Source organism: Pseudopodoces humilis, chromosome 3 (assembly GCF_049639895.1).
Source record: "Pseudopodoces humilis isolate 2021_Gansu_Grassland_sample_001 chromosome 3, ASM4963989v1, whole genome shotgun sequence".
In the NCBI taxonomy this organism is placed as follows: domain Eukaryota; kingdom Metazoa; phylum Chordata; class Aves; order Passeriformes; family Paridae; genus Pseudopodoces; species Pseudopodoces humilis.
In genome coordinates, this window is record NC_142202.1 from 41,733,422 (window position 1) to 41,877,600 (window position 144,179).

Sequence of the window (144,179 nt, forward strand, 5' to 3'; positions counted from 1 at the left end):
TGGGAAACAAGGGACTGGTGTGTTACTGTAAAGGATAGGTTGTAAAAGGGATGCTTAAAAGGGGCCCAATATGGTTTGGATCGCAGCCAAAGTCTTGCATAACAGGATGCCTCATAAAAGAAAGGCTTAGAGGGGTATGGTTAAAAGACAGACGTTTCTTTTGAGCAGAGATGTGCCAACGGGAGGATCACTGACAAATCTTTGTTCACTACTATGTGTGCATATAATTAAAAAACGTTGGTGTTTGCAGCCGTTCCCAGATGATGTTGACTGGTTTAGAGACTCACTATTTTAAAAAATTAAAAATAGACAAGGGCACAACAAATGCAGCTCAGCCAGGGGTATTTTTTGTGGGTAAACAGGTCAGATTTTAATGCCCCTCAAGGACCAGAAGCAGGAATGCCCCCCAAACCTTGTGACCAGGTGTGCAGCATTCACAGCTAGACAAGACTGCAAATCTGGGTCAGCTGTCTCGCAAAGGCACGTGGCAGCATGATCCCCAACCTGGGTCTCAGACAGGAGGTTAGGGGCAGACATTCGCATCTAACAGGCAACCCAGGAAGCTGCTGGGTTGGTAACAGGGGCTTCATTGAAAACTAGAGAAAATTATCTTTGTATTGACAAGAGAGGGAAACTTTTATCTCCAACTTAATTGGCTAGCAAGTATTTGCATTTTCCTGCAGGTTTAGAATCCCCTGGTAGTGCCATAGAGCAAGCTTTGTCAAGACACTATGTATGGCTCCTTTCTGTTTCTAGAGGAAATACTTGGTGTTATCCTGTTCTCCAGAAACCACCCAACATACCAATGACACTAGTCCTAGCACCAGGAAACAGGAGATGAAGGAAGGCTGCATCAGAGGAAAAGTTAACACAATCTCTTTATGATTTCTTCCCACAACCATTATAATACTTTGTCTTGAGTCTACTGCTGGTTTTAGTGGAATATATTCAGACTCAGGGAAAGGGGGTTTAGGATGAGATTATTTCAGAGGTCTCTTCCAACCCAAGCCAGCATATAACTGTGATTCTGCGTACAGAGCAAATGGTTGGTCTTCACAGCTGGCCAGCTGTGTCTGATGGTGCACTCAATGAAGTGCCTCTGGGGTTCCTGACCTGTCTGAAACTGCCTTCAGCCCCAGTCTGGGATGTCTAACAACTAATATTTTCCATGCCAGAGGAGCCTGCTGAGCAAAGCAGGCAATGGCATTGACTTTTTCCATTACATTTCTGGCTTAATACAGGTGGTGGGACAAATGACTGGGTAATGTGCCTTGCTGGTGGGTTATTTCTTTCTTCCACTGGCCAGGTCAGAGCGCAAGGGAAGCTCCATTGAAGGACCTGGGGAAGAGCAACATCTGCAGCAGATACTGTAGAATCAGAATCACAGAATGATTCTGTTTAGGAGGGACATTAAAGATCACCTGCCCAGAGCCCCATCCAGCCTGGCCTCCAACACTTCCAGGGATGGGTCATCCACAAATTCTTAGGGCAATCCTCTGTTTCCTGAAAACTACTGAGAATGGCTTGATATCTCCCTGAGAGAAGCAAGTTATAGCCTCGTCAACACTGTGTTTACTTTTGCTGCCTGACAAGAAATCAGTTGTGAACCTAAGAAGAAATTGTCATCCACATTCTAGGTTCATACTCAGCAGGGTTCTTCAGTGTGCTAGTGTGACATGGAGACAGCAAAAGATTTTCTCCAAGACAATTCCTCTCTCAATTTTAGTGCTGTATACATAAACCCAAGGTTTATATTTAAAGAGGTCCTTCCAGCATCCTGCTTCACATTTACACTGTCAAGAATGAGACAGTGAGGTGGCCATGCCGGATATGTCATCAGCGTCTAGTGTGTTGTCATGAAATAAAAGACATAATTGCAGTTTTACAGTATTTCACAGTTTTTCCTCAATGTGTGCCACTGGGTGCATCAAAAGAGATGAAAAGGCAGGGCTCCAGCTCTAGACTGAGAAGAGGTTTGCTGAGGTGTTACGAAGATGCAGGTGGGTTATTGACCTCTCATGCTCTTGTTTTGGTTCTGAAAGCAGCAAAGGTTCCTCTGTGCTGCAGGAAGCAGTGGCAACCCTTTGTGAATCAATGCTTAATAAGTAACAAAACGTCACTGCCATATGCTGAGAATAGCATGAACCCAGTCTTTAAAGAGGTCTCCTATGAAATACCAGCTTTATTATTTAATTATAGAAATGCTTATATCTAAGCAATTATACCACAGAATGCAAAACATACTTTTTCTACACAATATCCTTCCAAAATAGTGTGCTTCTATGCTTTAGATTCTGGGGTGATGTTTTTAACTGGAGAGCAAACCCAGTGTTAAAGTGCTTGATGAAAATACAGCGTGTGATACATGAAGGGCTTTTTTGGGCACTGCAGTAGGAAGGAGAAGGCACAACAGCTGAGTAGTCAGACCTGATAGAAAGACTGGAAGACAAATAGCCACCAATAAATATTTTCAGACCTAGCAATGAGTCCTTTCCAGTTATGAACACCAATCTAAATGAGGCCTGGATCCACGCATTGCAATTCCCCACCTTATGTAAAGTAATTGTAGAATTGCAGGGGCCTGAAATTAATCTTACTGATGTGTCATTTCATTGCATGCAATAGGTTCAAATTCCAGATTAAAACAAAGCTAAACAAAACGAAAAAACAATCCATCAAAACAAAAAGTAAAAGTGGAACTTGTAAAGTGTAGGAAGAGGAGAAGGAGATCCACTCTGGAGTTTATGTCAGTGGAATTAGAGACCAAAAGTTTATCACTCATTATATCTGCCAATGTTTTGATGTAGGCATGCTATTGTATACCACCGGTTTCAATCCACCAGAGAGATTAACAGTAAAGTAAACTCAAAACTTGCCCCAACACAAAATGTAACTAAAATTCTGGCATCACCATATGCTTCTTCTTTGCTTTTTCATGTATATATTTGTGTATAGTTTGGAAAGTAACCATAGCGTATTCTAGCAGGAGTCAGACAGGTCAGTCTCTGTGAATTCAAGATAAAGCTGCATGCCTTGAAAAAAAAGCCAGGTCTGGAGACCAGGCTTGAGATAAACAGCCATCTGAAAGATAATAGATTTGCCTGACATTGTTGTATCCAGTAAATCATAACAAAACTTCAGAATACTGGAGAAAGGCCAGGAATCGGTGACTTACATTATTGTTTTATTATCACATTTTGGAAAGGTAAAACTAATAGCACTGTTTACTTTAACTAATATTAACTACTTCTTAACTCATGGCTGCCCAAAAGTATCCTGCTTGAGACCACAGTCAACTCACTTTCCAGCTGTGCTAAGAAAACAATCTTCTAGCTATGTCAAAGGAGAAGGGAACGGGAAAGAAGGGAAACAGCACTTAGGAGGGCAACATGCACCTGCTTGGGCTGCATTTCAATCTCACTCTTCTTTGTCCTTTTCCTGCAATGGAGTGATTCCTGTAGAAGCTTTTTACCATGTTAAAAATAAATAGAAATGGTGCTGCAAGGAAAATAAAAAAGACAACTGTTTTCATTGCTGTATTTCAGACCATTTTCAACGATATAAAGCTGTGTTTCCCAGAGCTTTTTCCCAAGAAATTCCTGGTGAACACACTCAGAATCAGCAGTGATTGAGGTGAAGCAGTGAGTGCACATTCAGGAGTGAAGTATAAGCTGTGGCACACGGTACTTCTTTCAGAGGCAGAGCCTACCTGTGGCTTCTGGGTTGCTTGCTTGGTCTCTGAAGAAATTAAGCAGCCTGGAGAGCATGCAGCTGAGAGCATTTGATACATACACAGATGACATGGGAAACAGAGCCTTGAACAAAGCAGGTGCCCGTGCAGAAGGCCTCTGGCTGGTTTCTTGCTGACAAACCACTCTCAATTTAGCTACCTTTGAGCAGTATAAAAAGGGGACCAAGGCAACTTACTAGGGTGTGTGGATGTTCTGCCACAGCCAGATGCATTGAAGGATTCAGATTGTTCACCTAACACTGCCTTGGATGCTAGTGAGGTGGCACCCCCTCAGTGGGAACTCTGCATCTCTGGCCAAGCTGCCCCGCACTTAAACACACTTTCCCCACAGCAAACATCAGAGAAGAAAATTCTTCTCTTGAATTCTTTGCATAATGGGAATAGGAAGAGTGACTAATCCTTGAGTGCTGATATTAGTGTGTATCTAAACCCCTAACTAGCAAACTGTAAATAGCTCTAGTAGGTTTGTGTCTAAACTTCTAATGAGCAGACTGTAAATATTTACTTAGAGTTCCTTGCTTTTCAGGGGTAGACAAAATTCTCTGCAAACCATGTAGTCTTTAACCACACTTTTTGTTCTGATATCTTGTTTTAAAACATTTTCATCAAGGAGATACTGGAAGGGTTTGAAGAAAGCTGCTGTGTTAGTTCACAGGGTCAAATTCAGAGGTGAGCTGTGAGTTAACTCTCTGAAACTCAGACCTCACAGAGCTGTTAACAGCTGCTCTCCCCATGCAGAGTGAGGTTCCCTCTACAGAACCTCTGTAAAGAAGCAGGACTGAACCCTGCACACCATCCTCACTGCTGGGATAAGGACCGGCTCTGACAGAGGCACGGTTAGAACAGGGTTCTGAGAAAAACAAGATTGTTCTGCCCATTTCACCAGCAAACTCATACCAAACCATGCTTTTTAGAAAGTTCCCATTTGATTCCCATTTTGCTGTAATTCTCCCTCTCATTTTGAGCCCTCTGTGTTTCTACTTTTCACATGAAGAAAGAGCACCAAAATGCCAGGGAAAAAGGCTATTCTCACAAAATTTCAAACCTAAGAGCAGTGTTTTGGAAATCTTACTGGGTAATATTCTTGTGAAACTCCTGGCTGGCAAAATTAGAGAAGCTCATAATTTATGCTAATTTAATGAAATAAATGTGGTTTTGTCAGCTTTATCCTTTAGAAGAAAAAAGAAGGCAGTGTGTGTAGGATTTTAAGGGTCTTTTCAATCCTAAATTATCCTATTATTTTAAGTGTTTCTCCTCATAAAAATTTAGAATGATGTTACTTGGCTTTGCAATGGGCAATGACTCTATTCTCAGTTTCTCATTTCTTTAGAAACTCGATCCTTTTTGAGGCAACTCCTTTCCCTGCAGCATTTAACTAAAGGTAGACTTGACCTCTAAGAGCAGCAGATATCTCTGACCACAGCTGTGGTGAACTTACCTGCCTATCTGCAACCTGTTGACAGCCCCAGACTTCACACTCAGAGTACTTTCCTTGCTCACAACAATTACATCAACCAAGTGCAGACATGAATGCTGTCCAGCTTAGGGAATCACAGGACCCAGAGGCTGAGCACAGCACTTCAGAGTCACTTCTGCACTCCCCTTGAACACCCCTGTAAGAAACATCAGGACAAGCTTTTCAGCAGATCTGGATCTGGAGTGGAGCTGGAGTTAATCAGTACAACCAATGACTCAAAGGGAGCTAAAATTATTTACAAAACACTCACAACAGGCTTTACTGCAGTTTTCCTGAAACAGTGTTGGATTAGTGGTGACTCAGACACACACACTGTTATTTGCATTGCTAATGGCAATCAAAACTGATTTAGTTGTCTATCTGTCTGTATAGAGCCCTGTGTAGCCCAGCAGTACCCCATGAAGAGGTTCTCACTGAAGTGAACGATTTTCTATCTCCTAAATGAGAAATCAAGCCTTTGGTAGGCGGTGTATTGAAATCCTGCTTTAAGACTTTGGATAAATAGGGAAGCTGGGCTACACAGGCACTTAGTTAATCTTTCAGAGATTTCACGTGGTGTGGCTTGGCAGATTTTCACTCTTCACCCCAAATGTTCCTCTTGTGATTTTGTCAGGAGTCAAACATGCATCACTTTGAAGAGAACCAGCCTTTTCAATTTCCAAATGAGGTGTTACTTGCAATAGGTATTTATCTACAGGATGATTGTGTATCATCTCTACAGATCTATTTCCATGAGATGAAAGTGAGATTTCCTCCCCCTTTTACTTGGCAGTGAAGGACAGAGGGCAAGTGGCTCTCAGGACAGTGTGTCTCAGGCTTGTCCTGTTTCTAGAGGTGTGCTGGTGTCAGGAGTGGCCCGTGATGGGACGTCAGACAGTGTCCTGGCCCTTCCTTTGCATCCCAAACTCCTCAGGCCTCTCTGGCTACCATTGGGATTCCACGCTGAGAAATAAGCTGACTCTTAGGTATCCACACCTAGGGATTTTTAAGGCAAAATCCAGAAGATTTTTCTAAAATTCTGGCCGTATTTCCTGCTCCTCACGGTACACACATGTGTGCACACCTATGCACTTGGGTGTGCTTGTGTGCACAGGCACCTACACAAAAATCCTGCTTCTTTATAGACTATGGTTGGTAATATTCACATGCTGAAATTATTGATATCATCTGACCTGATGAAGCAAAATATCCCTCAGCACATATCTGCCCCAGTACTAGTAAGAATGGCTATTTTTATGTTATTTGTAGATTAAAGTAAAACTGGAAAAAGAGGACATTCTAAACAAATATTCAATGTTTGGCATCCAGGCATTTCAGATGTCATCTTATGGATGGAGACTGAAGTGTGTAACCTCATGCAAATCAAAATTTTATGAATGAAACTTCCAGACTTATTGCAAGGAATCCTTCACTGATGAGATCTCACTGTTTGTTTACTGAAAGTTTTACTGAACTGTTTGTTCATATCAGTAATGGTATGGCAAAAGTGAAACTGTGACACAGCATTGGCCCAAATGGATCCTCTAAACATTTCACTGAAAATGTAATTTTTTGGTAAACACCACACACAAAAAAATAGACACTACTGAGGCTCCCTGTTGTCTTTTTAAAATGTGAATTCTCTTCCATGTGCTTGGCTGACCACAGGATAAGCTCTTCCACCTTCATTCTCCAAATCTGTACTTCATGCAGATGATTTAAAATGAAAGTTTTCCTGTGAAGCATTTAGACTGATTCAGAACTAATCTCCACTACTGTGAAGGAAAATTAAGAAATAAACAGAGAAATTTATTCAATTTAGAAAATAAGCTACTTTAATCTGCTGATACACTAACCTTTTGCTGATAAGAAATAACAGGCACAAAAGTATAGTAAGGAGAGCAACTCTGTAGCTTCTGTTTTCCTTTTTCTATGCTTTGTTATGTGGAATAAGTGGCCGGGATGTATGACATTGATGGGATGGGATAAAGGCTGTTTAAGTGGTCTCAGCCATGGTCATTCAGAAGTGAGACACAGGTGTAGTCTAATGTCTCCCCCAAGGCCAGCTCTCCTCACTGGGCCACACTTTGGATCACACCCTGTTTCAAAATCTCTGACTGCTCCAGCAGAAGACCCCTGCACATTGGAAAAGTGGCGCATCAGACTCAAGATCTTCCTTGGAAGAAGAGTTTTAGTTCAAGGGATTTGCTTTCAAATAAAGGAGTTACTGAAAGGAACAGTCTCTAGTGAGGTTTAAAACATGCTCCTGTTTAACAGCAGGGCAGAACTTGGTGACCTTAATCAAAACTGGAAAGGCAACTGAAGACAGCTTGGCCTCATTTACTACTTCCATGCAAATATTGTCATTAAATGAACTAGAAGACTAAAATAAAGCAACAGAGGAGGGAAAATGTCCCTTTTCAGGTGAAGCTTAGAAAAAGATGAGAAGTCAGCATGACCATGCAAAGGATACGAGGTATGGCCCACTGCTAAGTTTCACTACCAGCTGCAAGGTTGTATGAGGAGACACGGGGGGACAGGCTGAGCAGGAAGGCAAGGATGTCTCCGCAGCCTCCAACATCAGAACATAAAACAACCACATGGTCAGAGGTCTATTTTCACAGCCTCTACTAATCCACACCTTAGAGATTTACAGATGCAGAAACACTATTTTTTTGCTCAAGTTCCAGGTGTGAATATATTCCTACAAGAAGGAGCCTTTCAGAAATATCTGACAGAGTTAGGGTGAATTTGGTCAGTCCTGTGGTCCTAAACTGACAGATCATGCTCTAACCCTCTCTGCCTCCTCAGCTCCAGATGGCGGCCAAAAGGAAAAGGAGCTCTGCACCTTTTCATTTCCAGAGATTGTGAGGGTACATTCATTTACTCCACTGCACACAGTTTTTTCTTGTTGATGTCTTTGTGTCACAGTTTTTGGAGTGAAAGTCATTGCTGAGGGCAGAGCACTCCCATTCTGGCATTCCTATTGGTGCCTGGGCAATGCTGGATTTGAGAATCAATTACTCATCGAATCTGTCCTGTTTACAGTTATATTCAGTGTCTAATTGTGTATGCTTTGGTCATCCTCCCTCTCAATTAATGTGTTCCTGGTAATTGAGGACCCTGAGAAGATCTCTTTGAGCCTATTATATGGATGCAGGTGGAAAGGAAGGCACTTGTGCAGAAGTGAAGGCAGAGGGAGTTAAGGGAGTTTGTAGCATAGCTAATTTTTACCATTTGTTTAATCTGTTACTAGGGGTCATTTGTCAAACTGTGGCTGCTGTTCCTGCCCCTCCTTCCCTTGTTCACAGTAATGAACAGCCTGGGAAAAATTATCCCCTTTCCAAAGGATCAGCAAAGAGGAAGGGTTGATGATAATGGTCCTGAGAAGTGAGGCAGTTGTGCATGGATCACTTCCCAGGACAGAAAGGCTGTCTGTACACTCTGCACCCAGGAAATGAGGTTAATCAACTCCTGCTCACAAGGACAGTGAAAAGATCTTCCTCATGATGGTGAGACCAGGATCTTTGCTGCTTGTTTCCTGAAGCAAGTGGCTGGGCAATACTGAGCAATATGTTGGGTGACTGTTTCCACAGGATTTCATCTGAAATTGGTGGGAGAGTTGCTCCTCCAAGGAAGGAAGTCTTGGGCCTTGTATTGCTTCACACAAAACTGTGTTGTTGCTCAGCCAAGGGACAGAGAAAGAGGCAAACAAAGTGGCAACATCAAATACAAATTGCATACAAATTGCATACAAATACAAATTGAGTACATTCTCAAGGTGGAATCTTCAAGTGATGGGCAGCATGGTTTGTGGGACCTCTTGGTGAGAAAATTAATAAACTATCCAGCTACAAGATTGGTGGTTCAGTCAATGGTAGTGTAGGAGATATTTGAGACTTAGCAGTCTGTCTAGCAGTTTTGGAAAAATCTAGAAAATAGCTTTGTATATTTAGTTTGATCTTCACATTTTAGATCTAATTATTTTATCGGTACAAGCAGGTGGGTCCATCATTTTGGAAAGGATGGAGGGACATTGCCTGCAGCTGAATAAGGGATGTGTCACATTAAATATCAATAGTCAAACTCTACTTTTTAATAGGTGTTTGATTTTTGCCTGGGACATTTTCACTTGAAACAATAGAAGTTGTTGATGTCTTCTTTACATGTAATAAAAGACTATATGTTGATTAAAGAGCCATGACAGTGACAGAGTAAAAGTCAAGTCAGGAAATAGAACAAACATTTCAGCAATATTATGGAATGTGTTAAAGGGAAGTATTCTTCAAAGAAGAATAGTTAAGTTAGCCTGCTAGTCAAAGGATCAGTGGTCCTACAGACACTTGTAAGGCTTGCAGACAGGTGTTCAGTTTAATAATCAACACTAGTTTAACTAAAGATTAGTTATTTAGGTGTTGGAATGATCATCTCTTTCCCAGAGTGTCTGTCTTTGTAAGGATAAAGTGTGCTTGGGAGATCTCGCCTTATTTCTTACATGAAAAGTGGGGCTTTTTTCTTTAAATATCTTCTAAATAAAGAAACAGGAAAGTATTAACTGATAAAAACAAATGGCTGCCTTCTGATGTGAATCTTGGACATTACTCCAGTCCTCCAGCATATCAAGAAGGACTTGAATGAGGGTTCACTCTGTACCATTAACCAAATCCTCAGCTTCCTGTATTTCCAGGAAAGCAGCCTGGCTGAGTCATGCTATGCCACCTCTTTGCATTGCTTTCGACTACTGAACTTGCAGACTTTGTTGATGTAAAATAGCCTGCAAGGAGACAGGAGAAAGAGATTATTCACCCAAATATCAACCTGACATGGAGGTGATCCCAGGCCTTTTTTGCTTAGCCACAGCAACAAGCTGGATCGCCTTATTCCCTTTCAGGAACTAGTTAAACTACTTCCTAAAAATACTTCACTATTGTGCTTGCATTTCTTCTTTTGGAACCGTCCTTCCTCATTGTTTGGATCATTGGCAACCTGCTTCTACTTTTGCTAATTTTATTCATGGCCACTTAGCATTTGTTTGTTCATGTGCCAAGTTACTTTTTAGCTTAAATAGCCTTTTTCACCTCCCTCAGGTTTACTGCTCCTTGATGTATTTGCACTCAGCAGTCACATCCCCTCTCAGCCATTGTTTCACCAAGTAAAAATAGCTGATTTCTTCAATTCTCTTGTAAAATTATCTTTTTTTTTGTAAGGACACCAAGTTGCAGAGCAGCAGTCATGCATAAGTGCAGCCAGAGCTAACAACAGAATAACCCTGTGCTAAAAAAAGTAGATATAATACAATTTGGCTCAAGGCCAAGGCCAGCATTTTGAAACACAGACACTAAAGTCTTTATCTCTGGTGAGGCATGTAAGTAAATGGTCTCTTATACCAATGTGATGAAAACTATAGTTGTCCATTGATTTCAATGTCTAAATAAATTTCTGTTTAATTAATGTCATGGAATACTACGCATCGGCACCAGTGTTTCTGTAATTATTGGTGCTTTCTATTCTGTTTCATTATGTCCACACACTCTGTTCAGAAGCATCCACATCTCACTAGAGTTACGGGTCCTGACACCTGTCTGGGGTAAACAAATATTATTTCTCTCTCCATATATACTAATTGAAATCAAAGAAGCCTAAGAGCATCCCACAATGAAACGGGGGAGGGCGGAGGGGCATTAAGAAGAATAAAAAGAATAGCAAATTAGTAACAAAATTTTACAGAGGCAGGTGCAAGTCTGCTCATTATCGTTACACTCTCAGGCAATATGCCAGTGGCCGAGGTACAATCCTGGCAGGTAATCCTAAAAATATGGCCATTAGTACACAGTCACAGCTTCTCCCATGAGCCAACTTAAATAATACATATTTAATGTGATGACATGTCCAGTGGGATGGGCAGCAAAAGAGAAAAGAGAGGCCCAGAGCATCCCACTGTCTGGGGAGACATTCAGATTTTATTTCAGACATTAGCAAGACTTCCAGTGACTGGCTTGTGATGAAAGAGAAAATTTAGCCCTGCCTTGCACAGCGGCTTATTGCAGCACTGGTGGAAAAAATGTCCCACTTTCATAGTTTTAGACATTAATGACAAAACATCTTTCTGCTTGCTGTTTGAACACACATTTTACCCTTAAAGCCTGCTTGGAGCTGAATAATTGTTCTAGTTCTGCTTTAACTTTTGCCTAAATGCCGTGTATATGTGTGAATACAGCTCTGCCCTTCCCTGCTCTCACAGCTACAAACACAGCCCAGGCACCCAGCACCACATCCTCATTTAAACCCTGGCTCCAGTCACTTGTGCAAAGAGAGCAAAGAGCTGGGGCAGATCAGTCACCTTTTAACCAGCTCTTAATGAGTCAGGTAATTGGCTAAGACTTGTCTGTGTCTGGTTGGGTCAGGTAACCAAGAGACCTTATGAGAGTCTAAAGCTGTTTTATCTCCAGTACCAGGAGGGTGTTTTTGGAGTAAAAAAGATGAAAAACTTTTCTGTAGGCTTCTCTAGATAAAACACAACTTGTTACTAGATTCAACCTAAATGGAAATAGGGGAAAAATCTAATTCTTTCATAAAGATTTATACCTATATCTATACCTGAACATTTAAATTGCCACCAGAGTAGACAGATAGAAGATGCTGAAGTGTTCACAGGACCTTCCCGACTGGATTTCATACTCTGGCATGCTTACTTGGTCCAAAATCCAACAACTGACTAGAGCATGTGTAACTTAAAACATACATGTGATCTCTTTGGTGCTCTTTGTTTGCTCTTTAATCAGCAAAGAAGTGCTTAAAGTTCACTTTAAATTCAGAGGTGAATGGCCCAGCATGTTTTGAATCATGATCATGGGGCTCAGTTTCTGTGTAATATCATCAACTTGCCTATTGCTGCATGGTCAGCTTAAAAATTAAACCTCAGGCTACATTTCCCAGTGAAGACGGGTTTAATTTTGCTAATATCAGATAACAGTACAAACTGTAAACTTGGGACAGACAGGTTCATTACGTATTTCATTACCCAGTTTGATCTAGGGTGAAAGTCTACAACAAACAAAACTCTATCCTTGTGGTAAAATCTTGCCCTGTTTGCTGTAAGAAATGAAAATTAATTTCAGGAGGAGAAATTACCTTCAAGTAAGAGTTTTTAGAAGCTTTTAGGAAAGACTTTTAAATACTTATGCATTTATGAACTTTTATAAGTTTGATCTCCTATAATTTTATATATGTGCTTTCTCTTCGAAGGTAGTTATATGTGAAGGAATTTAGGCCTCACTTACTTGACAGAAGTAAGTTTAAGTCACAATAAGGGGCCTTTGCATGAGACAGGAGGATGTCCACAACCAGTCCAAAAGACACACAGTATGTTTGAGGGTGCTCTGTCAGATAGTTTTGTGTTTTCAGGCCAGAAATTCTGCCAACTTCAGTTGTTCTGGTGTCTTATATGAATTCTAGACTAAGAAACCTAAATATGACCCCAAATACTTCAATCTAGTTCTTTCAGACAGCATCTTTGCCTTTTACAGGGCAGTGGAAAGAGTTAAAGGAGGATAAGTATTTGAGAAATTCATTACAACAAAGAAAATAGGTGTCTGCAAGTGTCTGTGGCACTTCAGACTGACAGGGATTTTTGGGAAATTTGTTTAGAGATATGTCTGCTGCTAGTTTATCAGCCTAAACTCTTTCCCCATGTCCTACTTTTTGGAGACTCGGGAGCATTTGCGTGTGCGGAAGTGGAGACACAGCTGTACATGGTTTTCAATCTGATTTAAATGTTTCATGTGCCGCTCTGAAGTCTACTTTTAAAAGTATTTTGTCCCCATTTCTTTGCCCTCTGACCCACAGAGAGGCCTGGCTCATGAACCCTTGCTCCCTACAGTGCATTTCCCAGCAGAAGAAACAGAGTCACAGGTCCTACGGGCCCGGCATTGCTCTGTTCAAATAAAACAAAAATCCAGCCATGAGATACATAGGAAGCAGGTCAAGCTTTTAATCTTACCAGAGAGCAGGAGGCTGAGCAGAGCATCTATAAGTCATTAAATCTTCAATTTTCTGCCTTTCCTTGAGGCTTCCCCTCATTCCTCTTGGGACTGTCAGGGAAATCAGACTCACCTCAAATGCTTCATACACTCAGAGCAGGAAAACTGCAGCAGAAAAGACAGCAAAACCCTGGAATAAATCCTCCTCTCAGATAGGCAGGCAAAACTTACTGTAACTCCTGCTGCAAACTGGCTTCTTGCCATGAAGAAGAGAGGCCCAGGGTGCCAACACCTCCTGCAACAAGGCATTGCTTTTCCCTGGCGTGTCTGCCCATCATCTATGCAGTGCTGGTAGCTCCCAAAGACATTTCCTAGCAAACTTCAAGCCCCTTGAACACTGCAGGGCAGCCACACCAGGAGGCAGCTCCTCACCACTAAACTCCCCATACATTGATGCTTTTTTGCAGCCTGCACTAAAACCTCTCCCACCCGCTGCTTTAGCTTGTTGGGCATGACAAACAAGAAGACAGTCACACATGAAGGGTAAGCCACCTGCAATGTGGTCTTTGAGACTGCTGCTCTGCCCTGCCTGGTCAGACCAAGCATCTTTTCACTCTCAGCAAGCCTCTGCTGCTGCTGCTCCTCAGCAGTATTCTGGGGTCCAGTTTACATAGGAGGAAAAGGAGCTGAGACACCAGAGAAGGGAGAAGTGGGAAGAGTGAAAGAAACGCAAATTATAAAGTAAACTGGAAACGATGCTGCTGGCATTGCAGGGCTGGTGAAACAAAACACTACCTCCTTCTCCTGTATCAGCCCTAATTGAGAGTGTGATGTAGCTGGTAGATCCTAATCAGAGAGGGTCCAGGCTAAGTCTCCTTACTTGATACTTGGTTAGACATATGCAAGCGCCTTACCATGGGTATACGGGTTCGAAAGCCATCACCCACATATCATAGAATATGTGAGTTGGAAGGGACCCACAGTGATCGTGGATGAAGCTGGATAAAGCTCTGCTGTTTCTTAAGAGTGTCACACAATGTGAAGTATTGCTCTGCTTTCTCAGTGCCTACTTGGGCCATCTTTGCTTTTTTTTTCTACCTGCCAGGCTGTGATATCTGAGATTCCTTGTAAATACAACTGCACTGCTGACAGAGGCCCTGATCTTCCAGACAGGGATCAGACACCCTCTTACCTGCCTTTTCCCATCCCACAGGAGAAAAGCTGCAGTTTCCTTGCACTGTGAAGCTGAGCTATGCCAACCAGGCCTTCTCAACTGAGTCCCAGACCAGAATATTTCCACCAGTTTTGACTGTTTTCCCCTGCAGTTAATGGTGGAGCAGCACACCCAGTGTCTGCCATTGAAACCAGACCTCCAGGGTTTGGAGACTCTATGTAGTGAGGGGAGACTGCTCTGCTATTGTGCAACAGATATGCCTGAAAGAAAGACACAATTTTTTACATTAATCTCAATATTTCATCTCTAGACACCAGGGTTTCACCTCCTGAGCTCTTTACATTCTCTGTGATCACATCTTCTTTTTGCTTCTTCTTGACTTGTGCCATCTTTGCCTCTGCTTTTTGAGTTCATTGTCAGCTTGGCTTGTGATCCTCTTTCATTTCTCCATCTTCTCTAAGGTGACTTCAGTTACACCTCGAGCTGCAGACACAGCCCTGTGTTGTCCAACTTACTTCCCTATCAGGGTTTCTCCACCTTTATTGTACTCAACATTTCTGGATGTTTGTTTGCCTCTCATCTGAGCCAGACAGGCACTGAGGGGTCTCCACCATAATGCTTCACTTGCCTCTTTCACAGATGTTAACTTCCCAGCCACTTCCTTTTGCATCTCCACTGTCAGATGTTACTCCTCTCTCTCCTCCCTTTTCATCACCCTGACTTGCTACTGGAAACTGTTGGGTATTTTCTTCCTTTCCAACTCTTTATTTGTTTTCCTTCCTGTGCTTACTGTGATGTCCCTTGCCCAGTAATCCATTAACTCTTGCTTTGCTCTTCACCATTTTTTCCTATCAGCATTGGAAGTACTTCACACAGATTGGCTCTGCCAGCACCATCTTTTTCTCAGACACCACTCCTCATGTGAATCTCCCAGATTCTCACTGGCACCATGGGGTTAGGTCGAGTCTCTTTGTCTTTCTCCTTGAAGCTCCACATAGCTTCCCTCCAGGAAACTTCCTGGATTTTGCTTCATCTCATTCCTTGTCCTTTTTGAATACCTCAGGATTTCTCATGGCTGTCCTTGGGCACAGCACACTCTTCTACATTTGATATACTTAAAGAACCCTCAAGATTCGTGTATTCAAATTTATTTTTGGTCTTACAGCTTGGAAGCTTACCTTCAAAAAGAAGGTGCCTCTGCTTCAGGAGAGGCATCTTTAAGAAAGATGAACCTTTTAGAAAAATGCATAATATGGGATGACTTTCACTGCAAATGCCAAACATTCAAAACTACAGCATTGCTGCATTGAAGGTCCACACGGTTTTGGTCTCAGACACTGGGTAAACATATGGCTCAATCTCCATTGCATCCCTGCTTTGTGCTGCTAATAATTCATAAAAGAAAGATAGCTGTGCCTCCCATCCCTTCACTCCAGATGCTAGCACAGTCATATCCATTGCTCTCCCAGGGTAAGGGGCCCCATTCTCCCACAGCTAACAATTGCTGTTTATTACTGGCAAATACCATTCAGCTAAACCAGGAGCCTGAGGAAAAGCAATTTTAGGTTCACTTCCTAGATAAGAAAGAAATTCCCTTCCTGTTACTGATTCCATAAAAGAGAAGGAGGTAACCTGCAGAGTCTGATAAAGTCAGCACTCTGTATCAGCTCTGGCTGTGGGCTATGTTAGCACAGAAGACAGACAGCTCACGAAAGTTTAATGCAAGAGACACAGAAGAAAGAAAATTATTTGGTTCTCCCACTCCCCTGAGGGGAACAGTCTTTGTTTTCCAGAACTGAAACTGCAGTGATATCCTTGACCATCCTCCTGCAGCGATTGTAATTTCTAACTCGCTGCTTAAGTCACCTGGGAGCAAAAGCATTTAAGATTTCAGATTCTCCCGGCCAGCTCTAAGACCTTTTTTGTCCCTCACCAGAGCTTCCACAACCATAGGTGCTTGCTCAGGGAAGGAGATAAAGACTGTTTGGTCCCTCTGCTGACCCCACAAGTGCTCCTCCAGGGACAGGCATACAAGCCAGGGTGGCTCCTGGCTCTTGGACTGCCCAGCTGCTCTGCTATGCACAGTTTGAAGGTTTGGGTGCATGTGCTGTCCAACAGTGTAAATAAATACAATATTAACTCATTTGCATGCAAGGACATGGACATAAATGCTACCCTCTAAGAATCATCCTGGAACCCTATGGGTCTCACATCATAAATCTTTTTGGAAAGCATGTACTCGGCTTCCTTGCTGACACTGCTGCTTGTATCATTGTTTGTTTTACTTTGCTTTGAGCTTAATAATTGGCAAATCCTGGAGAGGCAGCTGGGCCCACTTGCTGTGCGCCCAGGCAGTGAGGGGGATGCTGCTGAACAGAGATACATTTCTGTCAGGGTGATGGCTTGCTTGAAAGGCGGTGACAAGTGGTACAAGTGGGAAATGTGTTTTCCAGATACCCAGACTTAACCACTTTCCCTCCTTTCTGTTTCAGGTTTTCTTTCCATCTGGCTCATAGGTAGAGCCGTGTACGTCAATGCACACATGAACACAGCGAGTGTATTTGTTTACCAGCCTTTGCACAGGCAAACCTTCGGACCATTTGTTTTAATTATTCTTTTCTTTGTTCACAAAGATAAAGGGAAAATGTTCCCATGTATGGATTTTGCAGGAAATGGGAAGTGGGTGACAGTGACCGGGGCTGTGACCTGGCAGACCTCTCCGTCTAATGTAACGCGATCTCGTGGTGCTTGGGAGAAAAAAGGGAAGAGAAGTCTAGCCCTGGGACTGCAAATCACGGGCCGTGATGACAAGAGGGGGCCTAATAAAACTCAGCACCCTTCACTTTTAAATGAAATGAGTGGGGAGGGGGGGGTGGGGAGAGGATAATTTATTGCCTAGAGATGTCCTGGGGTATTGCATTCCTAGAAATGCCTTTTACTGCCCCGTAGCATTTCCGTGATGGAAAATGTGAATACAGCTTTGAGCAGTTAAGATCTTTACTTGAATTAATGAGAACAGCTATAACAACAGGGTTTAAGCAGTGGAAGATGGAGACAATACCTTGCATTGTTCGTGATGTCATATCATCCTCCAACAGCCACCTTCCTGAAGGACATCAGTAGTGCCAGAAAGGAAAGTCTGGGATGTCCAAGTGACTGGGATGGGGTAAATGACACAGGTACATGATGCTGAGAAAACATGCCATGGCTCTGCCTCTCCTCTGACCACTAATTTCTGACTTTGTGTTGAGGATGCCAGGAACAAGTGTATTTAATGGACAAATTTCTGCAGCTGCTATTTGTTGTCACACAGGTCTTATTTTGCAATGATGTTGATCAAAATAAATTTGTTTCCATACATTTTACTGGACAAGGATGGAGACTCGCTAAACAAAGTCACTGGACAGGAATGGGTGCACAGCTTAACAACAGCTTGGCATGCCAGGACATGTTAGGACCCAGGGGTCTCCTGCATCCCTTTTTGGAGGAGTGGCTCTGCCACTTCTGTTCTTATTGTTTCATTTTGTTGGGTTTGGAGGGTTTTAAACAAAAACAAACCCACAGGAATAGACAAACTTTGGGAACTTCAGAAATTCTGCTGATTCAAGCACTCGGGGTACCAAGATACTGACATCTCTTTGTAACTGCAAAAACAGGTTGCAAGCAACAAAAACATGAGTCCCCACACACAGGACTGCAAACTTCTTTCTAGCTGAGCTGGAAATGCACATCTTTTTCAAAGGATTTTGATAGCTCTACTTCTGGACCAAGAATATTTTTAATTAAACTAAATAGAAGACAGAAAGGAAAATTAATTAAGAGGCTCTTTTGTTTGTTTGATCTTAGTAGATAGCTAAGCTCAATTTTTATTGAAACTTTAGGCAGAGGCTCCTGTTTGTTTAATCTATCTCTCTGATTATTATTATATTTCTAGTACAGTGGACACCAAAGAATAAATGAAAGGCAATGAAATAAACAGAGCCAAGTGTGGCTGTGCCCTAGAGCCGTCCCATCTCAATATACAAGCATGTGTTTCATCTCTCCAAAGCAGAGATTTCAGGACTCAGCTGGCACCAATAAAGAGGCATCACACTGGGAGAGAGAGCTGTCACTCCCTTGGGCTACTGTCTGCCCCCAGCCCCCTGCACAGGGCTGAGGCAGGAGAGCTGCATCTCATGGAGCACATCCCTCCTGGACACCTTGCACATCTCAGGCACAAAAGCTGTGCAGTTTCAGGGCTGTGCTTGGTACAGCAGGCAAAGCAGCTGTTGGAAGCACAGCTGGTTTCTGAATCACCTGTTACAATCTGCCCTTGGTAGGGCTGGGCTGCCACCACTGCTGCTCCCCCTCCCACTTGGTCACAGCTCTCATTCTCCTCTTTGCTACCCTTAGCAATCCCCCAGGAGCCACTATGGTAGGAAATATCTACCTATTTATACATCTATCACATGGAAGTGGGAAAGTTGCTCATCCCCTCCTACATCCTATTGTGACAAGGACTTGGTCAGGTTGCTTCTGCTTTCTATGCTTGGGAAAGCCCAGGTGTCAACCCTGCCATGCTGGTCCCTACCTCTGAGCTCCACATAGTTCACAAAATCAGCTGGCAATGTTTGCCTGACTGCTTACAGCATCTTTAGGCTGTGTTGAGCCATAGACAAATCCCTGTGCTCAATGTGGCTTTCTGTGTATAATTTAGCCAAGTCAACGTGCTGTGGACTTTTCCTTCAAATCCAGACTGGGGGCTAGGGTTGAAGACTTACAATCTCTAAAATAGCTCATCTCAAATTGAGCCAAAGTTTCAAAATTGCATCTTCTTTAAGTATCTTCTTTCAACTCTAAACACAGCTATTCTTAATAAATCTTTTTTTTTTTCCCCCACAAAATTCCTGTGCAGCAGCAACAGAGTGTGTTACATGCATTTTATATATGAAAGACCACATGCCAGCTGGTCCCAGATAGCCTTGATCCAGTACATCAGTTAAAATATTAACTTTCCCAGCCCCCATTTAACTGAGTGATATGAAAGAAAACCCTCTTATACTTCTCCCCAGGTGAAAAGCATATTAATTTTATCCAAAATTCATCCTCACATCTGATATTGTCCTGATACTAGCAAAAAGAATAGAAAGATAACTCTGTTTGCTGTCCTGTTTACAGGCAGGGGGTGTTCAGGGTTAGTGGAATCATACAGATATCAAAATACTCAGAGAGAATGAAGCAACAGGGATAAAGAATGAATTTTCAGAATGCCCAAAATTAAAAGAATATGGAATTGACCCAGAAAATGCTTACTCATGGACTGAATGTGATTAGGGTGGGTTCCAGTCTGGAAGTGTTCCCATGAAAGATAGAGCTTTCTGCAGAGGATACAGCCCTTGTTGCATTAGATATGTTCAGAGAAAGTATATCTGTGTAGCAAGTACTGAGTGAATAAAGAGATTCATATTGTCAGAGGATGAGCACCCAGGTGTGGTGGACCAAACATTACTGAATTATTCAAATATGCTTAGATCTCTGAGATTGCACCAGAAATCACAGCAGTCAACCTTATGATCTTGTACATCTTACTTGAAGTCAGGACTTAAAAAACACCTGGAGAGCAGCCTCTTGCACAAGCTTATTTGGCTTCCACTATTGGCTGTAATCCAAAAGGGTAGTAGCCACTGTATTCTTGAACACTAAAAAGCAGAAGTCCCTGTAAGGTTGGGTTGATGCTGACCTGGGCTTGGTGCTGACCAGCTGTTTTTGCTGACCAGCTGTTGGTGCTGACCAGGGTTTTTGCTGTTGGTGAACAGTGCAGTATTTCTGAAAGAGAAGCTTCTATTGTAATCTATATTAGTGTGAAAATTCTTTGAAAACTAGCAGGATTCTTCATGTAGGCAATACTATTATATTTTTAGTGTTGAATTTAATATTTAGTTTTGAAAGTGCATTTTGGTGTTATTATTATTACATTTTTTTTAAGCACCTAATCTGATGCCTTGCATAGGTGAATTCCCTTCTCCTCCTGGATATTTGTGCACTACTGTGGGAATACAAGAGCTGCTCAGAAATTCTGAGCACCTGCAAATCTGTTCAAGAGGTGATATCCAAGAGCTTCCAGGGTGGAGTTAACATGTGGTTAAACGTTAACATGGGGCTTGGTTCCATCATTTCACAATGTGTAACATGTGGCAAGTAAATGATAAACTGTTCTGGGTGCAGCCCAAGTACTTCTGTTTCACATTGTTACTCTCCAGAGGAAAAGCAAATAGCATTCATTTGGAAGCAGGTAGGCAGAAAAGATGCTGCATATTGATTTCTAACTCTCCTAAAAGATGCACAAAGATAACAATTGCACTGGAAAATATATTTCCCAGTTTAGTATTTTCTATCTGTTTTTAAGGCAACAGCACAAGGTGCTGAACCAGAAACAGGAGAAAGCCACCCACCACTTCAGGGCAGAGCCTATAAGGCACTCACTGCTTCTTATTTCTTGACTCATACTGATCTTTCACCTTCTTCTCCTCCTCTTCTCTGTTTGCCCCTCAACCAATACAACATGTCAAAAGACTGATCACAGAGACTAGAGCTGCCCACAGCTCGGGCTGGCTGACCCAAAGTGCCAAGCTCCCAGCACAGCCACCCCTCTCTCCTGCCCACATTGCAGCCAGGCACACCAGCTGCAGCTGGCACTGCACCTTGGGGGAACCCATGTGCCTTTGGGCTGTGGCCCATCAAATGTGCTCTGGTGTGATGCACTGTAGTAACTCTGACATTCTGCACCCTTGCCGAGACCCTGACCTGGGGGAGGCGGAGAGAGCAAAGACAGCCTGTTTGCTCTCATGAGATAATAATTGTGATGAGATTCAGGAAAAGGTTAAATATTTGTGCAGTAAAAAGGCACTTTCCAGTTATGCTGACAGGGACAGATACTGTGACAGCCATTAATCTCCATGTTCCAGGCTGGGAGCTCATCATGGGCTGAGGTCACTGTCTGCCCCCCCTTCCCCCGAGTAGGATTGTGCAATCATCATCCGTGTTCATCACCCGAGGTGAGAGGGGAGGGCGTCACCTTCCTCTGAAGCATCCGGCACCAGTTCCAGTCGCTGGCAGGATGCTGCCTGAGGTGGAGGTGGCCGTGTTCCAGTACGGCAAGAGTTACTCGCCCTCCACCGAGTTATAACAGCTGATGCAGCCAGATGTCACCTCTGTCCAGGCTTACCCCTTCCCCAAGCACATGCACCAGGCTTACCAACACCTATCACCTTCCCCAGCCCCTGAGGAGTCAAATCTTTGGGTAATTTCTTCCCAGTGTGGTGCCCTGCTTCTTACAGGCATTGGTGTGAATTCATTGCTATCACATTCCAAAGGTTTGTGACCCTCAGTATTCAGACACTTCATGATGCAAGTACTTACAGACAGGCAAGAGGATGTGGCTGCAAAGCTGCATAAAATAATACACACTTCAGCGCTGCTGACAGGTGTTTGCCTTCTGACATAAATTTGAAATTACTTCATCCCTCTTTATTATGAAGATGTCTTACGCACTTCATTATCAGGGCTTTTCCTTTTTCTCCTATTTGTATGCGTGTGTGCACATTTCTCTCGTCCTGTCTCACTCCTGTTTCTCTCTCCACCTCACATCAGTGTACACTGCAGACTTCCTCTCTCATTTTTATAAGCTGCCAGAAGTGAAGTGGTTCCCTGGTTCCCCATCCAGCTCTGAAAGCTGCCTCAGCAATGTTTTTCCTCCCTTTCTGCAGCAGTCCTGGGCAAGTACACTGTCCTCAGCCTGTCAGTGCATTTGAAGCAGGGGGGTTATGGTCTCACCACAGTCCACCACAGCTCACAGAGCTGACATCTGCAGCCACTGACTTGTGACAACTTTATTACTAGGAAGACTGTAGTCACTGACTTCAGGCAGAAGCCATGGCAAAAGGCAATGATATTATTGTTGTTATTGTTGTTATTAATATTATTATTACTGTAATCAGTGTGAGCTGCTGACAGAATATGCCTCTCCGGAAATAACTCATTAATTCTGAGAGTTGCCAATGGGAGGAGCAGCCCAGAGCCCTGATCCAGCAGCACTTACGCAGCAGGATGCCCGTGTTATCAGCGAGGAAATCCACAGCTTGACTCTGAGTGTGCAAGTGTCCTCACTAATTCCTGAAGGCAGCAAAAAGAGAAAGTCCTACTCATCCTCATTCACTGCTCCTAGGAGTGTTTCCTGCAGTGAGATGTTCCGGTTTGTTTCTGCCATTCTAAATAGTGAGGAAGTCAATTTGCCCTCTCTAAGAATCAAACTGATACTCCAGCAGTCCATCATAAAATTTTCTTTATTTTGTCTCTTTTTTTCTCTAGATTTGTGTCTTTTATATCCCAATGTCTTGGGTGAAATACCTGCAGTAAACAATACTCCTGGATCCTTGTGGTTACACATGAAACCCAAGTCCAGATCCTAAGAGATTTTTGCCAGCAGACAATTACCATGGATGTTAGAAAACGAAAAGCTTATCATCCAGTCTGTTCCTTTGGCTGGAGTACTTATATATTTCCATACTAGTCTAGGTCTAACCATCTAGAGGTTAGTAAGAATGTAATTTGGTAGAACTGTCTGATAAATTAGAAATGCAACGATAGTTCTTTCTGGATTTGTACTAAATTTTTCCACCGTTCAACTTTATTTCCATGACTTCCCATATTTTTTCAGATTTCCAGATTCATAGCACGGAGCTAGGCAAGGAGATATCCAACTTGAGAATGCAGTGATAAAATAGAGAAAGCTTTATCATTACCCTATTTTTATGAAGTTCCTTGTTCCGTGTCAGGAGAAAGGCAGTTCCAAACACGCTTGCTGGTTTATGAGATGCTTGCAGACACATTTTCAGCCACTACAAAGGGTAAAACAGCTCCAAAGTGCTACCAAATCCAGCAGGCTGTTGGGACTGCATCCCAGCTGGGAGTCATCAGCACTGTACCGCCAGTGGACACAGAGAAACTTCATATGGCCTCAGGATTCTACTCTTCACTGAAGAAGCACATGAAGCTCAATAGAGATGGTAAAGTATAAAGCAACCTCTCTTCCTTAGGTAAAGAGAAATGGCAATGAAAATTATCTGCCTGTGATGAGGAACAAGATAATAAAGGGACTATTTTCTGGAAGTACCTTAAATATTCCATTCTCAAGTGCAGGAATATGAGCAGACGTATGTATATGAAATAAAATCTGGAAGTTTTATGCAAAAGACATAGAAGACTCCAAGATTCAAACCTGAATGTAGTCAGATGGGAAGGTTTTGGCTTAATAAGCTCTACAGTCAATTTCTGGGGGAGGGATGCTGGAGCACCACGTTCTTCCCTGAGCACTGGTATGGCTTTGTGGGCTCACTTCTGTCTGTCCACGCACCCACAGAGATGCCCTCACATCTGGGCAGAATGTTCCATGCCAGTCCCAGGCTCCACTGAGATAAAACCTCACCTTCCCTCTCCCAAGTGTGAGATCTGAACCAAAACTTGCAATAAAAATAAAAAAATCATAGGTTCGTTAAGGTTGAAAAAGACTGCTAGGATTATTGAGTCCAACTGATTAATAAACCTGACTGGTAAAAACACCTTGTGAACTATTACATTTTCAGGTTATTTTCACCCCAAAACCCAACATCTCTATATTCCATTCTACAGTGTGGCTAAACATTTGTATTGCTGTTTTTAAATTTGCTTGTCTCCCATCAATAGTGCAAATTTGTTCCTTTCTGCCCATAGTTTCAGTTTTCTGAATTCTTGTAATTCCCTGGTGTCATCAGGAATTTTTGTATTGTCCAGTTAGGCATCATCTGTACATTTGTTAACATGTGATTGATTAATTAATTCCATGGGTCATTAATACATGCTTTGAATAAAGATCAGAAGTGTACTCAAACTGAAGTCCCTCACTGATTTTTTTGTGTATTCCAGATCTAACCTCAAAACTTGCCTTCACACATATCTCTTCAATTTCAGCATCCTGACAGATACTTCCCTGCAGCTGGCTATTCTGGGACTGGACCATTCATGGATGCTTTCCTCAATCCCAGCTGGCAATATGCAGTCACTAATTTCTGTCTGTGCAAAGCCTATCTGGACTGCTCTTTATGTGCAACATTGCATCATGAGACAGTGGCATCAAAGGACTTAGTAAATCCAAATCTATTGCATATCCTGTATTTGTCTGCTGTGCTGCTTATTCTTTTGACTGTGTGTTTACAGAATGACTTTGAAAAAATGTAAGAGCTTTCTCTTTTCCTGGCAGGAGCAAAGCACAGGACTGCCCACCTGCTGCTCTGCCTCTATCAGCTTTGAAGTTGAAAGCAGGAGAAGGAGCAGGGAGACCACCAAGGCCAGGCACCAGGGGTGGAAGTGCCCCTCCTGGGCTGCGGGGCTGGTCACAGCACAAAGCAGCCTCCCCCATCCATGACCTCCCACCCCTCTTGCCAGCCCAGAACCCCTTACCTTGTCCCACAAAATTCTGCCCCAGCTTATTTACACTCCTTGAGGACAGAGGCTTTGTCCTGCGGTCTGTAATTTATTATTACAGGTTTATTGTTCATCCCAGCTCTGCACTACAATTTTCTCTGAGCCCTTGGCAGCCATACTCAATTCCCTAGAGGTCTTTGCACATTATATTGCAAGTATACAAGCCAGCATCATTTCTTTTCTTTTAACCAAGGTAGGTGCAATCTACTAACTTCAGTGTGTGCTGTAGTCCTCAATAAATACCACCAAGCCATTATTTCTAGCAGTATTAGACACCTAGCTAATCCACATTGATACTGATTTTTCAGTGTAAAAATTATCTTGCACAGTAAATGTTCTAAATGTTGTTGTTGCCTCAAATGATTAAATCCACATACTGTTCAGCTGGGCTCTTCCTTTTAGATGCCCTATTTTCCACGGCTAGTGTTCCCTTTTCTTGGCATTTATGTCCTACCACTGATCGAGCTCAGTGGGAATGGAAGGTTCTAGCTGACCTGAAGAGCAAAGTCCTCACTTAAGGTTGCACGTTGTTTCTCATTATTGAAATTACTACAGCTGTCCTTTCTTAGTTTCTCAGTTCAGTATGCCCTGTGGTTTCTCTGACTTGAACACGCAGGGTATAGGATCCCTCAATCCAGATGGTACTAAAAAATGGACAAGAGGTATATTTTCATTCACATTAGACGAGCAAGCGGAATTTTTGAGATTATAAAGACCGCTATTTAGGGACTTGAATTTTTCCCAGCAGGATTCTTTCAGATCGGATGTAGGAACAGTGCCATGGCACTATGGAGAAACTACCTTTGCTGTGACACATACTGGTTTCCTTTGGAAGACAAGGAGAAGGGCAGACACTGCAGAATGTGACTTGCTTTTACTCTCCTGCAGGCTGAGGCCAAAAGTCAAAAACAAAAGAGGAAGTGGGATCCTGGGCCTGTTTGGCAGCAGGATTTTTGGGAAATGAAGAGCACTAGATCAATTGACAAATCCTTGTAAACTTATATGAATCTGGTTAAGTCTTAAGTTTTTAGAAGTCTTTTAGAAGTTTCTTTATTTCTTCCAATGCTTCTTAAGAAGTTGAAGATGACTGGTCTATATCCTCTTCTTTCTTCTTTTTCCATTTTTTTGATATCCATCTTTTTCAGGTGCTCATAAATCAGAAACAGCTCTCAGTTTAGTACAAAAAATACTTCAAAGGTTTTAGGATAAAGCATAGCAACCTCAGATAAATAGAAAGCCAAAGTAAGTGACCAAAGTATTGTCTCATCCATCCCTTCTCCATTTCAAGCTTGGAGTTGTGTTTACTGCATGGAAGTTGATTTTTCCTTATTAGTGGATATAAAAGACACTTTGATGCACCAGCTTTCTTTGCCAGTACACTATTTGCCAGTACATTGTCCTTCTATGAAATAATTCACCTGGTCACCCTTTTACAATTAATGTGCTCCTTATTAATCTTCATTCACTAAATCTAGATTAGATTCCCTGTTCTGTTTATGACAACTTTCTGAATAAGAAATGGCCACCAATGACTTCCAAAAGCTTTTAAGCTGCCCCATACCCATTCCCAAGAAACTTTTAGCAAATTAAAATCCCCCACAGCAGCAACATCCAGTATTATGGATGATTTTGTCAGTTCCTAGTAAGTCCATCTACATGATTTTCCTTGCTTGGCAGCATTTGTCTCCTACTGTGGCCATGCCTTTTCACCAAACTTGGATCAAACATTTCACCATCAACTGCTGGCAAGATCCTTCCCTCCCTGAGCTGAGCAGCTCCACAGACAGTGCTACAAATGAAACCTGGTTTCATAGGACCATGGAGTGATTTAGTGATTTTGGAGGTCTCTATGCAACACCCAGGACTAAGCAGGACTTGAGGGCTACACCAAGTCCTCATGGCCTGTTCTAGCTGAGGTTTGAAGTCCTCTGTGGATGGAGAATGCACAAGCAATGTGCTTACCTGTTCCCTCCATGAAAATGTCTATTTCTCATAGTTGTTTAAAACTGGTGAATGGGAATATATCAGCTGGAAACAAAGCTTTCCTGGGGTCTGGAAAAAAACATATAAGGTCTTCCTCCCACTCCCTCACATGGCTTCTCTGAAGTCTGCTGGGAGCTGAGCTCATGTCATGGCTTTTCTCTCCATCAAATCCCTTATGGGTTTTTCAACTGGGTCTCCATTGGACTTTACTCAGTTGTCCTGCAATGCAAATAAAATTTATTGCCACAGTCACCTTTGTTCTCTTCCTCTCTCTGCAAAGTTTTGTTCCAGTATAGCAGCAGCTTCACAGATTTCCAAGGGACATGCACACATCTGTACACACACACACACACGTTCACAAACACCTATGTGCATAGAAATATCTGCAGAAAACAACTGTGGTTTAATTTTTTATTTTTATATTATTTCCAGCTAAAATAACAATATACATGTGCTTATTTATTAGCTATTTGTGTTCATTATGTCTGCTTTATTATGCCTCATTATTTTTCAGGATGTTGCTGGTGAGACATGTGGACAGACTCACTTGCAGCAGCATGGTCCTGTCACCAGGAGAGCTCATTTCAGTCAGAGCAGTGCAGTGTGGGGATGGTTTGATGCCTGAAGGCACAGGCAGGCCAGTGACAAGCACAAGCCCAGGAGGAGCCAGGCAGGGGACACCCACTGGGGCGCTGCCTGGCCCCTGCTGAGGCCGGCAGCAGTGTCATTTTTCTGCAACTCCTAGCTTGACCCTAAAAGTGAGGAGAGCAAAGCAACATCTTTGCCCTCACTTTTCTCACCTGTACAGGGAAAATACCTGGGTGGAGGGGTCTGCCCGCCTCACCAAACCCAAAATAACATGTAGACTGAGTATTTCTGAGGAAAGGAGAATTATTTTTCTGCTCAGCAGAGCAAAAGCAGGGCACAAACTAGCTCTCTGCAAGCAGAGACAGGCACTGAATTCATTGGATAATCTACTGCAAATTATTTGCCCAGCTCTATTAATTAAAGCTGCGAAGCATTTGGAGGGTTAAATGCCCTTGAGCCGTCGTTCACCTAAGCTTTGCCCCTGAACTGAATGAAAAATCCTTAATAGCGGTGGTAGCAGCAGCAGCAGCACTGAATTTTCAAACCCTCCTGAGGCAAGAAAACATGATTTTCCCCTTCATTTTATGGTCTGTTGAATCTTCTGTTTTTCTTGTTATATAGCAGGAATAATGTTCATGGCCTTGGAGTATTCTCGTGGTTTTCCAAATGCCTCAGATTTAATTTGGCATCTTCCACACGCACAAAAATTTATTGCCTCATATACTCTCTCACTATGAATGCTGTCCCTTCCTCAGTTCTGTGGAGGGGTCCTGGAGACGAACAATGATCCCGTGGAGCTGTTTCTCAGCTGGTGAGAAGCCCTGCCTGGTGCCTCAGCAGACAGTGATCGCACAAGAAGACAGCTCCTGATGGGGAGGAGAGGTCAGCCCAGACCTTTAGCATTGGCCTGAGCCCCAAACACTCATCTCAGAAAATAAATAAGAAAACATAATAAGAGGCACACACAGGCCCTTTGTTACCAAGTCCAAACACCAACATGTAAGAATAAGCTTTGTGAGCAGGGCGGTCTCCACAGTGAAAGGCGCCCAAGGGCAGGCGGCAGGGATGGGAATTTTCTGGATGGTGGTGCCTACTCTCTGTCTGGGGCTCAGCAGGATGGCCTGGGGTCAGGTCTTCATGTCTGAACCTCTCTAAGGGCTGGTGTTTGGTTTACCAGTTCTCCAGAAAGAACATGCTTGTATTGCAAAGGAATGAAATGCATCCAGGCCATTCCAGATGTGGGGGCTTCTGCCTGTGACCCTAATGGACTGATATTCAGGTCCAGATGTGAGGACTCCCGCCTGTTACACTAATGGATCAAGATTCAGACTCCTGAGTTCAATTTTCCTCTTTAAAAATTACATACGGTCAGAGAAGCACATGAACTGCAGCTTCAGGGTGCTCTGAAGCCAAAAGGGAAGACAGGGCAGAGATCTGGCAGTCCTTTTCTCCTTGAATAGCTCTGCAAAAGGACTGCAGATCATCCTACTGCCAGTGTTATTTCTTGCATAGAAGTATGTGAAGGCTGTGGCTGTTTGGCTACCATACATCATGCCAGTGCTTCTTACTTGGAGTCAAAATGCTTGAAACAAACAACGGGTGAAAAGAACATCTGTGGGACCAAGGAGGACCTGTCCAGGGCACTGCCATGGAGTGGAAGCAAATCTGCTGCCTTGAAAACCCAGGCCACGTTCACAGGAACACCTTGAAGGTCCACAGTCCTAATGGAGCCCATGACATTCTTCTGAGCACAAAGCCCATGTTTCAGAGGCCTTTTGGATGCTCCAAAATCCATAGGGTTCTCCATAGCATCAGCCAACTCTTCATGTAAGGCCATCGCACCAGACTGCATTGACACACTTCAGAGAAGATCTGGTCTGCAGCATCTTCCAGGCAGTGAAATTATGGCCCTGAGCTAAATGGTACATTGAGTCAAAGTCCAAATCTGTAGGCAGACAGTGAAAAGCTGCCAGCAGCCTTCTGCCACAGGCCACAACAGGGTGTGTGATACAGGTCACTGACATAGCTGTATCAGATCAGATACATACCTAAAAACCGCCTTTTTGTATATATTTTTAGCTTTTTGTTTTTCTTATTAAACATCTGAAATAAAGGGAGATCCACAACCCATCTGGTGCAAATCCCATTTGGGCAGATTGCAAAGAGGAATAAACCAGATGACTCTATTTCCAGATTGGGATCAGGTCAGATAACTATCACCTCCCTTCCTTTGCCTGACCTCCATTAACTCCCAGCTCCACCGTCAGCTCCTGCAGTGACAAGCAGTGTCCTTCACATGTTGCTGAGACATGTGAAACAGCAGGGGAAAGGCTTCCTGCCATGGCCTCAATTCCCATTTCCAGGTGCAGTACCCAGTGAGGATGTAGGAAGGCACACCACGCCTCGCCTTTCCTAAGCTCCCCGCCCAAGGTCGCTGCTGCCAAACCCTGCTCTCTCATCGGATGCATGGAGGGAAAACTGGCCTCTCCCTGACCTTCAGCCACGTGGAAAGTAACTGGGGCAGTCTGGGGCTGTACCTGGAGATGCATCCAACTGTGGATCCAACAAGGGAGCAAAGCCCTGCATCGGTGCTGATCGTTGCTGACACCAGGCTGGGACCAAAGGGGGCTATCAGGTTTGCCAGGAGGGAACAGAGAAGTACCAAATCGTGTGTATAGTGGCTGTGGATGCAATCACCCTGGATTCACTGGGAAACTGAGGCCACACAGAGGCTGTGGGAAGGATGAGGGATGCCACCTCTTATGGAGGTTCATCTTCCAGTCTCCTCTTTATTTTGCAGCCTTCTGTGCTTTCCCAACACTCCTGCCTTTTTCCTTTGCTCTACCAAGCCAGCATGGCCAGTGCTGACTGCGATGCAGAGGTGAAAGGTGTGCAGGGGCTTGGCTTGAGCTCTCTTGGTCTCAGCAGCAGCAGTGCCAGAGCTGCAGCCCCACTCCAACCCAGAGATGTTCTGACCTGGCCACCAAGAGCCCTCACAGCCTGGCCAGCAACTCCAGCCCGACCAGGAGAGAAGGAGAGCCATGTGAATCTCTTCAAGTTACTCTCATTTGCACACAAGGCTGGTGAGTATGTGTGTGTTCATTCTAGGAGGGGGTCGATTAATTAGGTGATGATGGGAGCAAGAAAGCTCTCAGGGCTCTGGGTCTGCCCCCTACTAGATTTTACTGGCATTTTCTGAACACTTCTTTTAGGCCAGTGGGCACAGCTTGTATGCAAACAAATACAGTAACGCTTAGTCATTGTTTGGTGTGATGGGAGCCTGGGATTGTTGGGGTTTTTTGGTTTTGCTTTTGTTTTCTTACAAGTATTGTTTCTATTTGTCATTAAGGCTCACTTTCTAATCTATCTTTGCAGAAGTTTATTCTTTTTTGACATTTGCCAGTTGCATGTAGCTAGAGCTCTCTTCTCTGGCCTGAAAAGGCATCTAAGGCCAACTGGGGGGCTTTGTGCTTTCTTTTTTGTTTTTCTTTTTATTCTCAGAGAAGACAACCAGAAAACACAGGGGGTGGGGGGGATTGTTTGTAAGGAAAGACAAACATATAATTAGCAAAAATAAATACATCATTATTTGATGGTTTTCATGCATGTCACTGTTTCGACTGCTCATGAATTGTTTCATCCAGATTGTAAAATATTCATATTTATATGTTACTCTGAAAGAGATGTGATGCCCTGGAGAGGCTAATTCTTGGTTTGCAGATTGTTTACAAGCTGTCAATTGCAATTTGAATATATTTGCAATTCATAGGGTTGATAAATAACGTAAGTCACATGGCATGGTTTCTGCTTCTGAGCTGCAGTACATCCTTGTGTAAGTAACGCTAAGGTAGGCAAGCATTTGTCTCCCCATCTGCCTCTCAAATCACACAGTTAATGGAGCAAGCAAACATAATACCCCAGAGTACCTCTGGGATCTCATAATAGTGTTCTCTCCTGCCTGACTCCCTGGAAGGCTCTGATCCCATGGCATTGTGTGTGGCCACCTTTCACTGAGTCTTGTCTCAGTTACAAGTCCCCCATGATCAGGACAAGTATTCGGGAACCCAACACTCTGTGGGACAGCCAGCCAGAAAGGGATGCAAGGAAAACTGTGCCACAGTGACTGCCAGCTTTGTGTGGAACTGGGTGACTGAGAACCTGGGAGTTCTGCTTCATTATTCCAGACATGTGGGGGTGACTCTCTTCTTTGAGGGATGAATAATCCAATTATCAACACAATGCTATTTTCAAATTGCATTTAACAATAAAAATACAACAAACACAGCATTCTGTCTCCTATCTTTTCCTCTATATTTGAAGTGAACTTTTTTAAGGGCTTCATTAATGAAGAGAAAAATTTTGAATATTCCTGGGTGGTGAGATTTATTATTTCAAGAAGTATGACTGCTTTTCATTTGTTTATCCTTGTTACAAATTTTATTTCTTGGAATTGATCCCTTTACTCACAAAGACTTATAGTAGAAAGCCTTTTCACTTTATCTCTTGATGTAAACAAACACCTGTCTATTCTCCTAAGATTTTGGTGCTAAATTGCACTCTGTGTGTCTTGCATGGACATAAATATGCATAGCCACTCTGTCATAAATCAATAGTTTCAATTAGATATATTGCTCTGCCTTTGCAATTGCTTGCGGTGATTTTCTGTCCTTACATTTGAAACCTTTTCCTAGTTCTGAATACAAATCTCTTTTGTATGTACCTGTAATGTACCCTCATTATTTCTTATCCTCTGCACTGTAGAACATTCATTATTTCCTCTGTGGCAGCCTTTTGTATACTTGTGTCTTCTCAGCTTTCATATATTGGTGTCTTCTGAGTCTCACCTCATTTTGACTGATCTTTCCTGCTAGACAACATTTTACTCCAATATTCTCCTTGGGGTTTTTCTGGACTGTTTTTTAGATGGTTGACATCTTTCTTGAAGTCTGGTCTTCAAGACTCAACTCTGTATGAGTCAGGACTGTGTACTGCCTTTTACTGTAGGGATGTTCTTCTTTCAGCTTGTACTTGCACAGAAAGTTCCTTTCAAATAACAATTTACTTGCCTTTGTCACTACCAAACTGCAACTATTTTCCTTCAGGTTATTTAGCCAATTTCTTATGTCTAGTTTTAGGGGCAACTGATTGTTTGTCTTTTAGGGTACCTGCATGGATCACACCGTTTTTTGTTGCTGTCATGAATCTTCTCTGGCTGGACTCTCTGGTCTCTATGTGGTTTTGGGCACCAATCAGGTTAAAACAAGCTGGGAGGGATCATGATCTTGGGGTACCCTGAGGACACCCACCCTGTGTCAAAAGAGTGGGATGGCACACAGTAAAGCAGCTGAACATGAGGGTTTCTGAGTCTTGAGAGGGAGAGTGGGAGACTAAGAAAAGAGACTACCCAAATCCCAAAGCTGACAAACTGTCTAAAACGGGAGCTATTCCCACCATAGGGAGAATTGCTCTCTACAATTTGTGGTGCCAAAGAACTTATTTCAATAGCAAGTGTTCATTTCAAGAAAAGTAACCAGTTTGATACAGTATCTCCATGTAGACCATGTCCAAGTCTTTCCCACTCATTTTATGATGCTCTTTGAACTGTGTCAACCCACTATTAGTGTTTGCCATGTGCACAGAGTCAATTGTTACCCTGAGGAATGGGATGGATGATGACATGCTAAGATAGTAATGCTTTAAATTAAGATTCCTGAATATGCCTCTGTTGTGTAGAGGTTTATTAAGAAGCTATTGTGAACTGAATTAATACCATTTGCTTATTGAAAACATAAGTCATGAGAATTAAGAACAAAGTCATAAATATGTTTCCCTAAGGGCCAGATCCCTCAGCTCTTACTCATTTGAGCAGTCCTTACTCATACGAGTAGACCCTTCGGGTTAATTGAGACTACATGTATGAGTTAATTTATCTGTATGACTAAGATGTTGCATGGTTGGGTCCCACACAAGCATTAATCTGAAATGAGCATGTTTTTAATGATAAATTGGAATTTAGATGGATTATAATGATTGTTTACATCCAAGCCTTGTCTTAATAAGACTGGTTTAGCTTGCCAAGTAAATAAATCCAGCCTTTTCTTAATAATCAAGTGACAGAGATCCAACAGTTATCAATTAAAAGCAGAATTCTGACACAGACAAAAAGCAAGTGTGAGGTTTCATTAGGTCCACTAGCAATGTACACATTTTTACAGACAGTTGAATGAAAAGCTGGTACATTTTGACCACCAAATTCAGCATCATGATCCCTGAGCCATTTCTGAGTGAGTTTGCTCCAGAACCAAAAGCAGGGTGAGAGTGAAGGAAGCTTAGCTGGGAGGGCAACAACCCAGTCCATCCTGCTGTTGCAACCCAAGATGGTCACACTCTGTGGTACTGCACTCTAGCATGTAAAAATGCCATATCCCACCCTGCTACATCAGGGATCTCCTCCTGCTCACTACAACCTTTATATTGTAGGCAAGCTAAGAGTCACTCCTAAGCCAAGAGCTGAAATCTTCCTCTGGTACTGTGAACAGGAAGAGATTGCTCCACCGTGGTTGGTTTATCCCGAATCTGCTGACCAGCATTGCAGGATCCAGTGGTGGTGCTGCAGGAGGGAAAGGAGGACTCCATCTTCTGAAAGATTGCCTTGGGCTAGCCTGCTTCCATCTGTTCTGCTGATAAAAAGCCTCTGAGGGGAAACTGCAGTGTTCATAGTGAGAAAATGGCGCAAACAGAGGTGCTGTTCCCTTCCCTGTGGTTGTCTGTGAGATGCAAGCATCACCCACAGTGAGTGGCCAGGGCTTAGTGACACCTAAGCAAAGTAGTTCTGGCATCAACTCATCCTTAAAAGTCTCATGAAACTTCACTTTCTATCTTTCTGGGACCAGACACAGCACCAGCTCCCTTTATACCTCCAGCTCATTTTATACCTCAGCTGCATTTGAGTGTTATGTCAGTGGAGACCTTTTTGGTAAGAAAAAAATAGTGAGACTTTCCTCTTCCAGGCTTTATCTCAGTCAGTTTGGAGGAGAGGGAAGAAAAAAAGCCCCAACCCCCTGGCTTCTGTTCTGTTGACAGAAACAGTTCAAATGGCTGTTGATACCAGGAACGTTTTAATTTCCTTTTCTCCTCCCTGACTAAGTGCATTTCCCCAAAGTTCATCTTGAAATCCTTTAATGCTGCAGCCCTTGCTCCCTTTTTCAGTGCTAACAAATGCCTGAGGATGCAGAGAGAAAGGTCTCCTCCAAACTAGAAGCACCACAAAGCATTTCCAGAGGCTGTCTCTCCTTCAAGACTTCCAGCCCAGGGTCAGCCTTCTTGGAAGATGTTGTACAAAGTCATAATAAGGCCTCGTTTAAAGACCAAAATAATCTAAAGCTAATTTACCTCAAACCTTTAGCAAATTAACCACTGGAAATCAATATCAACACACACTTTTACATTTGATTTTCTGCACCAGGAAAATAAATAGAATTTATTGCTGTGCATTTTAATTTTCTGATGTCCTTTAAATCCATCAAATCCATGTCACCCACCTAAGGGATACAAAGTCAATAAAAAAAAGCTGAACAATTCCTGCCTGCTTTAAAAGTATCTGTGATAAAAGGGAAGATTGTGATTTGGAGGAGAGACTGCTTACTGTCAAACCTTTGTGGCATCTATTTACTAATCCTCAAAACTTATTTGCATTGCAAACGTTTGTTTTTTTTTCCCACCCCATATCAGAGGTTAACAAATTAATGCAGCAAATTAAATAGCAGTAACAAAAGCTTCCTACATGGCCTGGGAAGTTCTAGCATGTTCTAGGATTTAGAATTTATATCAAAGACTTTAATTTTTATTCTCTCTCTCTTTTGTTCTTTTCTTTCAATTGTCAGCTGTCACCCATGAAAATCTGGACCTATGGAGAGTTTGTCCTGCCTGGTCCCTCTGTACAGCTCCAGAGCCCTTTTAGTGGCCCCCAGAAGTGTCACCTCCTTCTGGGAGCTGACAAGGTAGAAGTTAATGGCAGCAGTTAATGTGTTGGATGATCAGGTCACGCTGCCTTTGCTGCCCCTTCAAGCCCCTTCAGAGCAAGTAAACAGACCGGGCTGTGGACTGGAAATGTGTCCTCCGGTACTTCCGCAACACAAACAGTCGGGAATGGAAAAACAGTCTGTTTATCCTCAGAGTGTTAGCAGATGGCAGCTCCTCCCCATTCCTGCTCTCTGCTGCGAGCCAAACTCCCTGCTGCATCCCCCGAGGCTGCTGCTGGAGATGGACGTTCTCCAAAGCCACCCGAGGGACGTGCACCAGGCACAGGCAAAGGTGGACGCCTCTCCCAGGGGCTCGTGTGCTGGCTGCAAGGGAAAGGGCACACAGGGGCTACCTGTAGATACACCTGCCCTAGGCAGGATATTGCACAGATGCACCCTGCTGCCACAAAACAGGAGACTCTGGACTTTCCTTGGATTTCATTTCTGTCCTGTCCCAGGTGGCACCAGATGCCCTCCTGCATACCCAGGACCCCAGGTAGCAGTCAGTCTCTCCTAAGAGTCAGCAGGCAGCTCCATTTCAGCTGTTTCTGGAAGAGAGAGACAAGAGAAGAGGTGGACATGACCTTCCCTACACCCCTCTGCTGCATCTCCAGAGCCCACAGGTTCGTGGCCTCTTCCCAACCCAGCTAAGCAAGACACAAACTCCTCTGAGACTCCATTTGGGACACTTGCTGCCTCTCTTGTCAGGGACTACTGCCAGCCCCAGATCTCTCAGCTAGGCTGTGTGTGGGAACACTTCTCCAGTCAGTGCCTTCAGCGATTTGTTACCTTTCAAATTTTCCACCATATATAGGTAGGGATTAGATACACAGTCAAGCCACTAAAATTTCTGATTTTATCTGTGGATTCTCAGTGTCTTGTGTTGCAAAGGTGGGGATTGAGGAGAGCACAAGTGAGGGGCGCCTGATACGGTAAAGAGAAGATTGGTGCCCTGCTGAGAGCCTTGACACCTAAATATTCTCAGGGATCACTGACTGTCCTCTTCTTGTTCTCTCAGAGACCTGAGCAGGAGTTCAGGGAGGGCATGGCTGGATGAGGACTGCAGCCTGCACTTGTAAAGTGCTGTGCTCCAACCTCACAAGTGGGCTTCATGCCACCTCACTCCAGACATCCCATCTTCCTCTAAGAGCAGTCACTCCTTTTACTGTCAAAGGATGGAAACATGCTTTTGTACAGAGTTACTCATGGAACATACCTTAGATACTCCTCTAGGAAGAGGTGAGTTGCTGCAAACCTCTTACAAAGTCCTAGATAGAAAGAAGGTGCCTGGTTGAAACTAATGCCAAGCCCACCTGTGTGGTTTACCTAATCCTGACAAGCCATAACAGAATTTTGAGGCTGCATCTTACTCAAGAGGAAGTGATGGCTCCTCAAAACCATGTATGTTTCTTCAGGAGGCTTGTTTGCTTTTCAGTGTCAAAGTCACAATTACTCACTCAGACTACAGCAGTGTGTCACCCCTCAGCAATGCACTTCCTCTTGGACACTTGGGGGGCATCCTGCCCTGCTCTTGGCTCCCTACAGCACACCTGACTGTGCCACAACCAGTCTGTGGCTGTTCTCTGTCTCAACACCCTGTCAAAGGAGAGCAGCGTAAAATCCCTCACAGGCATATTTCAGATGTGTCATGCCGATACGCTTCATAAAACATATCAGCACATTTCAAGAGTTATTTCTAAAATTTAAGCCCACGAGTCAAAAAATACCAGGGAGTGGAAAGTGTCCCACATGCCAAACATGAACCAGCACACATATGAAAGCTAGTGAAGGAAATGGGCAGCAGCCAGTGTCACAGCAGGAGCTGGTTTTCCCTTGTCCTCTCTTGTATTCCAATGCTTGTAAAATTCTAAACTCCACTGGAAAACACAGAGGAGAAAATGCATGTCAGTATACAATGGAAGGGGGTGTGTGGGGTGTATGCATGATTTTCACAGCATTTAGGTTAATTCTGAACTTTTCATGGAGCTTTAGCACCAGCCTGACTTGAACAATTTATGGTAGAGCTGAAACTCCCTTCGAGGTCTCTCAGATCATAAGATAACTCCTGGAGTGTTTCTGAGAATTTAAAAAAAAAACCAAAACCTATCCTCCCTCCATCTGGTATACACAGTCCCTGACTCCAATCAACTTTCTAACTGCACAGGACAGAGTCTGGCTGTCCTGCTCATAGTTATGGTCTCTAACACCACTTACTAAGGGGAGGGTCACAAAGGACTTTTTCCAGTTCCCTGGACCCTAGAGGGATGGGTGTGAGGCCAAGGCAGGTCTCAGCTTGCTTCGCACAAGCTCACAGCATCAGACCTGTGGCATTTACCCAGCTTTACCACAGCAAGGCTCTGACTCAGAGGCTGCTGAACCCAGATGTCAGTGTCCTCCTTAACTGCAAACCTCTCACAGATGCCAGCTGCACTGCCTCCAAGTCAGGAGTTTCAGTGTCAGCCTTCATCAGCTCTTCAGCCTGTCTGTCACAGTATGGTGCAGCTGAAGCATCGACCTCGTCACTGGTACTAACTGGGTCATTTATTCCACTACATCAGTTTGTTCAGCTGAGTATAGGAAACAGTGCACTAAAGGTAGAGGATGCTGTGTTTCTTTGCTAACCCTCCAAGGCCACATCAAAACATCAGAGGAGACAGAGAGCAGAAGCAGCAGCAAACTCCTCAGTGTGTCTCTTGGGGCAGCAGAGACATATATTTATATAAGGAACACAATTCAAATCAAAGGGTTTGCATAAGTTGGGTTGTGATTTTTGCAAATATGAGAATTACAAGAGCAAACTATAATTAGGTCAGCAGTAGAAGTTGTTTGGATTTTGTTTGGTTTTTTTATTTTTATTTTTCCTGAGAAAACACAGAGAAATCTCTTTCCTTTAAGGCCATGGAGGATGAGCAACTTAGCAGAGTCAAGAATTCGTGGGTGACCAGAGCTTTGTGGACATTTAGCACTGGGAAGATGTGATACTAAGACAAACTCAGAGTGGAATACAAGCAGCCAAAATAGATACAGAGGTGCTTCTTAAGTAAACATATAACCCTTGTCACTTTGCAATAGCTCATGTGAATGAACCCTACAAATGCATTTTACAGAATAGCATAGAATAGCTGTAAGTGGGAAGGGACTCTTGGAGACTGCCTAATCCAACCCTCTGTTCAAATCAGCCCAGCTAGATCAGGTTATGACAACTGTATCCTGTCACATTTTTCATTTATGTCCAAGAATGCAGACTGCAAAGCCTCCCTGGGCAACCTGTGATATGGTTTGGCTATACTACCTATGAAAACTTTTTCTTACATTTAAATGACATTTTCATTATGTCAATTTGTCCATTACCTCTTGGGCCATCACTGGACACCACTGAGAAATCTGGCTCCTTATCTACTCCTCCCCTCAGATATCTATGCACATGGATAGGATCACCCCTCTGAGCCTTTTCTTCTCCAGGCTGAACAGTCCCAGAGGTCCCAGGATCACTCTCTGTGATCACCACTCATGATTGGCCTCCAAGTAGTACTTCATGCCACTGATAACAGCCTGCTGAGCCAAGCAATTCAGCCAGTTCTCAATCCACCTCACTCTCCATTTATCTAGCCCATATTTCATCAGTTTTTCTCTGAGGATTTTACAGCAGTGAGTGTTGAAAGCCTTACTGAGGTTAAGATAAACAACTTTTACCACTCTTACCCAGCAAGCCAGTCTTCTCATCATAGAAGGATATTAGATTGGCCAAGTACAGTTTCCCTGTTCCAGATTCATGTTAACCACTCCTAATCACCTACTTGTCCTTAGTATTTGAAAAGGATCTCCAGGAAGATTCACTTCACCAGCTTCTCAGGGATCAAGGAAAGGTTGATCATCCGTTAGTTTCTGAGTCCTGCTCCTTGTCCTTCTTTGAGTGACGTTTGCCTTCTTCCCATCATTAGGAAGGTCTCCCAGCCACAAGAGAAGTTCAAAGACAGTCAAGATTGGCCTCACTATGATGTTGGCCTTTTCCTTTTGTGGACAATGTATCTACAAAAGTCTGTCCTATATTGCTTCATGTACCTCGCCACATTCAATTCCACATGGTCCTTGGCTGTTCTAACCTAACCTCTACATGCACAGCTTCTCTGTATTCCTGTTGGGTTACTGATCCTGCTTCTGCATCTTGTACAGTTCCTTTTTGTGTCTCAGTTTTGTCAGGAGCTCCCTGGTCATCCGTGCTGACCTCCTGTCATATTTGTGTGACTTTTTGCCACTGCTGTGGACCATTCCTGGGTCTGGAGGAGATCATGCTTGAAAATCAACCAGATCCGGACCTCTCTCCTCTCCAGTGCTGTCTACCATGGGCTTCCTCCAAGCAGACCCCTTAAAAGGCCAAAGTCTCTTCTCTTAAAGCCAAGGGTGATGATCCTGCTTTTGATTCTGGTCCCTCTTTTAGAATCCTGAACCCCATGATCACTGCAGTCAAGCCTGTCCCAAATTTTCACATCCTTCATGGTGGTTTGTCTTTGTTTGTAGGTACAAGGCCTATCTCCCCTTGTCAGCTCCTCAATCATGTGTCACAAATTTATCATCACTGCACTCCAGAAAACTGCTGGTCTCTTTTTCATCCCAGCAGATTTTGGGTAAGCAATTACCTATGAAACTGTGGGGAAAAAAACAGTTGTAGGAACATCAGGAAAAATTATAGATCCACAGATCAGTGAGCTAAGATGAAACATTTGCAAAGTTTTAGGGAACATAATGAACTTACACTGAACCTTGAGTAAATATGTATACAGATTCAAAGAGGTCTTAAAATACAAGTTGAAATGGGAACCAGGATTGATTCTAAGGAAGAAATAAAGTAGTGAGGCTGGTGATGATCTTCAGAGTTTAATTTAATTTTCACTAATTGCATTGGGTTTATGATGAGAATGCTGAGATGACCAGGATCTGAAACCTCCAGCACTACTGAAGACTGAAATATAAGTTTGGATGTATTCACTTGATTAAGGACTTTGGCTCCAAGAGAAGCTAAGGAACTAAAATAACAGGTTACGTATTTCTTGAGTGTTAATCAGCTCTTAGCACCTTTGAGAAACAAGAAAACACAGTAATTCTTATTTTACAGTTTAATTCCTCTTTCCTCATATTTAGGGGAAGAGAGGTAGGGAAGTTGACTAACTTGCAAGAACAGGTATTAGCATGTAAGAGTTACTGGCACTTCATTCAAAGCTCATTGCAGATCTCATTCCTCTCTGACTACATTTCCAGAAATCCAATTATACCTGGCATCAACACTGATAATTTCTAAAGTCTCATTACAATGGAAGGAATGTGGTACAGTAAACACCTTTTTATAAGTGTTTGATACCTCACCCCACAAAATTATCCTGCAGAAACAAAACTGAAATTAATTCCAGCTTGGATAAAAACACCAAAATCTAGGAATTCTCTGGATGTTGCAAACAGCAGAAAACCAGAAACAGCAATGTTCTGAGCTGGGTGTGGGTCCAGCAGGGAGCCACCAGGACTGGCTGAGATAAACCATGCATTTCATCTGAAGGTTATAGCCAATTTGTGGTGGCACAGGCACCAGTGAAGGTGCAGGAAAAAGCTCCAAAGGTAACCTGGAAGAATCTGAAACGTGTGTAGTGCATAAGGAAAAGGAACCCAGACAGCACATTTGATTTTTAGAGAAACAGATATTGAAAAAAAAAAGACACAAAAAGCATAAATATCCACAGGACCCACCAAGCACTTACTACCAATATCAGATAGTAAAAGCAGAGAGTTTTGGTAGCACAATAGAATGATAAACAAAAATTAACTTTTTATGATGTTTTGTATGCAGAAGACCCATGTTAGGCAGAAGGGAAAATGAGAATCCCCTCTTGTGCAGTGAGCACAATCCATCTTTGAGTCATAATTTTAAAAGAGAGAGGAATAAATCATGCTGCTAAAGGAAGGATTAAAGAATGATGCTATGAAAATGAGTGAAATAAAGTATATGTGATGAAAATCTGTCAAAATGTCCTAATATTGGATCCTCTGACACTGCTAAAATTTTGTCATGGGCTTCCTGGAAACATTCAGAGAGACAGAAAAAAACATTCTTCTACAGGAAAGGCACTTGAGGAGGTATGGTTAAAAATACATTATGTATTTCTCTGCCATAGGCTGGACTTGAAGAGAAACTCCTCATAATGGGTGGATGGATGGATGGATGGATGGATGGATGGATGGATGGATGGATGGATGGATGGGTGGAGGCTGCAGAAAAGACAGGATTTTAATACTACCTAGACAGTGACCAGCCTTCATCTCCTAAGCAGGGAGGGAAGAGAGCAGCCCTGGGGGTCAGTGTTAGGTGCTCCTTTCCCAGGCACCCTTGGAACGAGCTCATTGGAATGGGAGAGCTCGTCTTCCATGTGCTGACTTCACTCAAAGAGGGCTGGTGGGACAAGGGAGAGCCACAGGAACATCCTCAGGCAGCAACATGAGACCCCAGTGCTGGTTGGGGTCCATGCCCAGGAAGAGAGGGGAGGCAGGGTCACATCAAAGCCTCCTTCACTGGGAGCACAGCAGGCACTAGAGATGAGATGCAGACCAGTGGAACAAACTGGTCAAACTGTTTGTGGATCAAACCTGAGAGATGGACATCAAACTAATATTGAATGTACAGGAGAAGCAGCCATAAACCTGCATTATAACAGTTGTGAACCTGCAGTCTATCTCATTTTTCCCAGCCCACATTCCCAAACAGCTTTCTTCTTCCCAGTGCCTTTCTGAAATGAACAGTGCTCAGAGTGTTAGTTGTGCTGTTGGCATTTATCATGACCTGGTTTCCTTTTCCCAAACTTTCCTCCACAATAAAGGTCAGCAAAAGCAGTAGTTTATACATCTGAGATAGGCACAATTTCCAGCCTGGTGACTTTCACACACAAATGATCAAACACAGAAGATCACTAACCCAAGGTGACTAGCAGAAATGTATTTTTATTCTAAAGGATTCTGATTGAAGGAAAGTCCAGTGAGTAAATTCCACACACTTCACACTAGCAGAAAGAAATGTGTTTTTATCACTTCATTTCCTCACTGCCATGAGACATACTGTAATTGTCAAAAAGAATGAGAAAGTAATGGCTTGCAGCAACAATGCAAACCTCAGAAAATAGGTGACATCTTTTTAAGAAGAGACTGGCAAACTTGTGGAGTTACTGAGGTAGGTGGTTTATTAGTAATAACATGCCTGTGAAAGCAAGATAAATTTTATTCCAAAACACTGCTGGAAGCTTTGAAGGATCTATCCTGCCATGAACTTCTGTTAGTTATTTACAAACACCTTGTGATCTTCCTTGACCCACTCCAAACATGAAATCTTAAAGGGCTGGGATCAGACCAGCTCCTAAGCAGCAACAGGAAGAAATGTGTCCAAGAGAGACCAGAAAAGTGGCAGAAGGCAGGACTTGGGATTTCAGTGGCATACAAGATTTCACACTGGCATTTTGTCTATCTCTACTAGACAGCAGTCTCGCTTGATCCATACACAACTGTCTGCATCAGAGGACTCATACTGGAGTCATTAACCAACTCTCAAGATTCCTCCAGCTCTTATTTGCTGATTCTGAAACTAAATACAATGTTTGGCTTCCCCCTACAAACATCTGTTGAAAATACATAGCTCCTCCTTACTTTTGTATTCAACCTGGCTGGGATTTCAAATTCTCTCCACCTTCCATCTCAGCCTTGCTTAAACTTTCGTGAAGTACAAACATATCTGTGCAAGGGCCTAATCTGGTGGCAAAGGAATTTTGCTGTCAGATTTACACTGAGAGCTTGTCCCGGACAACAGTGCGAAAAATGTGCTGGGACATTGATTTTGAAGGGTTTTGATTCTTGCGGGCACTTTATTTTGCTTTAAATTGTTGGAATCAGGCTGTTTCAGTGATGGGTTTTGCCCATTTCAGCTAGATGAGTAACAATAGAGTAGCCAAGGTGTTTCCTCTCCTTGCTTGCTCTGTATGAGGGCTGGCTAAGAGAAGCTGAATTCCAGGCTTGTAGAAGGCAGAGGAGGGCTGGCACAGAGAATTCCACTTGACTGCAATTAGAAGGGACCAGCCTTTATTTCTTAGATTTGTTATACCAATAACAAGAAGGGTGAATCAATTAATCCAGCCTTTGCAGTGTCACATTAAACAATAGAACCATTAATTAAACGTCATTTTTCAGTGCACATTTTAGCCTGAAGTCATAGTCTGGTAACAAAAAACTCACCACAAAGCAGGGAGCAAAAATGGGTTTTCTTTTGGGATGTCTTCCAACTGCACTAAATTACACATTTGAAATGAAAATTGTGAATATAGGTTTGTATGTGAGGCTTTGCCTGTTAAAACATGCTTTTAACCTGGTCCTCTTCTTTTTGCTTCTTCATGATATAAGAAAAGATGTAAGAAAGGAAACATTTGGAAAGAGACATTGACTAATACATAACAACCATTTTATGTTTCCAGCAACACATTTTCTTGCTAAAGCTCAGTGAATTGTGACTCCAGCCACCACACAGCCCTTGTGCAGTGTTCTTCTTTCCCAACACAGGCTTTAACCAAGCTTCCTTGAAGTGGTTTGGGGGAGCTCTGAGGAGGTGTTTGCCAAACTGCATTCCAAACTGTTACTGTAGGTGGTGGGAAGTCCAAAGGATTCCAAGAGGAACATTTCATCCCTGTGAGACAGAGTTTGGAAGAGACATGGGCTCCCCGGTGGTAGGGGCAAATCTCATTTCTCATTTGTGTCCTCATCCAACGAAGATAACAAACATGGGGAGAGGTCCCTCAAAATAGGTGGAAAACCCACTGGATTTGTGGTGAAACTTCTGCTGGTTCACTGAACAGCCTGGGTTGAGGAAGACGACAAACTAGGACATTAAACGTGATTTGTGAGTGTTTATAGACTGAGCTAATTCTTCTAAACAATTTTTTTCCCTAATCCCCCTTTTTTTTGGAGGTGGAGTCTTATGTATCACATCCCAAGAAGTCACATTAAGTTGCTTCTTTAAAATAAAGAATCCAAAATTTTGCAAAATTTTATGCAGAAATTATTTCAGCTGTAATCTGAACACGTATTAAAGAGCTGTGGCTAGGATTATTATTAAATTTAACATTTTGGTGTCTAAAGGTGCCTTTGTATCCTAAGTTAATGTATAAATGCTTATAGCAATATTTGAAAAGGTGTCCGCAGACAATTACAGGCAGGGGCAGGGCAGACAGTGATCATGATCAAAGCCTGAGTTTACATACTCTTTCTGTATTTTCTGTGGGTAGTTATATAACTCTATAAAGACTACAGTTCTGACATTGAAATAGAAAAACAAAATGCAGTCTCTAAGGAAAAGGATAACCAACAGATTTATTTTGCATGGATGAGAAAAATCAGCAGCTTACTATAAAATTTGCTGGATCTTATGTAGATTTTGCCATTCACATGAGGTGGACTACTAAACAAAAGGCCTGTATAACAATTTCAGTGTGACTGATAATAAGAATCTCCATAAAACTTTTTTAGGTTTCAAGAAAGATGTAAATAAATAAAAGCCCATGCAGAAGCTACAAAAGCATTAGACCTATATTATTTCTGGTTTACACATCTTTCATACAGATTCTTGATTGTGACAGCTAATTATATGTTGCTTTCCAATATTCACCTGCAGTTAAATGACATATTTTGGAAGAAACAGATTTTTGTGTCTCACCAAAATTACATTAGTTCTTCTTTCACTGAGATAACAATTATAGACTTAACTAAAAGAAGGTAATTTATCCCTCTGTTGCTACTGTTGTCTCATATAAATGTTGCTTGATGTTTGTTACACACAACTGTAATCAAACATTTCATTAACTCCTTACTACCTAGCAGAACAAGCTACCTTAGAAATTTCTGAAAGTTTGAAACTAGAAAGCTGTACTTTGGCATAATTTTTACATCAGTATCCTCAGCTAAGAAGCTGATGCTGACTTCAAGGTACACACCAGGGCACACTCACAAGTTAATAGAAACAAATTGGTGGAAATTTGTTCCCAAACAGAAGCATGAATATTTCCTGAAAGCTAACTCACCCACTCACTTGTAGCTGAAAGAATACAATAAAACGTGAGCAGATAACTTATCACTTGATCTTTATGGCCATTGGCCAGTACTTTGGGTTTCTTCCTTCACCAGAAAAAAAAAAATCACAACTATACTGACATTTCATTTCATCACTCTTAAATTTATGTAAATTCTGAGTATCTTGAGTATCAGGTGCTTATCCATGTAGTGAAAGAATCTTAAAATATAGTTGAACTATTAAAATATATTTTACATCTGGGGATGCTCTGGAAATGTTTTGCTCTGTAAGGATAATGTATAATGAAAATCAAAAAGAATGTCTGGGTTATCCTTGGAGGTCTTCTACATTATAATAAGGTTATTTTTTAAAATAAATTCTTTGATTAGAACAAAGAGCTTCTTATAATATCACACATTTATCCATAGATAAGTTACAAGTAATCATTGCTGACAGTGACTGGTCATTAAAGTAACTCCTTTCTGTAAACATGAAATGCCAAAACAAAAGAACAGGAAAGGGAATTTGCTTCATAGGAACCAGTCTTCTTTGACCTTTCAAATTCTTGAGACAAAATTGTCTTACCTTCGCTCAGATTTCTTTTGTTGAAAGACTGCCAACATTTTGGACTACTTTAAATATTACTAGAGAGCTGAGAAATGAAGAATGTAGTGAGGCTTATTTGCAACTGAAGAAAGACCAGATATTGAGATGCTTATCAGAGTGTTTGTGCACACTTCAGAAGACAAATATTAGAAAATGATCCAATAATTTATCTTCAGATTATCATTATGTCAGCTTCTTTAAGCCTGTGGTATTTACTGTGTCTATTCTTACCTCAAATGCACTAATGACTATTTCTCTTGAGTAAACAAGGTTTAAATACATTAAAATAAAATGGGAAATGTTGAGATTGCAGAGCTTTAGTTTTATATTGAAGTTAACTAAACTGGGGACAGTAAGTGCTTTATGAACTGATGTAAAACTCAAAAATATATTTTACATTTTAATATTTAAAATTAATATTTAAATTTATGATAATCACCCCTTTAAATAGCAAACATGTGCTAACATATATAACATTTTAAGTTAAACAGCTGTAGAAACATACTTTTGAAAGACAATTGATGCCACAATGAGAGGAATAGCCTTTCTTAAAATGTCCTTGCAAATATTGCCTTTGGGGTTTTTTGAGGGTGTCTCTTATGTATGAAAGATGGTGCTCACAATTGTTTCAGCTTCATAAGAAAGGCAGTTCTTGCTTCTTCCACTGGTCCATGTAAAATGGGAGTAAGTATTGTATCCTACTAACAGTAACACAATCAGCAGCCTCCTACTTAGTGTCATGTAACACCACTTTCCAGCCCGGCATCGTAAGGTAGAGGAAATTTACAATGAAGCATTTAATATTTGATTTTTCTAGAACACCTCCAGATGTCCTATAATGTATCAGCAGGAATCCAGAGTTTAATTTTACAGTGTCTCAGATACCCATGTGTGACTGTTTATTTGGTTGGGGATTTCTGCAAGGAGATGAGGGATGCACATTATGCTTTCCTCTCTTGCCATTTCACAGGCAGTAGCCAGCTGAGAATAAAAGGACTTCATAAAACCATGGGGTCTCAAGACAGAAGGACACAGCCACAGTGGTGACAGCCTGAAGAGTTGTGCCATATCTTGGACCGGTGCTGGGTTGTGAGTACATGAAAAGCCATTCAGGTAAAGGAAAGAAATTTCTCCTGGAATAATCTGCCATGGTCTAGCTGGGAGGTGAGGGAGTCAGTCCTGATTTGTGCCACCCCTCTGCTTCACAAATCCTTTGCTGTAAAAGGAGACCATTTCTTTGCTTTTAATAAGTTTGTCACAGTAGCAAGCTGTGGCTCCATCAAAGGATGTAACAGTGACAAGCAAAAGGTGGTGAATATTTTATTCTTCTTGCAGTCTCAGCTGGAGGAACCTCCCCATCCATTGCAGCACTCTTGGACTCTTTTTATGCTCCAAAAGTGACTTTCCCCAGAACAACCAACACATGGTCCATAACTACTTCTAGCACCTTGCTTCCTCCCAACAACACGTAGCTCGAGATCTCATTGCTGAAAAACCTGGGACTTCAATAATTTTCAAGCCAGTTGCCTCTAACTGGACTTTCTAACAGCAGGTCCTCAACAGCCAGCAGATGTTGCTACTGAGCAGCAGAAAGGCCAACACACCCCTTTCCTCCAAGACTCAGAGTAAATTGGAGCTTGGTCTGTGTCTACAAGCCCAACCCCAAAGATTGACCTTGAGTCATTTGTGGTTAGAGTTGCATGAAGGCAGCAGGGAATCCTGAAGCCATTGAGACATGGGGAAGCTGAATAAATAGCAAAGTAGACCTTGGAACAGAAAATTCTCTTCAATATTAGAAATTTTCTGATAGTTTGTGGCTTTAGAATTTGAAACACCACATTAGTGCTAGACTACTGCTTTCAGCTAATACTCACCAGCTTCATTCTGGTGTCTAATCAGTACATTTAAGTCCATCAGACATTCAAAGACAAATGCGCTTTTAGGCATTATGCTAACCATTTTAGGCACTTTTTCAAGTAGTGTCCTACAGCAGTGCACATTCAGACTGAGGACTGCATGAAGAAATTACAGTTCCTCTGGAGATCACCTTTTCTTATAGAATATGTTGTAAAAAACACTCAAGGAAGTAAATTCAAAGGGACTTTCTTATCTTTTACTTTTCTGGACTCTTTATATTGTTCTTGTCAGCAGTAAGAATGATGGTTTGCGTAACAAAGTCATCTTGTCTCCAGTTGAGATCACTGCCGTTCAGGGGTTGTGCAGGTAGCTGCACTCAGGGAATTTCCATCTGCTGTGGAAGGGGTCAATACCATAAGATGACATCTTCATAAAGGGAAGTGATTGTGCAAACTCAATGGCTTCAATGTGAACGTTGACCTATTTTGCAAATACAGCGTCAGCGGTGGGGAGGGGAGGAGAGGTGAAGTTTCCTAGGGAATTTTTTTGTTCATTTTCTACTGCTTATTTCTGCTAAAAAGCCATTGATCTGGCATCTTTTGAGAAGGAACAGGAAACTGACTCTGCAATGCAAAAAAATATTACTGGAAAACTGAAACTTCAAAATGCAGTGCTGTCTTTTTTGATCACATTAGTTCATTCAAAAACTCCCCTGAGTTATCCCAGGGGGAATGAAAACATTGTGGGGAAAAAAATCTCATTATCGATTGCTACTTAAACACTTGTCAGCTCTCTGGATGGTATTTATGGTTCCTTATTAGTCCTATCACTGATGTATATTTTCAGAGGAGAGGAGAGGAGATTTTTGCATCATTTAACAGGGAACTCTGAGTAACTTTAGACTAGGAACTCATCCACCTTCACGTCAATTCATGGACAGAAACCACGTCTGTAGTACTTGCTCTGTCCCCCAGCTAAAGTTTTAACTAGAGCTGTGCTCCAGACATGCAATATAAATCTACTTGAAAATCTGTCTCCTCCCCATAAATCACAGAATCATAACATTTTTAGGTTGGAAAAGACCTTTCAAAACTTTGAGTCCAACCACTGGCCAAGCACTGCCCAGTCCACCGCTAAACCAATCCCCTTGTCCAGATCACCAGTGAAGGTGTCAAACAGAACTGGCCCTACTACTGAGCCTAGAGGGACACCACCAGTGCCCACGCTCCATGAATTTAACTCCATTTAATTTAATTCCATTCACTACCACTCTCTGGGCCGAAGTCCCTGGCCTGGTTTTAACCCAGCAAAAAATGCACCTGTCCAAGGCATGAACAGCCAGTTTCTCCAGGATAATGCTGTGGAAAGTGGTGTCAAAGGCTTTACCAAAGCCTAGGTATACATCCTCAGCCTTTCCCTGATCCACCAGGTAGATCACCTTGTCCCAGAAGTACACCAGGTTGGTCAAACAGCACCAACCTTTCATAAACTCATGCTGGCTAGGCTTGATCCCCTGGCTGTCCTGAGCAGGCCACATGATAGCCCTCAAGAGATCTGCTCCATGCCCTTCCTGGGCACCAAGGTCAAGCTGACTGGGTTATAGTTCCCTAGATCCTTCTTCTGGTCCTTCTTGTGGATGAGCATCACATTTGCTCATCTTGACTTCCAGTCAACTGGGATGTCCCTGCTGCATCAGGACTGCTGGCAAACGATGGAAAGTGGCTTGGTGGGAAACTTGGTCATCTTCCTCAGAAACCTTGGGGGGGATCTCTTCTGGCCCCATAGACATCTGTGTGCCTAAGTGGTGTAGCAGGTTGCTGATCATTTTCCCCCAGAATATGGGGGCTTCATTCTGCAGCCCATCCATGTGGCTCAGGGGCCAGAATACCTGGAGAACAACTGGTCTTAGTAATACACATGAGGACAAGAAGGCATTAAGTACCTCAGGCTTTTTCCTCATCCTTTGTCACTATGTTTCCTTTCACATTCAATAATGGATAGAGATCCCTTAAGCCCTCCTTTTGTTGCTAATGTATTTATAGAAACATTTTTAATTGTCTCATAAAACTCCCTTTTGGATCTCACAGGGAAAATCTTGGCTGAGTTGGTTTTAAGTTGTATTTTTCCATCAGGAAATGTCATAGTCTGAAGTTTCCTACAGAAATAACCCTTTGCTTACCCTCCTGAAACAACATGGGAGTGTAGGACTGACTGAACACAGGATGCAAGAAATATGGATGAGTAATGGGATGTATCTCATGTGGTATGTGCAGCAAGTTCTACAGAAGTGTCATTTCCAGCCAAAGGTAGAACAGAGATGTTGTTTTGTCCGTTTTGTAAATAAATGGCCTTTATTATGTTGCTAAATATTGGAGCATATTTTACAGAGAGGCCAAACAAGAAAAATGAATAAATAGATTACATAATTTCTAAAAGGCTCATCTATCTTCTTCAATGTTTAGACATATATAGATTACTATCTCTCTAGCCAGCTTATTTTCTAAATAAGGGTATTGATAACCTGCTTGAATGAAGTAGGATAAAGTAAAACCCAACAGACACGTGTATTCAGCAAAATACTAAGACATTGCATGGTGAAATATTACAACACTTACAGCACCATTACCAAAAATGTTAAGAGTATAACATTTATATTCAATATCTCATTATTTTTCCTAATTTAGTCGAGGCCTGAGACAAGGGCCTAGTGAAATCCTACAGAAAAAGAACAAGGATTGCTGATGCCACGTCTCCATGGCAGCACGGCTAATTTGGCAGGACAGCCCAGTGCGCAGAAAGAAAAAGAGGTTATTTACAAAGATATCTTTGATAAAAAGGGCTTTGGGGACAGGAAAATGGTCTGGGGGGTGGGGAAGGGGGGGAAGTCACAAAACGTTCCAAACCTTTAAAATAAATTCTTTAAATGAGTGAGACAAAACAAATTGAAGAAAAAATTTCTTGAGTCAGTAAGCACAGTGAGTTTCATCTTTGTTTGTTGTTGTACAATGCTATAAACCACACTGAATGCCCCAGAATAACATTAGTGGTTCTGTGTATTGTAACCACTTCAATCAAGGCCTTTTGTTTTGAATCACCTGCCCTGCCTGCATTGGAGCCCCTTTTATAGCCCAGTTGCAGCACAGAGGTCTAATTTAGTTCCACATACAAAAAGAAGCAAGGAAGAAAATATACCCATCTCTTATGCTCCTTGCTTGAATCCACAAGAGAACAACTGGCACAACAAATGAACTGAAATGGCTAGGAGAATATTTTTAAATTTCCCCAGCTTATGACCCACAAGCAATTTGTAAATGATATTGTTACAGCATTCCTGAAGGATGCAGTTGCCCAGCTGGACACAAGTGAAGGTCGCCTCGGCAGTGGGCATGCCTTCCACTCCAGTGAAGAGAAGAGGGGGGCAAGGAGAGTTCACCCTGAGGCCCAGAGAGCCATGGACACAGGGCTGTTGCTAGCTCCCGTGGAGGCAGGAAGGGCAGAAGCGCCTCAGAGGATTCGATGTGGTTGATATTCTCTAGCAGAGAGCTCGCTGTGTTCTGAGACTCTGCCCTCAGCCTTGTCACAAGGCTTTTGCAGTCCCCTTCCATGTTTTGCCTATAGAAAGAGCTCAGTGCATAGGCCCATAGCAGTTTAACAGAGCAACAGAGGAGCTCTCCTGTTAAAAATAAACTCTTTCAGCAGTGAAGTGTTGGTTTCGTGTTACGAGACAACCTCAGACCAAGGAAGGCATCATGTCTACCACTGTGTTCACCTTTTTTATAGTTTGCTGCAAAAGGATGACATTTACCCCATCAATTCCCTGCCCTGGGTGGGTCCCTCAGGCAGAGGCTGAGTACCTTGGGCTTTTGTGAAATGGTCCATTTGCCAGAGACACAGAGACTTCATGTGGCAGCAAAATGCCCCAGGCTGGCCATGCTCCCTGACAGTGTCATGAACCAGAGCCTGCAACATCTAACCAGGCAGGTGTCGTTCCAGCAGGAGGTCACATCCAGCATGTGATGGGGTCATGTCTCTCAGCACCATGGGTACAACTCATGTTCTTTTGTGTTCTCGATGCTACAGCAGTAAATTTGAGATTGCTCTAAAGGCAGCATTGTAGCAGATAGTCTGCAGATGCGCATATAAATGCAGGGTTGATGCTAGTGAAAACATCATACAAAGTGTGTGTGTGGGGGGGTGAGAACTATATAGGTTCATGGTGTGAATTAGCAAAACACAACCATAAACTTCAGAATACACACTCATGAAAGATAAGCATGAGATCCCCTTTATGGGGCACCTTCGGAGCATCCTTGTCTTGACTGAACCTTTCTTCTGGAGGAAATTAATTTCCATTAATAAAAAAAAGGAAAAAAGTATTTTCCAAGTCACTTATCTGGATCTCCTCATTAATTTCAAGTGTAATGTTACCACCTACTAAAGAAACAATCCCACTGGTTCTCCGTCTGCTTGCTACTTTCTACTATGAACGATTAATGTATTAGAAAATTAACTTGCAGATGAAAGAAAAGAGCAGCCTGTGTAAGTTGAATAATGACCTTATTTTAAGATTTTCCCTTGAGTAACCCCCACTGTTGCCTCTTACAAATGCAGGAAAATTATACGTGCACATCTTTAATGTCATTTTTGAATGCTGATGAAATGATTAGTGATTTGGAAAAGTCTGTGCAGATGAAACAACAGCAGCAGGAGTAGCAGTCAGTGATATTAGCTAGAGAGAGCAGTCTGGAAGCTGCTGTTTTGCAGTTCAAAGAGAAAAATTGGCATGCTAGATTATAATTAATAAACTAGAAGCAAATTAAGATAATGTGGTGTGGGGTTTGGAAACCAATGAGCTTAATAAATTTAGAAAACACAGCTTTCTTCACAAGTTAGAAGCAATTACTCACTGCCTGTTTTTACCTTATGCACTTATCCTGCAAGCTCATGACAATGTGCAATACCTAGTTGCTGAGGGGACCAAAGAGATCTTATAATTGCACTTCACAAGGGGGAGCCTTTTTGCTTTGGTAAATTAATTCCCTGGGTCCTCTCTTACTCCTCTAGCACCTGGTGGTCCTATTCTTGCTCTTGGACCTTGCTGGACACTTTTTAGCACTGTTTACAAAAGTCTTCTCTGCTGACACAGAAAGCTAGTAGAAGGCAACCCTTTCTGTGTTGGGATGCACATGCCAGACATGGTCTAGGCCAACCAATACTGCCTGCTTCAACAACATATTTCATATATGTCCTTAGACAAGTCTTCTAATTTGCTTTGTTCCTCACCCCAGAATCATCTTCTACTGCTATTTAGAAATTGTATACATACTGCAGAACCTATGTTATGTGCAATGTAATAAATGTTTTCTCTTAGTAGCAAACAGTCCTTTCCAATTTTTGTGTAGAATGCAGATTTCATGGATCAGAAGGCTTGAAAAGTCACATAGCTGTAAATGGCACATCACATTGACCTTCCAGGAAACAGCCAAGGGTCTTCATTCAGTGGTCCTTGCACATACACGTAATAGGGGAAGGGAATAATCCTTTTCTGCTCCCCCTTTATGTCTTGACCAAAGACAAGGAAGAGTGACAGCCCATGTATACAGGAAATATAGGATTGTTCCCTCTGTGAAAAACCTCAAAATTACCACAGTCACTTTGCCATATTCTCCAGAGCTTGCCATGACATTTCAAAGGCAGCAAGAAGGATACATGGCCCTTTCTAAGGGCAACATTTCCCTGTGTGCTCTGCAAGATAGGAAACCTGCTGATGGCATTGTTGCCTTCGGGAACTAGAGTGTCTTGAACTTCTGAATTACTGTGACCTTCCCTCAGGATGGACAAACAGCTTCATACCCAGCCTGGCCTGGCACCAAGAAAGATACTATAGGACTTTTCTTAAGGAGAATGATGTTTGAATTTTCTCTTTTAGGTAATTGCCCCTGAAATAACTGCAAATGAAAACTGGAGGCTAAAGACTTCAGTCTGCATCTGGTCCTTGTTCTGCTTCACTCTTAGGCCTGCTTGGTGGTGGGGCCAGGAGGTATGCTCTTCAAGTTTGTTCAAGAGGCCATGCAAAAACAAGACACCATCTCAGCTACACGGCTGGGAGACAAACTTTCAGTTTACAATAAATAGTTTCAAAGTGGAATTTTAAATTGTAGCTTCAGATGGTCTGGAAATACAAGATGAGTTGTTATATCCAAGTTGAGGACCAAAGAGAGGATGTATGGATGAATGAAATCAGATGTCAATGAACACATTCCCTCGACATGCTGTCCTACTCCATCTTACTCCATCTCCTCTTTTCCTAAAACGGTAAAAGTAGCTACCAAATTAAACAACTTGTTGATCCTATATCCTCCTTTTACTGGGGTATCTTTTTTCATAATACTGACCACATCCAACTGACATTCTTAGCAGGATTTGTTTCTAAACACTAATGTAGCACAGAAAGGATATAAAAAGTTAATGAATGAGAGAGAAGGAATGATGTATGGGGCTCCAGGGGAAGACTCAGTAGATATAGGTTGGATTTCAGGCTTTGTCATGGGTTTCCCACAAAATGTTGGTCAAAAATCAATTCATTAAAATGGTAATTAAAACAAGGCCAGGGCAAGGACTCAAGTACTGGCTCTCAATTGTCTACATTGTTTAATTGTTAACACACTCTTTCACATGGCTTTGGCCCATGCTGACTTGATTTCCCCCAGACAATGTCAATGTTCAGCTCAGAGGACAGCATGAAGCAGTGACTGCCCCAGCAGGCAGCTTGGACAGAAGAGTTCCCCCTTCTCCAGTCACCATGGGGGAGTGCTTAGCCATGTGGACACAAAACATACCATCACTGGCCTGAAGGGCTAAAGAATAGGCCCTCTCCTACTTCATTTTCTTGTGTAGATATAGTAACTTCATCTTTCCTGCCTTGCTTTGTCTGCCCTATTTAGACTGTAAATTCTTTGGAATAAAGCAACCTTTTAATATGTATTTGAATGATGCCTGACACAATGAGATGCCAGCCTTTGCTGGGGGTTGCCTTTGCTACTGAAAGGACTATTAAAGAAAAAAAAAAATTAAAAAAGAAAAAATAAGGAAGATTATTCAGCTCTCAAAACAGCTCTCAGTTATTCTTCTTTTAAATCCACCCATGTCAACAGCATTTCTTCGTCCTACAGTGGGGCTTTACAGCTGTCAGAATTTGCAGTCTCAGGACTGCAGCACATGTTAACTCTGAACACACAGCAACAGGGGCTGAGAAGACAAGTAAACCGTACCCAGTGATCTCTCACCACCACCAGGATCATTCCTGTGGCTCAGCCCCTCAACTGTCCTACATCATGTTGTTCTCACAGGGCTCTTGGTTGTGGCTTCATGCCACCAGCAGTCTGAAAGGACCCACATGCAGAGACAAGCCTAAAAGCCTTTGTTTGGGACCAGACTGTTCCTGTTGCTGACCTCAGGTCAGGACAGCAGCACGGTTAGTGTCCTGGTAGAAAGGCAGTATTAAAAACAGGCATTTGCTACTTGCCTTGAATTGTCTCATTGCTTCTTAGCCAACCCCACACACTGTTCATCAGGACATCCACTTGGAGAGATAGAGAAGTTAAAAATATGGAGAAAACGGCTCTGTCAATAGCAGATTGGAACTGGCCTCTCTCGATACTGTTCTTAACCAGACCAATTTTCAGCCTCACTCTTACTGACAGTCTCCCCTCCAACTCTCCTGTCTCAAGAGCCCTTAGACTCCATCTTACTCCAGATCAGCAAGTTATCTTGCTAGAGAGGCAAAGAGCAGAAAATTCTTCTTCATTGCCCATTCCTCATAGCTCTGGCTCTTCCAAACATACATTTCTAGCTGTGGGCTAACTCTCTAGAAGTGTCTTTCATCCTTGAAGGAGGCAAGATATTATAGATGTCATTCTACATTTCTATATCTCTCCACCCTTCCTAGGAGAATGTGGGCCTCGTGCAGCCCCTCTGCAGTACCTGTGCTGGTGGTCAGTGGCACTGGGTGGGCACAGCCCTGAGGTGGAGTGGTAACAAGGAACCAGCTCAAGGGCAGACAAGAGCTAGAAGCCTTGCTGGACAAAAGGAATTAGTGTCACATTCAGAGGAGCAGCACTTACTGCCCAGAGTAGGCATAGCCAAGGTTTCCCATGGCACTTCAAAGCAGGAGCACTCAGGGGTCTTCTGCCTTCCCTGGGACCTTTGATGTACCCTCAGCAGTGAACTCATTGTGCAGTGCAGGTAAGGTTTTCAAGAACCTGAAAGTTGTTTGTTTATAGCCACACCTGACAACCCACCTGGATATTACTCATCAACAGCAGAGCTCCAGATCAGAGAGTTCTTTGGCACTGACTATTATATCGCTGTTTGGTTGCCATTAATGACATTAAAATGCCAAACTTGCCTCCTTTTTGCAAACTCTCTGTTGCACAAATCAGTTTCTCTTTGCAGGGTCTCCCCAGTCACATATTGGCAAAGCAAATGCAAACGGCTCGTACTTTTTACCTCAAATGCTGTCCTTCCACACTTGAACTCAGCTGAATAAATCCCCAGTTGGCCCAGGAGAGTTTGAAAGTTTAAGAGTTGTGTATAACTCCTGATGTTCAGATTGCTTTGGTATGTTTTCCAAATAAAATAATTTTGTCAGAGAGAGTTAGTTCTGCCCAAAGTGTGCCAGCCACTCTTAAGTAATTGCCTTCTATTGGTTATAATACAACTGATGCTCTATAGATGGACTTGTTTAGGAGCTCTAGGATAAATCATGGAAAATGCTTATCCTTCTAAATTCCCATGAGAAGCCCCAAGCTCTGCAGTAGCAGATCCTAAGAACAATATTAGCATGCTAAATTATGCTTTGACCAAGTCAAATATGTAACTCCAACACAGCAGCAATACAGCAACAGCCAGTGCTCATGAAAGGACTACATTTTCTTGCTGAGCAATGTTATGTTGGAGCACACTGGGAGACCAGTGAATTGTGGCACTGAGCCATCCTCTCTCCCTTTAAAAATTTTGCAGAAGGGAAACTCCAGTTTGTTTCATCATGTCAAAACCCATCATGGCTTTAAAAAAAAAACAAAACAGGTCACCAGTAATCATAAAAGGGATTAAAAAGAAAATTTCTGGCAGCTGGGGATGGTCAGCTAGGGAGAAATACCCACTGGATTTCCACCTGCCTAGGTGTTCCAGCTCTTTCTTCCTATTCTGCTCTGTGCTATACCTTCTCTGGTCCACAGACCATACCTGCTTCTCACTGCTTCCATAGATCTGGTGTGTTAGACTCTCACTCCATTTTTTTAACTATTGCTGTCAGTGTCTAAGCAATAGCATCACAGCAGACTGGAATGGTTCGGGCTGGAAGGGACCAAACCCTCCTGACACAAGCAGAGATGCCACCTACTAAATCAGGTTGCTCAGGGCCCCATCCAACCTGGCCTTGACCTCTTTCAGGCATAAGGTTTCCACAATGTCTTTGAGCAATTTCTCATTTACCTGCAGTTGTCCTTAGGCTCCTCTCTGTGCTTCCCCCCACCTGTGCCTCACTATTCCCTGAAGAAGTGTTATGTCTTTTCCTTTATACCTGTTATTTGTAGACTGGTAAGCTCTCCCTGGGAAAGAAAGTTGCAGGCAAAACAGCAAAGCTGTTTTCTCAGGGGCAGTGTTTGCTTTCTGAGAGCCAAGAATGGCCCATGATGCCCTCAGGCCCAGCATTCTGGATGGCCTGGCCATGGAGCTTATGAGACCACAATAGCCATAAAAGTGATAAGAACAAGGAAATTCTGGGGCTTTCAAGGTGTCATCAGAAGGTGGCTCAAGAAAGAGATGGCTCTTTGTCTGATGGGCTTAGATCATTTCACAAACCTGCCAGCAACACACAGCCCATGCTACAGCTGTGAGGGCTCACACTCCTTTCTTCTCGCTCCCTCTAGTCCCTGCCTTCCCTGCCCTGTTGCAAGCACAGCCATTGCCCACAGCACATCTACAAACACAAAGCATGTGGATAGAAAGAAGCAACTGTGCCTTTAAAAACAAGAGTTGGCATTTGCATACATCCACAATACTCTATGTTCGTGCATGAAGCTGACAGCCAGACACTGTCAAAGTATAAAATCCACAGATTAACAGTAAATCCGCAGATTAACTCTGAATAAAAAATTTTCTTTCCTTCCTTTCATTTTCCCCCTATGAAAAGTTGCCTGAGTTATATTCTTGTTATCAGCTGTTTGAAATAATTATTTCACACATGTTACCATAGCCAGCTTTTGTGAGGGCCCGCACATTACGACGCTTAAGGAACAAACAAACACAGGGCACATTTCATATCTTTTTGCCTATCTTCCCTAACTCCAAGCAGGCAACATTTTTCTAATAAATCTCTCTGTGAACTTCTGTGCTGGCTGGTAAATCAGCAGCCAGGATAAAATATCATATGGCTTGAAGTGCTTTGCCTTGTAGTTCTGGATATAGTTCAAGAGGATGAGATCATTTCACCATTTTCATCATCCCACACACGTTATACATACTGGGGATGACTTGAGCACATGTAGTCCCACTGACCTCATGCTGAGCTCCTAAACTCTTCCCACTGTGGTACCAATGTGTTGAATGGCTCCAGCTACAACTAAATCCTGAACTACACTCCAGCATGCTGGTGCTATGACAGCATCCTCAGGCTGGGGTCATAGGCCAGGACATACTTGCTCTTTGTGCACTTGAGAAGTGCAGACTCCAGACAGAGAGAATATTTCTGCCCTGGCCTCTATAGCTATGGGTCCGAGGCATGAGGATGGTGTGCCATGAGACAAGGACAGTCTCTTGCCATACACAGGGTACACACTTTTGCCTCTGATACCATGTTTGCCTGATTCTTGTTCCATATCGGTCTTGGATCATTTCCTGGGTTTGCAGAGAGCTGCTCTAGGTTGTTAGCTTATTTGGGGAAGGAGCCTCCTGCTTGTCTGATGTGTTTCCACAGCTCAGTGTGGACTTAGTGACTTGCTGAAGATCAAGCAATTCTTAGCTATTTTACATCCAGAAAAATAAGCAGCTCCTAACAGTGTACGATGAACTTGGCACTCCTAAATCTTGCCTGTGTGTTACTCTCATAGTTTCTACTCAAAGCACAGTTTACTGTTTAGCTTCCTCTCTACATTCTACATCAAACCTTTCCTCTGCCTGATCCTAATAGCTTTAGTAATCTGGGACAAACATTTTGTGTGTTCTGTGTTATTTTGGAGAGAATATCTGCTTTTATATTCAAGACATTTTAGAAAAACTGACTAGTTTCTGAGTAGGAATTCAGAAAAAAATTGTTTTGTCCATGTTAGGGAAAAAAATATCAAACAAACACAGTTTTGCATTTGAAAAGCTTAACTACCCCTGTGTGGGAGCAGAGACCTTGGATCTGGAGGCAGGGTATGGAGAGGTAAGTAGTTTTTCAGTTATTCCCATAAAAGTGCTGCCCAAAGTTGGTTGCCTCTTAGAAAAACAGCAATTTAATTCTTAGCAGAGATTTCTTCAGTCTGATCATTTACATTTCCCAAAGATCTGCTGACTGCACCTGCTCAGGACAGGGGAGCTCATTTGGAGGCAGAACAAGACCTTTCCCAGTGCTGCAGCTTGAGCATTTGAAATAAGAATGAAGGAGGAAAACTTCTCCCATCTGTGCTCCAAACATCACAACTACTGGGCCAAATATGCCTAAAAAAGAGCAGTTTGTAGCCAAACACAATAAAAATTAGTTCTGTGGGCATAAATTGGGCCAGGAACTGAAGGAAGGGGTGCAGACACTAGAATGGATAGAGGATGGTAAGGAGATGGTGCAGATACTAGCTGAGATGAGGATTCATGGCTAGGTGAGAGACTAGTGGTGCAGGAGGAAAACAAGGCTTCATTCTCCATCAGTACAGTAAGGATTGAGACCCTGTCTTCCCAGATATACTTATTTCCCTCTTCCAAACTCCTCTTGGGTTTTTAAGAGCTCCTCCTTGACTGCCTGGGACACAGGCTGTATCACTGCTAAATGGTGAGAAATCCTTCCAACTGCCCTTAGCCCATGCTGGAGCTCTCCCTCCAGGGCTCTGGGAAGTGCTGCCAGATCAGAAGCTGATGGGCAACAGTCAGAAGCCAGAGCTACCTGGAGTTTGTGATCCCTAGCATGTGTCAGCCTAGCTACAGTCTGGAAACAGCTCCCTATGCCAGCCAGGAGCCATCTGAAAATCGCTGCAATTGCAAGTCTTCCAAAGCAATCTCTGCTATAATTTTCATGTTTACGCAATAAATTGTAATATCCTACCTTTATTTCTCCTCTGTTCCTCACAGGTAATTTTCTTGCAGGCTTGCATAGGCATTTGACCAAATAGATACTCTAGACAATTAAAAATGTCTATTCATGAGTCTTTAAATGCATCAAAATAACCTCTTTTCTCCATGACTCTAGTGTTTATTCAAGAAGTACAGACTTGAAAGACCTCAACTCACTTTTTAGGGACAAAGCTTTTTTACAATCCCAGTAGGAGGGTACACAGGACTGTGGTTTCAGAGCAGCTGAAAGGACAAGAGCTTGAAGGACAAGATTTTCTGTAATTCTCTTGTACAGTAGCACGAGAGGGACATAAGGCAATAATTGAAGCTATGCAGAAATGACTACAGACATGACAGCTGTTAACTTAGATAAACTTTCTTGATGTTTGATAATTTCAGATCAAAATATGTAACAAGATTTGCTGGATGAGGCAGGTGGAGGTAAAAGATGTCGGTCTTATCTCGAAATCTTTTATACATTCTGGTTAAAAACCACTTCCCAGTAATACCTCTATAAAATCCACAACAGGGTGAACTTCAGAGCCTTCCTTCAAGGCACAAGGATGTTTAACTATGTGACAATCAAACTGAGTCTATTAAAAATGTCTTTTATTATTTCTGTTAAGTATGACACCTGTTCTCTTATATATAAGAAAATATTTGTCATAAACATTGAATTTTACAGCCATGAGACCTCAATTAAAACCAGCATGGATGCTCTGACAGCAGGAAATGTCACTTCCCTGAAAGAGGCTCCAGAGGATCTCTGGAGATCATCTGATCCAATGTCCATGCTCATGCAGGACTTTGTCCTCTCATGTTCTAAATATTTCTGAGTCTGCAGATTCTACGACTTCTCTGGGAAACCTGTTCCAGGGCTCAGTCACCCTTGTACGAAAAGGGGTTCCCTCATCTTCAGACAGGACCTCCTGTTTGTGCTCATTGACTCTGGTCCTGTCACTGGGCACACTGAGAAAAGTTTGGTTCAATCTTCTTTACTACCCCCTCAGATATTTATATATATTGATGAGATATCCCCAAGTCTTCTGTCCAAGCTGAACAGTCACAACTCTCTCAGCCTCTCCTCATCTATTAGATGCTCCACACCCATAACCACATTAGTGAGCCTTCACCAGTCTCCCTTGAGTATATTCATGTCTCTTTTGTACTGGACAGCTCAAATCTGAGCCCCACACTCTGGATATGGCATCGCCAGTGCTTAGGAGAGAGGGACAATCACATCCCTTGACCTGCTGGTAATGTTCCTCCTCTTCCACTGTCATAAAAGACAAAGATAGACAGTTGTCACTGTTGTTATAACTGGTCACAGGGTGGCCAGCATGGTACCCTCCCCTGTAGGCTGGCAGGCTACAGTCTGGTCATTGGAACACCCCGTGAGCCAGAGGAGAATGTATGTAATAGGTACATTGAGTAGCCTCCGTTTAAATGTACTCGCCAAATGCACCCCAGCATGGCATCGTGCAGTGACACCTCCAGCACAAGCTGTGAGCAGCTGAAGCAACTGAAAATACAAAAGGTTTTTGGCATAGAGTTCTTAGATTCACTCCTTGTTTTTAACAGGACAGATTTTTCTGTTTTGTTTTTTCAACTTGCTGTGGTCTCTGCCAGCCTGTAGCTATGGCAAGCAATATTTTTCCTCTCCTCTTTGAATGACCCAAGTGAGGGGTGCTGTCAGCAAAAGCTGATGGACTGAAGCTGATGTGAGCCAAGAAGAAAGACTCTCCAAGTATAGAAAAAAAACCTTTTACATAATGAGGAAATTATACCCTTTACATGAATATCTGCATAAAGCATTTTTGTTTATTGCCCACATAAGCAGCATGGTAACATCCTCATATTATGGGCTGCTTTATCAGGTGACAGAGTGATGATGGTTGGAAAATTCATTATTAAAATTATTTAAAATTATTATAATATTAAATATTACTATAAATATATTAAAAATATTACGTTTTCCCTCCTCCCAGCCACTTCACTTCTTCCTGTGCTTCCCTTGTTTTGGGAGGCAGACCTGACTGAGGAAGCTTCTCCACTTTGCATTTCCCCATGGAGAAATATTTCTGACAGAGCAGGACCCATGCTTCTGTCTACCCTATTGGAAGTGATCCCTCAAGCAAAGGGATTTCCTTCTCTCTTCAGGCCAGGTCAGCCCTTGCTTTTGGGGTGCCCACAATACAGCCTCTCAAGGTAAACTAGCTCTTGCCATTAATGTAAATGCCCTCCAATGGAGACTGATGCAGTACACGCCCACACAATGCCGTAGTGCAGATGGGGTTCTATTTTTCTTCCATAGGACTAGATCTAGTCTTTTGTCCTGGTAATATCTGTATTATTCATTTCCTGCAGTAACCAAAAGAGCAGGACCTGTTGTGTCTGTAATTCTGGAATCTAACCATTTAACTCTGCAAGGAGGAAGATTTTTGATAAGGAAGACCATAAGACCTCTGGCTTTGCCACTTTAAAGAAAGGGGTTGCTGCCCCAAATCCGTACCATGAGCACATGAATACCTTCCTCATGCTGAACCGGAGAGCCATCAATGAAGGCTGGGTGGGAGTGGGCACCTTCTCTTTACAAGGTTGTCACAGCTGAAATTTTGGTGTGACAGAGCCCTACCACAGATGGAAATCACCTGAAATACTGAATTATGTATGGAGGCTGCAAACCCTGTCACCAAACAAATGAAATGACTCACTATCTGGGTGTTACACAGCTGGCTTCTCAGAGGGCTGCTTTGGTGCACGGGTCACATTGTAAGACACTGAGATCACAGGATCAGACTCTGAGGTCTATCACATGGAGTCTCCTAGACTAAACCATGAGGTTGTGTAAGTCCGGGGCACTCCAGTGGGGGAAATTAAATCTCTCTGCCTTGAGCCATCTCATGATCTGAGAGGACAACTCTGGAGCACTCAGCATGGAAAATAGTTCAGGAGTAGGATGTATAACACAATAGTACACCTGGCTATAAAGCTGAAGTCATTTTGTTGCTCGATTGCTTCTTGACACATGCCCAGAAACAAGGCTGATGTCCCCAGAGCTGGGCCAGCCATGCTTTTCCCTGCTCCTGGAGGCAGGCAGTGCACAGCAGCAGCCCAGACATCTGGAAGCAGCTCTCACAGCTGTCTTGTGACAGCCACATGTCCCAGGGAGGCAATGGGGGTGTGCTATGCACCAGGCCCCACCCCACCTCCTGCACTGCTGCACACACCTGCACACACAAGGAGGACAAGAGAGTTTCTGTAAAACCTGCCCCAAAAGTTCTGCATAGCTCAGGAATCCCCATCACCTTTAAATGCAGCAAATGCCACTCAGATGCCAAGTATTCATTTTGATAGGGATGATTTTCATCAGGGAGGACAAGAAATCTCTTCTGGAAAAACCTTCTTCTTGTCACTGTGCCTGCAGCTCATTTGGGCAATGGCATTCTCCATGAGAGAGAGAAATGTGTCATTTCTCAGGGAGTGCCTCCAGGGCTGAGCAGGCCTACAGGCATGGAGCACATGCTGAAAGCACCAACCTTCCCAGCCCTTCAGCCCAAAGGAACATTTCTCTGTGTACTGCTCCCTGAACTTACAGATCACCTCTGGTCCCTAAACTCTCTCTGCTTTCTTCACTGGGAGGACAAAAAGAAAAGACTCTGGGGATCAGCACACTTCAAAAATAAAAGAGCCCAAAACCAGGCTACTCAGATAATCATCACTGTGCAGATCTTTAAAATTATACCCAGGCATCACATACACCACGAGAATAGAGGAAGGATGATCTTTCCTGAATTTGGGTTTTTTTGTGAGTAGGGGATTTCTTCCACCCCAAGGAGACAGGGGAAAAGTGATTGCTGAAGCTACAGCCACACCACAGTGTAAAACAGGTCAGAGACTGTTCTCCAGTCCTGAGGCGTATCTTCATGACTGAATTGCTGAAATTTCTGGCCCTACTTCCACTCCCCACTTCGTAAGACATCCACATCCAAACTGCTCCCTGGGAAGAGCCTGTTTGATATCATCCTGGGAGACTGAGAGCTTGCACAGATGGAAGGAAGTGTGTGGGCAGACATGGAGTCAGAGCTCTGACGTGTGCCCTGCCCCTGCCTCCTGCAGAAGACATGGCTGTGGCTCTCTGCTCTCCCAGCCTTGGGACTAGCAGAGACATTTTGTGCCACATTCAGCCACTCCACTCTGCATTCTCCAATAGACTTGGATACTTGGTGCAGTCATCCCAAGCCCAAAAGACCAATGCAGTGGCTGCTTATCCACATGGAGATTACCCCAACATTTCTCCATGATCCACAGGAAACTGGGGTAGAAGTTTCACTCAGGTGGGTGGACCACCTGTGATCCTGCAGCCCTCCTACAAGGTCTTTAGGCTCTGATGTTTTTTTATGAAAGAAGGAATAAAAAATTAATTAAAAAGAAAAATTCTCATCTTTGTCATAACATCCAAAACTCCCCAGAAACATTTTCTGAGAATCTAAAGAAAAAATAAAGTGTAAAAGGTTATAAACATTTACATGGGAGTTTGGACTGTAAGGAGGCCAAAAGCTAGCCAGACTGGAGTAGTTGAGAAGCCCTGCAGCCCTCAGAGAAAAGAGCACAAAGCTCCCATTCCTTCTACTGTACCAGAGCTGCCTTCTGACACTGTTTTCGGGAACTTGCCAGCTCATTTTCTAACTTGTTTGTGAGACATCAACAGCCTCAAATTACAGCAGTCTGAACAGCCCAGTAAATATTTACACAAACCTGCTGGTGATGGTTTGAGCTGACATGCGTTACCTTTTGTGTTGGGGGGAGGCTATATTTACAGCCAACCAGCTAATGAACATGATCCCAGCCATGGTTTAATACAGATGGCTCTTTCAGCATTTGCGGCTTTCAAGTTACAGAGAGCACAAACTTCAATAGCCTTCGTTAGAAGGCTCTGTCTCAGCTCTCTCCGTTTTGTTTACAACCAGTCTCTCTTTGTGCAGTCAAGGGTTGACTAATGTTCAGCTGTTTGCAGCCAGCAATGCGGTTGTGTAGGACAGGGCTTGTTTCTTGTCTTTTTTTCTTTCTTTTTTCCCTTTTTTTTTTTTTTTTTTCCCTCCCTTTTGACACTGACGGCTTTTATTTTAATCTCACAATGAATGCAATTTCTGCAACGTAGATTCATTTTTGCTTGAGTGGCATTTCTCCGGGCTGTCTCACAGGGCTGGAGCCTGGTGTGGAAGGAGGGAAGGAGTGTGGAAGGGGACATGAAGCTGTGCCCAGACACGGACTCTGGCTGTGGGACTCAGTGGAGGGCTAGAAGCCATCCCTTTCCAGGGTCACCCCTTAGAGACACATTTTACTGACACCCAGATCTCACTGGCAGCTCTGGTTGGATTCCAGACTGCCCTAAGGAAGATGACTAAGAAACTTGTAGTTCATGCTATCAGTATTTATTGTAACAGCACACTTTTTATATCTTCTTTTTTTAGCCATAATCTAAACCATTGGCTGAAAATATCTCCATACTTTGCATATTACAGATAAATGAGATAGGAAAATAGGAGGGTGAGGAAACTAATGAAGGAAATTTAGACTGTTATTCTGTTATATTTCACATTGGTTGGTTATGATAGAAGTACAGATTACTTTTTCCTTACTGTCATCACACTTATGAAACCCCAGACTCTAAGAAACTCACTGATTCAAGACTACTTGTGTGTAGTGGGTCAACACTTCCCAGTAGCAGACAGTCTGACAAATGCTCTGTGGTTGAGATGAACTAATTTTAGACCAGACTGGACAATGCCACAGTTTAAAATCTACACTACTCCAAAACTAAATGCAGGTGAGGAATTCTGAATGATGAGGCATAGCTGGTTTTAGAAAAATTTTTTGTATTGTGCAAGTATCTTATGGGCTGGTAGAATGTAATGTGTCAGACAAAATCCTACCACACCAAAGACGAACTCCAGTTTTCAAGTCACTGCACTCATATGGAGATCTATCCTGACAGCAGGCCTGACAAAGCACAGAAAATCCATTTGGTCAAATATCTAAACTGAGAAAGAAGAAAGGTACCAGCATCCTGAAAATATCTGACCTTTGCAAGCCTGGCCTTGGAAGTTCCCTCACAAATCTGGTGAAAATACAATAAAAAGATAGCTCAGAGAGATTTATGGCTGCATATAGCTGATCTGAAATCATTAATAGAAAAGAAGTTCGTCTTTTCAGGAGAAGAAATGGCCAGTTCTCAAATGATGGGAGAGACCTCTTTACCTCCAAAACAAGAATCTCTTCCCATTTAAAGCATCACCATTTCACTGCTATCATAACACCTGATATTCCCAGGTGGAGCAGGATCCCACGGTATTGGCAACTGCCCTTGAGTTTTGAAGTGAAGACAGGTGAAAAGGCAGGTGACAATGGCTGGGGTAGAAGCTTGATCTCAGTCTGCCCTTTCTGACAAAGGCCAGGCCTGTTCTCTTAAGCTCCATGCTGGACTAGACTCCATTGGCTGTACTCAACATTTTGCTCCATCAAATCTCCTGGAGTGGTTACACAGGATGAGTATTACACCTCACGGAAGCAGCATCTTTTAGTTAAATGCTTTCAGAGAAGAAAAGCATTGGAAACAACAGAGTTGCTTAGTAGTACTTTGACAAAACATTTGTTACCAGAACACAGTCTGTTAAGAGCTGTTCACAGAATAATAGAGTTGCTGCCAAATATCCTAAAACAAAACTTTTAGTGGAAAATTTTGTTTTTAAATAAACATATTTCAAGTGAGATCTGGAGTTTCAAATGCTGGTAAAAAGGAAAAAGGCTGATTAAAATAAAATGTTATCAAATGTTGTAAGAAAACTATTTGTCCCAAATAGACCTGGCTGGTTTTTCCTATCTTTTCTTGCTCATGAATATTCAGCTTCATGTTTTAATTTACCTTGGTTAGGAAACACCAGGTCTTGAGATCTGTCTCAGAATAAGAAGCATGTCTTTGGGCCAGGCCTCCAGCAGCTACATGTGTCTGTGTAGACTGCCTGCTTCACATTTCCCCCTGTTCTTTGTGTGTTGTTTGTCTCCTTCAATTATAAATACTCCAGGATAGGCAACTCATTGCTATGTACATCTGTCAGGCACCTGCCACACTCTTCCTTGCCTCTGGATCTTCTACCACAACAATAATTATTCAACAATACTTCTCAACAATATTTCTCAATAATTCGCAACAATGAGAAAAAAGTATCTCTGAAAGGAAAGCATGTGGTCCTAGGAGACCTATGCTCATGTCTGTTTCCCAAAAGGAATTGGTTCCTGAGGAATTGGTTTTAGAGAAGACGGTAATTGTGGCTGCTTATCCAAATTTGGGATGGATGCAGGGATAATGAGTGAGAAGGCTTCAAAATGTTTCTGAATGATTACATCCAATGAGACATTAGTGTAGATGGTGCTAGGGAGAGAAGAACAGGACTGTGGTGAGGAGGCAGGACTGCACTAGAAGATGCTCTTCCAGCCTTTCTCTCATTCCACTGTTATATTCCCTCTTTCGCTGGTGGTGTAGCTGATTGAGAACTTTGCACTTTGATCTTCTGAAGGAATATCTCATTTTGTGAAATCTCTATTTTGCTGACTTTCTCCCTAGGGTTTGTACCAGTGTCTGTGGGCACTCCATATGAGTTAGCATCCCTCCCTGAACTCTTCCTGACACATACTGCTTGTTGGCCATGCAGGCAGGCTATGACATGCATGGGAATTATGCACCTGAGTGCTGATCCAGGCTGTACCCAGACATGTCACTCAGATGTATTGATTTTAGAATTACTGAAGAAACCGCTTGTGATCTGGAAAGTCCCCTCTCAGTCTTTGGGAAGAGGCCTGTTTTATTAGGCAAGCAGTTCCTGGCATGAGAGCAAGTAAAAATTTCCTGGGCTCAGACTATTCTAATACCTCATTTAATGACAATGCACTAGTTCTTCATGTGTCTCTGGAAGTGGTCAAGGGCCATAAAGGAGAAAGTGCATCTTCTCCAAGGAAATGTACAAGGTCCAACCTCAACCAGCACAAGTTTGCTATGGAAGCCATAAGCCTCTTCTGCTCCCATTCAATTGTTGCTCCGGAGGAACTGTGACCCAAACTTGCTGCACTGGGGCTATTCTGTTAGCCAGGTCTGGAAAAGGAAAAGGGGAAGAAATCAGAGCCTAAAACAGTCCTAAGAGTAGTACTGAACCAGGTGAAAGCAGAGTCTTTACCACACAAAAGAAAACAGGAAGGAAGGACCTGAAAACTGACTATCACACTTTTTCCATGAACAGAATTAAAAGTTTATGCAGGGATACCATTGCTACTACTTACGGTTACAGTTGTTCAGCGTATTATAAAAACTTGTGGAGTAATCTAGGGTGGAAGAAATCTGCTCATAGTGTAAACCAAAAGATAACTCATATAAAAAAATGCATTGACACAAAGATAAAACTCATGCAAGGATAGAGCGGGCTGTTGGTACATGTTTCTCTATAAATACAGCAGTGTCACTTAAAATTCAGGGATATTTTTGACATTTGATTTTATTGTTTCACATAATCTCCTTCTACAGAATTTGGACAGAACTGCTCCAAATTTGTTATCAACTCTTTAATCCATCTTCATGACCATGTACAAAATAAGCCAGTGAAGAGGGAATGTACTGAACCACAGTGATGACAATTCTGCTTGGCTGAGCTGAAATGGACAACATGCGTGTCCCAGATGGCTTCAAAAAGAATACATTCTGATTAAGGAGCAGTGGGAACATTTTCCAAGGACATTTGTGTGCCTTTTATAAATTTATAAGGCAGATGCTCCTCCTTAAAAGCATCTGCCTCACAGACCCTTTTTTCCCCTCTGCTCAGATGTATAGGGATTAAACTTCTGTGAAATGGTGAGCCCATTGCAGTTTCATGTACATGCTAAGCCCAGTTTTTCCACCTTCACAGTGAAAGATAACCTTGCTGAAGAGCTTAAAGAGGAGGGGGTTGGCTCCTCACCTCACCAAGGATCTGGGAATGGAAAGATACCAGGAAAAAGTGAGATCTGGTAGGAAAGACTCTCCTGTATTCATACACAGTACCTAGAGTCCCTCTATGAACAGAAGAAGGACTGTTTGAAATTCTCCACCACTGTTGCAGGACTGCTGTTTTTCATTTTATGAGATCCATTATCTTCTGTATTTGATCAGGCTGTGTTCTTGTCTGAGATTAAGTAACCAACCACCTAAGCAGCTAACTAGCTCCTGAAATGTGTGGGCCTTTAACACCACTGCAGAGTGTCTAGAGAAAGGTCTGCTGTGCAGCCACAAGTACCCCGTTGAGATCAATTCCAGCTCACAGACCACAAGACTGGAGTGGTTCCTCAGAGACTTCTTGGTACACTGGCCTTGAGGAAACCTCTAAGCAATGATAGAAAGCCAAGGCAGACTTATGAAAACACTTAACTCATCCACAGCACAGTGCATTTATAGCTGCTGAAAGCACATAAATGTTGCTGTCTCTGTTTTTCCTGGACACATCAACTTTTTATTGTCCAAGGATTTACACTGCAGTGTCATGCAATGCTTTGTGAGCCCTTCAGGATCAGGGTGCAGTGCAGGAGGTCAGAGGGAATAAGCTTGTAGCAATAACCATGGTATAAGCAACTCTGCAGTGCACAATTTTATAGCCCAAAGCAGCATACACAACTCTTACTGGTGATGGAAAAGTGATCTTTGGGTCCTCCTTTGGGTGCCAGAGCAGTTCTGTTGGGGCAGAACATGCTAAGCAGCTCTGTTGAGGCAACTTCTCACCCTTGGGGATCCTATCTACATCCACCCTCACTGGGGTGGTGAAGGGACTGGCAAGAAGTGTGAGAACATCACAGGAGTCAGCATCGCAGCACATGTAACTTAACCCAAGGTGTTAGGAACCAAGTCACCAAGAGTGCAGGACCACAGAGCAGATCAGTTTGGAAGATGGGTTAAAGATCTCCTGTTCTGCCCACCAAGGAACATTACTTTGCCATTTGTGTGCTTCAGCTGAGCAGAGACATCTCGCAGGACCCATCACTAGCAGCACAGCGTGCAACAGCCTTTCATCTGAAGAATGTGGCTCTTCTTGCTGAGACTACTGAGGACTCAGTAGCCTGGGAACCAAGACTCAGTGATGACAGCTTCCCGTGGACACAGGCACATTTCTGTGTATTTATGGACACTTAGTGTGGGTCTCGTCTGAGGAAGGACCCAGAACTGCTGTGGCAGGGACACTAAGTGCTTGGCAGAGTGCACTGGAGAGAGAGAAATAGTGTCTGTCAGTGCCCAGCTTTACCCTGGCTGCAGCAATTTAACAAACATTCCTGTTTTGAACATCAGGCACACTCACAGAGACTCTTGTACTCTTAGATTTCAAACAGACTGGGAGCATCGACTGTCTCAAAAGAAGAAATTGCTGTAAATATAATAGTCTTTCTGCTCTAAAAGTCACACAGAAAACCATGCAAGCATCTGTATTTAATCTGCACATCAGTCTGACAGACTGATTAAAAAAACCCAAAACATAAAATGAATAACATTGCTTTGCCTGAAGAATATTCATGTGATCAAAGAATGGATGTTTAAGTCAAGTGCAGGGATCAAATGGTACCAAATTCCAGAGCATAAATGGCAGATGATCCAGTTTTACTTCAAGTCCTTTTCCAGTCCTACTACCCATCTAGCAAAAAGAGATGTGCTGTTCCTCTCAGTGCTTTTTTACTAATAAGAGAACAAATTTAGCCATTTGATCCTGACTCAGAGCTACTGGGTTCATTCCCACTTCTGCAGAGACCTCCCCTGTGAGTTTACACATTCCAGTTGGGGTCTGCAGCTGCTGGAGACGGTGCCCCACCACAGTGCCATGCCGTACTTTGGAAAGTCTTGTTAGGAAGCAGCGGGGCTGCTCATGCCTCAAGGAAGCTGGTGTAACACTCTCTGTGCCCTGTGGTCCTGTCTCCAGTTTCTCTGTGCCATAGACACAACACAGGTCAGAAGGGTACACAGAAGAACAAGCTCATGACTCCACTCTCAACAGTACTGTTTCTTCCATCTAAAAAAGAGATGTATTTATACTTCTGTGTCCCAAGGTGGCTCCAGGACTTTTCCTGAGGTGGTTTGTGGATCTGAATGAACAGTTTCTGAATGGTCCATTTTTAATGGACACACCTGTGGAAGCTCCCACTATTAATGTTCTCTAGCCGAGGCTGACGGTCGCTTGTAACGGCTGCCTACAGGACATGGCAAAACTCTTCCCAGAAAAATGTTCCTTGCCTTTCCCAGCCTTTCAGCCTTGCCTTACTACTAACTATTACACATGCATGAATTCCAGTTAGAGGTGAGCATTCACCTTTCAAGCTAAAAGGATGCACTACTACCTGTGAAAACTGTTGCCTTAAAGATAGCAGTGTGTGCTGTTGGCAGATCGCCTTGCAGCTGTGTGTGGTGGTGTTTGGTAGGTGCAGAAAGCCTGGGGGCACATTCAGACTGCTGTGACAGCTGGAGGTTACTCTTGTCCTCCTGGACAAGGCAAATGTGATTTTTCTTTTGCTTTTTTATTTTTTAGAGTGGGGGGGAGGTGGGGGTGCCTCCTGCAGTTTTTATTGATAGTTGAATTTTACACAGTTGAAGCAAGAAAGTCTGTTTATGTTGCAGTTCCATTTCTTACAGCCTTCTCCCTGACTTATTCCCATTGCCTCACCATGTGCTGCTGTTTGGCATCCTCCAAGTTAAGACAATTGCTGAGGAACTGACTTCAAGTGATTGCAAGGAGGTCACCTCTTTTCTCTGCTACTTTCAGTCTCACCCCTCCATAAAATACAACCTCTGACGTTTCCTTCATCAAAAAACAAACTCCTTAGGGCAGGAACAAACTCCTATTCTTTGCACATCATTGGGCAACACAAACTAAGGCCACCTGGGACAGCTGTCTGCAACACAACACAAATAATGGAGGTTTCACTACCAGGGCAAGAGGGCAGAGTTTTCCTCTGAGCATTCAGGATCTCTGGTCTGGTCTTGCAGGACCCAGCAAGCAGCTCAAAGCTGTGGACAATGCGATTAATCTAATTCCCTCTGAGAACAAGTCTGCTGCCATGGATGATGGGAGCGGGAGTTTGAACTTGATGAGTTCAGGGGATTCCCTTCCCTTCTTAAAACTCCTTTGTCTAGGTGGCAGCAGCAAATTTTTATGAATTGGAAAAGTCCCAGGGCAGCCCAGTTTCCAGCTCCTGCCTTCCCTGTGGCTCAGTGAACGGTGCAGAGAAGGAAGAGGTCAGGGAGGGGAGGGTGCCGTGGGCTGCTGACACGCAAAGCACTGCAAATTTCCACCCGCCCAGGGCTTGCCAAAAGGAACTGCTTCAATCAGGAAGTTGGGCAATGCATGGAAACACACTTCCCCTCACTCCACACTTCTGAATAGAGTTGTCACAGCTCTTTATTTTTAAACTCCTTTGCTTTCTCCCTGCTCTGTCCAAGGCATCTCTTCCTCTCCAGAAGAGAAATAGCAATACAAATGGGAACTCCACAACCTTGAAGCCACCAGAACTGACTGAATTCAGGAAAGTCAGTCATTTCTTTCCTGCAAGCTGCAGAGGCCAGAGAACTGAGCCCCCAGGCACTGCTCAGGGCCCTTCCCACAACAGAGGTGCTGCTCCCAACACATATAAGAGCTACACACCAGGTACAGTCAAGCCCCTGCTCATTAATAATGAGAGTGAGCTGTTTCATGACAACTTCAAACATTTGTCCTCCATCTGACCTGGAACTTTCCCAAGTGTCTGAGGGAGCTGGTACAAGGAAGGGTTTGGTCAGAGCTACAAAAACCCACGTTCAAATTCCTGCGCTGTTGGCCGTGGGGCAAAATTTCTTTCTCTTAAATTATTCCTGACTCAGGTCAGGATTAATTTAAGAGAAATCAAGGATTTCTACCTGGACTTCCCACTACCACCATCAGCATCATAACCAACCACAAGCAAGCAAAATGAGAGGCTTACTCTTCCTCTCTGTCACCACAACAGTCACAGCATCTCATAGCTAGAAGGATGGGGAAATTCTCATCTGAAAGTATTCTACAGATTAGGAAAGACCAAAGTTTGAAAACTGAAAGCTGAACCTGAGCCTTTTTGGTTAGTTGTGCCATGCTGGATGTATCTTAATGGAGGAGTTGAGGACAGCATGCTTCCATTGCTGGGAGAAAACACGGAATAAAAAACCAGCAGTAACAATTGATTATTTTCAAGAGCATCAGCTGGCGAGGCTTGAAAGTGAACATAGAACTTGTTTCCCTCTGAACTTCTTTGAATCTCTCCTACCCCTCTTTCTCTCTAGACCTCAGCCCCTGCCCTCCAGAACATCCTGAGCAAACAACTGAGATTTCCTGTGCAGTGAGTCATGGGATGGAGCACAATAGGGAATACAAAGCAATGGATCAGGAAATGTTTCATGTAAGATGGGGGAAGGAGGGAAGCAGGGCAAAAGTGAATGGAAGGTAGAAAGAAAAGCATCAAGTAATACAGAGAACTGTGACTCAACTGGAGATTGAACAGAAGAGCCTGCAAAGAAATAATAACTGGAAGTAATGGGAATGCATTAGGAAGTGTTGAAGTGCTGCAATGGAATGACAGAGGACAGTGGGAGAGCAGTTATACAATGCTGTGAGATCTTTGTAGGCAGAGGGTGAAGTCACTCAGGGCAGATACAGGGAGAAGCAGGAGGATGCAGGTGAGCAATGGCCAGAGCAGCAGGGCAGCCAGAAGGCAGGCAGGCAGAGCTGCTCACTGGATGATGGATCAGGCACCTTCCTTGGTAGGGAGTTAGCTGAGCACTCCCCTTAACAAGGATGCATATCTATTTTCTGAATGCTTTCAAAAGTAGTGATTCCACTTCAGACAGTGATGGGTGTTCCCAAAGAAAGGTATCAGAATCCAGTGAACCAGAGCTGTGTCCAGCAAAGTCAAAGCACACCATGTGAAGTTAGCTCTCCTTTGCCATACATGTTACACAGTTATTTACACCTGTTCAGTGGGGCAGCAAATATTACTAAAATCAAACGGCACTGTGGACTGGTAGCATTTCATGTACATCCCACTTAGCCATTTTGACCTGGCACTGATGACAGCCCCAGGGGTTGCACAACAAGGATTAGAAGAGCCCTGCTGGTTCCCAAAGCTGAGTCTCCCCAAGACAAGAATCCTCCTTATCTGCCTGCACATGAGATAGGGGCATTTTGTGTAGTCAGGAAAAGCAGTGACCCATTTAACACCAGTTGGTGCTGGCCAAGGGAGCAGTGAGCTGGACAGTGTGCTGTTCTGGCCAGCACTGCTATCTCACCCTCCCAGCCCATGGCTGCCGCACTGTGTGCATCTGTGTGCTTCATCTGCCACGTGTCTGGGTGCCAACAGCCAGACCTTCAGCCACAGCAAAACATCTCTGATTTGCTGAAAGCCACCAGCCTAGGGAGCTATTCCAGCTCACCCAGGATGAGGCCTCTGGAGCACTGAGAGGAAGGGCTGTCTTTGTTCCCTATCTGTGTCCTGATTAGTACACTCTGACCTGACCCCTGACTTGGTCTCAAAACGCAGATGAAGTACAAATAATAGTGTTGCTGGATTGGTTATCAGCCACTCACTCAGGGATGCGCAAAAGTCTTCTGGACTTTGCCCTCTTGCTTTAAACCAAATGTGTGTCAAGCAGGGATCACCCTGGGAAAACTCCAGTGTTGCTGCTACTGTGCTAATATACAGTGCTGCAATACAGCCACGGTCACTGCAGCCCCATCATCACAAAAAACCAACCCCGCACAATTTCAGTCCCACCATGGGAATAAGTGACAGAATAAACCCAAGGAAAAGAACATCTTGTAGAAATTAAAAGCAAAAACTATTAAAGTCCAGAACATCAAATTCCAAATCATCTCTTTTTCATTCATCTTTCTACTAAAACACAAATACAAAACTACAATTTGTTGAATTTTGGCAAATTACTGTATTTGTGGACTTGGACTTTTAAACCCAGATTTTTTGCATTTTTTCTTTATCCATAGTTGGTGCCAAGGTAAGTCCATTGACACACAGGGAGATGTGGTCAGGACACCTCAAGTAGTCACCACTTCCTTGTGGGTCACTCAAGGTGGTGGTCACTTTTGTATCCAGGCAGTGGCTCAGCAGGAATCAGAAAGTGTGCAAACCTAGAGCTGCAGCCAGTGAGGCTGGCAGTAAGGGGCAAACAACCTCAACTCACCCACCTTTGCCTTTTTTCTAGCACTGGGACTGTCCTCTAACTGCCCTCAGAGCAATGGACTATTCCTCAGCAAGCCTCCATTCAGGCCCCACAGGGAGTTTGCAACCTTCTGTACAAAGACCTGTCTCAGAGAAAAAGAAAAAAGGGTGGAAGAGTCCAAGCAGAACTGTGTTTAACTGATAAATCTGTCTCCGTATTGCTCCAAGGGAAGGTATTTGGAGCTAGGAGTTGTGGTTCAAGACCATTTCTAATTCCTTTAAAAATATGTGACACAATTCTATGAGTCCTTCATGCTAAATACCACTCTCAGAGCTCTCTTTTAATGGCTTTTCTTTGCTGCTCACAGCTCCCTCTCATCTCTGCAGCGTTTCTCTGTGCAGTGCCAGAGCCATAAAGATCGTACTATAAAGGGGCCCCCCAGCCTCTATCTTGCATATCACGACATCGTGATTCAAATGTTACAGCGCTGCAACACAAATGTAGCATCAATGTACATCCCATAACAGGCCCTAATCCATCCCAGATTTGGTTCACTGCTCACTTGCTCAGATCTCCTTGGACCACACATCGTGTGCCACTGTTTGTGTTCAGCATAAACGAAGCATCAGTGTGGAAATCTCATCAGCACAACAACAGTATGGTCAGATCAAGAGGAACTAGCAGGAAGCCACTCTGTATCTTTCCAGAAGACTTGCCAATGAGAATGTTTTATGCTCATGGTGCCTTCCTCAGAGGTACTGGAGCTCTAGTTTGCAAATGCACCGGCTGTACCAGCCCAGGGCAGCCCAGGAGCACAGCACAGCAGGAGCTGTATTCCCAGCCACGGCCGAGGGATGCCTGGCCTTGCATGGAGTGGACAGGTTATGGGAGAGCTCTCAGGCTGGGCCTGAGCTGATCCTACTGCTACTTCAGCCACCTTAGAGCCCAGAGCTGGAGTCATCCCTGGAGAGCAGCAGCAGGAGCCTGAGGGCCCAGCACCGCCTTCCCGGGAATGTGGCAGGCACCCTCCTTTCATCTGGCACCTGAGCCCCTTTTCCAGTTTGCTGCTGAACTGTACTTTTGACAGGAGACAGCTATGAGCCATTCCCAGGTGAACTGGTTCTTTCCTCCTTTGTTGATCATAGGGGAACCAATAACAGTCAGCACATCCTCTTCTGCATTCCCAGGCATCGTTCATTTTATTGGGAGAAAAACTCTTTCTGTGCAAAATATTGCAAAGACAAGATGAACATCAGGTCTGTATTAATATTTACATCAATGAATATTACAGAGCAAGGAAATAAAATTAAAAAACAAAACAACAAGCCCTCCATCTTGATCACAGCTGCTGTGAAAGCCACTCAGCAGTGCTGGAAAGCTTCCTCCCATCCAAGTATTGATCGCTGGAAACATTCCCTGTTCATGACATTCATTGAAAGGGCAAATGCTTTGAAAATAAAATAGAGTGAACAATTTTTCTTTCTTTCTTTCATTCTCCTTTTAGACTAAATGGATTTTGACAGATTATTTTAATTAAACAACACCAAGTCCACAGTATAGCTATATGTTGCAATATGTGGTTATATATTTGTCCTGCCCTGCATATTTAGTGCTCAGGCAATACTCAATATCACTAAAATTAATCCAGAACAACCACATTATTCTCTGTGGCTTTAAGATGACCCTGTATGTGGTTTGCCCATCTAACAAGAGAAGCAAACCATGTGCTTGAGCAAAAACATGCTGAATCAGGGAGGATAATGTTATTGTTAGCAATAAGAAATTGTGTTGTGAAAATACAGCCTGGAGACCCTCATTCCCTCCTGGTAGTTCCTAACCTATGCACTTGCATAACTTCTTGTCTCAAAACATTGTGTGATTCCAAAGGCTCCAGAAGCTTTGGGAAAAACAGGGACTTGCTAATGCTGGTTTTGCAAACATCATGCAAAGTTGGTTGTTTTTTCCACAAAGCTGGATAAAACAAAGTTTACCTGATGTCAGATATTCTCAGAATATCTGCATTTATAAAATTTCATTCGAAGTGTAGCTGCTCATGTGGTAAGTTGACTGCCTGTGTTTAAACATGAGGTTCACTTGCAAACAATGCAGAGTGAGATCTCCAAAGTGAATAATCACACACTGTGGTGGACAGCATTTTGGGCATGGGATGCCAGAGTGGGAGAACTCCGTCCTTATGGACAAAAAGCCGTGAAACCCCTCAATGTATTCATCAGGTACCATTGCCTGGGACACTGCACTAGGAGAACTGCCTGCTGCATTGGCAGTAAGAGCTGAAAAGGGTGTTCGTGGGGCACCAGGAACATCTGGTGTGTCACTTAGCATCAGCATTTGGGCTTGCCGAATACTACTGCGTGTATGCAATTGCCTGTGGAGAAGCAAGAAAGCCAAATGTTCATGGCTAATTCCACCTGCTGGAATTAACTTTCACATTGTCATGTCTTTCACATTTGTTACCTCTTCTGCAGCTTTAGGTCCTCTTGTTTATGGCTCGGTTTCCTAGAGAGATTTAAATTCCCATCCCCTTTGGAACAGAAGTTTTGGGGTTTGGGGATTCATCAAGACACTGCATCTTGCTAGTGAAGCTTATTCTGACCAATTTGACTATCCAGATGCAGAAATTTCTACTCCCTTTCCCCCTCTCCCACACATGTAAATTTGGAGACAGGTTGGTCAGCACAAGTGAGGGCCAAGGCCACCGGCTCCAGGGAAAGAGTAGTCTTTGGTGTGGTCCAATGCAATCAGAGCCCTTGACCAGGGCATGCCTCAGTCCAAGAGATGGCAGTTTTTGGTCAAGAAACACTGAAGCTCTCTCCACTGCTGTTCTCCTAAGGGAACTGCCTCTGCTTATTCTTTCAGATACAGGTTTGGATATACCTCAATGCAGACGAGAAGTATGCATAGGAAATTAGATATATGACATCCTCTGAGAATTTTAAAGTCTCCTGTCAATTTTATCTTCTACTGTCCTCTTTTTCCCTCTGGCAGGAGGATTAATCTTTCTTCCTGCAACCCTGTGAGGACCAGCACTCATTTTCCAAAACTGTACCTCAGCCCCTGCTGGGCTTTAACAGCTATCTAAGTAATTGGGACACCAGTTTGCTAGCTCAAACATAATTATTTTGTGCTGTACAAAAATTAAAAGTTTCCATTTTCTGAGAAAATTAAAGAAAATAGACAAAGCTGTCTTTAGGCTATGGGCAATGTGGATAGCCTATTGAATGTTATGGAAACTCTTTAAGGGAAAGCATTGTTTCCAACTGAAAACTCAAATATCTCCTTCCAAAAAAAGATCACAGGGAATTTTCTTCTCTAAAAGCTAGATTCTCCTCTGAAAAACTGTTGCAGATTAATTGAATTTGAGTTCAGAAATAGCTCCAGACCTCACCTCCCAGCACAACTGCCTCTGTGGCTATTTTCTTGCTGTCTGAAATCTTCTGCCACCTCCAGCTCTAGGTTATACAATCCCACCCTGAGAATGCATTCAAGGGGATTGCATTATGAGAATGGAGATAACACATGTGTAGGTCGCTCTCCAGCTCTGTGATTTCCTGCTTGTATCCACACCCCAGCTCTCTCCCAGGACTCCCAAGCTGATTCTGCTGTTGTAGACTGGGGAGCTCCTGGTCTCCTCTGTGCCACCATTTTGGTTAACCATTTATCCATTGGGGTGAGGCTACAGGAGCTAGACACAGGGAGCAGAAATGGAGCAGGTATGGAGCAGGTACAGGTTCTGCAATCCTGTCAATGCTGAAGGTCTGTCTTGAGTTTCTCAAGCCCTCATGCCAGAGAAAAGGGCCATCTGTGGATTTTGGCACATATTGAGTTCATGACGCGATTGCTTTCTACATGGAGGTTTTTATCTAACCCAGAGCAATAAATAACTGTCAGATTAAGCATGACCATGCAAATGTTACTGTACTCAAATTGTAAAAGCTCCTTTTTATGTGAGTGCCCTCTGAAACAAGATGACCTTTCCCAGCCCTCAGTTATGCTCAGCCCTTCTCTAATCACCCTGTTTCGGATGTGCAGCTTGCTGTGAAAGACAAATGACAGGAGCCATTAAACTCTGTCTTGTTCTGAGTGTGCTCAGCTGTAATACTGCAATTACAGACAGGACAGCAGTTTGCTGGGGACTGAGGGGCTGAGCAAGGATAGCTGGTCTCTGGTAGCACTGCACATCTGGCACCTGCAGATCAGCCCAGACACCTTCCAAATGGGTCTGCCAGAGGTGTGCAGGTGTACAACGGGGCTCTCCAGTGCTTATGCCGTGCCAGGGTGGAGGAGAGCCCTGGGAGGGGCCAGGAGGCCCCCACAACTGGAACACATCTTCATTCATGGAGCTGAGTCACAGTGTAGCTGATGGGAAGAGGTGGGGAAAATCCACAACCCCCCTTGCTCCCTGCATCTCTTTTGTTGCCCTGGGAGGGTTTAGGCATGACCTGCATCCTGGAAAGCCAGGACAAGTCAGGCAGGCAGGAGACATAGAGAAGCATTTCAGTGACACCTGAATGTTTTGTGAGGTGGCCACTGCTCTGTGAGGGCAACTTGCACTGTGACTGCACCACTCTGAACACTCAGGGACACCTAAAATAGCATCCAGGGGCATGCCTGGGCTGGGTGCCAAAGCTACCAAAGGTATCGGGATTCCTAGTCTCCATTAGAACTCCTTCAGTCATCTCTGAAAAGGTTTGCCTTTCTGAAAAGGAGGCTTTCTGTATCAGCAAGGTGTTAGCAGGGATTCTTGAGCAAGAATAAATAATGCTGCCAGGAATTGTAAATTAAAAGTGATAATTGGAAGAGCTATATTGGAACATATTTGCCACATTCACACTTGCTCACCTGCTCTTCATTAGCACAGTACAACAGCCTAGATTCAGTTAGTTAAAAAAAAACAAAAATAAAATAAAATGCCTTTTAATCCACACTCCCAGCCCCCTTCCTGCTACTTGGATGCTAATCAGGATGAAGCTGGAATAAACCAAGGGCAGCCACTGTGGCAGGCAGATGCCTCACTCGTGGGCACACTGAACCACATGCTCTCCCTGAACCACATCTCAGTGAGCACTGAGAGCACCCTAACCACACCTGAGCCCCTTCTGCTGCCTCTATCAGTGCTCAGCGTCTGCAGGGGCTGCAGCCACTGTATGCAACACACAGGGTGCATTCATCTTGGGTTCTCCACAGGGACTCATATTTAATCTGAGGGAGTCCTTGGCCTTGGGCAGTCAGGAGTGTCAAGGTTGCTGCTGCCAGAGAGATGGATGCAGGTGAGCAATCTGCGTGATGGGGCTGAATAAATAAATTAATGGGAATCTGGTATCCATAAAAGAAAGGGAAATAAAATATAGATTAGCTTTTACAAAGGTCACAGTTTTGCAAGAAGGCAGTCTCCAGAACAGATGCATGGAACTTAGCAAGCACTCAATAGGGATTGGAAAAGAGATTAATTAAATGATTTCTTGCCCACTGTAAGCTGAATTGTTACAAATCGGACTGTGGCAAATCTTTCCATGATACAGAGCTATTGCACTGTAGTTCACAGGGTTGCCATAGGCATTGACCACTAGCAGATTTCATTTGTAAACTACCTGAAGGCAGAATTTAACCACTACGTGTATTTATTAATACACCAAATGAGAACTGCCTTTTGCCTGGCTTTTCTAATTTTTAGAAAATAATTTGATATTTAAAAAAAAATGCAATACATCTCATTTCTTTAGAAAGGGGATTGTTTATACACATAATGAAAGAGAAAATGCGAACGCTTAGAAAAACAGATGGGTAGATATCAGGGAAAGATAATAGCAGGGATTAAAGATGAAAACTATGAAAAATATTAATTAGATAATTTCCTCAACAAAAGACATCAAACTGTACCAATATGGGGACTGTATGGTGGTAATGATTTGCATTGTGATATGATCACAGTGTCCCAGTAAGGGATTAGGGCTTCGCTGTGTCAGTGCTGCAAAAGCCTATCTTTGTGAGGCAGCTTCAGATCTCCTAATGAAAGGAGCTATGCAGTGATAAATGGCATTATGTGCTTGCAAGGTTATTATTACCTCAAGGTCACTGTTGTCACTTCCTTCTCCCTATCATCATGAAAGCCAGTGCTATTAAAACTCAATCACAGTAATAGGGAGGGAGCTTGCTAACACACAAAACACACGTTAGAGACCCTTTTCTGGGCTAAAGACGGGATTAAGATTTTAACTTTACAAGATGCTGTGTGTGAACACCATGGCAATGACACACCAACAGCTTCCCTTGAAAATTTGCCACTGGATAGGTGCATGTTTCACACCTGAAGCAGAGGATTTTGAAGACATTTTCCCCCAGAGATGCCACATTCGCACAGCTGGCCATGCTGGCATCCATCTGCTCTCACTCTCTAGCCAGCAGGTCATGGGGGCTTTTTGCTGTCCCCAGTTCTGTAAGCTTACTCAGGGGTAAGCACACCTTAAGGGAAGATGTCCTGGCAGTGTGAGTCCCTGGCACCTTATCAGGTGCACAGAGATGCTCAATGGCTCAGTCAGTCCAGTGCTGAAGCCCAGGTGAATTTGATAGACACTTTCCTATTAGAAGTCTCCTCATTGTGCTGCCAGCCTGTTCCCCTGATTCTCCTTTTCAGTTGAAAAAATTTCCATCTCCTATTTTCATGGGTGATCCCATCCACATTTAACCATTTCCTGATATGTATGAGTCAGATCCTGTTACAGTTACACCAGGGTAGGTAGCGCTGGAGCAAACAGGGTACAGAGGGAATCCTGCAGCTCTGGGCTGGAGAAAACTGAGTTCTGTCTGGAAGGAAAACACTGAGAGCTTTTAAAAAAATCACAACTAATTAAGATTTAAAATTAGTTGACAATTTGACAGATACTGACACATGGATCTCAAAGCAGGAAGTTATTTTCAGTCATTTGTGTGTCTGAATGCAGGGACTGCTTCTCCATGTAATGTGCTAACTAGAAAATCTGATTAATTGAATGGTGGTAATTGAGTCTGGAAAATAAAGGCATTTATCAGTAAATCTCAAATACTTATTGTTGCACAAATACAAATACAAAGTTAATACAATGCTATGTATTACTGATCAACATTCTAGCCATACTTTTTTTTCTGAGATGATTGACAAAATGCTTTTTGTCGTAACCTGTTTATGCTATCACAATAAGCAGTTTGGAGCAGTGATACATGTTTTGCTGGAATTAAGAAGCCATAAAATTGCATAATATAAAGATCAGAGGCTGTGAACCAAATTTTCATTCATGAAAATGCTAGCTGTTGACTGAAATCAGGTGAGAATTTGATCCACTAGAACCAGTTGGACAGAGAAGAACTTGCTGGCTGGGATTTGCTCTGCAAGTGAGTATTAACAGCTTGCAAACATCTCAAATCCTTGCTATGTGGTGGTACATTCTTGTGCAAAGGGAGCCTGTGCTGGGGACCCTTACATGTTCTAGGAAGTTGAGCTATCTTAGATGAACACAGGTCTGGACTCCTCCATTGCACAGCACCAATTACTTTTGTGACTCTGCAATTTTGAAGGGAGAAGAACTCTGGGTGCCTAGATGCTCTCAAGTGATCCAGAACAATTTTTCCAGAGCAAAGGATGTTTAACAAGTTTGGAATGAATCAAAGCACATGCAGGTAAGGGAATGAGAGCTATTTTGCCAAGGTCAGCCCCAAGTCTAGTGACCCTTGGCTTCCCATCACAAGTACCATGCATGAAATAAAACAGAATCTCAAATCCCATGTCTTGTCTCATTCCCTTTGCTCTGCTTCCAGTGATGGTTGCTCAGAACCTGAACAGATTTTGTTGTATTTTTTCAGAAAATAAAGCAAACAGTAGTCTTCATTTTTCCCTATGTCAGAAAAAGCAAAAAGGTATTTTAATGACTACTAATAGCTTAAAATCTTTAGGTAGTCTTTGTGCCATTAGAAAAACAGATGCAGTGATAAGCAGAAGACATTACATAAAAAACATGCCACCTGCAACTCTCCTTCAGAGATGCACCTTATCAATACCCAAGCATTACAGATTTCACAAAGGGAAGGTTGCATGCACCATACTGAATACACTGCAAATGGGTATAGCAGGAAAGAAAAGGGAAGACACATCTGTGTTTGTGGCCAGACTTCAAATAATCTCTGCACACAAGGTTTCATGACACCATTTCTTCTGCATCCTTGAGAGAGGAAAAGTGTCTTTAAAAAATGAAAATCAAATGTATTGGAGACCACTGTGTTTAGATGAACACCAGAACGCTGCTGCTTAATATTTAAAATTATTTATTTTAAATTCTTTAAATTATTTATATTAAAATTATGTTATTTGCAACATAATAGCAGAATTTATGAGTGACACATTCAGCTGTCAGTGTGCATAAACCTGAATTGATTAAAATAATATCTAAAATTCACTATGGAGATGCAGTCTTACCCCTGAGGACTAATAACCATTGGAGTGGTGTGGATGGCTCAAGGTGCGGTCAAGGACCATTAACCCCACTTTGTCATTAATACCCAGAAAATATTCTGTACCAAGGTTATTATCACTGTTATAAAGTCTAAATGAAAAACTACATAGGTGTATGGATTTTTTTGTTATAGCTGACGTGGACTTAATTGGTGAGTACAAAGCATGACTCAAGCATTGAGACTGCTCAAGAGTCTCCCAGGCTTGCCTAAACCATTTCTCAACATTTTCCTTTGCCTTGAACTAATTGCTCTCTTCAGCCTCATTTCTCTGTTTGTGCCATGCCCAAGTGGAAAGAGTGTTTCTTAATAGTAACTAATATCTAAAATAATTTCTTACAACTTGGAAGGTGCGATGCATTCTCAATATTCTTTTGCAAGAAAACTCTGTTGAGAATTCCTTAGTTTATCCTTTTTCAGATGCCCAGGTCTCAATTTAGAAGCTCTTCTGTTTGCCTCACATCACAGAGAGGTGCATATTTTGCCAGCAGGAAGGATAGGGTAGTCACAGCCTGTTAGCAAAATATACACCTCTATAACAGAGAAGGCTAAATTTAAGAAATAACGGATGTTTTTTTTACAAGGCAGGATATAAGCAAACAAACACAAAAATGGTTCAAAAACAACTACAAATATTAAAGAGGATGTAACAGATTCCACAGCATTCTTGGCAGATTATCCCAGGAGAAAATATGAAGTTTATATATACATAGAGTTGTGTGCATGTCTGTGTTAGTGGTTAAACATAATGTGGAGGACATTCATTGTATGTATAAGAATAATATTCTATGAAGGTTATCTTAGTGACTGCATAGCTGGAGCTTGCTTCAGATTTTCAACAAATCAGCATTCAAATATCTTTGTTGGAGAAGCAAAGAAATACTGACTGGTGCCAAAAAAACCCCCACCATTTATTGCTAAATTAAATCTGGGGTTCTTCAAGATATTACGTAATTTATGTATTAACCTCTAATTAATGTTTGTGCATCAAAGGATTTTACTAATTTTTTAAAGATCAGGGTACTTCTCTAATCTTTACATGTAATATTTCATGTTCAAATTACCACAAGAGAGGAACTGAATCCTTTACTTGGGACTGTGTGCACACATCAGCGGGATGCCCCATGATGTTTGCAGTGGAAGAAAGGCAGGTATTTATCACAAATGCTTGCCCAGCTGTTTACACTTGCATTATTGTGAGCAGCTGGAGAAGACTGCTGCTCTCCACAATCAAGTGCCTGACTTCCCTTGGTGCTTCACTGCTCAGAAAAAATATTATTAACAGTCCTTTGTCAAATTAGAAGGGAATGCCAAGGGAGAAAAGAGAGCTACTATTCAAGGGGCTGCTCTGGGATGCCATCAATTCCTTCAGAGAGTGAGATATGAGACATGGAATACACTTTAAAATTTTCAATAACCACAGACTTGGGAGGGTCTTCAATGTGTTGCAGGATTAAAATCTGAATGAAAAAAAAAAAAAAGAAAAAAAAGAAAAGAAACAAGCAGAGTGGGCTCCATCACCTGACTGTCAGTAAGGACAAAGCCAAGTGCTACCCTGAGGGGAGAAGGGGAGTGTCAACCTGGCCAGCAGCAGTGCTGGGGAAAGGTGCTGGGGGCAGCCAGCCACCCACAAGCTAAGCATAAGCTGAGAGGACGGTGGTACCACAAGGATGGGTCTTGTGTCCATGACACAGTGTGTGATCACTGTCACCTGCCACCTGGCACAGTGCAGGGCACAGATGGAGGAACGACACTTTGCGGAAGATGGAGGCAAAGTGGAAGAAATCCAGAGGAACAGCAAGGTAGGAAGGTAATAATTTGGTAAACACAACCTACCAGCTATCAAAAGAATTGAGTCTGTTTTGTCCAAACCACCATCTTGTGGTATGCAGAAGGTTGTTTACATCTGACAGTGGTATGTTGTTCTCCTGCTCCAGTGATGCAGCACAAGAAGAAACTGGCTCAGTTCTAGTTCTTGCTTAGTTCGCAGCCTAGGCTCAGATTTAGGAAAACTTTTCAATGATATGTCTATACAAGGCTACTTGGACTTTTAACCTTCTGCACTGGCATCTTTTCCAAACAATAAGAGATCACCACCTGTCAAGACCAACTTTCCTCTGGAATGTACCCAGACCAGGAAGGAGGACTCCAAAACTTCTCAGAGTCCTCTCAGTCCTGTTTCCCCTCAGCTCCCTGACTACATGACAGCAAACCCAAATGCTGCTTTTCAAGAGTGACAGAGGCAGACTAGCAGCTGTATCAGAGTGGGTCTGCTAGATGCAAGCTATAAACAAAGACAGGGATAAGAATCAGCCACTATCATGCACTGCCAAAAATGTTCTAGGATTTAAAAGACCTGCCCGACTCATTAAGGAAAGATACTGTCCTTCCATCTAAGCTTGACCTCAGTCTGTAGGGCTATGTGAAACACTACAGATTAAGTGGTTGCAAATCCATCCTTGTCAGCAGTAAAGGACATGCTACGAATCAGCCACATTCACTCAGTTTCTCTCTGCTGACACTGAGGTAAAAAAACATGTGTCTGGTTTGTACCTCATAGTTGGAAGCAGAGAACAACTGCTTCTTGAAGATAAGTTTCAGGACAGATGCGATTCAACATGAGTTTGTAATTGCCAAAATGGTTTTCTTCATGGTCCATATTTGTAGGCCTAGAAGTTTGGGTTTTTTCCTAGGAAATTCCCATTTTGTGCCACTTTCCTTTTGCCTTAAATACTGTGTTTGATATGGTAGCTGAATTTCAGATTGGCTGATGATGGCGTAGTTGAAACTTATGCAATTAATATTGCAGTGAATAAATAGTAATTCATCTACACTAGTTGCCAGTTTTATTTACACAAGTGTCGCTTTCATGGAATTGTGACAAATATGCATGTTGTGTGGTCCAGCTATCATGTGTCTGCTTCATTCTCAGTATACCATATTCGAGAGCTTGAGCTAAGATACCTTGGTGTCTGCCAGCAAATTGCCACAAGACTGTTTGGCGTCCAAGAAGGCAGCCTTCTCAACAGGTTTTAGATGAGGGCTGCCTTTCAAAAAAAAATAAATCTGACCCTCCAAAAGCAAAGAGAAATGTTGGTATCCAGGAAACTTAGAATGTGGATATGCAATTAATTTAACATGTATCTTAAGCATATGTCATGGGAATAACTAATCCATCATTTTTAATGGCCTGTTTTCCCCCATGATTAGAATTCAGCTACTTTCTCTGTACCTAAGACCTTGTGGCATTAAAAAATCCTACACTGTGCCTCAAATGTGTGCAGTTTTTATTCTTACTTGCATTAACATATATTTCCTTGGGAAATAGAGTACTAAGATGAGGCACTTGTTACCCAGCACATGACAGGGACAGAAATCAAATGGCAAAGGGCTTTGGGTAGTGTCCATGGTTATCTGTTGAAGGAAGAGAAAGTAGACCTGAAGATCCTGGCAGCATTACTGTTACCTGACCTTAGATATCCCCTTGTGCAGCAGCCTGATGATCAGGTGAAAAGCAGAAATAATTTGGTGACAAAAATGTTCCAGATTCGAGCCCTGCCTGAAAGCAACACACCAAAGCTCTACTGTAGCTGAGACATGACAGTTCACAAAGGAAAAAAAAATGCCTTTGTCACCCTGCCAGCCTTTGAGCCAGGTAAGAACAGAGTTATGAGATCCCATCCCATTTCCTTAAGTGCTTCTGTCACCTGCTGCAGCTGGGAGCAACCACACAAGCTTGACAACGAGCCACAATGCTCATGCCCTGCAGACCCTGTGGCAGGGTGAGGCAGGCAGCCTCACACCCACACCCCTGGCTGTGGGATCAGTCAGAGACCCAGAGGAGACATCAGGAGCATCCTGTCTGACTTTCAGGATGCAGTCTGGGCTGCATGAACAGAAAGAAAAAAATATAAAATAAAACAGCTGGTGCCCCTAGCTGAAGGTAGTCCCTGAGCAGAGCTCCACAGCTCTGGCCCTGGGAAAGCACCAGCATTGAACTCTCCCAAATGACTGTCCCACTTCAATTCAAATACCAGGTTTTCATTCAGCAAAGTTCTCATACATTTGGACCTTGAGTTATTTGGTTGGGTTATTTGCCTGAAAGGAATAATCTTGCATCTTCTAACAGTTGTGATTTCTCTGCTTCATTGATTAAAACACCTCTTCTCCGCTATTTTCTCTCCAGCCACACACCCCACCCCCACTAATTAAATAGCTCCAACCCTCACAGCCGTGAGACTTCAATGGCTCAATAACATCCCGAGTCAATGTGTTGCAAAGCTGCTTTTTAATTCATTCTTCATGCAAATGATATACAATTAGACCTGGGTAATCTGCATTCCTTCTGCAAATGCTATTGTTAATAGGATTTAAGAAAAAAAAACCTTCAGCTTAACAAATCAATGGCACATACAGGCTATCAGATCACTTTCTCCTTAAACCTTTTGGATGGCCAGACATATGGGGCAAGCAAGCAATGATTATAACAAGGCCTTGCAAGGGTACTTTGTGGTGCTTGGGATGTCTGACTTCAGAAGCTTTCCACTCAATTTTTTCTCCCAGCACTACTTGCCTACTCAGGTCAGGAAAGGGGAAGGAGGATCCCAGAGGAAAAGGTCAGACCTTTAGGACATTCATTAGGAATTGCCAAGGACTGGGGTTTCCTCAAAGCTTTCTTTCTAAATAGAGCTGTATTCTTCAACAAGGGCCCAGCCCTCAGGACAGGTTTTTACCTGTTAACAAAGAGACAAAAGGAAGACAGAGAGGGGGAAAAAAGCATCCCCTGTTCAGGCATGCCAGGCTGTTGTGGAGGTCTGCTGCACTCTGTCTTGCAAGGAAAATTCTGGATATGCTGACAGACGTTTCCAAGTTGCGCTTTCAGTTCACGTATCTCAGTAAGTCTCTCAAAAGGGAAAATGTTTTTCTTCTAAATCTTGACCCAAGGTAAAAAACAGTGTCCAGGACCCCCAGGCATAGTCTCTGCCTTCCTTGACAGGTGGTGGAGGATGGCATGGTCTTTCCTTGAAGTTAAGTACATGGGGAAGAGCTGTGCCTGTTACCTGTGAGAAAAGATGGCCCCAGCAGTCTCACAGCCTGCTAAGAAGCAGGGGTGGGCAAGGACTGCCAAAGTGGGAAGGGTCCTAGGACTGGAGTGAGTTCACTCTCACATAAATATTCTTGCCTTTCACTTCAATATTGGAGTGGTCATTGTTTGTACAATATGACACATTAATAAAGCTGAGGAATTAAAGTTCTCCGTTCACAGGACATGAGCGGAGCAAGGTACACAGACCTCCTCCATGGTGAACCCCTCCCTTCATTCAGCTTCGGCCCCCCAGTCAATAAGGGCACCAACTGTGATGAGGGCCCCAGTCCATCTGGAACTATTCATTTGGGTCACCAGATGATATGGACTTTCAATCCCTGCCAAACTTGTCCTGATTTGCACAAGGGACCAGATGCAAAAATCCTCTGTATCCCAAGACAAATCCTCTCTTGTCACATCCATACCAGATATACTCGCAGGCATCTCACACTGGGATATCACAACCTTCTGCAGCCAGAAAATATTATCCTTCATTATGCATATACCTTCCAGTACAAACACAACAATGACTGATGTGCCTTGACAGCTCTCCTCTCTTTCCTTCTCCCCTGATGCGTTGCTGAGCAATGAGAAGCAGGCTCTTGGGGAAAAGTTTGCGTGAAAAGTGATAACATGAGAATATGTCAGCATTCCTGGAAAGCATTTGGGCAGCGTCAGTCAGCAGAACTGCCTGCAGGCTTAAAAAAGGCATGGAGCTCTTCTTAAACCTCACAGCCTGCTAACTGCATCTCAGTCGCACCGAGATTCTTCGGCCTCACAGGAACCAGCTTTTTCCAGCCAGGAGGTATGCAGGACAGCAGCAGTAATAGGGTGCCAATTTTCATTAACTGAATAGAAAAATGCTTGGCACTTTTTTTTATTTTTTTTAAGTTTTCTGCCAGCCTTCTGTGCAGAGGAAAACCTTGTCCCACTAACATCACAGGCAGGCCCCACATTCTCACTCAGAGCCCACAGGGTTGTTTATCTTAGTCCTCTCAGCCTGGAAATGTATAAACTAAATTAACAGGACAAAAGGACAGAGACAAGACATACAGTGGTGGGTTTAATAGCAGATCCAGTAAGAGATTCATCATTTTAACCACACCACATTACTTCTCAGTAGACTTCAAGGCTTCCTCTCTACACCCTGCCATCCCTTTGTCCAATCTCCCTCTTCCTTTCACTGTCCACATTTGCAATAAATGCACGGTACATCCCCACGGAGTGGCTGCAGTGTCCTGGCAGCTGTTTTAAAGTGAGCAGTGGAGGATCCATGATGTCCTCAGGCACAGCATCTGGCATCACAACATCCGCTAGTGCAACTCACCCGGGCCTTCTGCCACCATGTTAGAAAGAAGAAATCGTGACGAGCAGGATCTGCGAGTCCAAGTGTCCTGTTTGTATGTGGCCCTGCACTCTCCTTCAGAGTCAGAAGAGTGCTAATGACAGCTGCACTGAAGCAGATCATTATAATAACTTGTTCTCTCCTGACCGCAGAGGACCTGCTCTAATTACAAATACTAAGTGCTAACCCCAAGCAAGTCCTCTAAAACCAGGTGAATAACCCCGATTCTGCCTGATGAAAATGGCTGCAGGTTTTAGCCCCAAAGTCCTTTTTTTCTCTTCCTGTTGTAGCCACATGGCAGATCCTCCAGAACTTTGAACATTGAAACAAAATAATGATGTCTAAGACTTATTAAAAGGGCGAAACTCTCTGGGTCTACGCAGGCAAGAGGTTCCCAGGTGATGTAGGTGCCTGTGTTCCCTTGGGACACTTTAAGATAGACCAGCATTTTTCACTTCATGTCACCTCTCTCTCTCCACTGCTGCAGCTGAGGGGCTCTGTTTCCTTTATTCAAACTGCTTCTGCAGGGGTGTTCTTTAGTCTCCATGTTTGAACAGCAACAAGAGGGGCTTCACCTCATCACACCACCACGGCCAGTGAGAAGTGTGGTCTAGGTGGATATTAGAAAAAAGTGGAGGGGAGGGAGGGGAGGGGAGGGGAGGGAGGGAGGGAGGGGAGGGGAGGGAGGGAGGGAGGGAGGGAGGGAGGGAGGGAGGGAGGGAGGGAGGGAGAGAGAGGGAGGGAGGGAGGGAGGGAGGGAGGGAGGGAGGGAGGGAGGGAGGAAGGAAGGAAGGAAGGAAGGAAGGAAGGAAGGAAGGAAGGAAGGAAGGAAGGAAGGAAGGAAGGAAGGAAGGAAGGAAGGAAGGAAGGAAGGAAGGAAGGAAGGAAGGAAGGAAGGAAGGAAGGAAGGAAGGAAGGAAGGAAGGAAGGAAGGAAGGAAGGAAGGAAGGAAGGAAGGAAGGAAGGAAGGAAGGAAGGAAGGAAGGAAGGAAGGAAGGAAGGAAGGAAGGAAGAAAGGAAGGAAGGAAGGAAGGAAGGAAGGAAGGAAGGAAGGAAGGAAGGAAGGAAGGAAGGAAGGAAGGAAGGAAGGAAGGAAGGAAGGAAGGAAGGAAGGAAGGAAGGAAGGAAGGAAGGAAGGAAGGAAGGGAGGGAGGGAGGGAGGGAGGGAGGGAGGGAGGGAGGGAGGGAGGGAGGGAGGGAGGGAGGAAGGGAGGGAGGGAGGGAGGGAGGGAGGGAGGAAGGAAGGGAGGGAGGGAGGGAGGGAGGGAGGGAGGGAGGGAGGGAGGCAGGGAGGAAGGGAGGGAGGGAGGGAGGAAGGGAGGAAGGGAGGAAGGGAGGAAGGGAGGAAGGAATCTCCAATGATCTCTCTCTCTCTAGATGTTCCACGCTTTGTTACAGGCTCTCCTAATGAGGCTTTGTTACCCTTAGAATTTATTAATATTACATCTATGCACTTTCAACCCCTGATTGTTAGAGACGATGCTTCCCTCTCTCGATGGATAGTGTCAGATAAGCATTTAAATTATGATCATTCAAATGAGTTACATCACCGAAGCAGAAGAGAAAAATGAGTATACAGTAATCAATGTGGTTTTCTGTTCATCAAAAACTGTTCAGACACTCCTTTGAAATAAGAGGTCTCTATTTCACAAACAGTTCTAATTATCCCAGGTCCTTATACTAGACCTCAGTATCCCACAAAAATAAGTTTTCTTCTAGTTTTTTTTATTTATGCAGTAAATATGTTTGAGGTCTTTTTCCCCTTTTGCATCCTCCTGCACTCACCTTCCCTGTCTTGTGCCTATTTTATTTCCTTTTTTTTTTCCTTATGATCATGTTACTTCCAAAAATCTCCATTTTCTTGTAGTTAAGGCAACTGCTCTTGTGAATAAGCTCCAAATGTGGGTGTTGCACTGAAAGTCTAACAATATATTTCAGCAACTCTAAACAGATCTACCTGTGTTTTCAGTAGAAAGAGACCTCTTTATTGTCATCATATAAGATTCTGAATAAATACCAAAAAAATCAGAAACTAACCTACCTTGTGAACATCATGCTCTTAACCTCTGGTTCTATGCAGTATTCTTCAGAACAAAAAATTTAAAAACCCCAACAAAGCAAAAAATTTTGCCACCTTGGAAAAGCTGGCATTTGTTTTATATGTCCCAGTTCACTTACACTTCTTTTTGTATTATTTTTCTGAGGCTGCCCTGTCTGATGTAGCAAAGGTGACATTTGTGGCATCACAGGGTGGTTCAGTGATCCACTGTGATACCCCCAGTCCTGCTGCAATTTCTGGGCAACCTTTTCAGTTCCAGGCTCTGCTCTTTATTTATCCATGACCTGCAGCCCTCATGTTCACAAAACTTACTGATCTCCACGGGATTCTTTTCCTCTGCTGGAAGATCTGGCACCAGTTGTGACAAAATAGATTACAAGCTAAAGGATGTGAGGCCTAGAAATAGATCATTAGATTAAACCAATCTTGGAGCCAAAAGTGGCCTGAAATCACTCTTGCATGGGAATGTCTCCCTCAGCCCATCTCCTGCAATGTGTCCTCCATGCATGTCATCAGCTCTGTCACCTTCCTGCAGGGAATTACTAATGGGTTGGGATCTCTTCTTCTCCCCCCTCTGCCCTTTCAAACCGGTCATGGCCATCCTCATAAATCTGCCAGGATGCTGACAGCCAGACTGCAGCTCACAGGGGCTCAGGGGACTTTGAGTGATATTCCTTCTGTTCCAGCTTTTTCCAAGACAGCCGCTGATTTAGGAGGATGTCTCCTTTTACATGTATGAACAAAATAGTAATAATAATAATAATAATAATAATAATAATAATAATAATAATAATAATGAAAAAGCAACATGGGGGAGGAGAAAAAAGGAATAGGAAAGATAATGGCACTGTGATCTTCTGTACTGAAGTGACTGCAAGCGCAGGATGTGTCCCTGGAGAAACACGCTTTCCAGTCAATGAAAGGAGCAAACAAAGAGCAGCAAAAAAATGGACCAGGGAACTCGACTATTTGCCTGTGCATTTGATAGAGTGCCACACATGCTTTATCTCTACCCAATGTCTTGTTAGTGAAAAGCCATTTATTTATTTTAGAACACGTTGATAATGAATGCTCCTAGCAGATAACACAGTCTCAAACCAAAACAAGGTTTTCTGTTAACTCTAATCCCCTTGATTTTATTTCAGCTAAGACTATCTGTAGTATTATTTTACTTTCTTTACCAGTGAGCTGCTGCCAACCCTAATCACTCTGGCTCACACCAGACATTATTTCTATTATCTGGCTGATTCTAAACGACCCTGTCTTCAGGATTGAAAGGCATCTTGATGTTATCTGAGGGACCACCAAAAGCCTACACGTGTAAAGGCAGGCTGAGAAAAAGCCCTGTGTGCCACTAAAGGCTCACTCATCACATGAAAGCAGCCTGAAAATCAGTTTATAGATCTCTGGTTCTGAAGTGAGCATAGGAGATCATTGCTTTGTCACTCATAGTAAATGTTGTGATGGATGAACCTCCAAAGGCTGGGAGCTTTCATGTGGGTGAATTCTCACATGCTGGTCCCTATCCAAGCATCTCCTGAGGATGCAGAACTGGAATAATAACCTTGTGGAAGTACACTCTCTAAGAGTACATGGGTGCTTTAGGGATTGTCCACAATTTAACAGCAGGAGTTGTAGTAAGAAGGTAAATTTAAATTTATTATTTCTAGGCATAAAAAGAGTTGGTAACATTGAAAAAAAATGGGAAGAATCATATTAAAAGTATTTATATCAGGTATTATAACTTCTTTAGAAAGGCTCAAATAGACAAAAAGAAAATGGGAAAAGAAGAATCCTGTATTCAACAAAATGTCATTTGACATGCCAATAAGCCAACAGTCTTAAATTAGATAAAGCACAAGTGGAGCTCTTTGGTGGCTCTTGACAGATCATCAGTTTGAACAGGTGACAAGAAAATCAGGTTTATAAGTACCTATCTAGCACGTGAAGAAATAGGACCATCTGAATGCAACAGAACAAAGTTCTCTGGACAACAAGTCTCCAACAGCCATTGCATTTATAAGGGGAAATTTTCTGGCCCAAATAGTAACTAATTCAACACAGGGAAATTTGTTTCTGGAGCTCTTCTTGATAGACAGAGGAGAACTGGGAACTGAAAAGATTGTTTAGACAAAAACAATAGTGATTTAGTTGCCCTTGTTTTATGCAAACAACGTGAAGTACAAAAAAAAAAAAAAAAAAAAAGAATATTGATACTTGATACTTTAAAGAGAACATTTCTCAACATTGCTCAACATCTCAGTGGTTATGAGTCCATCTGACTGAAAGAAAGAATTGAAACAGAAAATTGTTAAAAATAATCAGGAACGACAGAAACTGTAGTAAACATAGAAGGCTCTCCTGCTTTAAAAACCCAAATATTTCAGAAGGGAAGTGAAAGCAGATAGGCTTGTATGTAAACTAGCAATATAAAAATCAAAGGCTAGAAATGACCAACAATTATTAAGTATGCAGACTAAGTCTATCACATTTGAGGGTACTGGGAAGAAACAAAGACAATATTTAAAACACTTAAAAGCTGGCACCCTCAAACCAGAGAAGAAATAACTCCATGAAATACTTGAACAGTGAGTTCTGTAACCAACTGAACATCTGTTCCCACTGCAGGACCCCGGAAAGAGCCGTAAAGGCGGCTTTTAGGTATCTAAGAGTATGAATGTAAAAGTGCTACATGTTTGTTACTGTTTCCACTTCTGATGTCCTCATTTCAGAGAGACAGATAAACTGAAGGACTTCACAAAAATCCTGAGTAGTTAGATATTTGGGAAACATGTTTTAATGTGGAGGATTAAGGAGTTATTCAACCATTCAACCATTTAAACTAGAACATTTAGGCAGAAGCGAGATGACATTGGATTTCATTGTTTTATTAGCAGTTACAAATACCTGGAATAGGAAAATCCAGAGTGACAATCATGACCCCTTTGACCTAATCTTGGATCCAGAACCAAGAATTTGTGGTGCAATTGCGAACAGTGCTAACTGAGGTGGATTTTCTTCATTGGCTGTTTTTATTCAAACCTGGCCATTCTTTCCAAGGTCTGAGAAGAGAGGTCAGTACTCTCAGCAAGGCACTGGACTGCATTTCTGAAGAAACAAATGGAACTTCACATACGGGAGTGAATCACAAACACCACATTTCTTCAGTTTTAACGTGATAGTCTGATAACTAACAGTTTTTCCAAATGGACTGCAAGGTCTTTTAGGCAGGTCCATCTTTGTCTACATGCAGAAAATACTTCAGGGAGGGCAACACTCCTGCATTCCACTGAGCTCTCTCAAGGCTACTGTAATGTAAGTAGAAGCAACACATCAAACAGTCCTTCCATTCAGACATTCATACCGCTGCAGAGGTGGGAAAAGCCACTTCTGAAGTTCCAGCAATCTCTGCACAGGCTGATCAGTGCGACTTCTGAGGAAGCCAGCTTCCTACTTCAAAATGTCTTGCACAGCACAAAAGCAGACAGGTGACAACTCCCACTGCTTCAAGAGGTCCCTAAGACCACATTGCTAAGTGCCAATGAGTGTAAACTCCCTTTTCCCCATGGATATATATACACACACTGAACACTCTCCAAAGTCCTGGTAAGAGACAGAAATGCAGGTCGAATCCATCATATTTTTCAGTGTGCTGTCTGCTCTGTAATGGTTATGCTCAGCTTACACCACAGTAGCACAGACTGCCCTTACAGCAGGGGGAAGTTGGGCTGGGGACGGCTGCTGGGGCCAGACAGCCCCACGGTTAAAGTTCAGCACGAGTATGGCATAGAAAGGATGGGGCTGAGGGCAGGCCAGCTGCAGCACAATCCCAAGCACAAGCTGTTTATTAGGGTGAGCGTAAAGCACTCCAGAAGGGCAAGACTCAGTGTTCTTCCTTTTGATCCTATTATCATATGACAACATGATTAAAGACAGGGTAAAGGCAAGGCCCTCATGGAAGAAGCACAGGGGTGTCAAACCACTAATGGAAACTGTCACGGAGGAGACGGAAAGTTTAAAGAAAACATGGCCCTCTCTCCCCCCAGGGCAGGGAGCGAGGGGGATCCCAGTGCCAGCAGAGGCTGCACACAAAGGCAGAGCAATAAAAACAAGAACATAGGACAGAACTTAGAAAAGTAAATGTGGTGTCAGCTCCTCCTTTGTCATCTCTGTGTCCTGGGAAACCAGATGACAGCAAAGATTGGCTGCACAGCCCTTCTGGACACAGCCCTTGCAAACAGGCCTTATTTCCCTGGGTCCTAAACTCATTTTAGTTTCCTTTTTAAGCCTTCAAGCCCACACCTCAACCTAAGCTCCTCAATCTCCCTGCATAGAAAGGAGGGAATCAGGAATATCTGATTCAAGTACAACACTGGGCACCATCATCCAATCCCAAGATGATGAAGAGGTCAATCCAGACCCTAAGAAACATGTTTCTCCCCACACCAACTGGTTTGGAGCCACTCACTGTGTGGCAGGTGATACTCTCTGACACAGGGGTCCCAACGCAGTGCCTCTCAGCACCTGCCATGGTAAGGGGTGTGGGGTTTCAAGCTGCAGTCACTGTACACAAAGTGACATCAGGACAGGCAAGCCCTAATTCTCCCTTCCTCTCTACATCAGTCCTGTGATGGAGGTACCCACCTCCCAGGCTCCCTCTCCCCTCCTATATGCCTGTGAACACCCCTGATCACTAACTAGCTGTGTCTCGTCCCCTCCAGTGGCAAGCATGGGGCTGTGCAACACCAAGCTTCATCCAGGGGCAGGTGTGCTGAGCACAGGCGCAGGTCCCAGGCCCTTGCTGAGCATGGGGAAGATGGACAGAGGGTCATTGCTCAGCTCATATGGGCTGCCAGCTCTGCAGCAGGATGGGAGGAGAGGCAGTGGCATGTCAGTGCCGAGATAAGGCACCTAAAATCTGAAGACCAGTGACTTTAGAGTGTTGGGAGAAGTGTTAGAGAGGAAACATTAGCATAAAAATGTGTAAATTAATTGCTTAGTAATGGACAGTGCCCATCCTTCTCTCTGTGTAACTTCTCTGTAACACCTCTCTCCTTTTCCATCTCCCATTTCCTCTGCTTACTTTCTTTGGCTCCCCGACACATCCTTTTCTTCCCTTCCTTTCCTTTCATGTTCAAATCCCTTCCCTCTATCTCCTTACCCTCTTCCCCCTTTCTGCCCTACCTCCAGTTTCATCCTTTGTCTAAAACACTATAAAGGTTTTGTAACTTCCTGATGTTGCCAATTGGTAGCCCTAAAGCAGGGAAGACTTGGGTAAGTTAATTCTTCCTGGCTACATCTTCAGACAATGGAAGTATAGAAAGTCCCAGGGAGTTACAGGGGAAAAACCACCACAACTTAGGGTAATCTGAGCAAGGTTTCTGCTTCCTAAGACCTCAAGGGTGCCAGATCTCTGCAGCACATCTACCAGGACTATATCCAAGAACTCAGCTCTCACCTTACCTCTCCAGTCACAGTGAGTTGAACACATCTGAGTTCAGACGGGCTTTGGCACTTACAGGGCCTTCCTCTTGAGATCTGGATGTGCACCTCTGTGAAAAATACAGCATCACTATCTGGTGTTCCTTTCTGTGAATGGAATGACCAATGAGTGAAGTTTGTTATAACAAACTTGAACAATCAGTGGAAGCATCAGCAGCAACATGGGATAAAAAAACAACACTGGAAAGCTGTCAAAAATGGAATAATTTTAACATAAGATATTAAAACAATATTTATTTTAACAAGTTTAATACGATTCTTCCCCATTAACTCCCAAGAGTCCTCGATCAGCTGAACCCTCTGAAGATGCTTGCAACATGTGGATATTCATTTCTCACTTATTTCCCACTGGAGTCTTAAAAATTCAATTTTGTTGAATGTCAAGGCAGGACGTCCTCCCTTTGGTGTTCAGGAATATTAATTTCATTTTTTCTTCTTCTGTCTGTTGCACTTTCCAAAAGGTGCTTGGTTGCTGATGTCAGCATACATCAATAGTTGCTACAAGAGCCAACACCACTGGGGTGCAGAATGGCTGTGGAGACAGACACTGGCAGGCTTGTGCATGTACAGCCAGAGAGATAGGCGATCACTCAGGATGAAATAACTTTTCAGTGGAGTACTCCATGCACCATCATTCAGGATGCATCTGCTTCACAGGAACAAGATGACTACAGTGTCTCCTCAGGGAGGGAGGGAGGGAATGGATAGAGATATGGATGTAAGGATGGATGAGGAAGAACTGTTTCTGCAATTAAGCTGTATTTCAATTGTTCTTTCATTTATCTGCATCCCATTGTTAAAAATGAGCCCCCCAACTTCTTATCTCTTTGGATGGAACACCTGCTGCAGCTACAGAAAAAGCAGCCTGCACCATTGTCTTTCATTTCCCAGGACTTTCAGGTGTGCCGCTCCAGTGAACCTAAATGAAGATTTTGTTCAGACTAACTTCAGATGCCACTGAAGGAAGAAAAGATTTTCTATGTGGCAACCAACTTTGAGTAAAGCTGTCAGATCTGCCTGTCAGAGTTCCCTGAATCCATTTGCCAAATAGATATAAATAGTACTTAGGAGACATATCTCCCTTTGAAAAGACTTCATAATAACAGAAGTATGTGCTAGGAAAACAGGTATTTCAGGAAAATCTGGTTCCCAAGTTCCAAGATTACACAGATGTAATCAACAATATATCTCAGACTGAACATCCTGTAAACAGTAAAGTTTAAAGTTGAAAATATATAGATCTTGGTTTTTTTGGTGTTGCATCCTTTGACAAGATGCTGTAAACAGGAGATTTTCGTTTCTAACACACCGTGTAGTTCTGGCATAGGAATCTGGCACCATGACAAAGCATAACAAATGTTACTGCCTCATTAATACCTTTTCTGCAGTGGTACTTTTATGATTTTCTACATTCTTCTTCAGTGGGAGCTTGGCATCCGGGACACCTCTAATGTGGTATAACACAACCACTGATAGCTAGTGAAAGCCTCCATCGGAGGCGTGACACTCCGGGTTGCTCCAGCATGTTCCTCAGCAACATGGGGAAGGCTGCGGCTGACTTGATGACAAAACGGCGGGAGCAGTGGCTGATTGCACAAAGCCCAGGGAGCAAATTCGGCTTCGCTTGGCAATCTGCTCGCGGCTCCTCAGACACACAGCGCTGTGCACTCGGAGGGAAGAATCGGTGCGGGGCATTAGGGTAACCCTTCACACGCTACTTGCAGGATTAGAGGAGAGATGTGATGACAGCTAGAGCCGGCATGGTTATTTTTAGCAAGCTATATAGTCAACATGTTTCACTTCTAGCCTCACTCACAAATTGTTTGTGAGGATTTTTTGGCTTTTATGATTGTGCCCGTTACCAAAGTCATTCAGTCGCTGCTCCGAGTGCATTCTGGTCAATACGTGACTGGAAACTATACTCTGAGCATGCACAGGCTGTTTGTTTCTCACCACTGCTGCGGAGGCTGGTTACCACAGCTACATTACATTGTTCCCAGGCTAGAAGACTTTCGCAACTGTCCAGTGGGGTGCACATGGGTCAAAGGTAGGAGATAAGAATAAGCAGTGATGGTAAAAGGAATTAGCCATTCAGACCCTGAAAAAACTCAGCAATTGTCTTAGAGATAATTTGTCTGATTTGAAATTAACCTTCTGTCTTCACATTCATGCTCAGAGCTTCTGCTTGTACTGTCCCAACTGCAGTGTTCCACCTCATCCTGTGTGTCCCCACCGACTGACTCCATGTGTCCTCACCAAGAACTCTGCACAGCTTGGCAAGGGAGCCCCAAGATATGCACTGGTTCCTCTCTTCTCTGAGGATGGGTGAGAACTCCAAACCCAGCAAAAAGACTATTTGCTGCTTCAATTGAGCAGGGACCCGCTGCTGCCCTAAACCATTGCTCCTCATGCCTACAGTTAGCATGCTTTTCCTAACCTACATCTCTCTTAATGCTCAATAGATCAATATCCCTCCTCTATTAACCTTACATTTCTGAGGGCTCCTATTACAATTTCCCTTCAGATTTGCCTTTTCCAAACCTCTTCCATTTCCTCCAGCCTCTTCTCATAGGTTGTATTTGCTTGCCCTTATCATTCCTGCTGCTCTCCTAAGGACTTCTACTTTGGGTCTTTTTTTTTCAAAGCAGAGTTTTATCATCTTTCTGACTTTCTTCTTCAAAAACCAGTTCTGTCCTCCCATGACCCAGATCACAGCAGCCACAGCACAAGGTGTTGGTGGAAAGAGAAGACAGGCTACAGCCTGCTACAATAAATCTGTCCTGAGTGCACTGTATGTATAAAATTGCATTTATTTTATGCATTTTTTCCCCAGAATTTTTTATGCCCCTGAGCAGCTTCTCATTTATTCCTGCGTGTGATAAATATAACCCAGTATTATTTTTAATACATAGATATAAAACACTGAAAATCAAGTAGCAGAACTACACTCCTAAAATCTGGCTTTTAAAGGGACTCTTTTTCCTTTTTCATAAGCATGCTTGCATGGTTTTGGATCTCTGATTATTGTGGACAACTGGCATTGAATTCATACATCTGATGTATAAAAAACTTCAGTACAAAACCCCAATTTTTTATGCTGTGTTTGCCCCTGCAAAAAAAAAGATTTTTTTGATACAAAAGTCATAAAATACCAATTATTGCAAAATTCTACCTACAAAAAAAAAAAAAAAAACAGAAACGGTCTCTTGCTCATTCATTTTGTTTTCATTCTTCCTTCTGCCCTCCTCTTGAACTTTACATGACTTTTTTTTCCCGTCCACTTTTGTCAGCGATGGGAAATTTCTAATCCAACATACAGGATTCGTCCCTATTTGAAAATGAAAAGGAAACACATTTGCACTGAGATACACTGAGGGGCATTTGTTAAAGCCAAGGCAGAGTGGCAAAGTTCATCTCCCAGCAGCAAGACTTGTGGCGAGAGGTAACTGCATTTGTCCCTTTTCTCCCAATGGCTCATTACAGCTGAGCAGGTCAGACCTGTCAAACATTGCCACATTCGATGGTGCTAGGAAGAAAAAAAAAAGAATGAAAGAAAAAAATACCCTGTACTTGGATGCAAGGGCTGTGCATCCCTTGTGCTTTGTCTGGCGCAACCCTTTCACAGAAGCACAGACATTGTGAAACGGGGTCAGGAAGGTAGCAAGCCAGCTGCCTGACATCCTTTCGACCGACTCCCGTGACCGAGGAAAGAGCAGCGGCTTCAAGAACCTTGCAAATACAAGATGAGCACCTCTCCTGGGAAAATCCAAGCACAAGCCTGATTTTGGTGTTGCTGCAGGCTGGGGTTTAGGGTGCTTGTTTGTTTCAGTGTCACCTTGGGGTTTCAGTGGGCCCGCTGCCGTTTTCACACAGGATGAAGGAGAGTAACCCAAGCCCTCTCCCTTCCTTCAGAGCCAGCAAGCCTCAGCTGATATTCATGAGCCCAGTGCCACTGATCCGGCAGCACAGCACGGCGCGGCACATGGCCTCCCCCCAGCTGGCTGTCTGGGCCAAACTTCGCCCGGAGCCCAGCAGCTTTCAGCCCAGGGTAACTCCACCAGAGTTGGGAGCTTTATGCTGGTCTAACAAAGAAAGGAGACAGGCTAGCCAGGCCTTAATGAGCTGATGCTGATCATGTAACTGTCTTATTGAATTTGCATTTCATTAGGAGACTTCATTTGAACCACAGCTGTGAATATTTGAGGGCCTGATTGTGTCTATGGATACTAATTTGTTCAAAGAAGACAAGGAGGATACTGAGCTGCAACCCTGACCCTTTTCATATTGATCAGACAAGACAGATCCTCCTTAAAACTAATGTCAGAGCTGTACCAAAAACATGCCCAGGTCCATACACCCTGGTTCATATTGAGCTGCCTAAATGCCTCTTTCAGAAACTCACCCCTAGGAAATGGACAGGAAAGCTGGACCCGGGCACCCACTTGAGCCTTTGCCAGATAAAATTTCATTTTCCTGTACTGTAGCTTAGTGAAGATGTTGAAACCCATGGGATGGGAATACACCATCAAGGGAAAACATCCCACCACCAGAAGGTGCCCAGAAGGAAATGCCATCATTCAAATACTGACCTGGTATTTGAGGCTTCATGATTATCCCTGTAGCCATGTAAATCAGATTACCATACCATAATGTTCTGTTGGAATCCCGCATTACTTAATGATGGAAAGACTGCAGACAACAGGAGTGAAACAGTTAAAAAGCCAAGACTTGTGATAAGCAGATGGCAATTATTGCTGCTTACTGGTAAAACCTGTTTGTATTAAAAATATCTTAATGTTTCCATTGGAACCTGCCAATTAAGAGATTAAACTGTGTTTCATTCACATACAAGTGGCTGTGAGCTCACACACACACCTGGCACTCCCAGCTCCAAATTCCACCTAGAGGCTGGCTGAAAACATACCTGCTGGTCATCTTTTTCATGTCTGTTTATTGAGGGGGGTTTGGGTTATTTTATGAGCTGTCAGGAGTAAGATATTTTCACCTTATTATCAGGAAAAACAGGAAGCTGCTGGTAAATACAGCCATTTTTCAGAGAATTATCTAACTGAGGAGTAGACCTTTATTGATGCCCAGCCAGGCCTGAAAGGTGGATGGTACGTTGCCAAGATTTTATTCTCAAGATAGCCTAAGTGAGATGATTTGTCTGGGAATTGCCCTAAGTAAACACGCTAATAGGATGGAAAAAGTTAGCCCCTCTGCCTTCTTAGCCAACCAGCCGTTTCTCCTCTGAGGGGAGTGACTGCTGGCACTGAAGGGTTTCCTGCATGTAACTGGTCAGTCTTTTGCTGCAGTCCCAGGAGCCTTTTTCTGTTAACAGGGAAGCCAAATTTCCTTCACGGATGCTGCCTTACTCCAAGCATTGCCTCTGTCACTCAGGGGCTGTAAGTGGATCTGGACAACTCCCTGGAGGACTCCAATGTTTATAAACTAATAAAGGATCTGATGTTGCCAGTCTGAAAGCCAGACGTGGCTGCTGCTGATATAGGAGAGTTTTCTGTTCCTTCTCACTTTTCATACCTTGACACCCAGAAGGATTCAGGAAACAGCCTGGTACTCACACTCCTTACAAACCATTTGTGACCATTTCATAGGGCAGAGTATGGGCATGCCAACACACATCACAAGCTGTGATTGCAAGCAGGACTTGTATACAGAAATGATGCCCCCTGCATTATCATCAAGCACAGGGTTCCTATTCAAGTCAGTGCTGCTACCTGGCAAAGGAAAAGCATTGGCTTCAACTAGCTCAGATGACCAAGCGTCACAATTCTACACATATCTAGACATCCTCAGCCTGAAAACTCTTGCTTTCAGATGTTCTGAAATGTACTTTCCAAGGATATTTCCAGTCCTACCTGGCACTACCAAAATCAGTGATGGTGCAAGGACAGCATTTGATTTAGCTTCTCAGTGCTTCCATCTCTGCTTCCTTAGCTCTAATCAGAAATTGCAGAGACCCATTTAAACAAGCAAAAAAAAATCCCAAAAACAAATAAACAAACAAACAAAAAAATCAAAAACCCAACAAAACAAAAAAACAACCAAAAAAAACACCAACCCACCTGTTCCAGCAGTGCAAAAAAGTTCATTGCAGCCTGATCAGAAACTTGGCAGAAACTTGGGAATAGCTTTTGCTTTGTTTGAAGCAATCCCAAAATCCACTACTGAGTGTTGCTTTCTGGTGTCCGCGCATTCTCTGAGATGGGGGGACAGGGAGGGGGAGAAGAGGTGTCTCTGTGTGTTTTCCACCCACCCTACTGCTTCTCACAGGGGAAATTTCAACTTTCTCAGTTTGCTGTTTGCAGGAAGGGGCCGGGAGTCTCCCAGGAGACCCTGGCACAGCTCCCCTGAGACTCTCCGGGAGAGGCAGGCCTGTTCAGAAGCAATGCCGGTGCCGTTCTCCACTGGGATCTGCAGGGGAGGCTAAAGTAGCACGACTGGCCGCAGAGGTGCACTGGCCTAGAAAGTTCCCAGATCCCCCATCACAGCCCAACCAACCAAATAAACAAATAAACGGTGGCACACACCCGCTCCCTGCCCTTCCTCCCCCAGGTCAGAAAGATGTCAGCTCTGCTCAGGCCTGCTGCCACCAGAGGCTTGCAGAGCAGACTGCTCTTCTGTCCCCCCCTCTGCCAGCGCCACCTCCGGGGGCCCCGCTGACACTGCCTTTGTGCCTGTCTCTTTGCAGTCTGTACCCATCCCTGCCAAGGCCCGCTCCTGGGGCCTGCCCTGCGCCTCATCCTCGGCATGTTTTGGAGGCGCATCTGGATTTCTGGAGAAATTCTGGAGAATTCTGAGGGGCTGCCTCAGCTTCCAGAGGAGTGGCGAGTCGGGATGGCCAGACCTGAGGTCACTGTGGCCCCACGGGGCACCTGGCTTGCCCTGCACCTCTCCCACCGCTCCACCCAGTGAAAGGCCCTGGAGTCGCCAGGGCTTCCCTGCAGCCCCTCAGACCAGAGAGCCTGCAGTTCCCCAGGGGATTTCTAACCTCCGTCTGCCGTGTTTACAGTCACTTATTCGGCTCTGCGCAAACATGTTTTTCTTCAGCATGGCAGGAGGGTTTTGTCGGGTGTTTCTGTTTTTATTTTCCTCCCCTCCTGCCCCTTCGGAGGCAATAAGGTGCACAAACAAGCTGCCCATAGGTGGCTGAGAGCAGAACTCGAGCCGCCCTTAAATAATAAAATAAAATTAAGAAAAGAAGAAGGGGAAAGAAAACCCACCCCGTGCTACCAGGGGCCCCGTTGGTTAAAGGCTACGGCGCAGTCACTCTGAAGTGAGGCTTTAATGAAGTAGCCTGTGAGAGAATGGAGGGGATGGTCCCCGCTGCACAGATGGCTCTTTGTCACCGCTGACACCTGCCATCTGCTTGTTTGTCTAAATGATGTCGGAGGGGCATCGCGAGCCTCCAATCTGCCGCGCCGCCTCCACCAGCTCGGGCTGACCCCCTGACCCGCGTGTCAGACGGGTCCGGAGAGTTTGTTCTTTCCGCTCCGTGGGCCCGGCCCGGCCTCTTCCCCGCCCGCAGCCCCGCAGCTGCCCCCGGCCGCGCGCTGCCGCTCGCCCCCCACGCCCGCCAGCCCCTAAATCTCCTCTTCCTCATGCATATGAAAGGGGGAGGACATGGAGAGATTAACCTCCCAGGGCATGAAAGGGGTACAAAAGTTTACACCGCCGGGCAGCCATTTAGACCTTTGGAGAGGTGGGGGGGAGGATGGGAGGAAAATCCACTCGCACTCCTCGGCTTTTTACCGGCATCTCCGCTCGATGCTCAGACTCTTTCTGAGGTAATTAAGAGGCCAAATTACCTCAGATGTAACATCACTGATATCAGGAGAGGCAATTAAGATATTTAGAGAATACCACGTCTTTCTATTTCTCTGCCATGAAGGCAGACTTGTGCCTTAACATCAGCTATAACATTTAGAGGTCTCCAAAGACGTCTGGTTTAAAGGCGGAAGAAGGAGGTAGGATCCACCTGCCTGACAGCAGTCACCATCAGACTTACGAAATCACACTTGGAAAAAGGATAGATTACTGCAAATGCCTTCAGGTCGCATTTTTTTCTCAACTTCTCACTGTAGAAAAAGGTATCTTCTTAATACACAAAGAAAGGGTTTCTCAGTGTATGAAAAGTGACTGACAGCTGGCAAGAGGGTCATAGGTTTGAAATAAAGTTGTTGGAACAATAAGTGTGTCCCAAGAATCTAACATTTAATTTAAAAACAACATTAAAGTCTAAAGCAGCCTAAAAAATTCTTAACTGGTTGGAAACCCACTTCCCTTTTTTTTTTTTTTTTTTTACTCTAAGCCTACAGAAACTCTATGCTTTGGATATGACTTCAGGTCATTTTTGTTACCTCAAAATAGTCAGGGTGAGTGCCTAAAAGGAACCGCTTTCCCAGTACAACCAACAAGCCCATCTCTAGGATGCCTCAAAAGAAACTGAAGCTTGCTGTTCACAGCACCACATAAATTGCGCTTGATGTTATCAGTGATGTCAGTGTACATGGAAGGTGTATAATGGATATTAATTATGACTGTTATCACTTATGACTTGTGTAGTGCAGCCAGGTATGCCTGAATACTTGCAAACACAGCGGCTTTTACACGTGGCAACTCATGAAATGGAAAATGGTCACTCTGCACAGCTCTAATGAGGGCAAGGGTGATTTAAGCTAGCAGAAAGAATCATAATTACTGTAGGTTCAAAGTGATCTTGAAGGAGAGGAAGTTAAAATGGGGTTGGGATTGATCTACTTTCATGCTTTACTCGGCCCATTGTTTTTAATGCCTCATTTTGAACTATAAACAAATGGCTTCAGGTGATTTGCACAGTTTTGTGCAGATAATTCCTGAATTTTTTCAGGGCAATGGTGGAAAGTGTGCACTGTGCAAAAATAAACAGCAGGGGAAACTGTGACAACAGTCCCCACCTTCTTTAGTCTGTCAAAAAAATGTTAAAATTAAATCCTGGATTCAAAGGCATGTCAGAGCACAGATGAAAGGGCTCCGAGGTTTGCAGAGGACCACATGCTTACAAGGAATCTGGTGCCGATACCCAGCTCCAGCAAGGCAGCTTGGATGCTGAAGGCCTTTCCCCCTTAGGAAGGGCTGGCTCTGGGCTCCTGTCCTGGATCACAGGCAGAGGGGACCACCAACCTTCTCTCTCCTACAGGTCTGTGCCAGCAGGGCTGCCTTGGCCTCCAGCCCACACGGTCTGTTCTCCACTGCAGCCCTTTGGCCACCAGCACCTGGGCTAAGACCAGGCACAGCAGGAGTAAAAGAAAGGCAAAACCCAGGGACTCTTGGAAAGACACAAGAAGGCCTACAGGCTATGTCCTCAGCCTGGGAAGACTCTTTTTTTCTCCCTCTCCTTTATGACAGTGCAGTTTCTGAGCCCACAACAAAGGACCACTACTATTAATATTGCTGACAGAAAGAGAGGAAATCAGAGGCAGCCATATCCCCACACATCCATCCAGGAAACATTTCACTGCCTCAGATTCCTCTTTTTTCAATAATATTGATGATAATTTGGGGTGATATAGAAGAAAAACTGGGTGGCTTTTGTCCCCCAAAAGCACACAGTCTTTTCCAAAATCTCACAGAAAGATAAAGGGTGAAATCTTTGCTGATTTCAGTGTGCTGTGCTTATTAGTTCAGCATGGAAAGGCTTTTACCCCTCCTGTACCATAATGAATGGGATTTTTTTTTTAACCTGAGGTGTTTTTGGTTAATTGGTGTGTGTAAAAATGTCTCATTGTTGAAGCCATTCTTGACCCAGGTGTTGTCTAAGATCTGCCCAGCTGCCTCATGATGGGTACTTTTCTTCCTTCAGACATCCTGCTAACTCCCTGACCATCAGCCAACACCATGCTCAGCAGCAGAGCCAACACATCATGTTTGTCTTGGCAAAATGAGCCAGTCTGCATTAAAATGAGAGTCAATGGAAAACAAAAAGAACCAACAAAAGTCCCTTCCTTTATTTATTTTTGTCTGAAAGATAAAATCCGAATGTTTTGATGCCTTCTGCCAGCCTACCAACTCCAGAAAGCACCTAGACATCCCCACAACAGGGTAGTAATATGCTTCAGGAACATTTCCTTTAGAAGCTATGACAATAAGCTTTCTGTACCCAACAATTTCTACCCAACATGATTCTATTTTGATAAGGTGAATGACAGTCAATTCCCATTAACTCCCCCTAACAGAAGCTAAATTTCTTCTGAAAATGTTTTTATTCTCTTCCCCAACTGAGGCTGGTAGAGCTGGATGTGGATTTGTATATACAAAGTGTATTTTTTCTAGAATGGAAATGGGATTTTTTTTCACTGTATCCTTTCCCTGTGGATCTCAGCCTTTTAGTATCAATCCCAAATAACATGTCTTGACCATGGTCAGCTCAGTCAGTCCTGTGAGCAAACTCATCAACTCTCTATGGGAAAACAAAATGCTGGCACAAGCCTGTTTCTCTCAAGACTGCCATGGGTGGACAGGTATTGCAGCACTTGATCAGTCTGTGTTTCAGCATGCAAGAAATCAAAACAAAAATATTTTAATAGGGTGAGGAGACTATTCTGCATATATTTTTAAATTGATGCAAATATCAAATCAATTAACCAAGCTTGCACACTGCCATGGACATCACCCCAAAATCTATCCCTGCAGGCAGCCATACTACTGTACCGTTTTGCTCATGTGAAGCAACACTGTCTCTGGCAAGACAGAGAGCTCCCCTCTGGCAAATTTCTTCATGTGACAGAGGCCACAGACTTTAAGTGTTTTCTGAAAGCAGCTATGGCAAACCGTCAATTCAGCTAAACAGTCTTGGCCGCAGTACATCTGTGCTTAGTTTTGGCTTAGCAGAGCAGAATAACACATGTACTTCTCTCTCTCTGTCCTGTTCCTAACCTAAGATGGTGAGAAAAACAGCTGAATTACAGAAGTACCTTCTGTACAGAAGTGTCCTGTGACAGTGCAAAATCTGCATGACTGGGTATTCCAGCCAAAATGAACTCACAGACCCACATGATTTCCTTATGAGATGACTTTGTGGGAAGGGTTTTTTTGGCTTAGTTCTTGTTGCTGTTGTTTTGTTGGCTCATGTGAGATCAATACATTTACTGATCTCACATGAGACATTTTTATAATGAAAAATATGGGAATAAATAGAAGTGAGGAAATTTCATGCAGGTCTCTGTCATATTTATAATCAGGGTTTCCTCCTCTGACCCTTCTTGTCCTGCTTCTGGAAGTGACACCAGCACCCCGTGAAACAGCAGCACCACGCAGCCGGTGTCACTGCCACCACTGCTGACAGCAGTAATGGGGACATTTCTCCAGGTGCCTCAATGCCTTAAGAGCTCAGACTGCTTTCCAGTGGGATTTAAAGGTCATCAGCATCACTTTTTGTGGGCATACATAGTTTGCTCCATAGATCACCATGATCAAAAACTGCAAGCCTGTATTAGCCTGGGCTTTAACCAGGTTAGGCAGCCCAAGTCCCTAAGCCAGGCTCTGCAGCTCCTTAGCGCAGTCACACAAAATGCCACAGAGATGTGCCCAGCAGACCCTGTACACCTCTGCCAGGTGGTGACTCTTGCCAAGAAGAGCACAACAGCAATCCCCAAGGCAGCACAGCCAGTCAGAGCTTCAAGGCACACTACAGGCTATAGGGCACTCTGCCCCAGCTGCTCAGCCTTGTCACACAGGTCCCAGTACCCACGGAGCCATCCCTGATGTCTGCAGCACTGCAAAGCTGTGATCAAGGCTACAAACTCTCTGAGAGTTCACAAAGTGCTTGCAGCATCTTTCAATACTTCAGTTACCTCCTTTGACATCAGTTACACCAAATTTGCCATCCCTGACTGTACAGACCATAGTAGAGAAGCACTGATTAGCTTGCACTGTGTTCTTCACTTAAATAATTAATGCACCTCTCCATCACATCCTTTCCTGTTTCATAATCTTCTGTTAATAACATTTAGCCTCTCAGCAAAAAGACTAATTTTTCACAAAAACATTTTAGTTTCAGAAAACCTCTAAATTTTGATGGAAGCTCCTCATTCAATAGACTATTTAAGTCTCGGTTTCCAATTAATATTTTCCAGCATTTGTTTTTACTCTTGGTTTAATGGACTGTTTTTTCCCGCACTTATATTGAATGGTTTGTCTTTGCCACTCCAGACAGCTTTTTAGAATCAAATATTTCTGGCCTAAAATGGTTTCCTTTGCAAGAATGAAAAGGGTTCAGAAAGAAATTTAAGCAGAAAATACCATTTTATCACCAAGAGGAAAGAAGTCACCTTCCAAGTTGCAAAGGCACAGGCAATTCTAACCAGCATTTACTGGACCAGCAGTGGCTGAGAGACGATCATGTTTGACCCCAGAATTTACATCTGAACCCTGGATTTGGAAGAAAAGTTTGCTTCAATTGCCTGCACTGACACAGACTTTCAGCATGGCTGTGGGTGAAGTCCTCAAAGCATTTAAGACTTTACAAAACAAAGACCCAAAAAGTACTGTGTATCTCTGTGTATCCAAAGATACTGTGTATCCAAATTTCCGAATGCCAGCAGCACAGTGAAAGTATTTGAAGTTAAAGGGATAATCAGCCCAAGCAAATTGCAAGTTGCCTAAACATGCAGCAATGCTTGGTAACCCCAGCTGGTTGCCATGATATGCCTCATGCACACACCAACATGGTGGGAGAGGGCTGGGTCATCTTCAGCCCAGAGCCACCTAATGCCACCAGCCAGCTCTGGAATATCCAAAAGCAGCTGCTCCCTGACTGTCAACCTGCTCAAGCTCCTGAGCATCTGCAAATTTACATTCCAGCAAATGTTAGCAAATAATCAGGATTTACTGTTCATTTGTTAATCTAAGAGGGTGGAGCTGGATGTTTTTTTCTTTTTCCTGTCTTTAGTCATCTGTTTTTTGAGCAATTTTTACTGTCATATTTCTGTTTCTGAGCTAATCTTAGAGCCAGTGACATAATTTCACTGAATTATTAATATTTCAAGCACATTTGTACAGAGCTCAGTGACAGGCTAAATCACATTCTGTATTGTTCTAACTTTCTTAAAATACCCCTTCGTAGTTTAAAAAGAAAACTATTTCAAGAAATTTGTTCCTGGACTATGCTTGCATCACTAAAAGCCAGTGCTCTTCCCCAGTTTCCCAGTGTGAAATGTGACCATAGCATATATGAAATCAGAGGCCATGCATCACTGCTCCCCAGGTGGTGCAGGCACGGTACACCTACAGCACTCCTCCAGCTCCCTGTGGCCTTGGCTCACACTGGAGTAAGCCAGTACTGGAGAGAGGGTGACGTGCCTGCTGTCCTTCCCACACAGTCCTCCTCCAGCAGGGCTGGGGCCCCATGGGCTCCACTCTTCAGTAGCACTCAAGGCTGGGTCTGCAACTGCAGGTCCTCCTGCTTCTGCAGTGGGGACATCCAACAGACCCACAGCTGGTGCCCACCTTGAAGGGTGCCTGCCAACGCTGGTGCCCACCACGCAGCTCCTACCTTCCCATGGCCCATGAGCAGAGCAGCCAGCATCCCTCTCCCACGCGAGGCCGGTGTCCCTCTCCCGGGCCGTTAATTGGCTGGGATGAGCATCATGCGGCTGGGCGCACACATGTGTCCCATAACCTAAACCATCTGCGAGCGTTTTAATTAACCCATCCCCAGCTCCTCTGCGCTGCCATTGAAAAGATCCCGCCCTGGCCCCAGCCGAGCCTCCCCCATGCAGCCCTGCAGCTCCCCTCCCCACCCAGGAATTTGCAACCACAACTGTACAGCATGGGCCCCCCGGCCCTCCGCGGCCGCGCGGGAGCAGCCCTCAGCAGTCAGCGAGGAGAAGATGAAAAGGGCTCCCTCCATATGTGGCTGCTGATGTGGACCTACAGGGTAGGCTCCACGCACAATAGATAACAGGAGGCTCCTTCTCACAGCTGTTGGGCTGTAGGGTCTTCCACGTCACATCATACGTGTAGGCGTCAGACACCCCTTACATAAAAAATGACTGGAGAAAAAACATCCCCTCCTGTGAAGCCACATGGATGCACATCAGCGCAGAATTCAGCCAACTGCTGCTGAAAATTGCTGGAAAAATGTAGCCATGTCAGGCCCCATGTTCTCATTACTTCCCAGGGATGTGACTTTTCTCTCTGACTGTTCTTGTACTGAAGTGAAGTGAAATTTTCAGTGGAAGTAGTCAGATTCAATGAAGTTGCTCTGGAGGCTGAAGAGAGATCCAAAGTCACCAAGATCTAACCAAGATCGGGCTCTAGATGAAGGGATTTAGGCACTGTAAATGCAACAAGGTTCACAAGCAATATTGTCAGCAAAACAGCAAATTTGCACTGGCATGCTGGGTTTGCAGCTGGTCTAAATGAGAGCAGCTCATTAAGGAAGAATTTGATGTTGCCCATCCAGAGGCAGCACATCCTCACTGGTGGGTCTGTTCCTCTGGAAGTCACCATGATCATGGTATGCATAAATTTAACAGAGGAGGTAGTGCAAAGTAACCCCAGAAAGCAAAACTTCACAAGTTTACTTGGAGGTGCTCATTTTCACCAATTATTGCAAACTAACTTTAATCATATGAAACTCATGCCATCACCAGAACTGTGCTTTCTCCAGTTGTCTGGGGGGGTAATTCTGGGCAACTTTTCTATTGTATCTTCCACTGAGCTCTCTCAAAATAGCTTTATGTATGAGATCAGCAGTTTCACCATTTTATGGGCAGATAAATTGCACAGAGCAGTGAAAACACCCTTGCTTAGGATGGAATATTGACAGAGCTGTACTGTTGTGTACAGTTCACCACAGTCCCAGCCTAGTACTTGGAAAAAAATTGGCTTAGACCTATTTGTTCACAAGTAGGGTTTTCCTGCAGGTTTCATATGATAAAAATAGCACAATGTCTCTCACTGGCATCAGAGATCACTGATACACACAAAGCAAGAAGGGAGATTTTCTAATAAATGAAGCTGGGATATCAGTTTGTCTGGATTTCATTTGAAGTCCAGTCCTCCAGCTATAGTCCTGCAGTATCCATACAACTGTGGTGCATCAGGGCTTCAGATACTTAATGAGTGCCAAACATGGGTCTACACTGCAAAGTTCAGTGAACTCCTGTGCTATTTCATCTCTCCCTGCCTGCAGTGAAGCAGGATCAGACCCTACCCCATCTGCATCCCCCAAACTGTAAATAAGAGCAGCATTGGGGCTGAGAAAGTGCTCTTGCTCTTTCAACTTCAAGTAGAAGTAAATCATAGTTCCATTCACTCATTCACTGAAAGCCTCTTATGACAGAAATACCTATCTTTCCCACAGTATGGAGAGCAAACAGCTCACTGGCAAGTGAGGAAGATTGTCCCCACCAAAAAAGTGGCTTTGATCCCTAAATAGAACCTTAGACTGCTGAAAGCAGGCTAGGTAGGACAGTTCATCCCTCAGTGTGTTCAGCCTCCTCTGAATCATTCTACAGTTCATCTTGTAGTCCAGTTGGTCCTTTGAATCTAGAGGTTTCTCATAAGACATGTTTCAATATCTGTCCCCCAAATCAGTGACAACAGCACACTGGTCTCATGCTGAATAAGGTATAAACATTGCCCTCAAGGAATCAAGTCCTTAGGTTCCTGTCTGATAAACACAGGATACATTTTTAAGATCAACATTCCCAGTTATCCAGCATCTGAGTTTTTTGAACATCTCATTTCTCTCCAGTGAGATTTCCAGAGTGACTCAAAAGCTTTGAGTGGAGTTGGAGGGTTTTGGAAAACAAAATAAATTTTGTGCTGCCACCTCGCTCACTTTGGCTTTCTGGGCTGTGAATGCAGAAACTGTGCTGTGCTGCAAAAAATACTTCTGATTCATAACCTCTGACAAAAGCACAAGTACAGCAGCATCATGAATTGCATAGATCATTGCCCACTGGGGAGGGTTCATTGGCCTGCTAATATGAACTGTCTGATCCTAAACTTCCACTTCCCATTGCATCCAAATGCACTGCTGACTCCAGCATAGATCCAGGGATGTTTTTCTTGTCTTACAGTTTTGTACTGACTGAGCTAACCCACAAGATAATTACTAAGGCAAAGAACTTAGCAGGATCCTAACACAGATTAAACATTTCTATGATTCATCAAAATATTCCCAGTGCCACTGGCTGGGATAAAAATGTATAAGGATTGTGTTGAAATTATGAGACCAAGATTCAACCCAGAAATCTCCATGAAAAGAATCCCTGGAAAATGCTGCTTGAGGATGCCAGAGCTGCGCTCAGTGAAGTGCCTGTTTTATTGGAAATCCACCTGAAATCCCATTGACTAGCACATCCTTGCAGTCAGGCCCATACAGAAGCAGCTGTCTCTTGGGGCAAGATTAGGAAAACCCAAGTAACCCACTGCAATATAAGCACAGCTTCAACTGATTGTGCAACAAGCCTGCACCAGCTGAAGATGCAGTGCTTTAAGTGATAAGATTGTTGCTGGTGTTGTTTTGTTGCTGCTGCTCAGTAGTAAAGTGACAAAAACGGAAAAGGAAGAAAAGGAGGACAAGGCAGACAAAATTTGTGAGAAACAAAGGAAGAAAAAAGAAAAAAAAATAAGGAGGAGGTAGACATTGTGCCCTTTTACCCAGTGAGATTTGGATACTCCATCAGATATGGGCAACATCAATGTGGATTGCTCCATCATCTTAAAGGCTACAAATCCACCTTTTTCCTGCTGGGAGAGTGCACACACTTCCAGGCTGAAGCAGGTTCAAGGGAAAAGGAGTTCTCAGTCCCCTGCTGAGTCTGCTTTCTTGCTCTGAACACCTGTTCAGGGCTAAGTTGTAAATATTCATCTCTGGGTACATATCATCACTTCTGAACTGGAAGTCTTTCTTGTTTGTCCCATTGCTGGGGAGCATTTCAGTGTTCTGCACTGCAGAGTGGGACTGCCCCATGTGGAAAAGTCAGCTCCAGATATTCACTATCAGATGGAGTGTTTTTGTGAGACAAACAAAAAGTATGATTATTTACCCAGTTCTATTCTTTGGTGTCATCAGCATGCAGGAAGGGGCAGGGATTCTGAGAAATCTCCATAAACATCTCAGCTGCAGGAGCATGCCTGCTATCACATCCTTTGCTGAGTAATTGCATATTTTCTCCCACAGCCACATGAACCATGCTGGTGAGGAGAGTGTTGAATACAGGATCCCACCTAATCCTAGCTTGTGAAGTGCATCATGCTTATGATGAGGCACAGGAAGAATAACCTGTGTTGGGACTACAGTCTGCAGTACTGAAGAAAGCATGTGGGTGTCATGTTCACATCCTCACCTTTAAAGGCATAGGTAGGATTGGTTGGGCCCTGAAGACCATTTTTTTTTGCTCAGGACATCTGTGTATACCAAATCAGTCATTTTCCACAGAGAAGGATGGCACCTACAAAATCTGAAACTGAACATTCAGTAAAAAAGTGCTTTAAGTAAGATGGACAGGTTTTCCCACAGCTAAGTGCTCTTCAGTTTTTTCAAGGAAAAATCATACTTCTTAACATGGTAAAAAGATGTAGACTCATTCTGCTGATGCTTGGGTGTATTATGGTTGCAGTGGTCACACAGCAGAGAGCAACAGCATTGGCCAGAGTGTCTATCCATCTGTTTTAGTTCAGTTTGCCAAAGAGGTAGTGCTGCAGTATCACTCTCATGTGTGTGTTTCTTCACCTGTCTATCTGCACTCCGCTGTGCTTCTCCTGCACCAGTAACTTTTGAATCTGTTAACTGATTTTAAAAAAATTGACAGACAATAGAAGGCCTCCAAGGTGTTAAATTCCAACACATTTTAAGAAAATTGGCAGCTGGCTAGAGAAAAACCCAATTAGTGGGCCTGTGGAGGTGAAAGCTGCAATGTGAATGTGACCCTTATTAGACAGTGAAGATCCCCCTGGGAAAGAGACATTATAAATGTCCACAGAGGGAAAAACAAATCAGCACTTACATCTTATTAGATACTAGACAAATCCAATGCAAGCCCCAAGTTGTGTTCCAGGAAAACGGCTTCTTCAGCTCTGCTGTTCAAAGAACAACATGTCCATGACCTCCAGCTGGTGCACTCATAGCCTTCTTACATGCAGGCAGAGATAGAACTGAGGAGGAGGGAAAAATCAGTAAGGTGTTGGGCTAAGGGAGAGGGAAAAGCCTTCTTCCAACAGCTGTTGAATGCCTCCCATGATCGTCCCTTCCAGCCCTTTCACTGATCGCTCTCAACCCTTCTTTTCCATCTGTCTTGAGCATCCCATGAATCCTTTCATACCTTTCATTTCCCCATCTTTTTGATTTTCCCTAAACAAGGCTCCAAATAATCCCCAAACAGCCAAAGGTCTTCACTGTTGTACTTTAGATCTCTGCTCTATCACCTTCTCAGAAATGTCCTTTGCTGTAGCCACAAACTAAATGCATAATTTTCAGGACAGTTTGCCCTCATTTTTGAAGCAGCAGAGTTAGTTTTTCCTGCACTGCTGAGAAACCTTGAGCTAGCTCTAGAATCATGGCACAATGAAACAGACAAGGACATTACGAATTAGGCCTGTCCTCAGGGACAAATTCATCCTTCTTATAACCTCCCTGAGGTCACAGTAGAGAAAACATAGCCCTAATTAATCCAGCCTGCTTTCATTACAAGAGATAACACAGCCTAGAGAAAAGCATCTGACTTAAAGAAGCAAGAGGGTCATGATCTTACATGACTTTGTAACTGACTTGATCACTGCTGTTGAGCACATTCTTAAGCTGCATTTATAAATTCAAATTGTAGGACTTCAAGGGTCTGGATTCTCAGCTCAGATGGGCAACCATGTGCAGGCTACACTTTTGCAGCTAAAGCTATGTGAATCCAAAGTGGCTTCACTGGTTTGCTGCTGAGGAGTGGAAAGAACTTACACTGAAAGGCACTGAGTGAACTGCAGGCTCACAGTAACACAGATGTCCTCCCAAGGTCTCCTTGGCTGTCCTTCAGCCCCTATCCTGTGTTCTTCCTTGGGAAAACTGCTTCCTTGTTATAATCATGCAGATCTCCAGCCTTTCTCTCTATGCTCCTGTTCCAGCTTTTCCCCTCCCTTCCCATTCCTCTAACAAAATGTTACCAGAAACATTAAAAACCACTGGAAAACATATTTTAACTTTTAAAATGAGAGGAATATAATCAAGTTTTGTAAGGACAAGAACAACAAGAGAAGGCAAGAGAGGATCCCCACAGGAAATTATTTGGATTCTCCCTCTCCTGATCTCTACATAACTATTTAACCAAGTGGCATTTGCGATAAAGATTTATCTTATAGGAAAGTTCTGATAAGTGGCTGGACAGATCTGTAGGTAATTGATCTCAGATATGTTTATATCTACTTAATTAAGTCTTCATCTAGTTAATTAAGGAGTGAAATATTTGAAAACTCTGCAAATTGTGCAAAGAATTCACATCTGGCTAGCAAAGCAACTCTGATGTGCCACCAGTGAGTGCTCCATTCAGAAAATTTTGGGAATTTCACATACTGATGTGTATGTAACCCAGGAGAACCCAGTGGCTCATCATAGTTATCAAAGGATAAAACCACAAGGATTTCAAAAAACCTTTCTGAGAGGGTCCTAGCAAACTCTAGGACACAGTTGCAGTAAGTGATGCTCCTGAAGTCAACAAAGAGCCTTGTGTAATTCAATTGAGAATGCTCCAAGAAAATGCTGCTGTCACCACACAACTCTCATGTACCTACCAGCTGTCTCCATTTGGAAAAGACAACCTTCATTTTCTAAAAGCAAAATATTTACAATTGTTCCAGTCTGTCCCTCCAGGATTCTTCCCCTCCTTGCATATGGATTTTCCTGAAGCTGCAACGCAGGGCTCTGATGATCTCTCCAACTGTCTCCATCACTAGATGTCAGATGTCTGCATTCACAACCGCGCAGGCTTCTAGACATAGACTTAACACCAGTGCTTCAGCTGATTTGCTTTAAAGTCAAACACACATGGTTACATATGAAAGATTTGGTAGAGGTGTCTGATACAAATAAGCATCCTGTTAGTTCCACAGAGCTAACCTGGAAATCTCATAAGGACAGGTTCCACAGCCCTTCTGAGTATTTGCTCAGGCTATTAAAAGAGAGTCTTTAATAAATTTTTCACTAATATGATCCCAGTTATTTCACTAGAGTTGTTCTTGAGTAATGATTCAAGGGCATGCCAAGGAGGAGTAGATTAGACTCCCTTAGTTTCCTCTTGGCAAAAAGCAGTAACAAAGGAAACCAACTACCCACATTTTCAGAGCTTTAAATACTTCTTTGTGACATTCAGTTCTGAAAGCAAAGGTTTGGGAACAAGCTTTTTTCTTCTAAGCCATTTCTAATTATCCTTCTTATTGCCATCCCTTGGATTTTTGAGCAATTACCTCACATTTTCTGACAGTCCCTCATCATTTTTCTACCCTGCCTGACCAGTTTGCTCCTGTTTTGGCCCTGGGCTCTTTGACGTATGCCATGCTCCAGAGAGATTGTCCTGGTTTAGTCATCGTTTCTCCATGTACCAAGCTTTGGCACCCATCCAGGAAGCCGTAATGTCAGCATATGGATTGGTGGATTGGCTGGCTAATCACAGGCCAAAAGTGCCGTATGTTGTTACTGAGGAGTTCTAAGGGCCAAATGCACAAACATATCCAGGCTCCAGGGACAGATCACACAGCAGATACTGGTACCTAAGACAAGCCTGGGGCACACTTAAGGCCCCAACCTCCAAAGCCATCCTCTTAATCTGACATCCAGCTCCAAAGACACTCCTTTGTTTGACATGACATTTCCTTATGCACATTCCTCACAGCAGAGTTTTCTGTCCACACATGCCAAGGCTATCCTGTTCAGATTGCCCCTGAAGTTCTGACCAAGCCCCACTGGGATGAGGATTCCCATCTTGCTTGGGTATATCAGCTAGGGTAGAGATGGAAAGGCGCTCAGGACAAGTTATTGTCTCAAATTGCATTAAACTAATCACAAAATATTATTCTCAAGTAGGTCACAGCTACATTTATTCAGAAACTCATGCCAAGAAGTTCCCATAATTAAATAAAAATCCACTGACAATCCATCCAATTGTACTAGTGACTTTAAACCCTCCAATAGTTAGAATTTACCTAAACAAGAGACCTAATTGCCTGGCTGTAGCATGAAAAGCAACTGTGTGGGGCTGAAGTATCCTTTGCATTTTATAAGAAGACTGTGGGATAATTTAGGTGTTCCATAGTACAGGAATAGGCAGACACCCTTAGCTAAAGGGTTTTTCCTATCCACACTCTGAGCCAACCACAGACAGTGTATCTCAGATAAGAAGTCACTTATGCCAAGCTAACATGGTTTTGACTTTCAGCAGGAGCTTATTATGAGCCCTCTGATATGCACAGGACAAACTTGAACCTTTCTGGTCTTTTCAAGTCTAAGGATCTCGGTATGTGAATAGAATGGATGGCATGCACTAAGCTTTATTCTTTTGCTGGACAATTTGCAATGAATAAAAAACAGAAACAAGGATTGGTTGCTAAAACATTAGCAAGAACAGAAAACAAACATGAATACTTTTTTCTGGATATTGCCAATGAAAAAAGCTGATCTTTCTCATTTGCAATGAGGGTGGCATTTAATCTCAAACTGGAGTTGTACATTCTGGCATTTACTCTACAATACTGGGGAAGATGAAGAGCAGAGAGAAGGGAGACTGTTGATGTTGAATGATCACGTATTGACAACATGGCATTGTTGTGCTTGGGGAGGGGCAGAAGTATGGGACCCACCACTGGTGCTGCTAGGCCTGGGCTGCTTTCTGGCATCCCAAAAACTGCCAGCAGTGTGGTGGAACTATCATTTGACTGTGTACAAGGTTCTCACAAGTAGCTAATGGTTCAGCACCATCTCCTCAGGTGATGTAAATGCATCCATGCTCCTCTGAGAGGCAATAAAAGTACAGACTAGCAGGGAATTATGAGAATCCCTTTTGCTCTGACACCCTGTCACTTTGTACCCCAGGGCTGACTGAGGGAAACATCTTACCAGCTGCAGAACTGGAAGCACTGTACGACCTACATATTTGTGCTTCACTATGGACCTAAACAAGGGCTGGCCTCATTTCTTATTTTACTGTAAACTACCAAAATATATCTCCATCAGCCTGCACGTTGTCCTAGTGGTCTCCTGAGCCAAGCACCACTGCCAAGGTTTCCCCCAGTCACACTGTGCACCTTGGGAAAGCCGTGTCTGCTGGCCTTGGCAGCGTTGATGGGCAGGAAAATCTCCAGTTAAACCTTCCTCCAGCACTTCATGCTGTGCTGGTGTCATGGACTCTCTACCCGCTTTCCTCACCTACAAAAATGTGTGATAAGATGTGGCTGTATTCAAGCTATGGCTGGAAGTGGTGCTGAGAGGATATAAAAGGTGTCCTTTATACCCTCTCAAGATAATATTCCTCAAAATAAAGCCTCCCCATCACTAAATTTCTTGCTTTGCTTTGTTACCTTCCAAGGAAAACCAAACAATTCTACCCCAATTGCTTACCATAATTTTCAAGTGAAATGATTTAAATAGTTTTCGTTTGCTCTTTTATGGAAAGATTAAATTCAGATTTTATTTTGAAAATCACAAACTCTCTCCAAAGCTGTTAGTCTTTGGCTGTAATTTGTGGCATAGCACATGATATTCTCTATGATAACAGAGTGCAACACTAGTGGGACTGAATTGAGATTTATTGCTTTCACAGCCATGTATATAACCACCTATAGGTCATGGAATTCCCTATACATGCATATGCTGAATGATATGTATATACAGCAGAGAGGGAGAGGAACCTTTCAGAGAGCAGAGAGTGATTTCTATGTATCTCTATGATCTTCAGAAAGGAAGCCCTGGGCGGAGATTTAATCACATGTCATTGTCTGTTATGCATTCATAAAAAGATGAATAATTATGGCAATTCAAGGAAACCTATCATCAACTGAGAGAAAAAGACTATTTTTCTGAAGCATACAAATTCAGTCTTTTATGACAAAATGACTACTTAAGACTTAAAAGTCTAATCATTACCATTTGCTTCCTAAAATATCCACCTCCCTTTATGTGCACATTGAACTGAAAACACAAATCTCTCTAAATGTCACTGGTCTCTAAAGGGGTGAATGTATTTTTTTCCTTTCCCAATTCTGCAGCCAGGTAGAGGGGGCAGCATTTCTTCTCTCTTGATGTCAAACAAGTCATACTGGGCATAGCACAACCCTGCAGGAGCTGATCAGTTCCTGCCTAGGGTGCTGGCACAGGGGCAACCGTGAGGTGTTCCCGCATCCCTTCCTGCAGGGCCATACAAACAAGCCCCCACCACACCCTGTAGTCAGGAAGGTGGTGCTAATGGGAGATGGTTTTGAAGGTTTAATATAGCCTCTGCAACACCTCTCAGAAGAGGAAAGGGGTGCCCAGCTTACTACAGCTGAAAAAACAAAGAAAGGAGGGAGAAAAAAGTAAGCTATTTCCTCTAAGTTCCTAATTTTTATTGCACTTTCCAGACACAAGCAAAAGATGCCCTGTCAGAGGGTGTGGGGGGGAAAGTCATGCAGCTCTGTGCTGCTGGGACTTGGTTTGCTAGGGGAACTCAAAGCTCTGGGCTCAGGACCATTTCTACAGTCCTTACTCATGAAAACCACTTTGACAGGACATAACTAAGCTTGGCCAGGCATCCAGGTAGCTTCAGAAGCGAGCCGGCAGGCTGGCAGCCCTGCTTCTGAACTCTGCAGCCTGAGGACAGTGCCGCCCTGTGTGTTCCCAATTTCTCTTGCCTCTTCTTCCATCCTCAGCATCAGGGAGCATGGGGTATCTGCACATCTCTTTTGCCACTGGAGTGACTGAATCCCTTCGAGACACGACAGCCAAGGAAGTGGATGTGGGTGTGAGTGCCTATGGCTCTGTGTGGGGCTGTCTGAGTATCAACACTTTGCTTCTAATCCCTCTCCTGTGGTGCAGAGCAGAGCAGTGTCAGTGTATATCCAGATTGCATCCATCAGCAAGGAAAGGCCAATACCTGTTCCACTGGGGAATCTGCCACCCGGGCATGCCTCTTCTGCCTGATCAAATTCTCCAGCAGCAGGTTAAATGGGTTTACTGATCAGCTGCACTGCACTGCACTGCAGAGCAGAATCGAGAGCACAGAGCAGGGATTGGGGCTCCCCCTCCCCTGTGTCTGATGAAGCCCTGCAGAAGCTCTCGGCTGCGCTGGGGAGTGTCAGCAAGCTGCTGTGCCACGCAGCCCATTACACACCATGTACAATGAACACCTTCTTCCTCTGTGGCGTCAAACACAAAAGACCCTCAATTATTATCTGGTTTTGGGGAAAAAAACACATTGAAATCATTGTACTGGCAAGGGAAGCTGCATCAGGCAGAACTAAAGCTTTAGTAGCCTTTTTGCTAAGCTATGGACCCCCTCACTCAGTGCACAGCAGGCAACCAACACTACGGTAAACCTTGGCATGGAGAAGCAGCAATGTCAAAGCGAGCTGCCTCCCCTCGTTCATGTGAAGCTCTGCTTTGTTTTGCAGGGAGGTTGCCATTGTCCCTGTGCTCCTGCCATGGCCAAGCAAGCCCAGTTGAGCCTCCCCAGCTGAACTTCTGGTCCAACACTTCCTTCAGGAGTTTGTGCTGTCAGATTGGAAGGGTGGGCTCAGGAGGATATGGGTGGGACGCGGTGGCAGCAAGGAAACCCTTGTTCACAGCTCATTCGGGGAGGAAACGGGCACCGATCCCAAGGAAATTGTCTTGTGTTCCTGAGCAGCGGCGGGGGGAGGAAGGTGGCGGTACAGGCCGGACTTTCCCGCTGCAGCCAAAGGCCAGCGCTGCTCCAGCGCGGACACGGGCACGGGGCTCCAGCCTTTCGTGCCCTGGACAACGTGCCCCGCAGGGACACGGGGACAGCAGCCCACTCAGCCTCCGTGGTGGCAAGTGTTACTGCTCGGCCCATCCGAGCGTCAGCACAAGGGGAAACCACAGGGGTCCCAGCCAGGCCTTCCCTGCTCTCAGCGTCTCCCAGAGGCACTGGCACACGCACCAAAGCAGGAGGGAAAAAAGGGGACCTGCCCTTTGTACAAAGCGCCCAGCTGGACATGCCGGCTCCCATCTCTTCTTCCCCCGCCACTCTGTCCTTGCCCCTCCGTGGAGGTGACTTGGCCACACTCTGGGAACTGACGCAGAGATGTCACAGACACTCCATGCAAGCCTGAAGGCACAGCCACCTCTCAGAGCTCCTCCTGGAAATAAGCACATATTGTCACTTGCGGTCTGGACCGGGCTGCAGAGGGGCCCCGTGACTCGCTCCAGGGGGCATTAAACATAACCTGCAAGCCCACAGTGTGGAGCGGGGAACAGGGCGGGAGCTCTCAAGGAAATATTTTGCTGAAAACAAAACTTTCAAAGCCTTTCAACAGCAGAGCACCGAAAATAGACTTCAGACTCCAAGGGAGGGGGAATTGGAAAAGGTTAGAAGCGGGGGAGAGAGAGAAAGAGGGAAAGATCAAACGATCGACGACAACCCTGGGGAAAAAGGGGGCACAGAGGTTGCCAAAGATTTTTTAAGTCCATTTCCTGCAGGAGCTGGAGACGAGGAGGGTCAGTTTATTGCAGTTTGGCCTGAGCAGAGAGCTCTGCAAGAAGCTCTTCAGGCTCACTCCAAACACAGCCATTCATTACCCACTGCTGCATCCTTCAAAACAGGAAGCGTTGCCAGAGCATTAATTTATCTCTTAATCGCCGTCCTTTTGTTGCCGTGAAAAATGTTTAGTCATAGATTTAATTCCCCTCACTCCACCCCCCTACATCCCGACCACCTCTGATCACAAACACCATGAAGAGACAGGGCTTGACGGCTTTTCTGATGGTTTTACTACAATTTAACTTTCAGAAGATCAGCTAACTTGCTCACAGATTCTATTGAAGAGTCCTGCATAGCAACAAGAGAGCTGCCTCTGGCTCAAAGTGGGAGTGTAGTTCTTTGGGATTTTGCCTTGTCATTATTATTTCTTGCTCTTGTTATTGTCTCCAGTCCATCCTCCCCAGCCCAAATTTACTTTAAACAGATGTCTTATTTGTTCATAGCATGCCGAGGATTTGCCCTGGCAGAGAGATCTTTTTTTGTATTTTGTTTTGCCTTTTTTTCCCTTAAATCTGTTTTAAATTTTGAGACGAGCCCATGAAACAATAGCAGATGTGTTGTAGCTACAATTAATTGGATAATTAACCTAATTCGTGTATTGCATTTTAGGTTTGTGTTTCTTAGGCAAGCGAGTGTGTGTGCTAGAAGCTGGGGTGGGCATGAGCAGTGGGGAGGAAGAGAAGCACTTGTTGGGGAGGTACATCGGGGGGGTCCCAGCCATGGGTCCCCCAGCCAAGGGCATGAGCAGTGGGGAGAAGGCAGTGCAGGGAAGGGGCCACGCATTTCAGCAGGGGCCAAGTGACTAAAGCTGCAGCCAGTGGTGAACGCAGGAGCCTGGGCTGCAGCAGTTTCCTGGGGTTATGTCCCATCAGACACGCACACAGAGGACTGTGGGGTGTATGGATAAAGTTTGGGAGGCAGGGATTCAGATCCCCTAAGCCTCCAAGACACCTCCTGAAGGAAAGAAGAGGGATGCATGGACGACCAGTCCATGCCACCAGGGCCATTGGGATATACCTGGGATGGAACCACTCCCCACCAGCACCAGGCCAGCTCAGCATCAGGCTGCCCCATATTCAGAACTTGTGGCCCACCAAACATCCCCACATCTCATCTGAAGCCATTTGTCAGTGAATGTCTGTCCTGTGGTGAACAGCCTCAAAACCTCTGTGACCTCTCAGCTGTGCACTGTCTGCGGAGCCCAGGACGCCAGCGCTGCCACCCAGGCAGGCCGGCCATCCGTAGACGTGATTATTGCTCCTTGGTATGGAGCCCCGCCAGGCGACACAGTTCCGGCTGGGCTGCACGCCCGCCCAGTGGGAGGGTCAGGATCTGGCCCTGAGTGTTAACAGCCCTCCATGTCTCCTACTTAAAACTTTTTCAAAGTCCTCCCGTGGCTATTTCATGTTAGCCCTGGCTGCTGTCATCCTTCGTGTGTAAATGCTCCCAGTGTCTTCGGCAGCAGCTGTGTCCACAAGGCACCAGGGTGTATTCTGCAGCCCCAAAAATACCCTTTGTGACTTAGTCTGCACCCACCCTCTGGAGGACTCAAAACATTTCACAAACACTAAGCTCTCAAGACAGGTACAATGCCCACTGCCATTCAGAGCAGACTTTCTGGCTGCAGCCCTAGTGAATTTTCTTCTCTTGGCTTTTGCATGGGGCTCGAGAGGAGGGGCTGAGACGTGGTGTCAAAGCAACACCGGGCCCAGTTCTAGCCTAGCTCGGAGCAGCTGAATGACACAAGGAAGAACAAGGCTGGTGACTGCAAGGCAGATTTGGACTGGATCCTGAAGCAAGCTCCAGGCAGGCAGACAGCATCCACCCAGAGCTCTCTGACTCCCAAGGCTGCCCATGCTGTGCTCAGAGCAAGACCAAGACTTTGGCTCTTATTAACAAGAGCCTGAGTGCGACTTGAGGTTACTAACTACACTGCAAGCATTTTTTAAGCAGCATTGTCCTTAGGAAACATCACAGCACTGGTAGAAGCATCTGTCTTTTATGCACTATGGCTTATAGCGATCAGAAGAACAACTGCAACAACAAAAATCTATTTTTTATATTAAAATGGATTTTTTTTTCTATAAAATTTGCAGTGAAAAGGCATCCCAACAAGTTGTTCACAAAAACAGAACAAAAAACCCCTCAAAGTGCTCAGATGAGAACAAATGATACTGCTAATTGCAGTGTACAATGCCAGATATTGGCATTTAACTCTAACTATGCTAAATGCAAATGTCAGCTGGAATGACACAGTTCGGCTTCATCACCCAAGGCATAATTTCCAAGCCAGGCTTAGACGGATCCAAATTTCCTACATTTTTTTCTTTTCTTCTCCTGTGGCAGCAGATGAGTGCAGAGAATGGAACTATTTAGCCTTCAAAAAGGCTGGGAATGGGAACCCACAGAGGTCCTGGTTCATGCTTGACTAACAAATTACGGTAAAAACACAACATCACTAGCAGGGCTATTGGAGAGAATTATACCCAGAAGAAGTCCTCAGAAGAGGCTAAAAAGAAAATCCTGTTTAAACTAAAAGGGAAAATGTTATTCAGTACAGCATTTTTCTACTCCTTTCCTTCTGGGTTGGTTTTTTTCCTACCATATTCAGTTTCTGTTCTTCTTTTATTTTGGAGGCTGCAAAGTTGCCAATTATTCTTTTACTACTTTGTTGGGGTTTTTTTACCCCTACAATGTCAGCAATATTTGGCACTTTTCTGGGATGCAGAGCACCTGGATCAATGGAATTAATGAATATTAGCTGAATTCAGACAGGGAAGAAAGAGGCATTTAGCCTTTGTGGTGGAGGACAGAGCTCAAACTTGCCATGCACCTCAGAAAAATAGCTATAGCAGTGAACCAAGTAGCCTGTAAGGCTCAAGAGCCAGAAGCAATTAAGAGGGACCCCAATGCTTTAATGTTTTGTTATTGCACATGATGATGTCTAAGGCAGCTGCAACAGCCAGGGTGGGAGAGAGAGAAGCTGAGCCATGATTTATGGATACTTTGGGCTCATATTACTGGCGTCATTAATCACATCTGCTGATAAATTAATCCACTTTCTAATTTGTGTGCAAGATGCTCAGCTGAAAATAGAGGAAATACCAGTGATTCACATAAGGTGCTCTTATAGCTCACCACAAAGGGCTGTGTTTGAGCCTTATGCAATCTGGTAGTTTCTCCTGACAAACAGCAGCCAACGGTGAGCGCAATACAGAAAGTGGCTGCTGTCATAAAGGGGGTCCCAGGACATGAAATCAAGGAAAAGGATGGAGCCAAACACAGTTTAGCACTATGGTGGCTAATCAAAGCCTCTGACCTAGGCTGAATCCTGCACTCCAAACAACCATGTTTGAACTTTTTCCAAACCAGCTTCCTCCAGATCTCTGAAGGACATTCCTTACATTTTAGTGAAGGCCACAAGTTTTCATTTCTCAAGTATTCAGAGACGGAATGAAATGACCACATATGGGAAGGATAAAAAAAGCAGTTGCTTAGCTATGGTGAATTTCTAATAATGAATATAGACAAAATGAGAAGTTCACTCATTCACAGATCCTTAATTATAACTGTATATAGATGACAAGTCCAAGAGAGGAGCTTGAGATGGTTCTGAGAAAACTTTTCAAACTACATTTTATTCATAAAGTTACTTTTGTATTATTTTAAAATATTTTTGGGGCTCTTCCTGACCTCTAGAAAACCACACTTGGAACAGATAAATTGTCAAGCTTCATAAACTTCATAAGGAGGAAATAAAAAGTGATTAGGGTATGTTGATTTAAAATAAAAACAAACTTCCAATGCATCCTTACATGATTATTTTTCAGTTAATTTTGTAGCCTATGCAGAACACCTGAAACTGTGGTTTAAAAATTTCTTGAGCTATAACACTGAGAAAGAAGTTGTCCTTTCACAGAAAGGTTTCAGTGGTTTCAGACCTTAAGCCTATGGTTAATTCAGGACTGATTTCCATCCATCCTAAAATTCAGAATGAAAAAGTGCTATGTGTAGAAAGACAGACGGAAGCACCTATTCTGACAGGTTGATTTGCAGAAATAATGGTGCAGAAATAATTTTTGAAAATGATCAGACTTTTTGATTGCTAGAAGCAGTCCCATTAGGAATGCATTAGCAGGCAGAGTGCAGCTGAGGTGGTCAAAGGTGCATCATAAATGAAATTTATCTTATCAATATCACTTTCATGTATATGATGTCTAATGTTTGTATGCCCTGGGTATATGTGTGGTTCTCTGGGTATGTGTGTGAGGTGTAGAGAAGCAAGTCCAGCTCTGCTTTGGTTTACTCCTATACAGCTATTAAAATTGCTAGTTCTGTAATTGGAATAGTGTAATATGGCTAGTTCACATAACTAGCAGAAGCAGAAGTAGATGTGGCATTTACTTTGAAATGTAAACTCCACTGTGTGAGTGCCATAACTTCTATGTTATAATTTTGTATTTCAAACCCATAGGTTGCAAGCTGTTATTATAGAGACAGATGGATGGATAAATCAATCAATTGATCAAATGATCAATCTTTCTTTCTTTTTTATTGTCCAGGAAGTCAGAATGCTTTTTCTCAAGTATTTTCCACTCACTAATGTCCTCCCTCTTGAGTACATGTCAGTGAATTGAGTCCGGTATTTCCTCAATTAAGATATCTAAAGTGAAAGCAGAGACAACCCTGCTCCCACTCCCTAATTTTGACTCTGCCAGCCCAACCTTTTCCCATACACTCTTCCCTGTCTAGTGCAGTGGCACCAGAATTTACAGCATGGTGAAGAGGAGATGAAGCACCTTGCTGGTCAGCTATCCTATGCTCAGGCCTGCAAACAACCAGGTGCCATTGTATTCATGTGCTTGCTTGGGAGGGAAAGCACCTTACCTTTCCATGAGGGTAAGGTTGATCAGACTTTGCCATATCCCCTTCTGTGGTTGCAATGCACTGAGAGTAACACAGCAATGTAAGGAGGCAAGTCCCTTCCATGAGGATGGGATTTACCCAGGGACCCCTCTCTAATGTGAAATCTTCATCTGTCATCATTGCCAGTTAAATATTCATTCCTGTTTTCCATCAGCAAGTGAAAGCAGCATGAGGTTTCCTTTGAGCTCTGGGACAAAAGAGTCATGGAAATTGTCAACACAGGGCAAGAGCAGTTTTAAGAACAGGCCAGGTCTCAGCAATCTAAAATGCCAGTTTTCTTTTCCCCTCCTCCTCTTCCCTTGCAAACTCTCTGCCATCCCATTTTATCAACCACATGCAGCCCTGGGCTGTGCTGGCCTTGCAGGGCTCTGCAGGGACAATTACTACATGCCTGGAAACCCCTTTCCAGGTTCCCAGGACCTCAGCAGTTCCTTTAAAGGAGCTGCTTTTCATGACTTGAAAGTAAATAGACATAATTTCTAATCCCTTGAGCTGCAAAGTTATGGAGAGTTTAAAGCCTGCTGCTCCAACAGCAAGTTTAGCAGTCCATTAGAAAAGAAGGGTGTCCCCAGTTATCTGACCTTTCAGGAAATTGAAGCATCTCTTCTGCTGACTCTTTCATTGCCCCCAGAGAGCCACTGATGAGATCCGGACGTGGACTGGAGGAGCAAAGAAGAGCTGTGATTTATTATTCCAAGGAGAAGAGAGACAGGTGGCAGAGCTGCTGCACCTTGGAGATTTGTGCCTGCCTATGCTCTGCTGGGGTCCAACACAGTGCAGCAGATCCATCGTCACCAGTTTGAGATATCCAAGGACCTGGCCCCCTCCATGGAGGCTGTGACTCAAAGGGAGCAGGGAAGAAGGGAATAAATACCAGGAATGAATCTATGAGGGCCATGTGCTTTGTTCAGGCTGCAGAGAACAACCTTTGGGATCTGCAAGGTACATTAGTTCTCCATCTGCACCAGCCCTGGAGGCACTTTAACAGGCTGCCGACTTCTGCCTCTTCTGAGGCTCTTCCCCCACAATAGATTGCCTTGCTGACTAATGCCACCTGGCATAGCTGAGCTGTTCCAGCCAGAGGTGAGGGTATTCCTGCCTGTACTCCAGCTAACCTCTGCCAGCTTTATGGCCTTCATTGCCCATTCCATCTCCTTCTTTTGCCAGGAAGACAGACTATTTTCATGCACACAACAGAACTGAAGATAGTCAGAAGCCTGAAGCCAGGATGACTCTTGCCTCACATTTATCCTAGGCTTGGATATTCAGGGTGAACTACAAATCTTGCCTTCAGAAACCCTTTCTGTTGATTTAAAAGGGCCGCTCCTGCCAGTAGATGTTTTATTTAGGAACAGTCTGGTACATGATAATTAATGTTAAGAGGCCATGTTTCCCTGCTGAGCAGTAGCATATGTCAGGAGCAGTTCCATTTCCTGTGCTGGGAAGGCATTGGGATCAAGACACTGCCCTCCAGGAGTAGGGAGGCTCAGCTCCTGGCTTCACAAACATCTCAGCCAGGCTGGCAAGGGATTTGCCATGGGGCAGCCTAATTGAATTAAACAAACACTGGCACCAGGATGAGAGAGGCACAGAAGAGGACCCCCAGTCACTGGGGGACACTAGTGGGTGCATTTATTAAACCAGCATTGATAAAGCCTCCGACCCTCTGAATCTCTCAACCTGAATAAAGCCAGCTGCGCCAAGCAAGCTTACTTCTTTGTTACTGTCTCACTTCCCCATGAACTTCTCTCTTCTTTGTCCTTAGCTGATGTTTGCTTTGCCACAGGATTCATGTTCCTCTCTGGCTCCATCTCTCTGGCTTAGGGGATGAAGATAGAATCAGCAAAGCTGGGTTTTAACCCTGCATCCTTTCAGACACATTCCCCATCACGCACATTTGAGGGATGTGATGTCACCCTCTCAGGTCACATTTTAACTTTGCAGGACACACAAATCTAGTCTGAACCCATGGGGTAGTCTCCTTGTAGACCTTCTATAGAGAAAACTCTTCTGCAAAAAAAAAAGATTCACCTATCCAAAATCAACCTTCTGGTCATGTGCACACACACCCATGCAGGAGTGCACCACATTGAGCCACCCTCCAATTCCACCCATCCTCTGCACTGACACACCTTGGGTGTGCACATGGCCACTCCAATCCCCTTCCCAAGTATTTTTGGAAGGAAAGAGGTTAATTCATTCAGAGAATATCAGCTAGCCACTCTAAAGAGTTGTGGGCTTTAGTTTTCGGGTACTGTGGGATCTTTAAACACATACAGTGGCATTTTTAGTGGAATCAGCATTAGACAAATTCAAAGGAGGGATTTCAGCACAAGCGAAGTCAAATCAATGTTAAAAGATTATGAAAAGCTCCAACCAATAAACACAGCATGAGAGGGCCGTGATAGTCAGAAGAAAGTATAGCCATTGCACCTGTATTATTCTGCTATATAAACATTTTCCAAGGCCTGGTACCAAGTATATTAAAAATGATGCCAAGTTCCCAGGGCCCTTTTTCCTCCCAAAGCCTCCTCCCCCCTCAGCTGGCTCTTTTGGCGATGCTTTCAGCCCAGCTCTTCACAGGCGCCAGGAGGAACAATGAGCTAAAAACACCCCCAAACACCCAAACTCTGCCCTTCAGGGAGGGATAGGGAGCAGGCAGGGGAGGTTGGTGTTGTTTCAGCTTTACCATGCAACCAGGAGCACTACTCCTGCATTGCACTCGCCCAGAGGCACTGCCCCCTCCCAGGAGATTAGCTCAGACCCAGCACTGATGATATTCAGATCTCTGTCTCTTTTTCTCTTAGATATAAAAGCATGTAGGAACCTACAGGGAGTCAGAAGTTCACAGACCGTCTGGTACTTGCTTGAATTGATGTGAACCTCTGCTGTGGAAATTTTTCTGGGACATGCTTTCTCATGAGCACACCACACTTTCAGTCTGGGTGAAAATACCACAAGAATAACCTTTCTCATGGTATTTCAGTATTTATTTTCTGGTTCCTGTCCAACCCTAAATCAGGAAGTGCAGAAGCGTGAGAAAATTTTATAAAAAGAAAAAAAGAAATTAAATAATTTTTAAGTCTAGAAAAAGTTTCTGTTCTGCTTGAGCCCAAGGCAAAAGTTTGTTCTTGTTTTATTCCGGCAGGTTCATCCATTTTTAGCTGCTGTTGCAAGAGCTGTCACATCACTGTGAGGCTTTCAGCAGAGAAGCCAGGGGAAGCCCTGAGCCTTGCCCTTGACTTCTGATGTGCTGCAGACTCCTTAGCCAAGTCACTTGGGCACTGTGAGTGTGTCTATTCCTAGACTTTCTATGAAGATCACTAATGTTTAGCTTGCTTTGAGAAGTGCTTCAAGATTCTTGGATGAAACCTCCTATGCAAGTTTCAAATTCTTTCCAAAAATTAATATCTCTATGTTTTTTACCCTTTACGAGTGTGACTGAGCCTGTATGTACCCCTTTAAGTCTTTAAACAGTGGGATCCTTTCATAGTGACTTAGGATATGATGTAATGTCTATGCATTGTTTAACGGGACCAAAGTGTAATAAACATTCATTTTAATGAACAAAGCAAAGAGATGTAACTCAGAAGACCCACGGGGAGATGTGTTGTATAGAGTTGCCATGTTTGCATACATGCTTTTCTGACTGCAGTCAGCTTTAACAAGGGTAAAATACTATGGATGTTAAATCACATGTGGGTTTTTGTTGTTGTGGGGTTTTTGTTGTTTTGGGTTTTTGTGTTGTTCTGTTGTTTTGTTTTTTTTTTTAACGAGCCTCAGAATTGCAGGGGTGTTCCTGAAGACACAATGGCTACATCTGTACTAATAAGCTAAATGCGTCCAGGGCTGTGCCATGGCCCCAAGGCCAACTGGCATGGAAAAGCCCACCTCCATGCCATTGAACTCTCCTTGTCTCCAGAACAGCAGGGCCACATCCAGCCCACCTCCTGGGAGCTGGCGCTGGCTGGCACTGGCTGCAGCGCCGTGCCAGGAATTGTTTGGGAGAGCATTAGCTGGCACCAGGCTCAGCCATGCCAGAGACCATTCGAACAATTAACAGCGCCGACATGCAAGTGCCAGGGCCTGGCACCATTCCCTGTCACTGCTCGATTTATTAATATCAAGTAGCCATGTGGCCTGCAGAGCCTTTATTGCTGGTGACAGTACCAGGAAAGGAGAAAGTTTGGGTTACTTTTACAAGGCTGGCAGATAGAAAAAAAAAAAAACAACAGGCTACTTGGGTTCTTTTCTTGTAAACTCCACATGCTTTATATGGAAATTATTAAGAGACGATCAAAGTGGGAGCCTGCAATGCTGCCTTGGCAAAGCTGCATTTCAGCCTTGCAGTGTTTTGAAAAAGACTTCACGCTCAAGAGTGCTCAGTACTAAAGAATACCTGGTCAAACTCATTTTTCTTATTTTTATTTGAATAAAGTGACGTAACCAGGACAACAGATTGTTTTTACAACTCCACTGTGTCCCATGAAGTCCCTGGAGCACCATGGCACCTTATTTAGTTGCAACTAAATAACTAGGACATCTGATGTTACCACATGTAAATCCTTTACAAATAAAATGTTTTGCCTAAACTCCTGTGCTTCACTGTTGTTTGGATGATGTTCAATTAAAATTAAAGAGAGCTCTAGAAATCTATGTTCTTTCTTTCATGTTTTCCTAGAAAAAGTTTGCAAGTAGTACATAGAAATCAGAGGGAAGCTATTGTGTTCCTATCTAAGTACTCAGTGTTTTTTTTTCCAGAAATTTCCTTGCATTAGAGAGAAATTATCAGTACCACATGTGTACAGCAGAAGCATCTGTCTTTGATGTATGATCTGCATACCTAGTGAGAGCATTAGGTTATCAAATGCTAAACAGTTCTTTAATACCTTCTAAATAGCTGAATATGAGAAACCTGCCCATCCAACCCAGCACTTCATTGGCATATAGGAATTTCAGCCTTTTCTTGCTGGGAAATGAATCCTCAATCACTCAAAAGAGAAACTGCTTAACTTTCTCTTGTTGACATAGCAGTGGATTGACAGGGTAAACAGGCTTCTGAATTCTCCCATAAAAAATTGTTTCAAGAAGTGATGGTCCAGGAACAGACAGCCATGACAGCAGTTTTGTCTACTTATTTCAGTGTATCACCCAGCACAGAGTCCAGGGCCCCACCAAAATAAATGTTTTTCTAATCTACAATGGCAGTTGCCCTGAGGACCTCATGGTGGAGCAGGTGCTGATGCTGGTTTGGAAGACCCAAGTTCTGCTACTGTTATTGCTCACTAATTTATTTCTCTTCCTCCCTGCCTCTGGGCTCAGTTCAGCAAGCAGCATGTGCTTAACCTCTATGTTTTCAAGAACAATTTAGGCACCAAACCAGGGCTGTAATGCTTTTCTGAGTAGGCGTGTTGGTTGGTCAAGCCAGAGGCTATTCCATACCTGATTTCTGCCCATAAGAGCTTCTCAGCTGCCTGAACACACACCTAGGCTTGAACATTTAGCCTTCATTTGGAAGAGGAGCTAGGCTTCCAAAAACTGCAGACCATGAGCTCTTTTGTTTGGATTATTTTCGCTTTCAGTCTTACCTCTTTCTGCTTTTCTCACCTGGTCCAGCCAGAACAAGGAGCCTCATAAGCAAAGCTCACTTCAGCCTCACAACCAGGTTTATCCCACTTGAGAGATCCTGGCAGTACTGAAAACCACCTGGCCTGAGTTTGGTGTTGTTTCTAAATGTTAGTCTGAAACCCAATCTACGTGAGCTTTAACATTATGGTATTCATGGCCTCCTTTCCCCTCTTCACCAGCTCAGACTACAGGACTTTTATATCAGCAAGCTGATGTCAGTATGATGTCAGCAGAACAAAAGAGCATTTCTGGGACTTAGAGCTGACCAGCATGGTCTCTTCTGCCTGGTCCCTGGACTAGAGAAGCCTCTGCAAAGACTTGCTAGATTGCCATAGACTATGCACAGCCGGCTGGTCAGGTTTGCCAAAAACTGCATTAATTCTTGATGATGGCTGCTGCTGTACAAGGAAACAAAAGGCTGCTCTGCAGACACTCAGCCTCCTTGCAGCAGCTCCTTGGTGGTAGCTTTAAATGTGTTTTGCCTCAGCACCTTAGCAAGGTTTTTTGGTCAATAGGAAGCTTAGAAGCCAGAGGAATTCATAAGGCCAGTCCTTGATTCATCCTGTAACCTAAAAATACAGACTGATTCCTGCAGTGGTTATTTTAGTACCAGACAGAAAACTGCTTCCTTGAGATGAAAAGGCTCAAAGACCGGCACCCTCCTCATAAACAGGATCTTGAGGTATAGGGAGAAGAGTAAGACAATTTAGACCTCACAAGGCTCGCACAAATGCAGACACAAAAATACACAAACGTGCCAGCAAGGCAAGATAAGCAACACTGCTCTTCACAGAAATTCCTGCCTGTCATTCCTTTTGAGGCAAGATAAGCAAATAATAATACTAATAATTTACCAAAAAAAAAAAAAAGCAATTAAAAGCAATTAAGCTCTCCCTTTTGTTTCTTCTAGGCTCTTCCTGCACTTGAGAGTTACCAGTCTAAACATGCTCTCCCAGCCGTTCTACACCTGAAGGAATATGAGTTCATAAAAAAAGTGTACAGATCATGCAGTACTTTAATACAGCACCCAGTGTTCTCCTTGTCTCTCACCCTGGAGGTTGGTCCCAGTTTATATAAGAAGAGAGCAGTGGAAGAAAACTAGAGAGAAGGTGTGTTTTCACAACACATTATCTGTCAGCCCAAAGACACTCCAAGTGTGAGTTTGAATTGTAAAGAGTTGACACTTTGTAGCCATCCCTGTTGCTGGAGCTTCAGCAAGAAGGGACACATTTTTGGGGAGTTCATGTTCATGTCTTTGGGGAGTTTCATGTACAACCCTTTGCCATTGCTCCTGCTGATGTCTTGAATCAATCAGTTCTACACTCTCTTAAATTCAGAGTGTCCAGAAATATCTGTGAGTACTCCATGACAGGAAATTTAATTCTCCTTTACAAACAAATATCCAGATTCCAAAAAGGACTTTTCTGAAGTAAACTGCTCTCAAAGGTTTGACTCCCTACTTATTTGCACCACTGGGATTTTAAGGGCAGCTTCTGTGTGTAAAGATTAGCCATGTGTGTCTGAAACCTGGTGAATCACCATTCAAAATAAGTTTTCAAGAGTCCAGCTACTATTTTGACAGTAATATAGCTGTAATGCAGGTTTCTTCAATGTAGAAGAGGGTAGTGAGAGTTTCCAGCTGAAGAAGTCCTTTCTCATCACTTTCAATGTCTTTTTGCTTGTGCTTCACTGAAAATGAGATGCAAATAAATAGTTGAACTAGGAGGTTTTGAACCTGAAACAATTTTCATAGAGAAGTGAGAGAAGACAGTAAGGTGAATAGCCAAACAAGAAGAACAGGGGTATGAGCTGCACTGTAACACCACTGGAGGTGCTCCAAAGAGGAACTGTAGTGGAATTCTCTTTGACAAGGATGCTGTTTCAGATGGGGATAGCTATGGTTTTGGTGTTGGGTGGAATGATGCTCTTCATGGAGCATGGACCCACCCCTGTACCTCTGGAGTGGAGGAAGAACAGTACAGATTGGATATGCGCACACGACTCAGGGACTCTCATACCTCTCAGCCTCCAGTGTTGCATCAGAAATCTCACAGGCCAGTTTTCATGTGTTTACTCAGCTACAATAACCTTTCCTTCCGAGAAACACTGTCATGACAACAAGAGAAACTACTTTTCTTCACACCTTAGAAAGGGTTCATCACAAGTTTGTTTTGCACTCATGTTTGGGTTGGGCAGATGCAAGGGTGTTGTTTCTGATTTCTATCCCAGCTGGTTTATTCCTGCTTTTGCTTTCGTGTGCCTGTTATCTTCAGGAAAGCATCCCCTGCAGGAATAAGGTGGCATCTCCCCAGACTGCCTCCAAGCTACCGCTGACATTCATGCTGCAATCCATCCTCCATCAGAAGGTGAGCAATCAATTACACATAGTCCACAGCTCCTCAGAGCAGATTTTCTAAGAGCTGGTGAAGAATAGGAAAAACACTAATAACTATGTCAGGCTACCCCATGCTTCTTACAAGAAAGAAAGCAGATAAAGAGCTTAGTGCCTCAGCTGATAGCTTCTCTCACATGGGCTCACACAGCAGCCAACAGCCACTTTCCATGTGTCCCCACAGCTGGGAGACAGCTCCAGAGAGGGGGCAGGAGAGCCAGGGAGACTGGCTCAGTTGTTTTCAAGAATGGATGGCAAAATTAAGCTTTTAAAGCCTTTGCTGATGTTAGGGACAGGCACAAACACTCTCACACTGACATCACACTGATGCCAGAAGCTGCTTCTTACCACTCTCTTTCCCCCCACCCTCCACACCTCTGGCAAGGAGACCAGTGTCCCTCTTCCTAAAATTCAATGGTGGCAAGGGGCAAGGGGGCCACCCAGCCCTGTCAGTGGTAGCAGGGCAGTGAGCAAGCCTACATATGAGCACCACATTCATGCACACCATTCAGGATGCACATACAACAGGGGCTGAATTTTACTGGTACAGACTCCCTCTGCTTTGGCCCTTCTCAGCTTGTGAGTACTTTTCCTTTACAATCTGCACAGCGCTCAATCTGCATAATTTTCAGCACATGCACACAGCATTTTCTGAGCATGCTGCTTCTCAGAACACTTTGAACAGGCTCAATAAAAACACATTTATGCCAATGTTGGCTTCTTTTGTCAGAGCAGAAATAGTCCAGCTCCATCCCACAGACCTCCTACTGCTCTGTGTGTGTTAGAGCCAGTTCAAGTGCCTCTGCTCTGCCCTGCCAACAAGCAGGCTCTGCCCTCGCACCCTCTTGCTTCCCTTAGGACCCCCCTCCATCTTAGGAAATAATTAGCAAAGAAGAATTAATAAAGCAGCATGGAGTGCACTCCTGAGGCCTCCAACAGCTGTTGGCAGCCGCTCTCGCACTCCTGGTGCTGCCCCACTTCCCTAGAGAACCACGTAAGCCTTCCCTTTCAGGTGCTCCCAGCCTCTGCACACCTGGGCTGAGGTCAGAAGAGAAAGGCACCAGCCTCTTGCAACGTGGAAATTCCGGGAGCTGGGGACTGTGCATTTCCCTCGGGGCAGAAAAAGCAAGCCTTTGCAGAGTCACAGTGCCCCTCTGCCTAACACCCTGACACAATGAATAGGTAGGCTGGAGGTACAAGATATTAATAGGCCCTGCAAAGTGCTGCTAAAGCAACACACACATCTGTGGTGTTGCTTGCCTCAGCCAAAAGTGTCCCAAATTATGAGCACAACAGCAGAAAAGGATATCACAGCCTGATGTGCACTTGTGAGTGATTCTGCAATTTGAGAGATAATGGAGCAACAAGTGTGCAGACTGCAGAGCTCCCTGGCACCAGGACAGGCACCAAGGGGATATCCCTTCACTTCCTACTTCTCAGGAGAGATGGCCAAAGGGGAAGACACGGCCCCATTGCTATCTCCTCTCAGGCCTCAGCTGCTCTATCAAGAGCCACTACAGAGGTGTCAGTAAATAGCAATGATGAAAATTCCTCCATAATTGTCCAAACAAGTGTCAAGTACCCCAACACAAAAGTATGGCCAGGGAGTGAAGCAATACATTATTCTTGCACAAGGCCAGACATAAACAAGCACTCCTAATGGGGCTGGGGCAAGGGCTTTGTCATCCATTAGCTACCTGCTGTGCATAAATGTCTTTGGCTGCATGGATGTACTGACATGGGCATGCTCATATGCTCTTCTTCTAAATAATGAGAACAGACAAAAATATGAACTGTTGTAGAAGTCACAAAAAATACCTGTTGGTGCAGTCCTGCAAGAAAGAGAATTTCTGGTTCTGGGCAGCTTAGAAGAAGTGGGAATAGCTGTTCAATGTAATTTTGTCTAATATCTGATCTCACCTATGGATGTCTGCAACAGGGAGATCAGGATTTTCTGACATTCCAGGAACCTCTGTGCCACCTTGTATAGTCTGGAACATTCCTTCCACTTTGCCATATACATAACATGACATATGTTCACTGGTTTACACTGATGTCATATGATTGCATTATCCTTATCTGATTAGCAAGCTCAGGCATGCTTGGCTCATGTTGTATCTCAATTAATTTTACTGACAAACATTGATGTACTAAATCCTGAAACAATGCCTACATAACTCCCCAGGGCATTGTTTTGATTCCACCCTGGAACAAGGTCACTCTCCTCTTGACGGATGGTTTTTCATTCTTTATCTTTTCCTAACAGTTGTTTCTTAAACAAGATTTTCACTGGCAATAAACAGAATAATCTTTGCAAACTGCTTCAAAATTTAATGTCTCCTGCCAGCTGTTGTTCAGAAGTTTAAAGTACATATTTTCATTTTAGTGCTTGTTGAATCCAATAGCCAAATACAGATTTGATGTCTAAAGGCTTCCTCTAACAACCTGAGTATGCTGCAAAACAGGGATGCAGAGGTCGTGAGCACATGGTCTCCAAAGTAAGCCTGATTGCATTTGCAGAGTGCCAAACGTACTGACCTGAAATTTTCTGACTGCTGTCAGTGCCCATGCTGCACCTCTCCAGAACACTGCATTGCTCCACCCTACACACCAGATGGGCACACCAGGTACTGCCAGCTACCTCTCACCACGGCCAGCTGGGAGAATCTCTTGAGGAAGATGTGCTTTCACTATTGAAAGTATGAACCCTACTTGTTCATACCTCCCACCTGCACGGGAGGACCATGGATCCTTTCCAGGATGCTTTTTTTACTCCCTGCCTTATCAGCTCTGCTGGAAGAGTTCTGAACTATTCCAGGATCCTGGCATGCTGCCTCACCCATCCTGCCTGCTGTTCACAGCACCACCCAGCCCATCCCACCACTATATCATCCTCCAGTGACTATTACAAGCCACTTATCTGGAGACCATGATTCTCCAGGCACTTACACCTTTTGAAGCTTTTCATCCAGGGCACCTGAGAACTTGCCCCGCATGCTGGGTGGGTGGTGGGGGACTGTGGGCCTCTGCCAAGGGGCTCAGTTCCAGACTTACCTTCCAGAAAATGACCTGCAAGTGAAATGTAGGAAAAGTAGTATCCAGATCATCATCTGGTATAAATCAACAAAGCCCCACTAAAGACATTAAAGCTCTACTGGTTTACACCATCTGGGAATTTGGCCACAGGGGAGGACTTAATGTTTTTAGCCTTTATCACAGATATACATGGGACGGAAGGCTAGTGCCCTATCTGCTCCCAGCTAGTGTTACCAACCCCTACAGAGATCAATAGGAGCTCCCTGCTCACATCAAGAGCAGAATGATGCCCTGAAATTAGCATGTGTTTGAATCAGTGCATTGTATCTTGTTTGCAGATTAGTAGCACTGAGCAGATATTGAGGGCATCGGAAAGCTAGCCAGTTTAAACAAAATAAGAATTGACCTAAATTCCTGCTAAGCTGAAACTGATCTCTTTGGAAGGGAAAGAAAAAAGGTATCCAGAAATACTCATATTTTCGTTCATTTGATTATTTCATGCACCTAACTTCAGCAGACAAGAGGTAGTAAAATTCAGCACACTTGGACTGAACCAGGAGGTGTCGGGCTCCTGTCCTCAGAATGTAAGGTTTCAGTTCTAATTTATAGACCAAACAGATAATGACAAATGGGCTTTGGGTGGTTTATCTAAATCCTCTAAAGCTGTGTCCATCAACTAGCTATAAGCTTGGGCAACAACTTGGTTAGTCAAGAGTGTCTTGCAAAGACAAATCATATTTGCTGTGTAGTGTTACAGATATTTCTGCATCCTGTCTCACAACCATACTCTAAATAGCAAAACTGGGGGAAGTCTGGAGTGAAATGAAAGTAACATGTTTATTCTTTATATTTATGGTGGCAATAAATTTCCTTAAGGTTCTGCCTTTTCTGTTTAATCCAGTGAGTACCAAATATGGGCTGGGTAATGGATGTTTTATGAATACAGCCTTGCCTCAAGCAATTGATTTCTTAATTAAAAAGATTAAAGATTGAAGCAGGCAAAATTAAGAAAGAAAAAAAAAACTACCATGAACAGGTTATGATTATATATCAGTTTCAGCAAGCTAGCGGGTAAAGTACAATTATAACAGAATATTTAATATAATTAAATCTTCAATAAACAGTCTCTTCTTTTAAGAACACTTGTGTAATATTTTATAATTTCTGTACTTTTCTGAAAGACAAAGGTCCCACACTCTGCTTTGTAGTTTATATTACTTTAAACCAGACAAGACTTTTTTTTTTTTCTTTTTTTTTCTTTGTCATTGTATATTTCTTTTTCTGTGGATAACATTTTTCCTGCTGGAAGAATGTAGAGGGTGTATGCAGAGAACTGTTTCCCCTAGGTCCTAGTGCACTTCCTCTATCTAAGCCATGAGCCAAGGAGTACCTGAGTGAACTGCTATTTCACAAAGCAGAAGTGTAAGCACTCTTCTTTTCTTTCTGCTGTTTTTTCATCCAGCTGTGCCTTTTTCTTGTTTATCATAGAGATACATCTTTTTTTTTTCATCTGATATAGCCCATGGGTGAATGATTAGAGATCCAGTGAAAAGCAAAATTACTGAGATGGACTGGTTACTAATGTGAGGTGTATTTGCTAGTGTATTTATCCACTGATTCCACTGTTATGAATAATACACATATTCATCACGCCACTGCTTCGAGGGACAATGTTCTCATCCAGGCCCTCTGTGCATTTTAAGTAGCTGGGGCTTCCCCTGAGATCTGCGACTAAAGGACTAAATTTATCTTTGGTGTAAACTCTACAGAGATCAGTGAAACCACTGAGACCTAGGATGAATCTGACCCAGGGAGAGAGACTCTCAAGAGCTCCATTTAATCTCTGTCACAGCATGATTTTCCCCAGGAATCACCATAGCCATCCATCTCTTTAACACCCATAATAAATAATTTACTCACAGATATAAGGAAGCACTTTGCCTCAATCTACTAATGATTTTAGCTCTGAAAGGGGCTCTGCCATGCTTAAACCTTCTTTACATTGCCTGAGAGATTCAAAGTGCCATTATGGTAAAATGAGATAACAAGAAATGAATAGGAGACAGTACAGTACAGTAATTATCAGCATTTCCACTGCAATTTTCAGGTGGATCTTCAGCTATTTAAATATCCAAGTGAGATTCATCTAAAGTCTGTCTAGTCAACAGAGACCAACACTTCTGGGGGGGGTCTTTTTGTATTACAGATGGAGCCTGCGTGATGCATAAAGGTTTTGACAGCTAAAGCCAAGTGGGATTAATCCCATTCCTAAATATCTGTTTGAACTCAGTCCTTTCTCGCCAAGCTTGGTGTCCCTCTGACACTTGCCTTGCGTAGCTCTTAAGCCACAGTGAAGGGGCAACAGTAGGACCTTGGGATTTGGCTTCATCCATCTGCAAACCCCACAGCTGGAAGCAGGATACAGTTGCAAATGTGGAGATAGCCCTCATCTCCAGAGGCCAGCTTCCAGTCTTGTTTACATCCCGGCCCAAGACCCGCTAAGTGTGGCAAGTGCAGCAGCAGTCCTCAGAGTTGATGTCTTTGTAGCAGAGAAACGTATTTGCTGCAATCCCTTTCTCACTTGCACAAGGTCTGTCCTCTATTTGTCTGACTCCCATGTTGCGTACATTTGAGGACTCTCCTCTCTAGGTCAAAATTACCTGCATGCTGGCTTTTCCTATCAAATGCTGTTCCAGTCTAGAAGCTTCCAATATAAGTCTTTCATGGCAGCTTTAATATCTCTGGTTAATTTCCTCCTTGATCTGCCCTTTTTTATTGCCCTAAGTAATTCATTTCCATCCCTGGCACTGCACCTTTTAAGAATTGATTTAAAATTAATACATGAATAAAACAGTATAAATAATGTATGGTTGCTGTATTTAATATTAATAGCCATTAAGTGAAGAAAAAAATTGCATACCTGCAGATGATTTGCAAAATCATTTTGTGGGGCCATAGTATTACATTCCAAAGAGAGACATTGAGGCTGCCCAACGCTTCCTATCAAAAGAGATTTTTTTATTTCAGCTGCCTACAGATTTGTCAGACTTCTCTCCTGTAGAGATTCTTTTGAAAACAGACTTTTGCCTCAGAGTGAATTATTCACTGCTATGCACATTGTGGAAAACATCTCCCAAATAGCTCAGACATTTCTGTGAATGAAACAAGGCAGAAAAGTGTGTTGTCTGCTGGCATAAGACAAGTGTGCAGAGTTAGTAGCACTGTGCTGTGGAGCAAGAACCAGGCAGAGACCTAGCCAGTCTGTCTTGCAATGTCCCTGTGAAAATTCATCTCCTGCCCCAAATCTGGCCTTGTGGAAGTGTTTGAAGCTCCCAAGCACTGACTTGCTGGAACACCTCCACACACATTTGCTTGCCGAGCAGTCTGTCCTCCTTTCTGTGCATCACAGCAAGCCTGAGCTCCTACAGCAGAGGTTCTCCCCTTGACCTGAGCTCAGTAGGTGAAAGGATCACACCAAGGAGAACCAGGATGGGGCATGAGGACAGAAGACATGGCAGAAAATAAGACTGCAGGCTGGTAGACAAGGACCAGAAAGGTAAACTAGCAATTAGAGCAGAGTCCCAATGTGGTGAAGAGACCAGGATTTAGTAAAACTGGGAATTAAGGAGAGTAAGATAGAGAAGAAAACACTGGGAGGGGCAGTGCCACTCAGAGAGATGCTGAATTTCCTACCACTGGGCATTTCAATGTGTCTTTGCACCTGTGTCCCATAGCTAGTGCACACTACAGTGTACACAGAACTTCTACAGGGCCATGACCTTCCCTGCTGCCCTGCCAGGAGACCAAACAAGCAGAGACCTGGAGGTTTTGTCCTGGCTTTCAAACATACCTCTCTCTTTCATATGCTGTTTTATTCTGGAAGAAGAACAGGGAGGCCCTGGTGTTTAGGAACAGCTCTCCTCCAGAAAAACTGCCCTTCCTCATCCTGACCATACACAGGGATCACACACCACTGGCCATCACACAGGTCGGATGAGCTGGGCTGGATGTCAGGGATGGATACTAAGGGGAGAGAAAAGGCTGAGATCAAGGAGACCAACATCCACAGGATATGTTTGGTTTCCAGTAAGCAAGGGGTTAATGCTAGTTGGAGCCCTCACACAGGTGTAGGGAGTCAGGGCCAGAACTGATGGCTGTCAAGGAGGGAACACAGGAAACTTTCACTCTTTAGGAAGGAAGGTGGAGGGGAGAAAGGATTGTTTACACTCTTGATGAACACAGGGTTTTGTCCATCAGTGCAGGGATTTCACCTTTAACAAGTCAGTCAAAGGCTCAAAGTTTTTTCACACACTTTTCCATGGTGCAGACGCAGCTCTGAAAGCTTTTCTTGTAGTGGCTTTTCCTTACCTGCTTGTGCAGTTGTCATCCCACCATGACCTCATGACTCCCTTGTCAGGTTCAATGGG